Source organism: Salmo trutta, chromosome 14 (assembly GCF_901001165.1).
Source record: "Salmo trutta chromosome 14, fSalTru1.1, whole genome shotgun sequence".
NCBI classification, from domain to species: Eukaryota; Metazoa; Chordata; class Actinopteri; order Salmoniformes; family Salmonidae; genus Salmo; species Salmo trutta.
In genome coordinates, this window is record NC_042970.1 from 84,281,148 (window position 1) to 84,425,326 (window position 144,179).

General features: G+C 43.5%; 4 protein-coding genes, 5 long non-coding RNA genes and 1 pseudogene across 16 annotated transcripts in view; 2 read left to right on the top strand and 8 right to left on the bottom strand.

The window, feature by feature from the left end:
* Positions 1-15,212: 15,212 nt before the first annotated feature.
* LOC115147710 (myosin heavy chain, fast skeletal muscle-like) lies at positions 15,213-35,163 on the bottom strand (annotated as a pseudogene).
* A 15,797-nt stretch (positions 35,164-50,960) lies between these two features.
* Positions 50,961-59,341, bottom strand: LOC115147717 (zinc finger protein 180-like). The gene is made up of 2 exons (XM_029690014.1): positions 59,260-59,341; positions 50,961-52,955 (listed from the first exon to the last, which is right to left on the bottom strand). Exon 2 carries the CDS (start codon positions 52,849-52,851, stop codon positions 51,688-51,690), a length of 1,164 nt encoding a protein of 387 aa, XP_029545874.1. The 5' UTR covers positions 52,852-52,955; positions 59,260-59,341; the 3' UTR covers positions 50,961-51,687.
* Positions 59,342-59,449: 108 nt separating this feature from the next.
* LOC115147718 (uncharacterized) lies at positions 59,450-60,479 on the bottom strand. Its single transcript, XR_003866465.1, has 2 exons — positions 60,301-60,479; positions 59,450-59,623 (listed from the first exon to the last, which is right to left on the bottom strand). It is a non-coding gene; the product is annotated as an uncharacterized LOC115147718 (long non-coding RNA).
* An 11,287-nt stretch (positions 60,480-71,766) lies between these two features.
* LOC115147719 (zinc finger protein 239) lies at positions 71,767-91,536 on the bottom strand. The gene is made up of 2 exons (XM_029690015.1): positions 91,367-91,536; positions 71,767-73,819 (listed from the first exon to the last, which is right to left on the bottom strand). Exon 2 carries the CDS (start codon positions 73,713-73,715, stop codon positions 72,573-72,575), a length of 1,143 nt encoding a protein of 380 aa, XP_029545875.1. The 5' UTR covers positions 73,716-73,819; positions 91,367-91,536; the 3' UTR covers positions 71,767-72,572.
* LOC115147720 (uncharacterized) lies at positions 79,441-80,845 on the bottom strand. The gene is made up of 2 exons (XR_003866466.1): positions 80,320-80,845; positions 79,441-79,599 (listed from the first exon to the last, which is right to left on the bottom strand). It is a non-coding gene; the product is annotated as an uncharacterized LOC115147720 (long non-coding RNA).
* A 119-nt stretch (positions 91,537-91,655) lies between the features above and the next one.
* Positions 91,656-92,728, bottom strand: LOC115147721 (uncharacterized). Its single transcript, XR_003866467.1, has 2 exons — positions 92,572-92,728; positions 91,656-91,829 (listed from the first exon to the last, which is right to left on the bottom strand). It is a non-coding gene; the product is annotated as an uncharacterized LOC115147721 (long non-coding RNA).
* Positions 92,729-96,531: 3,803 nt separating this feature from the next.
* LOC115147724 (uncharacterized) lies at positions 96,532-98,179 on the bottom strand. The gene is made up of 2 exons (XR_003866468.1): positions 98,043-98,179; positions 96,532-97,893 (listed from the first exon to the last, which is right to left on the bottom strand). It is a non-coding gene; the product is annotated as an uncharacterized LOC115147724 (long non-coding RNA).
* Positions 98,180-98,363: 184 nt separating this feature from the next.
* On the bottom strand, positions 98,364-103,702 carry LOC115147725 (uncharacterized). Its single transcript, XR_003866469.1, has 3 exons — positions 103,625-103,702; positions 98,563-98,610; positions 98,364-98,443 (listed from the first exon to the last, which is right to left on the bottom strand). It is a non-coding gene; the product is annotated as an uncharacterized LOC115147725 (long non-coding RNA).
* LOC115147722 (zinc finger protein 501-like) lies at positions 103,634-118,706 on the top strand. 2 transcript variants are annotated; one of them, XM_029690017.1, is made up of 6 exons: positions 103,634-103,995; positions 109,123-109,201; positions 109,798-109,917; positions 116,210-116,326; positions 117,092-117,413; positions 117,506-118,706. In XM_029690017.1, exons 3-6 carry the CDS (start codon positions 109,812-109,814, stop codon positions 118,221-118,223), a joined length of 1,263 nt encoding a protein of 420 aa, XP_029545877.1. In that variant the 5' UTR covers positions 103,634-103,995; positions 109,123-109,201; positions 109,798-109,811; the 3' UTR covers positions 118,224-118,706. The 2 variants fall into 2 exon arrangements, with proteins under 2 accessions (XP_029545877.1, XP_029545876.1); XM_029690016.1 differs by lacking the exon at positions 109,123-109,201.
* A 19,767-nt stretch (positions 118,707-138,473) lies between these two features.
* The window catches only part of LOC115147726 (uncharacterized), a 31,117-nt gene continuing 25,411 nt past the window's right edge, over positions 138,474-144,179 (top strand). For all 7 annotated transcript variants that reach the window (XM_029690018.1, XM_029690024.1, XM_029690020.1 and 4 more), the window contains exons 1-2: positions 138,474-138,575; positions 139,068-139,156. In XM_029690018.1, the coding sequence (XP_029545878.1) occupies positions 138,561-138,575; positions 139,068-139,156 (104 nt within the window). In that variant the 5' untranslated portion in view covers positions 138,474-138,560. The remainder of the gene's footprint in view (positions 138,576-139,067; positions 139,157-144,179) is intronic.

The following is a 144,179-nucleotide window of genomic DNA, read 5'->3' on the forward strand; positions in this document are numbered from 1 at the left end:
GTATTTTGGCATTGCCTTGGGAGGATAACAACTCTTGATCCAATACATTTCAAGGGTGCTTTAAATGACTCAGTCTGTGCTCGCAAAGTAGTTTTATCACCACAGACAGGAGTTTGCCTGAGACACCCCAGCGCTTTGGCTCACGTCAGCATTTTCTTTACATGATTCAATCCATTCAAATGTCACAGCAAGTAAAAATCTAAATCTGGATATGAAATGTCACATGCTTTGGCATGGATCCACAAAACAACCCAGCTTTGCTAGGTTCATTCAGATCTTATTTTTCAGGTCACGTCTCTCTGTAAATCTATTATGGTGTCAGCAATGTGACTAATAAGGTCAAAATAATGTGCTGGCCTGTATCGGATCTCTCTGTATTCCATAGTATAGGTTACAGTGGCGTGTATTTATGGATGCCAAGGGAAACCAGGCTTCCCCCCAAAAAAATCATTCAATAAAAGAATGAATAAACATATAACATAATTTATCTTTCGTCTCTCTGTGTTTTCATAATTTTCCTTCAACTTGCAAGAGGCTGAATGTATCTCACCGGAGAAAGCATCCAAGCGAGTGAAACAGCACCCCTCTGTCTCTATGTGTAGGCCATCTATCTGATGCTGTCTGGTCAAAAAGAGTATGATAATGTTTCGGCCCCTGGTATTGAATGCAAGGGGAGCCAGCGAGCATTTGGCCTCCCTTGATATTTTTTTTTTCATACAATAATAGCCAATCAGCGTTGAGCTAAACTGAGTGAGTTCAAATGTGAATTGTTCTGGCGCACCAAAACAGTGTCAACCTTTTAGTTGTCACTGTATTAGACTAAGCATAGGTTATTTAATGATGTTGAAATGTTGAAGTTGAAATGGTGCTGGAATAGTGGAGGGAGGCAGGTCCTGTTTTCTTTGCAACTTGAGGTAACTCTCTATGGTTCTAAATCAATAGATGTTTAGTAGTCCAAAAATGGCGGAAAAATGAACTTGCTTGACCGTGCTGTAGGTCATGTAATTGTCTGTTACTGTACATGCAATATGCTTTGTCGACTCCACGGGACAGATGTTGCTCTCCGGTTTCATGATTAAAGAAAGGTGTGGTTGAATTTATTCTGCCACTGTGTCTTCTTATTGTCTCGGCCTTAGGCCTATATATCACGGTGGCAAGGCATATGAACTAACAGGTTATAGAGCAAACAACGCAATTATCAGAACACATTGGTTGTAATATGGCTTTTTGTTCCCGGCTTGGCTTCCCCAGTGATTTTACCCACGTGCCGCTGCTGATAGGTTATGAGGTCTTCACCTTTCAGCATGCAGTGTGAAGTCAATGGAGGGATAAATGTAATATTAATCTAATACATTTACAAGGAGAAACACTTGGATCAAATGGGGAGCTGTTGTGTTTTTCAGCAAGTTGTACAGATCTTTGGACAAACATACTAAATGACATAAATGGCAGTTACAAGACGTCGTCAACAGTTTTACCCTCTGTCAGTGACCTTCTCCAACCATGGCCATGATCCAAAACTGGGTGTCAGAAATACATGCAGCCTAAAGTAGTTTGGGATTTCTTCATGACCCTGCGTCATAGAGATGGTATCAAACCACATCTTCTGAACTGTTCTTGAAACTCCAATTTGATCCCATGCAGTCACGACTTCCGCCGAAGTCGGTCCCTCTCCTTCTTCGGGCGGCGTTCGGCGGTCGACGTCACCGGCCTTCTAGTCATCGCCGATCCACTTTCCATTTTCCATTTGTTTTGTCTTTGTTTCACACACCTGGTTTCAATTCCCCAATTACATGTTCATTATTTAACCCTCTGTTTTCCCCACGTTTTTTGTCCGTGATTGTTTTATGTATGTTCGGTCCGTTATTGTGGGCTCGGTATTACGACATGTTATTGGAATATTTGAGTAAAGTTACTTATGTTACTCATCTCTGCTGTCCTGCGCCTGACTCCTCTGCACCAGCTACACCCAGACCACTACAGAATCACGCACCTCAAAAATGGAGTCAGCAGGAGCAGACAACCCCCCTTTGGCGATCGAGGAGCGTGTCCAGCAGCAGGCGACCATGTTGCAACGTCTCGGCACCACCATGGATCGCGTGCTGCAGACGATGGACCGATGGGAGACAGGAGGAGTTCTTCCATCGCCTCCACCGGCACCACTACAACAGGCACCACTGTTCACCCCTCCTTCACCCAGTCCCAGTGGGATTTGGCTCGCGCTCCCGAGGGAGTATGATGGGACGGCTGCCGGATGCCAGGGGTTCCTACTCCAGCTGGAACTCTACCTGGCGACCGTCCACCCGGCTCCTTCGGGACGTGAGAGCGTGTCCGCCCTCGTCTCCTGTCTCTCAGGGAAGCCCTGGAGTGCGCCAACGCCGTATGGGGGGAAGGAGAAGTGGTGTTGGACCATTACGCGGAGTTCACCAGCCGCTTTCGGGCAGTTTTTGACCACCCGCCTGAGGGTAGAGCGGCGGGTGAACGTCTGTTCCACCTGAGGCAGGGGCCGCCAGCGCGGGATGGAACGACAGGGCCCTGATCGATCACTACCGGTGCAGGACGTCCGTTGGCAGTTGGCCTGCAGGGACACCACTCTTTTGTTTGACCAGCTGGTGGACCTATCCATCCGGCTGGATAACCTGCTGGCTACCCGCGGACGTCCGGATCGGGGCCTGTCAGTTCCATCCCCCAGCACCACCGCTCCGACGCCTATGGAGCTGGGAGGTGCTGCGATTAGGGCGACCGGAGGAGGGGCCGTTCCCTGTACCATCTGTGGCCGCAGAGGGCACACTGCTGGTTGGTGCTGGGGAGGTTCCTCTGGGAGTCGAGGCAGCAGGCAGGGCACTCTCGTGTCACCCTAGGTGAGTCGGCACCAGGCTCACTCAGAGCCCCCTGTTGCTCACATGTTTTGGTTTATACATTTTCCTGAGTTTTCCCCACATTCCCAGCATAATGCGCTCGTAGATTCAGGCGCAGCTGGGAATTTTATTGACAGAGCATTTGCCCATAGTTTAGGGATCCCCATTGTTCCTGTGGATATGCCCTTCCCTGTGCATGCCCTAGATAGCCGACCATTAGGGTCAGGGCTAATTAGGGAGGCCACTGCTCCACTGGGCATGGTTACGCAGGAGGGTCACAAGGAGAGAATTTGTTTTTTTCTTATTGATTCTCCTGCGTTTCCCGTGGTGCTGGGCCTATCCTGGTTGGCCTGTCATGACCCCACTATTTCGTGGCAACAGAGGGCTCTCAAGGGGTGGTCACAAAGTGCTCAGGGAGGTGTTTAGGGGTTTCCGTCGGTGCTACAATGGTGGAAAGTCCAGACCAGGTCTCCACCGTGCACATCCCCTCTGAATATGTCGATTTGGCTCTCGCCTTCTGTAAGAAGAGGGCAACTCAATTACCACCCAATCGACGGGGGGATTGTGCAATAAATCTCCTGGTAGACGCAGCACTTCCCAGGAGTCACATGTATCCCCTGTTACAGGAGGAGATGGCGGCTATGGAAACATATGTCTCCGAATCCCTGGGGCAGGGGTACATTCAGCCCTCCACATCACCTGCCTCCTCGAGTTTATTTTTTGTGAAGAAGGATGGAGGTCTGCGCCCGTACATTGACTATCGAGGTATCAACCAAATCACTGTGAGGTTCAGCTACCCGCTGCCTCTCATAGCCAGTGCGATAGAGTCAATGCACGGGGCGCGCTTTTTCACAAAATTGGATCTCAGGAGCGCTTACAACCTGGTGCGTATCCGGGAGGGGGACGAGTGGAAGACGGCATTTAGTACCACCTCAGGGCACTATGAGTACCTCATCATGCCGTATGGGTTGATGAATGCTCCATCAGTCTTCCAGGCCTTTGTAGACAAGATTTTCCGGGACCTGCACGGGCAGGGTGTAGTGGTGTATATCGATGACATTCTGATAAACTCCGCTACACGCGCCGAGCATGTGTCCCTGGTGCGCAGGGTGCTTGGTCGACTGTTGGAGCATGACCTGTATGTCAAGACTGAGAAATGTCTGTTCTTCCAACAGTCCGTCTCCTTCCTAGGGTACCGCATGTCCACTTCAGGAGTGGAGATGGAGAGTGACCGCATTTCAGCCGTGCGTAATTGGCCGACTCCCACCACGGTAAAAGAAGTGCAGCAGTTTCTAGGGTTTTCCAACTACTACCGGAGGTTTATCCAGGGCTTTGGTCAGGTAGCGGCTCCCATTACCTCACTGCTGAAGGGGGACCGGTGCGACTGCAGTGGTCGGCTGAGGCGGGCAGGGCTTTTGGTCACCTGAGGGCTCTGTTTACCTCGGCTCCCATGCTGGCTCATCAGGATCCCTCTTTGGCGTTCATAGTGGAGGTGGACGCATCTGAGGCTGGGATAGGAGCCTTGCTCTCTCAGCGCTCGATTATACCACCAAAGCTCCGCCCCGTGCTTTCTTTTCGAAGAAGCTCAGCCCGGTGTAGCGAAACTATGATGTGGGGGACCGGGAGCTGTTGGCTGTTGTCAAGGCTCTGAAGGCGTGGAGACATTGGCTTTAGGGGGCTAAACATCCTTTTCTCATCTGGACTGACCAGCGCAATCTGGAGTACATCCGGGCGGCGAGGAGACTGAACCCTCGCCAGGCAAGGTGGGCCATGTTCTTTACCCGTTTTGTTTTCACCCTGTCCTACAGACCAGGTTCCCAGAACGCTAAGGCAGACGCACTGTCCCGGATGTTTGACACAGAGGAGCGGTCCATAGATCACACTCCCATACTTCCGGCCTCTTGCCTGGTGGCACCGGTTGTGTGGGAGCTGGACTCGGACATCAAGCGGGCGTTACGTGCAGAGCCCACTCCCCTCCAGTGTCCAGCTGGGCGTCTGTACGTTCCGTCTGTACGAAACCTGCCCCTCCGCATGCCCTTCTGGAAGCTGGGCCCGCGGTTTGTGGGGCCATTCAAAGTCCTGAGGAGACTGAATGAGGTTTGCTACAGGTTACAGCTTCCCCCCGATTAGCGTATTAACCCCTCGTTCCATGTGTCTCTCCTCAGGCCAGTGGTGGCTGGTCCACTCCAGGAGTCTGAGGTGTGGGAGGTTCCTCCGCCCCCTCTGGACATCGAGGGGGCCCCGGCGTATGCTGTTCCAGCCATACTGGACTCTAGGCGTCGGGCGAGGGGCCTTCAGTACCTCGTGGAGTGGGAGGGGTACGGTCCGGAGGAGAGATGCTGGGTGCCGGTGGAGGACGTTTTGGACCCTTCGTTGCTGCGGGAGTTCCACCGTCTCCATCCGGATCGCCCTGCGCCTCGTCCTCCGGGTCGTCCCCGAGGTTGGTGTCGACGCGCTGCTGGAGCCGCGCGTCGGGGGGGGGGGGTACTGTCACGACTTCCACCGAAGTCGGTCCCTCTCCTTGTTCATGCACATATAGTACAGGAAGCAAGCTAAAGCAACAGATCATTTACAAGCCCAATATGGCCATGTTCATAAAAGGGTGTGTCAGAAATACAAAATTAAAGCGCCGTGGGGGGGAGAGAATTGAGAACCTCTGACTTAGTCAACTGTTCTCTATTGATACAAGGCCCTACGTGAGTCTTTCACAAGACACCATCAATGGCAATAATCGTATATAAAATGTAATGGCATGACAACAGATTAGATGAACTGGAATCACACTCATTCACAGCTGCACAAAAACAACTGCTAACAAACCCCACCCCAGAATTTTCAAATGAGCCACCTCCTCTCTTTTCCATAAAATATATGTTTGAATTTTCAAACTAATTTTCACTGGGAAGGCAGATAAAGACTTCAGATAAAGCAATCACTTTCGTATGTGAAAACACATAATCCTACTCATTACTCCACATGCTTAACCTATGTTAGTTTTGAGCCAACGTTGCCAACGTTGCCATCGGCCAAAACGGGGCACCTGGCTCATGCACGAGAAGCAGCCTGGATCCAAAACGAATGCAATCAACCCTAACCCGCATCACCCGGGGCATGCCCTGGACATTAATAGAACTCCCTCACTGGTCTTTTAATCAATCACATCAGACAATTTCACATCAGATCCTTTTCAGAGCTGTTCTGATTGGTCAAAAGACCTTTTTTTTTTTTTTAAAGATCTGAATTTGTCTGCCTGTCTATACGCAGCCTAACATACGGAACCTGATTTCTAGTAATTGAAGCTGCTGTGTTAGTGCTGGGGTGGAATAAAAGCCTGCACCCATATGGATGGGCTGTCCAGAACAGGAGTTCTAGCCCGCTGATATACTGTTATTAACTGTCAGATGTCATTAAGCAGTTGAGTAAACTGTCATTATAAAACTGTTTTCTACATATTTGTTGTATTTTAGCAGGGTCTTGGGAGGATCGGATAGTAACTCTTGATCCAATATATTTTAAGGGTGCTTTAAATGATCAGTCTGTGCTCGCAAAGTAGTTTTATCACCACAGACAGGAGTTTGGCTGAGACACCCCAGAGCCTTGGCTCACGTCAGCATTTTTTTACATCATTCAATCCATTAACATGTCACAGCCAGTAAAAATCTAAATCTGGATGTGAAATGTCACATGCTGTGGAGAGGCGGGGTCATGCTGTGGCATGAATCCACATGACAACCAAGCTTAGCTAATTCCGATTTTATTTTCCAGATCGCATATCTCGCTGTAAATCTATTACGGTGTCTGCAATGTGAGGACCTTCTGGTCGACTAATAAGGTCAATATAATGTGCTGGCCTGTATCAGATCTCTCTGTGGTCTACAGTATAGGTATGAGGTCTTCACCTTTCAGCATGCAGTGTGAAGTCTATGGAGCGCTAAATGTTATTTATCATTAATCTCATGCCATGTTGTCAACATGGCATGCCAATAAAATACATGTTCGAGCGTTCAAACTCATTTTCATTGGGAAGGAAGACAAAGCTTTTTTTACTCAAAAGCAATCACTTTTGCATTGTGAAACCGCAGAATTCTACTCATTACTCAACCTATGTCACTTTTACTTGGAGCCAACTTCGCCGTCAGCCATAATGGGGCATCTGGTTCACACACGGGAGTAGACACTAACATGCTTCCCCCATGCTTCCCCCATGCATGTTAGAACTCCCTCACTGGTCTTTAAACCAATCATATCTTTTCACATCAGATCTTTTTTCAGAGCTTGTCTGAATTGGTCAAAAGACCAATTATTGAAAAAAAAGATCAGTATTGGGCTGGCTATCTAAACGCAGCCTGAACCCACTGTGTTAGTGCTGGGGTGGAATAAAAGCCTGCACCCCATGTGGATGGGCTGTCCAGAACAGGAGTTCTAGCCCCCTGATATACTGTTATTAACTGACAGATGTCATTAAGCAGTTGAGTAAACTGTCATTATAAAACTGTTATTGTACATATTTGACGTATTTTAGCAGGGCCTTGGGAGGATCAGATAGTTACTCCTGATCCAATATATTTTAAGGGTGCTTCAAATAGTTTTATCACCACAGACAGGACTTTGACTGAGACACTTTTCAAGCATTAACATCTATAAGGGACTTTGTTGAGCTTCACAATACATTTTTGATACTTTCGAATGATTTGGACATGATGCCTGAAAAATGCTAAAATCAGTCGTATGACTTTAGTCATTTAGCAGATGCTCTTATCCAGAGCAACTTACAGTAGTGAATGCGTACATTTCATACAATTTTTTTTCTGTGCTGGCCCCCCATGGGAATCGAACCCACAACCCTGGCATTGCAAACACCATGCTCTACCAACTGAGCTACAGGGACTTGAATGGAAATTGTGACACAAATGCTAAAACTCTAGCATTTGGAAACAGTGCCAGGGAAACTAAACCCAAGCATGGATTGCTGTCATACCTTGTCCATATAATTCTTACAGGGTTAGAAAACCAATGCGCAATTTTGTAATTTGGGTGAACTATCCCTAAACATCAATCAAGGCGTTCTGAGATCTGGCATTCATCTGCAATGTAGTCAGCTTGGACGGTGGCCATTTGCTTAAGAACCACAGATTTCACAAAACCTGCAACTAAAGCAATCTGACAGAGTGGATAACTGCTCACTGCTCCATGACTGCCTTCTGACACCATGTATCTAGTCTGTGTTGACTGACTGTGTGGCCTTTATTCCAACCTAAAGGCCAAACAGTCTGTGGATTCTATTTATAGCCGTCTCATAAAAGTGTGAAGAATCTGCTATGTGTGAAGCCTCCGCTATGCTGACGGAGCTATCTAGGGGGTCACGGAGCTATCTAAGGGGTCACGGAGCTATCTAGGGGTCACGGTAGCGTGAGTTTGGAGGGTGAATGTAACAGGTGAGGATCTCTCAGCCTGATGTGTCTCGGCTGAATAGCTAGGTTTTGGGCGGCGCGACAGGGTAATATGTTTCAGGAGGGCAGTCGGTACTCGCCAAGCAGCCTGACATCCTTTAGACGTGGTTCAAAGTGAACGTTGACAGCACAATTAATAAAAAGCTTCTGTGTCTGAAACCTGTCTTGCCTACCGCTTAGAAGTGCAGTCACCTCCAAAATGATTGGCACCCTTGATAGAAATGAGCAAACATACTGTATAAAATAAATAATTCAAATACTGAGCTATGTTGTATGCAAAAAAACATTTTGGGAAATGTTCAAATTTTATACTAATTCACTTGCTCAGAGATGGATATTTTTGGAACAAGTCATATTTTCTTCGGAGTGGCTGCAGATCAGACTTTTCCCTGACCTTTTTATTTCTTCTGCTGACCAGCTAAAAGTCTTGGAAATGTTCATTCAAATAGCCACAGGGTTGTTCTTTCTGCTGTTCAGAAATATGAGGCAGAGACATTGGCTACATCATCGTGTCGATCATATCGGTTGAGGGTTGAGACATCAGCTACATCATGGTGTTGATCATATCGGTTGAGGGTTGAGACATCAGCTACATCATGGTGTTGATCATATCGGTTGAGGGTTGAGACATCGGCTACATCATCGTGTCGATCATATCGGTTCACAGTTCAGAAAAGGGGGATTAAAGAGAGAAATGTGCAGGGAGGGGGAGGATGAGCAGCAGATATGTAAGAAACATTTTAGGACAATTTGTGTTATAGTCTTGGTAAGTGTTGGGTGTTTTAAGAGGGAGTGTCCTCATCGGTCTTCCCTGACTATTTCATGAGACTGACTTGGCCCCAGTCTCAGTGCCCCAGTCTTAGTGCCCCAGTCTCAGTGCCCCAGTCTCATCTAAGGACATCAGCTCCTTCAAGAGTATCAAGTGTCTTTTTTTGATTCAGTAAGTTGTTCCTAGGGCAATTGAATTCAAGTTCCAATCCTCTACCTAGTAGCCTACTTAATAATTGTTGTTTGAGCTGTCTGATTGGTCAGTACTTGTGACTGTTGCTGTAGACATAGATTAGTTTTCAGGCCTGTTTATGTAATTGTCGTGCTAATTCATAGGCCTGTTGTCATCAAGGGGGTATTTTTCTTCACCTCTGCTAGGCAATCAGCAATTAGACTGAGTACTTAGTGTCTCTCTTGTTTTTTCAGCAGCAGCTGTAATCGGCGGTCTTGTCAAGCGGTGGTGTCGTCGCCAAAACTAAGACTGTCTCCAAAACAAAAGATGTTCTGAGTTATTCAGAGGAAGGAAAGAGAGGAAGGCTCTCACTTGAGTATCTTCGTTATTTTTAGGTTATATAATTTTGGCTATATTGTAACTTTGTCAACTATGTGTGTGTTTTCTATCTCTGTTCTTTCCTCTACTTGTAGGTTTTACAGACGTCCATGGCGCCCCACTGCCCATGGCTGCCAACACGTCTAATTTAGTGTACCCTGCGCGCACACAGCCCATGTGGAATTCCTGGCCTCAGGCAGTGCTTGGAACTGTCGATCTGCGACCATTTCAGCCTATGCTGCCCTTTTTGGTCCACGACAGAGACATGGATTACTTAAATTGAGATTTTATTTTCCCTCTCTCTCCTGTCCATCTCATTTGAATTCCATGCTGTCACTGTAACTCAGCCCCTACCCACTCAGACCCTACCCACTCAACCCCTAACCCCCCGGCCCCTACCCACTTAGCCCCAACCCAGATGGACATGCGCCATTGCAATCTTTGCGCTCTCTCTCCCACTACTTTCCTCTATCCTATCATCTCTCCCTTCTGCTAAATCATTCTCCCTCCTATCTCCTGATTCTGCCACTTCAATCCTACTCTCAATCAAATTAAATGTTTTATTTGTCACATGCATTGTAAACAACAGGTGTGGACTAGCTGTGAAATGCTTACTTATGGCCCTTCCCAACAATGCAGAGAGAAACAACAGGTGTGGACTAGCAGTGAAAAGCTTACTTACAGCCCTTCCCAACAATGCAGAGAGAAACAACAGGTGTGGACTAGCCATGACATGCTTACTTATGGGCCTTTCCCAGCAATGCAGAGAGAAACAACAGGTGTGGACTAGCCATGACATGCTTACTTATGGGCCTTTCCCAGCAATGCAGAGAGAAACAACAGGTGTGGACTAGCATTTTAGAGTGGCCTTTTATTGTCCCCAGCACAAAGTGTACCTGTGTAATGATCATGTTGTTTTATCAGCTTCTTGATATGCTACACCTGTCCGGTGGATGGATTATCTTGGCAAATGAGAAATTCTGTGAGAGAAATACGATTTTGTGCATATGGAACATTTCTGGGATCTTTTATTTCACCTCATGAAACATGGGACCAATACTTTACATGAAGCGTTTCTATATTTTTTTCAGTATAATAGTCAAGTCATAGTGTTAAACCAATTGAACTATTTCTAAACAGGTGAGCTGGTTAAAATTTCTGGTGTTTTGTGGTGGAAAACTGAGTGGGTTGATCATAATACGTCAACCCTGTTACCCATAGATATACAGGCTAGAAATGTTTTAACAATTTCAACAACAAAAAATGTGCAGCTTGCACTCAATTCCCACTCCCTGTGTAACGGCCGTCGAAGGGAGTAGACCAAGGCGCAGCGGGTTGAGTGCTCATAATTAACTTTATTAGAACACTAAACATAACAAGAAAAACCACGACAGCCAAACAGTACTATCAGGTACACGAAACACTGAACAGAAAATAACCACCCACAAACACAATGAGAAAAAAAAACCCTACTTAAATATAGGCTCTAATCAGAGGCAACGAGATACAGCTGCCTCCAATTAGAGACCAATCCCAAACACTCCCAACCTAGACATAGACAACCTAGAATAAACATAGAAATAGACTAACATAGAACATAACCCAAAAACCCCAAAACACACAAACCAAACACCCCCTGCCACGCCCTGACCAAACTACAATAACAAATAACCCCTTTTACTGGTCAGGACGTGACACCCTGTTGCACACAACAAGCTTCACAAGGGGATTTATGGCTGATTTAAGATGAAATCGTCAACCCTGTTAGTCAACTCTTTCACAGTCAACCCTGTAACAGTCAACTATTTTACAGTCAACCCTGTTACAGTCAACTATTTTACAGTCAACCCTGTTATAGTCAACCCTGTTACAGTCAACTATTTTACAGTCAACCCTGTTATAGTCAACCCTGTTACAGTCAACTATTTTACAGTCAACCCTGTAACAGTCAACTCTTTCACAGTCAACCCTGTAACAGTCAACTATTTTACAGTCAACCCTGTTATAGTCAACCCTGGAACAGTCAACTATTTTACAGTCAACCCTGTTACAGTCAACTCTTTCACAGTCAACCCTGTTACAGTCAACTCTTTCACAGTCAACCCTGTAACAGTCAACTATTTTACAGTCAACCCTGTTATAGTCAACCCTGGAACAGTCAACTATTTTACAGTCAACCCTGTTACAGTCAACTATTTTACAGTCAACCCTGTTATAGTCAACCCTGGAACAGTCAACTATTTTACAGTCAACCCTGTTACAGTCAACTATTTTACAGTCAACCCTGTTATAGTCAACCCTGGAACAGTCAACTTTGTTACAGTCAACCCTGTTACAGTCAACCCTGTAACAGTCAACTCTACAACAGTCAACCCTGTTACAGTCAACCCTGTTACTTTATTTGGCACATACTATAGTATTTATTTTTCAATTTAACCTCTTGAGATTGGAAAACTTATTTTGTATGAAGTTGAACATGTGCTTCTTATGACAGAATGTTAAAGCACAACAAGCAGTCTTTTTTATTTTCAAATAATCATTGTGTTAATTTAACGAAAATAACTCCAAATACATTTTATTTGACTATTTATTTCCCTGACCCTCCATTTGCCATTGAAATGCTCAGGGTCCAGTTTCCTGATAGCGATGGAATTTAGGCTTAGGGGTGTTTTAATGATGCATCTTTCCTACAACGGCCGAAGATGTAAAAATGCGTTTCACAAAACACCACGCAGAGAGAACGGTCACTAAGTGTGTCCTTGGAGCATGTGAGGATACTGATATAAGACCGGACGAAAGGGAGCACTGCTCTCGGATCAGTTTTCTCCATTCAAATCTTACCTTTACATTACAATTATTTCACAATACCGACGACGGATCGGCTACTAGAGAGATATTTCCACATATGGCTGCACATTTTGATGTGGCTTATTGTAATGCTTACCCAATAAAACGGAACTAAATCACCGATTTGGCACATCATTGCGCACGTTAGGCTACCCATCATGAAATAAATTAAGACAAATTACAGACAGTAGCCTACAAGTAGCAAAATAGAACTCAATTGATTGATCATGAAATGTATATCAATATGATTGAAATGGGCCTATTTCCGCACACTATTTATATTTGAATGCGGTCATCTCGATTTTCATTTGAAGCGTCGTTTTATATGTTGCTTGTTTGTATCAATTGAAAAGACATTGCCAAATTTGTATTTGTAGTCAACTTTGTTGTGTAGTTATCATCGGTCACAGAGAAACTGATAAACGAGGATTCTATGTTTACCCGAGATGTGTATAAAGTGATGCAGAAGGGTCAAACAAACCCATCTAACGATGTAAATTAGCTGTTGTTCCAGTGTTCGGAGGCAGTCGTTATATTACGAGCATTTCCAAGTGCAACGTTAATAACGATGATTTTGGGAAACAGTTAGTAGATTTAACGATGCTCCTACGAAGGTTATAACGATGAATTTAGCCTTAAGATGCTTTTGGAAACCCTGGCCCAGAACGATATGTGCCGTGATAGCAAGGATACAGTCATGTTCTCATGACCGTCATGGCTGCGTAACATACGATGCGATCATTGTGGAACTTCACTAAATCGTTCTGGGATAATATTCTATTTTAGCCAGTTGTTTGGAGGTTATGGTAATATTCAGATCGGATCGGATTTTCAGCTCAGATCGGATGTGAAACGGCTTGATGACCGTTTTAATAGTTCGTCACATCACCACTGTTGCAGCAGTCTAAAGCTGGGGGGAGGCATTGTAAATAAGAATTTGTTCTTACCTGACCTGCCTAGTTAAATAAAAAAATTATGCAAGTTCTTGCATAATTGCACAAGTTCTTGCACAGTTTTTTGGGGGGGGGGGTAACTCAGTCTGTGTCAGAATAGCCACTATTATCACCCATTTCATTCATCACAACTTCACTGATGTCTCTTCAAGTAGGTTAGGTGGTGATAATACAAACAACAGGTATCCTGAATGATGCCCAAACTTAAACTGTCAGTTATGAGGAGAATGTGTTTGAGTGTGTCTGTTGGTCATGGGAAGAACACTCCTCCGGTCCTGGGAGCTCCATGACTGGAGGTGGAGGGGGTCTGGGAGAGGGGGCTGGGTGGGGGTCTAGGGGTGGAAGGGGGTCTGGGGTGGAAGGGGGTCTGGGGCTGGAGAGAACACAGGGTCTGGGTGGGGCGCTGGGTGAGGCTGAATACACAGTACGCTATTTAAACCTATCGAAAACATATGCCTGACAAACCTGACTAACTTGAAAGGGACTAACTTACCAACAACAAATTAAGCCTTAAAATCATTTTCAATGGAGATTTGTCCATTGGTTACTACAGGAGGACCCCCAGGAGACTGGTCACACTGGGTACCAGGTCAGCCCACAGCTCCCCCACCTGGAGAGAGAGAGAATTACAACAACACTCAGTCAATAACACAGTCAATACAGTCAATTTCTATTCTATTCATGCGTGTGTATGTGTGCGTGTGTATATAGTAAAGGTCACATATTGAATTTAATGGCAGGTTGACGTTATAGGTGATATGTGTGTGTTTGTCCTGAACTTTGTTGCTGTTTTTAATATTGTTTTTAAGAAATGTGAGAACTCTGAGGGGTATACTACTTAGCAGGATTGATTTAATTTTTTTTAGAAAGATAAGCGTGAAATTGGGATGGTCTAAATTACTCAACAACCAAAAACACATATTGAAGTTTATCTTTCTTAATTAACTTGAAAATCAGTAGGTATTTTTGGTTATCAAAGTTAGCTGGCTAACTCATTGATTCTGCTGTGTAGTAGACCCCTCAGAGGTCTCACATTATATACAAATATAATAAAACAGCTCTATAAATATAGACCCCTCTGGTAAGTGAGTTTTCTAATGTAGTTACTTCTTTGTTCAGAGTCCTCCTCTTCTTCCTTGACAGGTCTATCTTCTTCCCCTTCTTTCACTCCTCTCTCCTCCACCACCTCTGTGACTCCTCTCTCCTCCACCTCCTCTATGACTGCTCTCTCCTCCACCTCCTGTCTGACTGGCCTCTCTTCCAACTTCTCTTTTAATCCTCTCTCCTCTCTCCTCCCCCTCCTCTTTGACTCCCCTCGTCCACCTCCTCTTTGACTCCCCTCGTCCACCTCCTCTTTGACTCCTCTCCTCCACTTCCTATTTCACTCCTCTTTCCCCCACCCCCTGTTTGACTGCTCTCTCCTTCACCTCCTCTTTGACTCCCCTCATTCACCTCCTCTTTGACTGCTCTTTCCTTCACCTGCTCTTTGACTGCTCTCTCCTCCACCTCCTCTTTGAATGCTCTCTCCTCCACCTGCTCTTTGACTGCTCTTGCCAATTCCTCCAAGTGTAAAGAGTTAAAACTATAATTTTGATGTTTAGCTGGTCAGTCCTGACATCCATAGCTCAGTCTATTAATTTGAGTGGTTACATTTCTCCATTCTAATCCCTCAGCTGATGTGAACGCTTTGTTGTTGTTGGAATCCCAGATTGCTCCTTTAATTAAAGTACAATATTTTATGGTATTAAAAAGCTGTTTGCTGAGTAATAAGTCCACAGTCACAAAGGAAGTGTATGTAGATCCACATGTTTTTAATCAATGCTCAACATTTCACCATGAAAATCATATTTTATGAAACGCAGGAAAATGGTAAGACTTTGATCTTCAATACTTTGGTCTTGTTTATTCAGCAGCTTCTTTTCCCTGTAAGAAGAAAGATAGAATATAATGGATCAGTAATAATAATAAACCTGATAAGTATATGGATAGACTTTGATAGAAGTGCTCAGGTTGGATTTTCAGTTGTTTATGTACCAACATAATTCATCTTTATTTTTCAGCCTTACCTGAAATGTGCTTCTTAGAGATCTTCAATACAGTTGAGTGTAAAAGGTCAGTATTGACCTCTGAGAAGACTGAATCATAGGTGGTGTTGATGTGGTCATATCTGAACATGAGTCAGGTACAGGTTTAGCAGCAGTTCTGTACCTTTCCAGAGTCACGGGTCTTGGCTCTGAGCTTGTTGACCTGAGTCTCAGCGATGTCAGCACGCTCCTCAGCCTCCTCCAGCTCATGCTGAACCTTCCTGAACTTAGACATGTGCTGGTTTGCTGCTTCCTCCTGGGTGAGGGAAAGAGAGGGAGAGCAGAACATCAGCATTTAAAGTTTGAAGCTTCAGGTAGCAAATTCAAATATTTTTAACAAAACAGATACTGACAGATTTAGGATAACAATGTATACAGGAAGATAGATGATACAGCAGAGGAAGTGAGTGGCAGAACAGGGGATCAAACTGCTGCCTCCAGCACTACCACTAGACCAGCCCCTAGTACAGCAATGTGAAGTAGCACTTCAACTAAACTGTATGGACATTAAGTTTTGTAGGGGGAAAATAAATGTTTTAGAATGTATGCTTTCAGAGTATTTGACTAAGTCAGTGACTCACCGCTTCCTCAGCCTGCCTCTTGTAGGCCTTCACTTTCATCTGCAGCTTATCTACCAGGTCCTGAAGTCTGTTAACGTTCTTCTTATCCTCCTCAGTCTGTGGGAGATGAGCAAAGAATCAATGTCACAAGAGTTTTATACACAAACCTGTCAATGTTACTGTCAAGTGTGTGAAGATGGCACTTTCTCTATCTCTTACCTGGTAAGTGAGCTCCTTGACTCTGCGCTCATACTTGCGAACTCCCTTTACCTCCCTTCCTCTACACCTCCCTTTACCTCCCTTCCTCTACACCTCTTCTCTGCTCGGCCTCCACCTCAGTCTCGAGCTCACGCACCTTTGTGGAACAAATACATTTTGGCATTTGAGGTGGTGAAAACAAATCTTTGAAAACAGAGGTATAGTCTTCTACCCAGTCAAGGAGGCACAATTGTTGTCTTTCACGATGTACTTCTCCAAGTGGTTCCCAAAGTGGGATTTACATTTAAATTTGTTCATGAATATTGCTAGCAACAACAGATGAAGCTACCAAGGATCTGTGGAACAAGATTAGAAGGTCCAATACAATACAATGTAATATTATTCATCCACTATTTATGTTCTTAACCCTTAGATGTACAACATGGGTGTGGGAGGCTCACAGGGATATCAGTAGGCACAGTACTCCATCAATGATACTTCTTTTCTAACTCAATTCTAAATGTATTTCTATATCCATTTCGGCATGCATTTTTCAGTGTATGGGGGAGTACCAGTATGGCCACTAGAGGACGCCTGAACTCATTCTTTACTTTTAGATTTATGTGTGTTGTGAATTGTTAGATATTAGTGCACTGTTGGAGCTAGGAACACAAGCATTTCGCTACACCCTCAATAACATCTGCTAAATAGGTGTATGTGACCAATACAATTTGATTTGATTTGAATAAAATGGCAGTTTAGGAGTCATCCAAGACAACCGTACAAGCCTGAATGAAGAACTAGATTTGTACAATTTTTATATCGAAGGTCTTGTCTCCAACTCTTCTCAACTCCACTACATAATATATAACATGTTCCCCAAATGTTTTGTTTGGAATATAAATTCACCGTAATTTAATCTTTAAAACGGCAAAATGTTCTCTCCTCCCCATTGCAAAATGTGTAGAATTGCAAGAAATAGCCCATGGGCAAACAATGGTTGAATCAATGTTGTTTCCACGTAATTTCAATGAAATTGCATTGAACCAATGTGGAATAGACATTGAAATGACGCCTGTGCCCAGTGGGTTTTCTCTCTGCCCAAAGGCAAAATGTGTAGAATTACAGGAAATTAGCTTTAAAACTGCGATATTTTGTTTCTGATTCCAAGAGGTGACTTTAAAATGTGCTTTCCCAGGGGTAACAGAAAACCTGCATCAAGACAGGTTATCACACTAAAGTAGGAGTTGTGTTGTGATATTATGAGGGGGTCCCTGATGAATTCACTATCACAAAAAGGGTCCTTATATGATTTAATACATTTCCAGCAATCAGTCTTTTAATCCCCCCTAATCCCCCCTGCTGATAACTCACCCTGGACTCCAGTTTCTGGAGCTGCTTCTTGCCTCCCTTCATGGCCAGATTCTCAGCCTCATCCAGGCGGTGCTGCAGGTCCTTGACTGTGACCTCCAGGTTCTTCTTCATCCTCTCCAGGTGAGAGCTGGTGTCCTGCTCCTTCTTCAGCTCCTCAGCCATCATGGCCGCCTGGAATAATAGTTTGTTTAATTTATGCACCAATCATAATGTCCCTCTGAGATCTTTGTTGTGCTTAACCAGCCCATCTATCATTGGCCTTAGGGACAAATCAAGTTGATGTAATTCAAGGACTCACGTCAGTGATGGCCTTCTTGGCCTTCTCCTCTGCATTCCTGGCCTCCTGGACGATGTCGTCCACCTCTCCCTGCACCTGCACCAGGTCAGTCTCCAGCTTCTTCTTGGTGTTCAGAAGGCTGGTGTTCTGAAGAAGGAAACAGGACGATCAAGAGATCACAAGGCTGAAATTATGAAAGTCTAAGGCAAGCACTGTCAAATTCCAGGTGTGTTTAAACTGTATGCTTGGTTGAGTTTCATTAGAAATGGCTTTTGACCCATACCTGGGAGTGCAGCAGTCCAACACGCTCGCTGGCGTCTACCAGCTCAGTCTCAGCCACTTTGCGGCCTCTCTCTGTCTGCTCCAGAGCAACTCTGAGCTCCTCGATTTCAGCCACCATCAGACCGTTTCTGCGCTCCACCATGGCTGCCTGCTCCTTCATGTCTTCTGCGACACGGACGGCATCATCAAGGTGCAATTGGGCATCCTGGGGTTCACAATGACATACGTTCATTAGGAATTGTGGAAGTAGGGGTGATAGGATCGATCAGTGATAGAAATGTTCATTGGTAAGAATTTCCCCAGTATTGCTACCTTTAGTACATAAACCACTCTATTCAAATCCTCTGTTCTATTCTTTTCCCCAATTCACAAACAAATCCCTCTCCATGTTCAGATTTTTGAGCCTGATGTCCCAATCCCTTTACTTTGAGCTGTCCCTGGACGTTCCTCAGTTGTTTCTGGGCCTCAGCGGCCTGCCTGTTGGAGTGGCTCAGCTGGATCTCCATCTCGTTCAGGTCTCCCTCCATCTTCTTCTTCACCCTCAGGGCATCATACCTGCTCCTGACCTCAGAGTCCAGGGTGCTCTGCATGGAGTCAACCACCCTCTGGCTGTTCCTCTTGATCTGCTCCATCTCCTCGTCCTTCTCAGCGATCTTCCTGTCCACCTCACCCTTGATCTGGTTCAGCTCCAGCTGCACACGCAGAATCTTGGATTCCTCGTGCTCCAGTGTTCCCTGGACAAACAGAAGCAGTCAGGCCAATTGTGTTCGATACATTTGGATGTAGGAATTATATATAAAGTGTGACTACAATACACTCCATTACAGGGATCATTAGACTGTAGCTGGCATTGGCTAGTGTAACATTGCTTTCCTCATCAAACAGCTGTAGTTTGTACCTCAGCCTCCTCCAGAGCGGTCTGGATCTCAGACTTCTCTGTCTCCACGGTCTTCTTGGCCTTTTCCAGCTCATGGATGCTCTTGCCAGTCTCTCCGATCTGCTCAGTCAGGTCAGAGATCTCCTCTGCACACACACACACAGGAGAAGATTAGACTCATGGGATTTACAGTGGAAATCACCAATGTACTGAAGTTGACATTGAATCATAGTAACCAATAATTAATTAACAGCACTTCATATGGTCTTGCAAATCTAATTGCCCTCCACATCCTTTGGTTGTTCAAAGGAATAGTGATCACAGGTTAAAAATATATATATATATTGATCTGTACATGAAAACTCTGAAATGGTGTGATAGTGGTTTTGATGATTGCAGTTCCCTCCATTTTCAAAACACTAGTCAAACATGAGCCAAATAGAACTGCTGTCAAATGCTCACGTTGCAGGTTCTTGTTCTCTCTCTTCAGAGTCTCCAGATGATCCAGAGCCTCCTCGTAGGAGTTCTTCATCTTGAAGAGTTCAGTGCTCATAGAGCGAGCCTCCTTCTGAGCTCCTTCCAGCTCAGCCTGGCCCTCCTCATACTTCTGCTTCCACTCTGCCAGAACCTAGGAGAATCCATGGGATTTTCATTAGAAGTCATTGATGAAGAGTTTTGAATCAGAAATATATGCTACAATTAATCATATAGCAGATATAAAATATCACCCTACTACAGTTGATCATACAGCAGAACATTAGGTTTTAATTTTCACCTTGTCAAAGTTTCTCTACTTCTTATCGAGGTTGGCGGCCAATGCGTTGGCTCTCTCAACATCAATCATGAGGTCCTCCACCTCTCCCTGCAGCCTCTGCTTGGTCTTCTCCAGGGAGGCGCACTTGGAGTTGGTCGCCTCAATGGTCTCCTCGGCATCCTGCAGACGCTGGGCCAGCTTCTTCCTGTTGGACGACAGAGGTCGGTTTTACAGTTTGAAAGAAATGTTACATCATATATTGACCCCATCATATACTCCCCTCACCATCAATACCCTGTATTTTAATATTTTCTGTTGCGTGCGACTCACTTGGCCTCCTCCAGCTCCTCTGTGCGCTGGATGGCATCAGTTTCATACTTAGTCCTCCACTGAGCCACCTCACTGTTGGCCTTGGACATGCCGCGTTGCAGCTCTGCCTTGGCCTCCTGCTCCTCCTCAAACTGCTCCCTCAGGAGGTCACAGTCATGGCGGGCAGACTGGACACCGTGGGCCAGTGCGTTTTTAGCCTGTGAAAGACAAAAACAAAGAGAGATTAGAGAGAGTCAAACAAATGAGTGTAGAAGACTCTGAGGTTGGTGTAGTCAACATCTATATGAAGATATAGCTCTAAACTCTGTGGAGTCCATTTTGGGTCCCTTACCTTGACCTCCTCCTCAATCGCCCTCTTCAGCTCCTCCACCTGCTGGGTGAAGGCCTGTTTGCCTCTGGTCAGCTGAGACACCAGGGCTTCCTTCTCCTCCAGCTGGCGACCAAACTCACCTGCAGGGACAGAGGGACATCTTGTTAATAAGGTCTCTGTTCTCTAAGATTGAAAATGGATTCTGAGGAATCGTAGGGCAATGTTAGGTGGTGAATAGTACAGTAGAAACTATGTGGATATAGCCCATAATACATGTTGTGTTCTACTGAAGGAAAGCATTGGCTTGCTGTTCATTGTTGATGGTACCATTTTCTGTCAGGAGTCTGGCCCTCTGTCCGCTGATGTCGTTGACCTGGCAAACATTCTCATCATTCTTAGTCTTGAGCTCACTCAGCTGGTCCTCAAGAGTACGGCACATCTTCTCCAGATTGCCGTTAGTGAAGCACGTTCCATCATTACTTTATATATGTGACTCCTGTCAACTTCAGTTCACTTGAATGTTAATATAGTTGACCCTCCTCAACACTGCTTGACCAAAACATTACTACTCACCTTAGCCTTGGCGACGGCCTCCATGTTGCTAGAGAGGTCATCAATCTCCATCTTGTACTCGCTCTTCTCCTTCTCCAGCTTCTGCTTGACGCGCTGCAGGTTGTCGATCTGCTCCCCGAGCTCAGCCACACTGTCGGCCTGCTTCTTGCGTAGAGCGGCGGCTGTGGCCTCATGCTGCAGGGTGGACTCTTCAAGATCACGACGCAGCTTCTGGAACTCAGCCTCACGCTTCTTGTTCATCTCAATCTGAGCAGCAGTGGCGCCTCCGGCCTCCTCCAGCCTCTCGCTGATCTCCTCAAGTTCCCTGGAGAGATCAGCCCTCTGCTTCTCAACCTTAGCCCTGGCAGCACGCTCAGCCTCAATTTCCTCCTCCAGCTCCTCAATACGGGCCTAGAACAGGGGGCAGGAGGAGGGGGGATGAACACTACAAAACAGTTGAAACAATTGAACCTCACAAAATAATAATAGTATGTATATTTTGCATAAATGTGTTTAATGCAAAGCCAGTTAAACTAATATATTCAGGAGCCAAACTTTCAATGGTAAGAAACTCCCATAGAGTTAGACAGAGGACTCTAATAACCCATTCTAACGTGTATATTGTCATTGATGCCTTCTACCATTATGAAGTAATCAACTGGGTGGGGATTCCTATGATTTGGGTGCAATCATCGAATGATCAGATTATTGACTTCTTCAAATTTGGTTTCCTATGGTTAGTAAATGTCTTTAAGCTATATCACCGCCATCTAATGGCCGCAATGAAGGAATGACACACAAGACTTGGTACAGGACTCCAGCACTTCAGGTAAATCACCAATATAAGTTTACACTTTTTTCAAACACAAAAAAATGAGAAAAATTACTACTTATAAAACTGAGATGTCTATTCTGTCACAAACGCCATAACGGCACAAATACAAAGATGAGACCTCTATCTAACTCTATGGAAGAACCCTCTTTACAACAGTAAGAAGCACCAGCAAGAAAAACCTACTGAGCCATCAGAAGTCACACGAACAAATGCGTCCGTTTATTTCAGGAAATTATTCAGTGTGTCTGGAGCTTAGATCCCTATATCCTGTACTGTACCTGGAGTTCCTTGATCTTCTTCTGCAGCTGAGCTCCCAGAGACTGCTCATCCTCAACCTTGCTGAGGAGCTGGGTGGTCTCAAACTCCTTCCTAAGAAACACAAATATGTTTGTTTTCGTTCGATAGTGAAAAAGGGAGAGTATCATAACATTCACTTTGCTTTTCGTAATTCATAGTTGCAAGAATTAGTCAAGAACAAACATTATAGCAGGTAATACTGTAGTCATTTGTTTGTGTTTACTTCTTGATATTCTCATCAGCTTGCTGCTTGTCATTCTCCAGGTCCATTATGGACTCCTGGGCCAGTTTCAGATCTCCCTCCAGCTTTCTCTTGGATCTCTCAAGGTCCATACGGAGCTTCTTCTCTTGCTCCAGAGAACCTTCAAGCTAGAAGATAAAAACACACATATTGTTCAAATCTAAATAACTGAAGATAATATCATGGCCAAAATGTCAAACTCCACTCACGTCGTCCACTTGCTGTTCCAGCTTGGTCTTGGCCTTGGTCAGAGTGTTGACTTTGTCCTCCTCTGCCTGCAGGTCATCCAGTGTCTGCTGGTGGGCCTCTTGGAGGGCTTTCTTCTCCTTGGTCAGCTTGGCAACACTCATCCATAGACGCCATCTCCTCTGTCAGGTTTTTAACCTGTAAATGGCCACAACAAAGTTCTACTTCACCATAACGGGGACATTTAGTTTGTTATATATTTCATTTAGATTAGAACTGCATAAACAATTACTGTACTATAGATTCAACACTAGATGGAAGTGTTCACCATGCCAGTGTACTGAATGGAAGTCATAAATGAGGGGGAGCAGAACATGCAATGAATGTTGGGAGTACCCCGCAACTGAAATTCTACTATTGTTTCTTACTTTTTCCTGCACCCCCAGTACAACTTGAATTCCATTTCTGTTAAGCTATGTTTTGAGTTGATTATTGTTTGGTTAAACTGTCTATGGTAAGACACAAGACCTTGTTTTCAGTGGCGTGCTTCTCCTTCTCCACTTTGGCCAGGGTGAGCTCCAGATCATCAATGTCCTTCTTCAGCTCAGAGCACTCATCCTCCAGCTTCCTCTTCTTGGCAGTCAACTCAGCATTGATCTCCTCCTCATCCTCCAGCCTCTCGGTCATCTCTTTGAGTTTTGCCTCCAGCTGGATCTTGCTCTTGATGAGCCCCTCGCACCTTTCCTCAGCATCATTCAGATTCTCTGAATCCTAGTTTCGGAACAGAAGAAAAAAATCATAGGCCTCACTTTGTGTATCAAAATATACACTTTAGTCAAAAAGGTCAGAGCAAATCAATAGAAATTCATGAAATATATACAATATATAACATGGGCAATAAAAATGTGTGAGTTAGCAACATACTTGACAGTGTGTGCATGTGTGTATTCATTTGTGTGTAAATGTACACATTTGAGGGTCGTTTTTCACTCACAGATGCTACTTGGAGTGCCAGGTCATTCTTCTCCTGCATCAGGGCCACCAACTTCTCCTCCATTTGCTTCTTTGTAGACAGAGCCTTGGCCAGGTCTGCTGTCATCTTCTCATAGTTCTCCTTCATGTTGGCCAGCTCCTTCTCAGTCTCAGCACTCTGCAGCAGGGGCTTGATCTTGAAGTACAACTTCATCCATGGCCAGGTTTTCACATTCATGAATGAGCGGATGTTGTACTGGATGGCGTAAATTGATTCTCTGGTTGACAGAAAGGATAGAGTGGCATGGTGAGTGACATGCTTAAAGCTTCATTCTGGGATTAGAAGAACAAGAAAACCGAACACCCCGAACATTTAAATGACAATTGAACAGGCAAATCCAAAACTGCAGGTATAAAAGGCAGAATCCTAAATTGCTACATCCATTTTGGACTTATAAATTAATTAAACCCAAAAATAAGCTTGTTTTACTATAATTTTGGTTAACAATGTAAATGTAAACAAACACTGTATAGACTCAAAACAAGCTTAAAACTATAACCAGTCGTTTCTACCAATTTGAGAGTAGTTGCATTTCTCCAGGCCCATCCCTCAGCTGTTTACCAAAACAGAGACGTGATTCCCTCTTTGTTAATGTTTCAATTAAGGATTCTAGCTTTAATAGATGATAAGATGTACTTTCTCATTCTGAACAGCTCACAGCATATACAGTATGTAATCATAATGCATTAGATACAGGTGGTTGACAGAAAGCTTTGCCAAGATGTCTACTATTCCTCACCTCCTCTCCATCATCTTGCTAAACTCTCTCCTCATGAGGAATCCACGGCTGAGAGCCTGGACCATGCCGACCAGAGTGGCCAGCTTCTCATCTCTCATCTCCTCCAGGACACCCAGCAGACCGGCTTTGAAGAACACCTGAGACACAAGTTAACATGGTCAATGGAACCACAGATGGTGACAGATAGAAAAGGTTGAATCAAAAGAATCAACACCACTTGATTGATTTAAACAACATTAACTTTGCGATGGTTACAAACAAACCATGGGATAGGTTGTTTCTAAGTTGTAGGGTTTAAATTATCATTGAAGTTGTGTTTTGTTGTCATATTTTGCTGGGGGTATTTGACTGACCTTGGTGTGTCCAAACTTGTAATCGTCAAGTTGTAATATGTTGGTTATATTTCATTAAAGGTCAGCCAATTCTGATGCTGGGAAAACCCTTGGAGCAGATATTTTCTGTGGTGTGTGCATGTGTGTGTGCGTTTGCGTGCTTGCGCGTGTGTACCTCTGTTTGAAGTCAGCATAGAGTATTCTGCTGGGGAAGCCCTTTCTGCAGATCCTGATACCCTCCAGTACACCATTACACCTGAGCTGGTGGATAACCAGGAAGTTCTCCATCAGACCTGGTAAAACAAAACAAGTCTATTTTAATACTCATAAACAGGTTAAAGATTGGGATTGTTAAGGTTACTGATACTGTAATGATAAGATGATATTTAACTCAATATTTCTTGTACCTGGAGTCTTTGACTCGTTGGGGATCAGGCAGCGCACAAAGTGAGGATGAGTGCTCCTCAAGTTGGTCATCAGCTTATGTAAGTTCTCCTGTAGGAGGGTTACAAACCATTTTCTCAGACATACTGTAGTTTATGATAATTGCACCTTTTGAAGGACTGAATCTACACATTTCTAAAGCTCACCCTGAACTGGGAGGACACAGTCTGCATGGAACCACCCTTCTTCTTGCCTCCTTTCTTGGCTTTATCTGTTAAAATGGGGAAAAGTAAAAGATAACTGGAAAAGTACATTTCCTAGAGTGGGTGGAATAAATAGAATAATAGTAATAAGAGTATGTAAGAAATCTATAGTGGTCTTGTCTTCAGCAAGCAGACTAATTATAAACCAGAGAATCTCTGGTTGACTTCACACTTATCTAGAGGCAAATGCTGCCAAGGAGATTGTGTAAAATAACACCTATTGTATGATTCAATTAAAGTTGCACTATGCAGAAATCTCTCCGCCATTTCCTGGATACAAAAACATACATGACAAAATAAACTAGTATAGTGCAGAGAATCATTGTACCAGCTAAACTGCTGTGAAATATATTTTCCATAACCAAAAATATTGTTGTTAATTAAAGCTGGTGTACATAACCGCAAGTGAAAGAAGCAAAAACAAAACGTATTAATGGGAAGCATAGAAATAGCGCAAATATAACAGATCTACTACCGCTTCTTAGTCTTGCGTTCAAGTACAATGATAGATCTATAACTCAAATTTCTTTGTGGATTTTTTCTGGCTACCCAAAAAGTTACCAAGTGTATAAGTAAATTAACCCAGTGATAAACCCTGAGAAAATATATGAAATATTTTGACTTAATACTAGTCTTACCCTCAGGTGGGGCAGCAGGATACAGGGCAGCCAAAATTTTGACTCCGGACTTCCCGTACAGCTGACAAACTGAGTCGTTCAGGGGATCCTTGTTCTTCTCCAGCCAGCCAGTGATGTTGTAGTCCACAGTACCGGCGTAGTGCACCAGGGAGAAGTGGGCCTCTGCCTTGCCTTTGGCAGGCTTGGGCTTCTCAAACGCCTGTGTTTTGCCAAGATGCTGGGAGTACAGCTTGTCCTTGAAGGTAGTGTCTGAAGACTTGGGGAACATGCACTCCTCTTCAAGGATGGAGAAGATGCCCAATGGCTTCACAAAAATAGATGTATATCAAATTAGTGATATTTCCATTTAGGATCACATTTATTCCTTTAGTAAACATGCTATAATAGGATTATATTCATTTAGAGGCACATAATAGGAAACATATTGAGTTCTCAACAGTCAGATGTGTTGTGCCACTGTGATAATGTCTCACACAGCGAACCCTATTAGCTTTGCTGTTGCAGTCTATTATATTCCTCACACAGACAGTTTACCTTCTCAATAAGCTCAATGCAGGCAGCCAAGTCCATGCCGAAGTCAATGAAGGCCCAGACGATTCCCTCCTTCTTGTACTCCTCTTGCTCCAGGACGAACATGGTGTGGTTGAAAAACTGTTGCAGTTTCTCATTGGTGAAGTTGATGCACAGCTGCTCCATGCTGTTGTACTGTTGATGGAGTTTTAAAAGGGATCATTTCATCATACAAGACTGTAATCAATCTCAATCACAACTAATTGTCTTGTTCTGGTGTCATACTCACATCAAAGATCTCAAACCCGGCAATGTCAAGCACACCGATATAGAACTGCCTTGGGTGCTTGGTGTCCAACATCTCATTGATACGGATGACCATCCACAAGAACATCCTCTCATAGATAGACTTGGCCAGAGCCGAGACTGAGTTATTAACCTGTAATGATAATACCTCAAATTAATACATGAGATATTGAACATGTCTAGTGATAAGGTGATACGAGCTTGGGAGAAAACATCACTATTCAATTAAAGCATCGCACTCGTCCCCAAAATAATTCCGGTGCTCAGAAAATGGTAGATGCTGTGTTTTGCAGTCTTACCTGAGCCACAGTCTGTCCCTTGGTCACATACTCGTTGCCGACCTTCACTCTTGGGTAGCACAGAGCCTTCGACATCTCAGCTGAGTTCAGGCCCAGCAGGTAGGCAATTTTATCAGCCACTGGAGAGAGAACCAACAACAACAGATTCAGTGATACTAGATCACTTGTTTCTGATTTTACACTGACAAAATAGTTTGGCCAAATCATATCTGAAGGTAATATTTTGTTCTCCAAAAATGCCTGACTTTCATGTGGCACTGTCTGTCTTATGTGTTCTATTTCTATGTTGGGGACTGGGAATGGGACTAATGCTCTGCATATTGTATATCTATGAGTGGGACTCACCCTCTGCGCCGTCTGGCTCGGCCTGCTCCTCACGCTGCTTCTGCTTGAATTTCATGTTGCCATGGTGCACTACAGCTCCTGTCAGCTTGTAGATGCCAATCTTCTCATCATTACTGAAGCCCAGGATTGTAATGGCATCCTGGCATTAAAGAGGAATTACAACAGTGATGAACTGAACGATAGTTTTCTCAGTTACAATACACTACAGTTCTGTGGTGCTGACTTCAAAACAAATGGGATGGATAGATTTGACTGGCTTCTCTGTTCCACATGATAACGCTTGGCCAATACATTAGTAGATGGCAGCACAAAAGGAGTTTTTCACAGTTCCACAGGGCACTTAGTGGCGCTCTCTTGTGGATGTCTTACATGTATGTGCCTCAAGGCGAAGTGTGAAGGCATGAAGAGTTCCTTGAGTCAAAAGCCTAACTAACACAAAAAATACATGAAAATTCCCAGCTGCGTCCAAGTTGAAATTCCACAGTGCATTCAGTGTGTATGGTGGTCCTACCCATTCCCTATCTAGAGTTTGGTTAACCCTTTGTTTGACTCACATCTGTGGCATCCAGCTCTTCCTTGTCGTCGATACTGGCCACAGTGATCTGACCCTGGCTGCACATGGGAAAGTCGTAGGGGTTGGTGGTGATGAGCGCCATTTCTGTGGACAACGGAGAATGGCTTGTCATTTAAATCTCTTAGAACTGTGCTGTCTGACCTTTACAGTATCTCTCCCTCCTTTACTGGATACATATAGTATAAAAAAGTGGTCAGATGAAGCAGATGCTAAACTACAGGACTGTTTTGCTAGCACAGACTGGAATATGTTCCCGGGATTCTTCCGATGGCATTGAGGAGTACACCACATTGGCTTCATCAATAAGTGCATTGATGACGTTGTTCCAACAGTGACCGTACGTACATACCCCAACCAGAAGCCATGGATTACAGGCAACATCCGCACTGAGCTAAAGGCTAGAGCTGCCGCTTTCAAGGAGCGGGACTCTAACCCGGAAGTTTATAAGAAATCCCGCTATGCCCTCTGATGAACCGTCAAACAGGCAAAGCGTCAATATAGGACAAAAATTGAATCGTACTACACCGGCTACGATGCTCGACGGATGTGTACAGACAACAAAGGGAAGCACAGCCGAGAGCTGCCCAGTGACACGAGCCGAGCTAAACTACTTCTATGCTCGCTTCGAGGCAAATAACACTGAAACATGCATGAGAGCACTAGCTGTTCCGGACAACTGTGTGATCACGCTCTCCGCAGCCGATGTGAGTAAGACCTTTAAACAGGTCAACTTTCACAAGGCTGCAAGGCCAAACGGATTACTAGGACGTGCAAGCATGCACTGACCAACTGGCAAGTGTCTTCACTGACATTTTCAACCTCTCCCTGTACAAGTCTCTAATACCAACATGTTTTAAGCAGACCACCATAGTCCTTGTGCCCAAGAACACTAAGGTAACCTGCCTAAATGACTACCGACCCATAGCACTCACGTCTGTAGCCATGAAGTGCTTTGAAAGGCTGGTCATGGCTCACATCCTTATCCCAGAAACCTTAGACCCACCCCAATTTGCATACCACCCTAACAGATCCACAGATGATGCAATCTCTATTGCACTCCACACTGCACTTTCCCACCTGGACAATGGGGAGAATGCTATTCATTGACTATAGCTCATAGTGCCCTCAAAGCTCATTAATAAGCTAAGGATCCTGAACTTCCTGATGGGCCGCCCCCCAGGTAGTAAGGGAAGGTAACAACACATCCGCCATGCCGATCCTCAACACAGGGGCCCCTCAGGGGTGCATGCTCAATCCCCTCCTGTACTCTCTGTTCACTCATAACTGCACAGCCAGGCACGACTCCAACACCATCATTAAGTTTGCCGATGACACAACAGTGTCATCTGTAGGCCTTAACACTGACAACGACGAGACAGCCTATAGGGAGGTCAAAGACCTGGCCGTGTGGTGCCAGGAAAACAACCTCTCCCTCAATGTGATCAAGACAAAAGAGATGATTGCGGACTACAGGAAAAGGACGACCCCGCACGCCCCCATTCTCATCGATGGGGCTGTAGTGGAGCAAGTTGAGAGTTCCTTGGTGTCCACAGCACCAACAAACTAACATGGTCCAAGCACACCAAGACAGTTGTGAAGATGGCATGACAAAACATATTTCCGCTCAGGAGACTGAAAAGATTTGTCATGGGTCCTCAGATCCTCAAAAGGTTCTACAGCTGCACCATCGAGAGCATCCTGACTGGTTGCATAACTGCCTGGTATGGTAACTGCTCGGCCTCCGGCCGCAAGGCACTACAGAGGGTAGTGTTTATGGCCCAGTACCTCACTGGGGCCAAGCTTCCTGCCATCCAGGACCTCTATACTAGGCGGTGTCAGAGTAAGGCCCTAAAAATTGTCAAAGACTCCAGCCACCCTAGTCAAAAACTGTTCTCTCTGCTACCACACGGCAAGCGGTACAGGAGCGCCAAGTCTAGGTCCAAGAGGCTTCTAAACAGCTTCTACCCCCAAGACATAAGACTCCTAAACATCTAATCAAATGGCTACCCAGACTATTTGCATTGCCCCCCCCCCTCCTTTTACGCCGCTGCTACTCTCTGTTATTATCTCTGCATAGTCACTTTAATAACTCTACCTACATGTACATATTACGTCAATTATCCCTGCACACTGACTCTGTACCCCCTGTATATAGTCTCACTATTATTATTTTACTGCTGCTCTTTAATACTTGTTACTTTTATTTCTTATTCTTATTCATATTTTTTAAACTGCATTGTTGGTTAGGGGCTTGTAAGTAAGCTGTAAGGTCTACACCTGTTGTATTCGGCGCATGTGACTAATACAATTTTAGTTGATTTAATTTGAGTATATAATAAATAGCATCAAAAGAGGAGACTGAGATTTGTGGACTCGTGCATCACAGTGCATTACTTGATAGATATTTCCCAAAGACCTGACCCGTGTCTAGATGCCTTGTTACCTTGGATGTAATCATTGTAATAGTGTTAATAGTGTGCAATATGAATATTAATAAGTAAGTTCATAGATGGGGGTGGGAATATTTTCCCATGAACCTCTACTTTGTCGTACCAACTATCTCAGGTTTGTGGCCTGTCATCATCTGGAAGAAGATGTGGTAGCCTCTCTCATCGGGCAGCTGGAAGGACACTCTGGACTTCTCCAGCAGGTCTGAGAGAGAACGAGGGAGAGAGTGAGAGGGGGGGTTGAAATATTATATTAAATTTGATGATATGATCCCCAAAAAAATTATCTGTGTGAATTTAGGAAAGCATTGAGAAACAATCAATACCAACTCACAGGTTTCAATATCAGCTTTAGCCAGTTTACCACCTTGGAAGTGAATCCTGATGAATTTACCCTATAGTAGAGCATGGGGGTTAGAAATAGGAAAACAAATACATCTAAACTTTTACTTTTATAGACCCCTTTAAATGTTACAGTTTGTTGGACATCTATTGATATAACAAAAGGAAACCACTGGAATACATTTTTCCACTATAAGGTAACTTCCACAGTATGCCCATAATACTTACAAAGCGAGACGAGTTGTCGTTCCTCACTGTCTTGACATTACCGTAAGCCTCCAGCAGAGGGTTAGCTGCAATGATCTGATCCTCAAGAGACCCCTGATTGAGACAAACACAAGTTACTCAGTAATTTTGTCTTGATTGCTTGAAATATGTTAAAAAGGCAAACATGAGAACAACCAACCTGCATTTTGTTGGGGTCTACTTCCTTCTTCTTCTCTCCACCAGACACTGCAATGGTGGCGAAGTACTGGATGACACGCTTGGTGTTGACAGTCTTTCCTGCACCGGATTCTCCACTGGTTTATATGACAGAGAAAGAGGGGGTTTAGTTACATGTTTGTGTGGCAGATTGGCTTTAACTAAGAAATACCATTGAAAAATACACTGTTGACCTGTTTTCTAACATAAGTAAATCCTGTGTGGCTTGCAATGCCAGGGTTGTGGGTTCAATTCCCACAGGGGACCAGTATGAAAATGTATGCACCCACTACTGTAAGTCACTCTGGATAAGAGTGTCTACTAAATGACAAAAACTTAAATGAACAAATTTTATAGCTTATAGGCTCATTATTGAGCGTACCCCAAACATCATTTATTTTCATCCCATTGGGAACGGACATCAATTCACCGTCTGTTCCACGTTGGTTCCACGTCATTTCCTTGAAATGACTTGGAAGCAACACTGATTTAACCAGTGTGTGCCCAGTGGGAAGTGACCCAATATATTTTAAAAGTGACATTTTTTGTAAACAACTTACGTAATCAGGACGGACTGGTTCTCCTTATCTGGAACCAGAAAACATATTGATTATCATACTCAAGCAACATTATGGGGACATTATTTAATTCATAGTATCATCGTGAATTTCATTTTGGAACATTTTCCACTCAAATGTAGTAAATCAGATATTCCCAGCAAACTGTTATTACCTAGACTAGAAAATAGTAGATACCTCTCTGAAGTATATTTTAATTTACATTGATGCATCCATCCATCCATCCATAAACATGGACTTTGAGATACATTTGCACATCCATCCATCCAACCATCCATTCCTCCATCCAACCATCCATTCCTCCATCCATGAGAGCTCGTACCAATCAGCATGAACTGAAAGGCGTTGTCAGAGACGGAGAAGATATGGGGTGGAGCCTCCACCCTCTTCTTCCCTCTGTAGGCGTTGACAACCTCTGCGTCGTACACTGGGAGCCACTTGTAGGGGTTCACCGTGGCACAGAAGAGCCCAGAGTAGGTCTGGATGAAAGAATAATTACATTTGTGGATTAGTAAAGTCAGATGTACTTTTACCTGGATTTATGTGAGGATGTGGGTGTACTTTGGTATACTGATGTGGGTCTACTGTATTGATATGTTTTGGTTTCTACCATTCATTTATGTGTAGTACTGTATGTGTGTATTTCTTATGTTCATATACAGTGCATTCGGAAAGCATTCAGACCCTTTCCCTTTTTGTTACGTTACAGCCTTATTCTAAAATGAATTAAATACATGTTTTCCTCATCAATCAATTTCCTCATCAATCTACACACAATGCCTCATAATGACAAAGCAAAAAACAGGTTTTTAGACATTTTTGCTAATCTATTAAAAATAAAAAACAAATACCTTATACCTTATACCTAAGTAAAAATATCACATTTACATAAGTATTCAGACCCTTCGCTATGACACTCGAAATTGAGCTCAGGTGCGTCCTGTTTCCATTGATCATCCTTGAGATGTTTCTACAACTTGATTGGAGTCCACCTGTGGTAAATTCAATTGATTGGACATGATTTGGAAAGGCACACAACTGTCTATATAAGGTCCCAAAGTTGACAATGCATGTCAGAGCAAAAACCAAGCCACGAGGTCGAAGGAATTGTCCGTAGAACTCCGAGGCTGGATTGTGTCGTGGCACAGATCCTGGAAAGGGTACCAAAACATTTCTACAGCATTGAAGGTCACCAAGAACATAGTGGCCTCCATCATTCTTAAATGGAAGAAGTTTGGAACCACCAAGACTCTTCTTGGAGATGGCCACCTGGCCAAACTGAGTAATCGAGGGAGAAGGATCTTGGTCAGGGAGATGACCAAAAACGTGATGGTTACTCTACCTACATGTACATATTACCTCAATTACCTCAACTAACCGGTGCCCCCACACATTGACTCTGTACCGGTACCCTGTATATAGTCTCGATATTGTTATTTTACTGCTGCACTTTAATTACTTGTTACTTTTATTTCTTATTCTTATTTATATATTTTTTAAACTGCATTGTTGGTTAGGAGATCGTAAGTAAGCATTTCACTGTAAGGCCTGTTGTATTCGGCGCATGTGACTAATACAATTTGATTTGATTTGATTTGACAATGGTCACACTGATAGAGCTCCAGAGTTCCTCTGTGGAGATGGAAGAACCTTCCAGAAGGACAACCATCTCTGCAGCACTCCACCAATCAGGCCTTTATGATAGAGTGGCCAGACGTAAGCCACTCCTCAGTAAAAGGCACAGGACAGTTTGCCAAAAGGCCACTAAATGACTCTCAGATCATGAGAAAGAAGATTCTCTGGTCTGATGAAACCAAGATTGAACTCTTTGGCCTGAATGCCAAGTGTCACGTCTGGAGGAAACCTGGCACCATCCCTATGGTGAAGCATGGTGGTGGCAGCATCATGCTGTGGGGATATTTTTCAGCGGCAGGGACTGGAAGACTAGTCAGGATTGAGGGAAAGATGAACAAAGCAAAGTACAGAGAGATCCTTGATGAAAACCTGCTCAAGAGCACTAAGGACCTCAGACTGGGGTGAAGGTTCACCTTCCAACAGAACAACGACCCTAAGCACACAGCTAAGACAATGCCGGAGTGGCTTCGGGACAAGTCTCTGAATGTCCTTGAGTGGTCCAGCCAGAGCCCAGACTTGAACCCGATCGAACATCTCTGGAGAGACCTGAAAATAGCTGTGCAGCAACGCTCCCCATCCTACCTGACAGAGTTTAAGATGATCTGCAGAGAAGAATGGGAGAAACTCCCCAAATACAGGTGTGCCAAGCTTGTAGCATCATAACCAAAAAGACTTGAGGCTGTAATCGCTGGCAAAGGTGTTTCAACAAAGGACTGAGTAAAGGGTCTGAATACTTATGTAACTGTGATATTTCAGTTTTTCATTTGTAATACATTTCTAAAAACCTGTTTTTGCTTTGTCATTATGGGGTATTGTGTGTAGATTGACAAGGGGAAAAACAATTGAATACATTTTAGAATAAGGCTGTAACATAAAGACATGTGGAAAAAGTCAAGGGGTCTGAAAATTTTCCAAATGCACTGTATATCTCATGTTAATGTATGTGTGTGTTTGTATGTGCAGGTTTCTTACATAGATCATCCATGCTGCATAACGCTCTTTGAGGTTATACAACACAGAGGCTTCATTCAGGTAGGTCATCATGGCCATGTCCTCAATCTTGTCGTACTTAGGGGGGTTCATCTCATAGATGTCTGCATCTTTGAACTCTTTTCCTTCCTGAAACAGTCAGACATATAGATTACACGCAGATCAAACTGGACACGACTGAATGCTTTTTGCTCATTAAATACAAGTTTAATCATTTAAAAAATGCATATCCACATTTAATCCAACTACTTAGTTATCACCCACTGACACATAACTGGAGATTCTTGACTAGTCAACATGAGAAATTTCATGTCATTTTTAAATAGCAGCAATAGAAATAAAAAAAAACACTTCTCAATCTATCTTTTCTTAGGATCGGATCCTTTTTTTCTTCAATTTTCCCCAAATCTAATTATGTCTCATTGCCATTTTTTTATATATAACTTAGATGATTTTACAATGAGTAGAGTAATTCCACAGACTTGAATTTAAATACTTTTCAGATCAGTCTTACCTCCTTAGTGCCGTCAGGTTTCGTGACTGTTACAGTACACTTCCCGTCGGCCCTGGCAGTGACCAGACCCTTAAGGTACAGCTCTGCCTTGTCTGTCACATAGCAGGAGTTCTTTGAATCAAATGGTGCGGCTTGTGCCTCCATCCTCTCCCTCTCAGGCTTGCGGAGGTATATGGCAGCCTTGCCGTAGATTTGCATTTCCGCGTCCGTACTCATGGTGACGGATAACTAGGAAAGAGATGAAACAAGAAACATGATTGACTTTGTGGTGCTTCCTCTCCAGTCAACAGGGTTAAGTGAACAGTATCTCACAGAATATTCTCATACATTTTTATGTGAAGACTTAAACCATGTCTCACCTTCTTTTTCCCCTCCTACAGATGAATGTGTACTTCTTAGAGGACCCTGTGAAACATTTAACTCAATCATTACAGCCATGTCCAATTCAATTACAGGTGCAACTGATAACTTTAATTTCCCTAGTGGCAACTCACTTTACTACACATTCTGTAAATAACAAAAAAAAATACCCCTGAAAACCCAGTTACATTCCAGAACACCACCTCAATTTACAAACAAGTGCAGGAGCACAACTTTTGACAGTAAATTAAAGTTACTGATTTAAAGTAAAACATTTAAAGTAAAACATTTAAAAAAGACATTGTAAATGCCACTTGATTACATATTGTCAAATCTTACAAGAGACATGCAGAATTAAATTCAAAAAGTGCAGTTAGCTACTGCCTCAGTTGCTGAGTACAAAGATGAGACAAATGTAAAAATCTAAAGAGGTGTAGAGGTCTTACCACAGAGGAAGAAGGTATCTGACTTATGGATGCTGGGGCCTCAGCCTCCTTATATCTGGTTGGAAGTGCCAACCAAGCAACAGTTAATTATGGACCACTCTGGGTAAGGACATGGATTGGATGAGAGACCTGTTCATTTCTGTGTATCACTAGCACCTCCCACTTCCAGGAACACCACACTCCCATTACATTACTTTTTTTGATTTGTCTCTGAATTGAATTTCACTGAATTTACATAAATTAGAGATGTCATTACTAATAATTATGACAACATCAAAAGTTTGATTCATTTAACTGATTATAATGTTACTACCACACAACTACTGTAATGGAATCCATGTTGCCCTACTACCCTAAAATAATTCATGAAAATCTAATCTGGCCTTATTTAGTTCCATTTTAGTGGCATTAATCCTCATCAACAACTTTATATATATGTTCACCTATTATTTATATTATTTAGCTTGTAAACACATCTGAACTGTCTCCTCACCTCATGCTTGTGATGGAGTTGGCCGTTACCTCGTGATTTGCTTAGTTTGATTTATCACCCTGGTGGAACCATATTAAACTAATATTTAAAAGATATAGACCCGAAACATTTAGGCTTTCAATAGCAGCTTATAAATCGGTTAAATCTAATGTGTATTAATATACAGTATCTACAGTATGATCTAATGAAGCTGCTGGAGACACATTTCAGTTGGCTAAAACGATCCAGTAGGATTCTTATGACTTACATAACAACATACCAGTATTTCAATAATCTTATCCACTCATATTGCTGACAGCGATATATCTGCCTCAAACTGTAATTACACTCTGAAGTTCACCGCTTAGCAGCTGAGCTGACTTCAGTAAAACTGTTATAAAATGAATAGGGAATAGTTACAATAAAGTAACAGATTCCTTTACATTTACATTACGTTTCAATGAATCTCACCGCCGACCCACTCATTAGGCAGGACTAGGCGTCTGCTTATGTTGGCAGATTGACGAGGGCGGCATTTTCTAAACTGACCAAGACGTACCTCCAACAAAAACCATGACAATTTCTCTCAACCAGTGACATATGGGCATTTTAGGTGAGCTCTGATGTCGCCCTTTGATAACCAGTGCCAACTTTGTCAAAGGCAGGGGCACAACATATTTTGCTTGTCCATTCCCGGCGCGCCTCTCCAGGGTTCTTTTAGAGAGAAGCCAACTTTCCATTAAAAAAAATGATCTAACATAAATCATGTAGCAGATATAGGACATGGTAGAAAAAGTATGTGGCCTTTTCTGTAGGCTACTGGCTGGAAACAAATTGTATGACAAGAGGGACACTTTTTACATCATGCAGGTCTCAAATAGGCTAACTTAAATGGCGCTCAATCAAATAAAAAAATGTGCTGTCATGTTAACAAACATATCCTAAAAACAGGACAGTTCAAAGTAAAATGGACAATATGGAATTGACAATAACAACTGTTGTCCAGGAGTTTCACCTCATTGTCATGATCAATGGTTTCAAGTTTGTATCCATACATTTTTGACAAGCTGATCATAGCGAAAAATATACTACTTTTGGATTTCCCGCTGTGTAAACAAATTGCAAATAGGCTCATGATGACGCCTGATAAAGTTGGGTAGCTGATATTCAGAACTTAAATAGCCAAATTGATTAGTCACAGTAATCAGGATTAATAAAGCCAATGTAACGGCCTGTTTTACAAACGCTGGGCCTACCACATGGATGGGCATTCATAAAATCCCATTGCAGGCCGATATGGTAGGCTACAGCCCAGTACGAATGAGCCAACGTCTTTTGGACGTCTTTTTTTGGTCCTGTCTGGACGTAGTTTTTTGGTGTTTTACAAACGGTAGGCTTGGACATTCATAAAATTCAATTTTGGGCAACACTGTAGGCTACATCTCAGTAAGCACAGATCGACCTCAATGCATTTTGGGAATCTTTTTTTTGGTGAAGTTCCAGACCAGCCTTGATTTCCACATCCACAGACATTGGTTTTTGGTCTGGTCCGGACCAAATCTGAACCAATCACAGACTTCTACATTTGGTTCAGATTTTGTTCTTTCTGGACCAGCCTTGATTTGGCCCAAACATAGATGTCTATATCTTACTTATTTTGAACTTTCATTCATAACCAAAAATGAGCCTGATTTCAACATCCAAAAAATACATATTTAAACTTTAATTCAGAACCAAAAATAAACCTGATTTCAAGGTCCGGAAAATACGTATTTTTCAACTTCTGGAAAATGTGCCTTTTCAAGTTCTGTAAAATATGTATTTTAAACATATGGAAAATACCTTTTCATCTTTCATTCAGAACCTAAATTGAGCCTAACTTCAACGTCTGGAAAATACATGTTTTAGACATCTTTTCAGCGTAATTTTGTTTACTGGGACGATTCTATTTTTGCAAGGGCAGCATTTTTTGGTCTCATCTATGGAAGAAGAATAGCAAGGACCTGGCCTGATTAATCCTTTACATTACAGTTTGTATATCTTTCTAAAAGACAGCTCACGGAACATGTAAAGGAGTCACCATCAGCAGAGACTTTGGTTCGAATTATTTTTAATACATGTAACTGAGCAAGTTCTTCTATCAAGTCAGGCATTTCACATTCTTCAATGTTGATCACCTCTTCTGTTTTCAAACCTCTAAGTTCAAATAGTCGTTTAAATGTGTGTTGTGTCTAATATGGTGCAGCTAAACTACTGCTCAATAGAGTGAAACGTCTAGATAGAAATGTATTGTGAAAAATGGATATGACTGTCTGTCAGGTAGAATATGGAATCATGTCAGCTCTATTCAATACATTTCTATCAGCAATGTTCAGAACATTTCACCTTACTGAACACACCCTGTTTGTTTGGGGTGCAGAGTCCACTCAGCACATCAGTGCAAGAACCTCCATAGGGATGCACTAGTTGTGCAGGGCTCTGACCATCTGGAAGAACCCCATCAAGGCCTTTTCATTTCTTGGACTGTGCTCTCATCTTCACTGCAGCCAAGGTTTATTGTTTGGTATATCTGCCAACGCAGCCTAATTCTGGCACCGATGCCACTGTTATTAGACAATATATTTACTTGACGTGTTTGTGGGTGGAGAGAACATTCACACCATGCAGACTAAATGTTTATGACATTAAGTTATTTTAATGTGCAAAGATCTTACATGAAACAGTGCCTGAACAAAGTATCCATATCACTTGACTTATTCAACATTTTGTTGTGTTACAGACAAAATTCAAAATGGATTAAATTGGAAAAATATTATCTCAACCATCTACACACAATACACAGTAATGACAAAGTGTAAACATATTTTAGAAATTTTAGCAAATTTATTGAAAATGAAATACAAAAATATCTAATTCATATAAGTATTCACACCCCTGAGTCAATACGTGTTACAATTAGTCTTTATGGGTATGTCTCTAAGAGCTTTACACACTTGGATTGCTCAATATTTGCACATTATTGTTTAAAACATTCTTCAAGCTCTGTCAAGTTGGTTGTTGATTATTGCTACACAGCCATTGTCGAGTCTTGCCATAGACTATAAAGCTGATTTAAGTCAAAACTGTAACTCGGCTACTCAGGAATATTCACTCTCTTCTTGGTAAGCAACTCCAGTGTAGGAGTTACCCTCCAGGATAAACCTGACCATAGAATAGTGTCAGAGAAATATGTACACCTGTCACGTCTACTCCGGCGGGCAACGTCGCCAGAATACTAACCACCGATCCTGGGATTCATCATTACGCACACCTGGCACTCATCATTACGCACACCTGGCACTCATCATCATGATTCACACCTGGACTTCATTACCTTCCTCATTACCTCCCCTTTATAGGTCCCTCCCTCCATTCATTCCTCAGTTGGTATTATTCCTGTGTTCATGTATTCCTCCTCTGTTGTCTAATTACTTGGTTGTTGTTTTATTAAACGTTTCACCTGCACCTGTTTCTCGACTCACAGCGACTTCATTACAGAATACCAACTCAAACAATGGAAGCAGCAGGAAAATCGGATATCTCTCACACGGTCGACGAACAAGATTACCTTCTGCGTCAACACCATGACCAGCTGGCACAACTGGGACGGCCATGGAAGAGGCTCTTTGCAGTTTGCAGCGTCTTGAACATGCCCGGGAGGCGCTGCATCCTACAAGCGGAGGATACTCTAGAACCAGCCTACCCAGCAACCCGCTCAGGTCAGCGATACCCGTTTATCCCTGCCAGGGAAATATGATGGTACCCCATTCAAACATTGTGGCTTCCTACTTCAGTGCTCCCTCTATTTTACACACCAGATGTGAGCTCCCACCACCGAAACTCTAAGGTTGCCACGGTTATTTCTCTGCTGACGGGGAGGGCATTGGAATGGGCTACGGCCGTCTGGGAGGGAGGCGAGGAGGAACTAGATTCCTATGAGGGGTTCATGGGTCTGTTAAATGTATCTTCGATCATCCCCCGTAGGGCAGAGAGGGAGGTGAACGTCTACTTCTAGTTCAAGTATGGCAGGGGGATAAGATGGCTGCTGAGTACGCACTCACCTTCCGGACAGTAGCAGCATCCAGTGGATGGAATGAACCGGCGCTTCATACGCTATTTGGAAGAGGGCTGCGTGAGGAGGTCCAGACGGATTTGGCCTGTCGAGACGACAACCTGACCATGGATGCACTCATTGCGATGGTCATCTGTCTAGATAACCTTCTCCGGGAGCGCCGGCATTCTCATCACTTCTCTCCCTCATTCGGCAAACACTCAGGATCAGAGCCTGAACCCATGGAGGTAGGGGTCACATGCCTCCCCGCGGTGGAGCGCTGCAGATGGATACAACTGAGGCTCTGTCTGTACTGTGTACAAGGAGGGCACAAGCTCCAGTGGTGTCCGGCACTTTCGAATCCAGGATTCCCTAGAACAGAGGGACGGTCACGTGATCTTTCATTCCCTGGGGCAGGAGGGAGTATTCCATCTTCATCACTTCCTGCTAGGCTCTTTTGGTGCGCATCACATTGGTTGACTGTTTCCGGTGCCACAGGGAACTTTATGGATCAGACCCTTGCCTCCTCTCTCAATATTACCTCATACCCACTCTCCTCTCCTTTTCCGGTTCAAAGCCTCGATAGCCAGCCATTAGGATCCGGAACCATTACACACATCAGTCAACCACTCAACCTCACCGTGGAGTCCAATCATCAGGAAAACATCCCCTTCTTCATCACCAGTGCACCAGTTCACAAGATCATCCTCGGCCTCCCTTGACTTCAACGCAATAACCCCACCATTTCATGGTTGAGGATGAGAATCATAGACTGGTCACCTGAATGCCAGAGGACCTGCTTCCCTGTTCCCTGCGGTTCCACGTCGGTTGTGAGTGCTGTGGTTGCCCTTCAGCCCAACATCTCGGAGGTATACCAGGACCTGCAGGAGGTATTCTCCAAAACCTGCGCCACCTGTCTCCCTCTTCATCGCCCCTGGGACTGTGCCACAGACCTGCTTGCCGGTGCAACACCTCGCAGACGCATCTACACTCTGTCTGTGGCTGAGAATCAGGCCATGGAGGATTACATTCAAGAGGCGCTCCAACAGGGTTTCATCCACACGTCCAGTTCTCCCACGTTGGCTAGTTTCTTCTTCGTGGCCAAGAAGGATGGAGGATTACGTCCTTGCATTGATTACAGAGGACTCAATGAAATTACCACGAAGTATCGGTAGCCCAGGAAAGGTGTGCTGGACCATGGTAGATTGTTTCTTCATTTACCAATCTTTTTAGACCGTTAGTGTTTATCTGGTCAATATGTTAGTGTATTATGTCTGTTTGTAACAGTGTGTTACAGTGAGGGAAAAAAGTATTTGATCCCCTGCTGATTTTGTACGTTTGCCCACTGACAAAGAAATGATCAGTCTATAATTTTAATGGTAGGTTTATTTGAACAGTGAGAGACAGAATAACAACAAAAAAATCCAGAAAAACGCATGTCAAAAATGTTATAAATTGATTTGCATTTTAATGAGGGAAATAAGTATTTGACCCCTCTGCAAAACATGACTTAGTACTTGGTGGCAAAACCCTTGTTGGCAATCACAGAGGTCAGACATTTCTTGTAGTTGGCCACCAGGTTTGCACACATCTCAGGAGGGATTTTGTCCCACTCCTCTTTTCAGATCTTCTCCAAGTCATTAAGGTTTCGAGGCTGATGTTTGGCAACTCGAAGCTTCAGCTCCCTCCACAGATTTTCTATGGGATTAAGGTCTGGAGACTGGCTAGGCCACTCCAGGACCTTAATGCGCTTCTTCTTGAGCCACTCCTTTGTTGCCTTGGCCGTGTGTTTTGGGCCATTGTCATGCTGGAATACCCATCCACGACCCATTTTCAAAGCCCTGGCTGAGGGAAGGAGGTTCTCACCCAAGATTTGACAGTACATGGCCCCGTCCATCGTCCCTTTGATGCGGTGAAGATGTCCTGTCCCCTTAGCAGAAAAACACCCCCAAAGCATAATGTTTCCACCTCCATGTTTGACGGTGGGGATGGTGTTCTTGGGGTCATAGGCAGCATTCCTCCTCCTCCAAACATGGCAAGTTGAGTTGATGCCAAAGAGCTCCATTTTGGTCTCATCTGACCACAACACTTTCACCCAGTTGTCCTCTGAATCATTCAGATGTTCATGGAAAACTTCAGACGGGCATGTATATGTGCTTTCTTGAGCAGGGGGACCTTGCGGGCGCTGCAGGATCTCAGTCCTTCACGGCGTAGTGTGTTACCAATTGTTTTCTTGGTGACTATGGTCCCAGCTGCCTTGAGATCATTGACAAGATCCTCCCGTGTAGTTCTGGGCTGATTCCTCACCGTTCTCATGATCATTGCAACTCCACGAGGTGAGATCTTGCATGGAGCCCCAGGCCGAGGGAGATTGACAGTTCTTTTGTGTTTCTTCCATTTGCGAATAATCGCACCAACTGTTGTCATCTTCTCACCAAGCTGCTTGGCGATGATCTTGTAGCCCATTCCAGCCTTGTGTAGGTCTTAAAACTTCCTTGCGTAGTTTTTCCCCTCACTGTATATGTGAAAATGTGTTCGTATTATAAATTGTATTTTAATGTTTAAGGACTCTTGGAAGATTAGTCCAAATGAGGACTAAAAGAGATCCTAATAAAATCAAATCAAATCTCCTGTTGGTGCCATCGGCCATTGAACAGCTCCGCGGGGCTTGGTTTTTCACCAAACTGGACCTGTGGAGTGCCTACAATCTCATCCTCATCCGGCAGGGGGATGAGTGGAAGACGGCGTTCAGCACGATGTCTGGTCACTACGAATACTTGGTGATGCCCTTTGGCTTAGCCAATGCTCCGTCAGTGTTCCAGGCATTCGTTAACGAGGTGTTCAGGGACATACTCGGATGCCAGGTGATCGTATACATCAATGACATCTTGATCTACTCGGTCAACCTTGAAGATCACATCATCCATGTTCGAGCAGTCCTGGAACACCTCCTGGCTAATCACCTGTTCGTCAAGGCTGAGAAGTGTCAATTCCATCAGAAGGCTGTTTCCTTCTTGGGTTACCAAATCAGGCCGCAGGGACTGAAGAAGGATGACAAGAAGGTAGATGCAGTCAGGTCATGGCCAGTCCCAACCACCATTAAGGGTTACACCGGTTTTTTGCCAACTTCTACCGTTGTTTCATCAGGAATTCCAGCTCTGTTGCCGCTCCGCTCACCTATCTCCTTAAGGGAGGTCCCCGTAGGTTGGTGTGGGGTCTAGAAGCCGATGAGGCCTTCTGTCTTCTCAAGGGTCGTTTTACCTCCCTTAATGGGAGAAGAAGGCGCAGGGGTGTAACTTGAGGTCCAGGGCAGAACGCTGGGACGGGGCTGGGAGGTTACGGGCGTGGTAGGCTGCCAGACAGACAACCCACGAAATTGCTCCAGCAACATGTTCAACGCGAGGTCATGGCATTCGGCCAAGATCTGGAACCCATACATAAGACCCCGAAGTAACTCCTTGTGCCTTCCAATGGTGACTCATTGGGAGGAGACGGCTTTGCAGAGCTGGTCCGAGTCTGCTGGGTCCATCAGGGCCAGTTCGTATTATCAGGACTCAGGAGAAGACCCAGATGCAGACAGTTTGAAGTAACAAAAGTTTATTACAAAAACAGGTGGCAGGCAAACGACAGGTCAAGGGCAGGCAGAGGTCAGTAATCCAGAGCAGAGTCCGAAAGGTACAGAACGGCAGGCAGGCTCACGGTCAGGGCAGGCAGAGGTCAGTAATCCAGGGCAGTGTCACAAGGTACAGAACGGCAGAGAGACTCAGGTTCAGGGCAGGCAGAATGGTCAAAACCGGGAAAACTAGAAAACAGGTACTGCAAAAAAAACAGGAGTATGTTAAAAATGCTGGTAGGCTTGACGAGACAAGACAAACTGGCAACAGACAAACCGAGAACACAGGTATAAATACACTGGGGATAATGGGGAAGATGGGCGGCACCTGGAGGGAGGTGGCGACAAGCACAAAGACAGGTGAAACAGATCAGGGTGTGACAGTAAAGACTAGTTACATTGTTACAACAGCATAGCTAACTGTTAGCTAGCTACCTCCAATCACTGGTAAAGAGTAGCTACATTGTTACAACAGCATAGTTAACAGTTAGCTAGTTAACAGTTAACTACCTAACTCAGTAGATGATTTACATAATCTGCATTCACTATAAAAACAAAGAAATGCATTGTGAACAACAGCTATGACTGTGTCAGGTAGAATAGGGAATAATGTCAGCTCTAGTCAGTACATTTCTATCGGCAATGTTCAGAACATTTCACCTCACTGACTACACCCTGTTTGTTTGGGGTGCAGTGTCCACCCAGCACATCAGCACAAGAAGCCCAATATGGGTGAGCTACTGGATGATGGCTGGCCATCTGGAAGGATCCCATCAAGGCCTTTTCATTTCTTGGACTGTGCTCTCATCTTCATTGCAGCCAAGGTTTATTGTTTGGTATATCTGCCTAATTCTGGCACCTATGCCACTGTTATTCGACAAGATATTTACTTAACGTGTTTGTGTGTGGAGAGAACATTCACACCATGCAGATTAAACATGTATGATATTGATTTTAATGTGCAAAGATCTTGCATGATCTATGACCTGCGTTTTTGTATTTGAGGGACATGTTTAGCTCCAAACTTGCTCTGGGCAGAAGTTACCCTCCTGGGATAAAACTGACCTTAGATCAGTGTCAGAGGAACATGTACAGCTGTCATACCCAACTAGACAACTGTGCATTTGGCCACAAAGATCTCAACTGACTTTACAGCCATGGTCTCCTCACAATGCAGTGATCACTGTATCGAGATCAGGGCTGGGGTCATTTCAGGTCAATTCAGGAAGAGAACTAAAAGTACTTGTCATTTCAAAGTATTGTGAAAGATTTTAATTTCAGTTTACTTCCTGAATTAACTGAATTGTATTTCTAGCATACTGAACCTGATTTCAAGAAATGAAGCGTTACATTAAAGACGATTTTTAGGATTATGAGTTTAAAAACAAAATGTAGTAGGACATTTTTTGTATAACTGACTGGTTTAGGATTTCTGCTGCCAACATGGCGAATCAGCAAGAATAATGCATTGAGGAGATGGAGAGGAGGAATACAGGTTTATGGTATTTATAAAACACATTTGAACACCAACCCAGAGCACATGGGGGAGGGTTTGGAATGGAATTTGATTTGATTAAGGTTTGGGGTTTAAGAGTTGGAGCTTGAAAGGCCGGTAGGAAGGTTAGGTTGTGGAAGGATGTGGTGGTCTGGAAGAGAAACAAGAGGGAAACATATTAGGAACACATCAACATAAAAGGTGAATGAATTACAAGGTAGCGCAATGTGACTAGACAAAGGGAATGGGCTAACAACTGCAGCAACATACAGCTACAAACTTAGGAGACCACCAGGATAAACATAAGAAAGGAGCAATAGCATTTAGCGTAAACTGAGTGCATGAATATAAGGGTTAACATACATACATACATACATACATCTATTTGTGTCATTAAAGCATCTGTGACAGCATGCACAAATTCGACACTCTCATTGACCTCCATACAAAAATTCCTTACTTCGTGGGCTTATCTTCGTGGACAGATTTGAGAGGAGGAAAACCTCTCACTTTGCCTCTTCCTCTCTGATTTAGCTGAACCTGCTGTGGTGCTGGGATGGAACAAGAGCCTGTAAACCATGTGGATGGGCTGTCCAGAACAGGAGTTCTAGCCCCGATATACTGTTATTAACTGCCAGATGTCATTAAGCAGTTGAGTAAACTGTCATTATAAAACTGTTATTGTACATATTTGATACATTTTAGTAGGGCCTTGGGAGGATCGCATAGTAAGTCTTGATCCAATACATTTTAAGGGTGCTTTAAACTACTCAGTCTGTGCTCGCAAAGTAGTTTTATCACCACAAACAGGAGTTTGGCTGAGACACCCCAGCGCCTTGGCTCACATCAACATTTTTTATACATGATTCAATCCATTAAAATGTCACAGCCAGTAAAAATCTAAATCTGGAAATGAAATGTCACATGAGGTGGCAAGGATCCACAAAACAACCAATCTTGGCTCGGTTTATTCAGATCTGATTTCCCAGATCACATATCTCACTGTAAATCTATTACGGTGTCAGCAATGTGAGGACCTTCTGGTCGACTAATAAGGTCAACATAATGCGCTGGCCTGTATCAGATCTCTCTGTGGTCTACAGTATAGGTATGAGGTCTTCACCTTTCAGCATGCAGTGTGAAGTTAATGGAGGACTAAATGTAATATTAATCTAATACATTTACAAGGAGAAACACTTGGATCAAATGGGGAGCTGTTGGGTTTTTCAGCAAGCTGTACAGATCTTTGGACAAACAAGTAGTCCAAATTATTACCCCCTGTTAGTAACCTTCTCCAAACATGGCCATGATCCAAACTGGGTGTCAGGAATACATGCAGCCTAAAGTCGTTTAGGATTGCTTCATGACCCTGCGTCATAGAGATGGTATCAAACCTGCTGAGCTGTTCTTGAAACTCCAATTTGATCCCATACAGTCCATAGCAGAGTCACAAGTGTACCAAAGCAACTGATCATTTCCAATCCCAATATGTCCATGTTCAGAAACGAGTGTGTCAGAAATACATCCAGCTTCCACAGCAATATATCTCAAGTCATTTGTCAATGGTTTATTGGTAGATTTGATGCCATTTGAGCTGTGCACCAGAGGATAGGACCATATATGAAACAGACTTATAACTGATATGGCCATTAAACGGACCAGTCAAATACCTGCTTCTTTTTGGACAGCTTTATTTTTAGACTTTTAAATGTAAAAACAGAGATTGCAAGAAGACACAGTCAAGGACAATATAAGTAAAGTCCCTAACAGAGAACATAAATATCACCATGCGGCACTGGTCCCGTGTGGTTCAGTTGGTAGAGCATGGTGTTTGCAACGCCAGGGTTGTGGGTTCGATTCCCACGGGGGACCAGTACGGAAAAAAATTAAAATAAGAATTAAAAAAAATGTATGAAATGTATGCATTCACTACTGTAAGTTGCTCTGGATAAGAGCATCTGCTAAATGAGTAAAATGTGATGTAAATAAAACTGGAAATCCCACAACCTCCTTCCAGCTGCAGCTGTTGGAACACAAGCGTCTCTGGGGGAGCAGGGGACTCATTCTAGGCAAGCCTTTTGAAAGGTCAGGACAAATGACAGCCCAATCCACTAGATGACCCCACCAAAGATCACTGTTTAGAATTGAAAGACTGATTTAAATCAAGGGGGAAATTAGAAATGATCATGTCTGCCTGTGAATGAGTTGAATAGAAGGTTGTCCAGTTTAACTGCTGGTTTGGTAATAGCTTTCACGTCTATGGCAGCTGTTATATCTGGGATGACTGAAGACCTGATGATAGGAGCCTCTGTTTTATAGTTCTGCAATTTATCCCACGAACAGGGCCATGTACCAAAAAGTAAAATATTTCAAACAGTCATAATAACAGTCAACTTTAATATTGCAATCATCTCAATAATGTTGTATGTATAATTTGTTGGATTACAATCAGGGTTGTGTTTATTATGGTTGTGTTCATTAGGTACACTGTAACAAAACATCAAGAAGCTGGAGGCCACCGGCTTCTTAAGAAGACGATTATTGTAGACTACAGGAAATGGAGGACCGAGCACGCCCCCATTCTCATCGACGGGGCTGTAGTGGAGCAGGTTGAGAGCTTCAAGTTCCTTGGTGTCCACATCAACAGCAAACTAGAATGGTCCAAACACACCAAGACAGTCGTGAAGAGGGCACGACAAAGCCTATTCCCCCTCAGGAAACTAAAAAGATTTGGCATGGGTCCTGAGACCCTCAAAAGGTTCTACAGCTGCAACATCGAGAGCATCCTGACTAGTTGCATCACTGCCTGGTACGGCAACTGCTCGGCCTCTGACCGCAAGGCACTACAGAGGGTAGTGCGTACGGCCCAGTACATCACTGGGGCTAAGCTGCCTGCCATCCAGGACCTCTACACCAGGCGGTGTCAGAGGAAGGCCCTAAAAATTGTCAAAGACCCCAGCCACCCCAGTCATAGACTGTTCTCTCTACTTCCGCATGGCAAGCGGTACCGGAGTGCCAAGTCTAGGACAAAAAGGCTTCTCAACAGTTTTTACCCCCAAACCATAAGACTCCTGAACAGGTAATCAAATGGCTACCCGGACTATCTGCATTGTGTGCCCCCCCCCAACCCCTCTTTTTACGCTGCTGCTACTCTCTGTTTATCTTATATGCATAGTCACTTTAACTATACAGTCATGTACGTACTACCTCAATTGGGCCGACCAACCAGTGCTCCCGCACAGTGGCTATCCGGGCTATCTACATTGTGTCCCACCCACCACCCGCCAACCCCTCTTTTACGCTACTGCTACTCTCTGTTCATCATATATGCATAGTCACTTTAACCATATCTACATGTACATACTACCTCAATCAGCCTGACTAACCGGTGTCTGTATGTAGCCTCGCTACTTTTATAGCCTCGCTACTGTATATAGCCTGTCTTTTTACTGTTGTTTTATTTCATTACCTACCTATTGTTCACCTAATACCTTTTTTACACTATTGGTTAGAACCTGTAAGTAAGCATTTCACTGTAAAGTCTACACCTGTTGTATTCGGCGCACGTGACAAATATACTTTGATTTGATCAATGCTAAATTCAAGTCTTTCTACCATCACATCTAAGCCAATATGACAACAATGTCGATGTAACTTCGCCAATCAACTTGAATGGAAGTGCACAACACACTCCCCGCCTCTCGTCATGTTCCGTTCAGCTGTTACTGAATGTTCCAACTTCAATTAGTTATTCTCAAATATGCTTTAAGATACAAATGTCAAATATATGTCAACAATCCTTCCTCCAAAGGACCCATCTGTGGATTAAATCAATTTTTGTTCAAGTTTCGTGATGAATAACTTTCTAATAGCTACAATAATGTGGCACACAGACTGACTTTCTAGATAACCTTCCTTCCTCAAGTAGTTAATGTTTCCTCTTTCAGAACCTATTCATAATTCACTTCCCTGCCGGTGACAAGCATACCCATAACATGATGCTGCCACCACAATACTTAAAAAATCCAAAAGGGATCAACATCATTGCATTCACTACACTCGCATTAACATCTGTTAACCATGTGACCAATACAATTTGATTTGATTCACTCCATGTTACTGGCCTGTACGACAAAGTGAAAAGGAAGAAGCGTGTGTTAAAGAATCCACTCCCATTCTGTTAGCAACAAGGCTGTTAAGTAATACTGCAAGACAAAACCTTTTGGCATAAATTAAAAAACTACAGGGTTGTGTCAAATCCTATCCAACACAGACTGAAACAGTCTATTTTCAAGTATTGTGGTGGCAGCATCATGTTATGGGTATGCTTGCCGTTGGCTGGGAGTGGGGAGTTTGTCAGGATCCAATGAAATATGAAAGGTAAAAAGTTAGAGGAAAACCAGTCTCAGTCTTCTGAAAACCCTGGGATAGGATACAACTTTTCAGCCAGACAATTACACAAATGTTTTTGCCAAAGACACACCAAAATGGATTTCCAAGCGGTGTTAAGTGTTCTGGAATTGTCTAGTCTCAGTCCTGATTTAAATTTGCTTAATAAAAATCAGAGACTAGGTTTGAATACTGCAATCCATCAATGATTCCCAACCAAATGTAATGAGCTTGAGCAATTTTGACAAAAACAATGGATATATGTAGCCCTAACAGTTGTGCAAATTTGGTCAAATCTTATTCCAAATGATTCACAGCTGTAATGGCTGACAAAGGTGCTTCCACCAAGTATTAACTTAGGGGCGTGGAGACTTATCCAATTACTGTATTTTTTTCTTAATTTGTAAAATTGTATAACCTTCTTTCACTTTGAAAATATGGAGTAAATCTGTAGGAAAAATGGTCTAATTTAATAATTTTTCAGATTTAATTTTAAAGGCACCAAAATGTGAAAAAGGTTAAATGGGGAATTCAGGGCACAGCAAGCATTGCAGAGCATCTAGCTAGCTAAAAGCTAGGCTAGGTTGAAGATACCATTGTAGCTAGCAACAAAACAAATAAAAAGTTGGAATGCTACATCAGATGACCTGGCCTCCACAATCACCCGACCTCAACCCAATTGAGATGGTTTGGGATGAGTTGGACCGCAGAGTGAAGGAAAAGCAGCCAACAAGTGCTCAGCATATGTGGGAACTCCTTCAAGACTGTTGGAAAAGCATTCATCCTGAAGCTGGTTGAGTGACTGCCAAGAGTAGGTGTGTTCAAACTTTTGACTGGGACTGTATGTTTTAAACTTTAATTCATAGGCCAGGTTGTAGCAACCTCATGTTGGGTACAGGGAAAATGAGTATCATGTAGCCTAAACCTATCGATGTTACATTAAACTGGGTGAATGGAATATGAATGACAATATCATCTAAAAGGCATAAACAAATCATCCTGTAATAGAAATAAGGCTCATAAAAAACTACAAATTATAATCATCCTCATCTTAAACAGCACCGACCGCCACTGCCTTACTTACAGTATAGCCTACCTGTAAAGCACCAGAAATAATGAACCTTCAACCTTCCATAATAAACTAAGACAGGAGACTGAGCTTAGTAATTGAAATACAATATGTTTATTCATTTTTGGTTATATTCCGCTAATTAGAAGTTTTTGTTGCATACATTTTTTCTGACTAAATTATATAATCTTTTCAACTTAAAAAAAAAAATGATTATAGAAATCCAACTAGAATATATGATGTCTGATTACTGAGGATTCTCTATGGACAGATATTAGCTATGGATTCCACAATGGCAAATACAACTTCACCGAACTGTCCATTGTGGCTGCTGAAGGTCTGCTGGTATAGAAAGTACTGCATTCCCAAAAAGACAGCTGTATAGTGGAAATACTGACATTGACAAGCCATGTCTGTTAAGCACCAACAAAATAAATACAGTTTCTGTAAAACTGCCTTTTCTCTGCAGTGCTGACTTTTTGGTGATTCCTGAAAAAGTGATATGATGATAATGGCTTATTGTGAACATACCAGCTTAATTTCAATAAACAATATTCAAACAACTCCAGAACACAGTAAGGCTTCTCTACTGTGCGAGTTAAATGGTGTGTCTTCAAATTTGATGCCTGACTGACACTTTTCACACAGACATCATGTTCCACACTCCTTTGCAAGTTTTTTCCCCCTTTAAGTAACCAGTTAAGTTATTGTTAGTCATAATTAGTTGGTGTTATATTTTATTAATATAAACTGGTGAAACTATACCCATATTGACAGCAGAGTTTAGGCTTCTTCCCTATGTGAATAAGCTAGTGTCTTCAGCTCTGATGACACAGCTTTCCTCCTGAGTGAGTTCTCTGATGTTTCTTCAAAGTTGATGACTGGCTGAAACTCTTCCCACACTGAGAGCAGCGGTGAGGCTTCTCTCCTGTGTGAGTTATCTGATGTGTCTTGAGAGTTGATGAATGACCAAAACTCTTCCCACACTGAGAGCAGCGGTGAGGCTTCTCTCCTGTGTGAGTTATCTGATGTGTCTTCAAAGTTGATGAATGACTGAAATTCTTCCCACACTGGGAGCAGTGGAATGGCTTTTCTCCCGTGTGAATTAGCTGGTGTTTCTTTAGGAAATATGAACTGGTGAAACTATCACCACATTGAGAGCAGTGGTAAGGTTTCTCTTCTGTGTGTGTTATCTGGTGTGCCTTCAGTTGATATAACCTGGTGAAACGCTTCCCACATTGAGAGCAGGGGTAAGGCTTCTCTCCTGTGTGAGTTAGCTGGTGTTTTTTCAGAGTTGATAACTGACTGAAACTCTTTCCACATTGGGAGCAGTGGAATGGCTTCTCTCCTGTGTGAGTTCTCTGGTGTGACTTTAAGTCTTTTGGATGACTGAAACTCTTCCCACATTGAGAGCAGTGATATGGCTTCTCTCCTGTGTGAATTAACTGGTGTGTCTTTAGATGGTGTAACTGACTGAAACTCTTCCCACAATGAGAGCAAAGGTAAGGCTTCTCCACTGTGTGGGTTAGCTGGTGTCTCTTTAGGTTTCCTACAAGACTGAAATGCTTTCCACACTGCGAGCAATGGTAAGGCTTCTCCCCTGTGTGAGTTATCTGGTGTGTCTTCAGGCTGTGTAACCAACTGAAACTCTTTCCACACTGAGAGCAGTGGTAAGGCTTCTGTCCTGTGTGAGTTCTCTGGTGTGTCTTTAGTTGGTTCGACTGACTGAAACCCTTCCCACAAACAGAGCAGTGGTATGGCTTCTCTCCTGTGTGAGTTCTCTGGTGTGTCTTTAGTTTGCTTGATGTTTGAAATCTCTTCCCACATTGACCACATGGGTACACCTTCCTCCTTTTTTGAGTCTGTTTTGATTTGAGGTGAGTTGGGCAAATAAAGCTGCCACTGCAATCTGAGCAGGGGTGGGGCCTACAAGTGTGCCTTCTTAACTCCTTTGGCTCATAGAAACTAGTGAAGCAGTCCATGCAGTGATGATGTTTCTGTCTTGAGTTCCTCTGTCTGTGTTGTTTATGGTTTCCTGATGCTGTGGAACTGGGCTCACTGTCTGAACCTGGGTTGGAGATCTCTCCTGTGAGAATATGAACAGATATGGGGTTAGAATCAGGAACAGCATTGAAATGGTCTTGAAATGACTTGTTTAAAGGCCTAATGCAGATGTTTTTATATCAATATCAAATCATTTATTAGGTAACAATGAAGTACTTTACTTGAATACATTGAACAAACATATAAAAATGCAACATGCAACAATTTCAAAAATTATACTTAGTTTTAGTTCATAAGGAAATCAGTCAACTGAAAAAAAAACATTAGGCCATAATCTATGGATTTCACATGACTGAGAATACAGATATGCATCTGTTGGTCACAGAAACCTTTAAGAAAAGGTAGGGGCGTGGATCAGAAAACCAGGCAGTATCTGGCATGACCACCATTTGCCTCATGCAGAGCAACATCTCCTTTGCATAGAGTTGATTAGGCTGTTCAAATCAAATTGTATTGGTCACATACACCTATTTAGCAGATGTTATTTCGGGTGTAGCGAAATGCTTGTGTTCCTAGCTCCAACAGTGCAGTAGTATCTAACAATTCACACAAATGTAAAAGTAACAATGTTATTAAGAAATATATAAATATTAGGAAAAACAATGTCGGAGTGGCGTTGACAAAAATACATGAAATGAGTAAAGCAGTATGTAAACATTATTAAAATGACTAGTGTTCCATTATTAAAGTGACCAGTGATTCCATCTAGGTAAATGGGGCAGCAGCCTCTAAGGTGCAGGGTTGCGTAACCGGGTGGTTGCCGGGTAGTGATGGCTGTTGAACAGTCTGATGGCCTTCAGATAGAAGCTGTTTTTCGTCTCTCAGTCCCAACTTTGATGCACCTGTACTGACCTCACCTTCTGGATGGTAGCGGGGTGAACAGGCCGTGGCTTTGGACTTCCTGTGACATTGGGTGCTATAGGTGTTCTGGAGGGCAGGCAGTGTGCCCCGGTGATGCGTTGGGCAGACAGCACCACCCTCTGGAGAGCCCTGCGGTTGCGGGCGGTGCAGTTGCAGTACCAAGCGGTGATACAGCCCGACAGGATAATCTCAATAGTTCATCTGTAAAACTTTGTTAAAGACTTAGAGGCCAAGCCACATTTTTTCAGCCTCCTGAGGTTGAAGACGCGTTGTGGGTGGACCATTTCAGATTGTCAGTGATGTGTACGCCGAGGAACTTGAAGCTTTCCACATTCTCCACTGTGGTCCATCGATGTGGATAGAGGCGTTCTCCTTCTGCTGTTTCCTGAAGTCCACGATCAGCTCCTTTGTTTTGTTGACGTTGAGGGAGAGTTTCTTGATTGTGGCCTGTGGAACATTGTCCCACTCCTCTTCAAAGGCTATGCAAAGTTTCTGGATATTGGCGGGAACAGAACACGCTGTCATACACATCGATCCAGAGCATCTCAAACATGTACAGTGGGTGACATGTCTGGTGAGTATGTAGGCCATGGAAGAAATGGGACATTTTTAGCTTCCAGGAACTGTGTACAGGTCCTTGCGACATGGGGTCGTGCATTATCATGCTGAAACATGAGGTGATGGCGGTGGATGAATGGCACGACAATGGGCCTCAGGATCTTGTCACGGTATCTCTCTGCATTCAAATTGCCATCAATAATATGCAATAGTGTTAATTGTCCGTAGCTTATGCCTGCCCATATCGTAACCCCACCGCCATCATGGGGCACTGCATTCACAACAGAAAACCGCTCGCCTACACGACCCCATACACACTGTCTGTCATCTGCCCAGTACAGTTGAAACCGGGATTAATCTGTGAAGAGCACACTTCTCCAGCGTGCCAGTGGCCATCGAAGGTGAGCATTTTCCCACTGAAGTCAGTTATGACGCCAAAATGCAGTCAGGTCAAGACCCTGATGAGGACAACGAGCATGCATTTCTGACAGTTTGTGCAGAATTCTTCGGTTGTGCAAACCCACATTTTCATCAGCTGTCTGGGTGGCTGGTCTCAGCCGATCCCGCAGGTGAAGAAGCCGGATGTGGAGGTCCTGGGCTGGCGTGGTTACATGTGGTCTGCAGTTGTGAGGCCGGTTGAACATAATGCCAAATTCTCTAAAATGACGGTGGAGGTGGCTTACGGTAGAGAAATGAACATTACATTCTCTGGCAACAGCTCTGGTGGACATTACTGCAGTCAGCATGCCAACTGCACGCTCCCTCAAAATTGCAGACATCTGCAGCATTGTGTTGCGTGACAAAAGTGCACATTATAGAGGGCCCTTTTGTCCCCAGCACAAGGTGCACCTGTGTAATGATGCTGTTTAATCAGCTTCTTGATATGCCACATCTGTCAGGTGGATGGAATATCTTGGCTAAGGAGAAATGCTCACTAACAGGGCTGTAAACAAATTTGTGCCCTAAATTTCAGAGAAATAAGCTTTTTGTGCATATGAAAAATTCCTGGTATCTCAGCTCATGAAACATGGGACCAAAACATTACATGTTGTGTTTATATTTTTGTTCAGTGTAGATTTCCATTATAAAATGGGGAAAATAATTGCTGTTTAGGAGAGAAAAAAACTATTTCTCCAGCAAGAAGTTTGCCACAATTTACCACATGGTGATATCACCATAGAAAGCCTAAACTCCCATCCACACAGGTCTGCTGATTAGAAGGTCCAGTGTAACAGATTTTTTTTAAATCACACTTTTACAGCTTTAGTTTCATCCCGTTGTACAATATGATATAAAACACAGGAAAAACTGAATGTTTTGCACTTGGTCTTTATAGCTAGAATCCTTAAATTAAACCAATAACAAACCCCTTCTCTGTTTTGGTAAAAAGCTGAGGGATGGGCTTTGAGATATGTAACCACTCAAATGAATAGACATGTAATAGACGGCTCAGCCACAAAGTGGTAGGCCACACAAGCTCACAGAACAGGACCACAGAGTGCTGAAGTGCGTAAAATTAATCTGTCCTCGGTTGCAACACTCACTACCGGGTTACAAACTGTGTCTGGAAGCAACATCAGCAGAAGAACCGTTCGTCAGGAGCTTCATGAAATGGGTTGAGGGCCGATCAGCCACACACAAGCCTAAGATCCCCATGTGCAATGCCAAGCGTCGGCTGGAGTGGTGTACGCTTGACGCCATTGGACTCTGGTGCAGTGGAAACACGTTCTCTGAAGTGATGAATCACGCTTCACCATCTGGCAGTCCGATGGACGAATCTGGGTTTGGCAGACGCCAAGAAAACGCTACCTGCCCAAATGCATAGTGCCAACTGTAAAGTTTAGTGGAGGAGTAATAATGGTCTGGGGCTGGTTTTCACGGTTTGGGCTTGGCCCCTTAGTTCCAGTGAAGAGAAATCTTAATGCTACAGCATACAATGACATTCTATACGATTCTGTGCTTACAACGTTGTGGCAATAGTATGGAGAAGGCCCTTCCCTGTTTCAGCATGACAATGCCCTGTGCACAAACGAGGTCCATACAGAAATGGTTTGTCAAGATCGGTGTGGTAGAACTTGACTGGCCTGCACAGAGCCCTGACCTCAACCCCATCAAACACCTTTGGAAAGAATTGGAAAGCCGACTGCGAGCCAGGCCTAATCGCCAAACATCAGTGTCTGACCTCACTAATGCTCGTGGCTGAATGGAAGCAAGTCCTCGCAGCAATGTTCCAACATCTAGTGGAAAGCCTTCCCAGAAGAGTGGAGGCTGTTTTAGCAGCAAAGGTGGGAGCAATTCCATGATTTTGGAATGAGATGCTCAGACACGCAGGTGTCCACATACTTTTTGTCATGTCGTGTATTTCAAGGCATTCTCAGTAGACCATTTGAAACCACTTCATTCATAGGCTACTGGGCTAATGACCAGGATAAAAAAGAAGCACCTACAGTAGCAGTGAAAAGTTTGGACACACCTATTTATTGCAGGGGTTTTCTTCATTTCTTACTATTTTCTACATTGTAGAATAATAGTGAAGACATCAAAACTATGAAATAACACATATGGAATCATGTAGTAACCAAAACAAAGTGTTAAATAAATCAAAATATGTTTTATTTGAGAGTCTTCAAAGTAGCCACCATTTGCCTTGATGACAGCTTTGCACACTCTTGGCATTCTCCCAACCAGCTTCATGAGGTAGTCACCTGGAATGCATTTCAATTAAAAGGTGTGCCTTGTTAAAAGTTCATTTGTGGAATGTCTTTCCTTCTTAATGCGTTTGAGCCAATCAGTTGTGTTGTGACAAGAGGTAGGGGTGGTATACAGAAGTTATCCTTATTTGGTAAAAGACCAGGTCCATATTATGGCAAGAACAGCTCAAATAGGCAAAGAGAAACGACAGTCCATCATTACTTTAAGACATGAAGGTCAGTCAATATGCAACATTTCAAGAACTTGCAGTTGCAAAAACCATCAAGTGCTATGATGAAATGGTCTCTCATGAGGACCTCCACAGGAAAGGAAAACCCAGAGTTACCTCTGCTGCACATGATAAGTTAATTCGAGTTACCAGCCCATGAAATTACAGTCCAAAAAAATGCTTCACAGAGTTCAAGTAACAGACACATCTCAACATCAACTGTTCAGAGGAGACTGTGTGACTCAGGCCTTCATGGTCGAATTGCTGCAAAGAAACCACTATTAAAAGGGCACCAATAAGGAGAGACTTGCTTGGACTAAGAAACACAATCAACGGACATTAGACTTGTGGAAATCTGTCCTTTGGTCTGATGAGTGCAAATTTGAGAGTTTTGGTTCCAACCGTCATGTCTTTGTGAGACGCAGAGTAGATGAACGGATGATCTCCGCATGTGTGGTTCCCACCATGAAGAATGGAGGAGGTGGTGTGATGGTGCTTTGCTGGTGACGCTGTCTGTGATTTATTTAGAATTCAAGGCACACTTAACCAGCATGGCTACCACAGCATTCTACAACGATACGCTATCACATCTGGTTTGCGCTTAGTGGGACTATCATATGTTATTCAACAGGACAATGACCCAACACACATCCAGGCTGTGTAAGGGCTATTTGACCAAGAAGGAGAGTGATAGAGTGCTGCATCAGATGACCTGGCCTCCACAATCACCCAACCTCAACCCTATTGAGATGGTTTGGGATGAGCTGGACCGCAGAGTGAAGGAAAAGCAGCCAACAAGTGCTCAGCATATGTGGGAACTCCTTCAAGACTGTTGGAAAAGCATTCCAGGTGAAGCTGTTTGAGAGAATGCCAAGAGTGTGGAAGCTGTCATCGAGACAAAGAACTTTGAATAATCTCATATATAAAATATATTAATATTTTTTTGGGGGTTACTACATGATTTCATGCGTCATTTCATAGTTTTGATGTCTTCACTACTTTTCTACAATGTAGAAAATAGTACAAATAAAAAATAAATAAAGAATGAGTGGGGGGGGGTTGGCTATGCTTGGTTTTTAGTCAAATTAAACAAAATGGGGGTGAAACCAAAAATGTTTTGATGTTATCTAAATATGAGATTCACCAGCAAAAAAATGAACATCTCTCTACCATTGGTGTCATGGATGGATAGGCTGCGCTTCCACTCTCAAAATCAATTGTGAAGACCGGCTGTTTGTGGGTGTGAAACGTTCCTTTTAGCGCTGTATGAAACTGTCAATTTTGCTTTTTTTAAGGACACGCCTCAAATATTGCCACCCCTCCCACCTCAGCACAAGTGAGCTGATATTAGACACGTACATTGCTGAACCTGGCGTTAGGGCTGGAAAATGCCAGCGTTCACGTTCTTACATGAGGAAATTCAAAACTAACATGTGTTTGACACTTGAGCCTCCTAATCGCCAGCTGAAAACAGGCCCAGAATGTTAAAGCCCCGAAGCAGTATTTTAAAATCATCACTGTGTCTAATAAATCACTGTTTTTAATTCATTAAAATAACTTCAAATATATTTGTTATCATTGATTTCCCTGAGCCTCCTTTTGAAATTGAAATGCTCAGTCTGATCTTGTGGGCATGTTGATAGAAATTAAAATATATTTACATACACAGCCCTGATTGGTGGACAGCGACTACCACACTAACCCCTTCAAAGTAGGAGGATACAAGTGCAAATAAAAGATGACTGGTCATTCAGATCAGATTGTGATGTCATGATCTGGCCAAAAAACTCCATCCCACCTGAACAGGCTGAAATTCCAGGAATTATATTCAAAACAGGAACGTCACATTTTTAACTGCACTGCCCCTTTAAAATGAGTTGAAAACAAGTTACTCTTCAGAAAGAGGCACCAGATTGATGGAAAGAGTTCTGGAATCCCCTGTGGCTGTCAATGCACCAACCTCTCCATCCTACACAACTGAACTTACCTGGGTCAGTGTTACCATCTACTTCTTCCTCCTCTTCTGTGACTGCTCTCTCCTCCGCCTCCTCCTCTTTGAATGCTCTCTCCTCCGCCTCCTCCTCTTTGAATGCTCTCTCCTCCTCCTCCTCTTTAATCCCTATCTCCTCTTCTTTGACTTCTCTCTCCTCCTCCTCCTCTTTAATCCCTATCTCCTCTTCTTTGACTTCTCTCTCCTCCTCTTCCTCTTTGACTATCACATTGAGTTCCAGTGGTTGACTACAGTCCTCCAGCTTCACTGAGACCATCTCTGGACCCCACTGTGAGCTTATCTCTATCTGTCCTGGAAAGCCACAGTAAGAACCCGGGGACTTGGGTTCAGACATGGAAGGCTATAGTAGGATTCAAAAGAGGCACAAACAAAATGTAAGGTGAGTTTCACAACTGGAACAGCTTAGTTGATAAAGGAATATAACTAAATATTCCATCCACTTGGAATCTACTAATACATTTAACTAGGCAGCATTGCTGTGGTAATCGTACAGCTAGCCTTAGCAATGTTGAGCTAGTTGGGTTAGCTTTGGCTCACTGACACCTTTCTCACCAGGATGAAACAATCTAGCTAGATAACCAAATTACCAGCAAGAAGTTATTTTGAAGCAACGGCGAACCAAAATAACATTTGATTTGTAATCTATAAATGACCAGTTAGCTAATGATTAGATACTGAAAGTAAATTAACTAGTTAGCTAGCCAGCCTTAGATAACGGCCACGCTAACTTGTCATTCTCACTTATTAGCTAAGGGTGCCAATATATTTATGACATCTTGAAGATGGACAATTCACATTGCTGTCTCAATAACGAATAACGTTATCATTCACAACAGTGTCTTGAAGATAAACACATTTGCTTGGCAGGATAGATAGTTAGCTTGGGTAGCCATTTTACTGGCTAGCTAACGTTAGCAGAAATGGCTATTGTTTACACATGATCTGGTGGACAAATAATCAACTCCTAATGTTTACATATGGAAACGTTTCAGAATATGTTAGAAATCTAGATATTACCTTGACACCTGACTTTAAACTGGCAGCTGTTGTTGTTCTAGATAGCGTAACTCCTTCTTCTTTGGTGGGGTTTAACGGCGGTTGGCGTCCAATATAATGTTGCATTACCGCCACCAACTGGACTGGAGAATATAGCCATTATACTTTGTGATAGAAAAATACAAATTACCCTGCCAACTATTGTTGATGTTAATGTGTTGATGTTGTTAATGTGTTGATATTCTCCGTATCCATAGCCAGAATGATTTCGCAGTGCATGGTGATCGAAAAGATGGCCTGTTATATTCAGAGGTTTAGGGAGGGTGAAGTCTGGGAATTCAAAAAAAATGTAATTATACAGATGATTAACAAAACATGCACACGACAGTATTCATACCTTGCTTTTTGTGGTGAATGTGAATGAAAACGGTTTTGATAATGGTTTTCATACACATGCCTTGTCCATTATGTAGAGGCCTATGGGATATTCAGTGAAGAGGTAAGGGAAGAGGATGGTACATGTGATCTTCATAACATACCAATACCAATTGATATAACTTTGTATGCCTCCTTGTCTGTATACCTGCAGACAGACACAAAACTGAGCAGTTCAGTCATCTGCACCCAATACAGCTAGCCTTCAACATATCATTTTAACCTACATATTCTTACCGCTTTGTTGATTGATATCCATTGAATTGTCTCCATTTTCGGCTTTAGAAAGATTTGCACAAGTATAAAAAGATATTGAGCTAATTTCCTCAAATTATTTCAGATTTTGAAATTGTTTTAATTATGTGTATTTAGGATACATTGTATGCTAGCTGTCCAACTGGAGTTAGCATGCTAGAATCCCTGCTATTTATGACCAAATACTGCAAAAATGTAATTCTCACCACAGGTCATTGCCACCACATAATGAACTGTGATGGTAAGGACAGAACGTGGTGATAATGACAAAATGCATTAGTTCATACATTTTGACTTACATAACAAGAACATTTCCTAGGACATACAGTAGACATATCTGATATTGGCAGAAAGCTTAAATTCTTGTTAATCTAACTGCACTGTCCAATTTACAGTAGCTATTACAGCGAAATAATACCATGCTATTGTTTGGAGAGTGCACAGTTATGAACTTGAAAAGTTATTAATAAACCAATTAGGCACATTTGGGCAGTCTTGATACAACATTTTGAACAGAAATGCAATGGAACAGTCTAAAGCTTTGCACATACACTGCTGCCATCTAGTGGCCAACATTTTAATTGCGCCTGGGATGGAATAATACATTATGGACTTTCTCTTGCATTTCAAAGATGATGGTACAAAGAAAATACAAAAAAAACACGTTTTTTCTTTCTATTGTCTTTTACCAGATCTAATGTGTTATATTCTCCTACATTCATTTCACATTTCCACAAACTTCAAAGTGTTTCCTTTCAAATGGTATCAAGAATATGCATATCCTTGCTACAGGCAGTTAGATTTGGGAATGTCATTTTAGGCAAAAATTGAAAAAAAGGGGCGGATCCTTAAGAGGACCTGAAAAGACAAACAAATTGCATATGATCTACAACTCTGACCCTGGCAACCTCAACCTGCTTCTCTTCCACTGGACCTTTCTGATTCCAGTCTGAGGTCCTGAGCGCTCTGAAGCAGGTTTTCGTCAAGGATCTCTCGGTACTTTGCTCCGTTCATCTTTGCCTCGATCCTGACTAGTCTCCCAGTCCCTGCAGCTGAAAAACATCCCCACAGCATGATGCGGCCACGAACATGCTTCACCTTAGGGATGGTGCCAGGTTTCCTCCAGATGTGACGCTTGGCATTCAGGCAAAGATTTCAATCTTGGTTTCATCAGACCAGAGAATCTTGTTTCTCATGGTCTGAGTCTTTAGGTGCCTTTTGGAAAACTACAAGTGGGCTTTCATGTGCCTTTTACTGAGAAGTGGCTTCAGTCTGGCCCCTCTACCATAAAGGCCTGATTGGTGGAGTGCTGCAGAGATGGTTGTCCTTCTGGAACCTTCTCCCATCTCCACAGAGGAACTCTAGAGCTCTATCAGTGTGACCATCGGGTTCTTTGTCACCTCCCTGACCAAGGGCCTTCTCCCAGATTGCTCAGTTTGGCCGGGCAGCCAGCTCTAGGAAGAGTCTTGGTGGTTCCATACTTCTTACATTTAAGAATGATAGAGGCCACAGTGTTCTTGGGGACCTTCAGTGCTGGAAGTACCCTACCCCAGATCTGTGCCTCGACACAACACTGTCTCAGAGCTCTACGGACAATTCCTTCGACTTCATGGATTGGTTTTTGCTCTGACATGCACTGTCAACTGTGGGACTTTATACAGACAGATGTGTGCCTTTCCAAATCATGTCCAATCAATTGAATTTACCACAGGTGGACTCCAATCAAGTTGTAGAAACATCAAGGATGATCAGTGTAAAAAGGATGCACCTGCGCTCAATTTTGAGTAAGGTATTTGTTTTTTATTTTTAATAAATGTGCAAAAAATTCTAAACCTGTTTATGGGGTATTGTGTGTAGATTGCTGAGGAACATTTTTTATTTTATCCATTTAAGAATAAGGGTGTAACGTAACAAAATGTGTAAAAAGTCATGGGGTCTGAATACTTTCCAAAGGCACTGTATATACAACCTGCCATGAAATTCTTAACATGACCTTTAGTACACACACACACACACACACACACACACACACACACACACACACACACACACACACACACACACACAAATAGAATGGCTGTATTGACTGTGCTATTCACTGAGTGTTGTTGTAATTTCCTCTCTCTCCAGATGGGGGAGCTGTGGGCTGACCTGGTACCCAGTGTGACCAGTCTCCTGGAGGGGTTCCTCCTGTAGTACCCTCTCCCCTCCCTCCAGACCCCCACCCAGCCCCAGGGTTCTCTCCAGCCCCTGACCCACCTCCACCCCCAGCCATGGAGCTCCAAGGACCACAGGAGTGTTCTTCCCATGACCAACAGACACACTCAAACACATTCTCCTCATAACTGACAGTTGGAACACAACTATGGTCCGGTCCAGAAACTAACTTCAACTAAACCCCATTGAGATGTTGGTGTTTGTAGATCTGAAGGAGCTGGGAAGGTTAAACACTTGTAATTGTCTTATTCAACAAACCCCTTCATTTCAGCAAAGCTTTATTGTAGTCCAGGACTAAAAAGCTAAATGAATGGGACGTCTCCATTGAAAATGCTGTTCAGTTCAGGATTAGGTTTCATCTGTGTTTGGTAAACCACCTTTCAAATTAGTCAAGTTTGTCAGGCATGTGTCTTTGATAGGTTTAAATGCCGTATGCAGCTTTGTGTGTTCTGTACATTTTAGTCTTGCATTATATACTAATGTAATCTTGTCCACCAGCCAGAATATACAGAGGATCAACAACATTGCATTCACTCCACATTACTGGCCTGTATGACAAAGTGAAAAGAAGGAAGCCTGTGTAAAAAAAAAAATCCACTCAAAATCATAAATTCCATTTGCAACAAGTAATACTGCAGGTCAAAAAGGTAATTTGTTTGCCATGTCTTGCAGACTTGGGTTAAATCCAATACAACACAACACAGAGTGAAAGTATTGTGATGGCAGCATCATGTTATGGGTATGCTTGTCACTGGCAGGGGCTGGGGAGTTTGTCAGGATACAAATAAATATGAAAGGAGCAAAGTTCTGAAAAAAGTTTGAATATTGTTGTTAATCAATGATTCAAGGTCAAATAGGTGGTGCGTTTATTTGTCCTGTTTCACATATGTACAGCGTGTGGTGTGAAATAGATCATTTTTTTGCACATCCCACGCCGCCTGAGACACCCTGAGTGGGGTCACGGCCAGGGATAAGCCATTATTGATGGCGTCCCTGGAGCAATTACAGTTACATGTCTTGCTCTAGGACAGATTTTACACCTAGACAGTTCGGAATTTGAACTAGCAACCTTTCAGTAACTGGCCCAATGCCAGGCTACCTGTCGCCCAATATATCCCAACCAAATATATTAAGCTTGAGCCATTTTTACAAAAACGATGGATATATGTTGCCCTTAGAGTTGTGCAAAGTCATTAGAATCGTATGCAAAATGATTCACAGCTGTAATGGCTGCCAAATATGCTTCCACCCAGTATTAGCTCTGCGTTTGAAGACAAGACGCAATCAAGACATCTTTCTTTTCATTCATTTGGAAAATATTCTATAATTTCGTTATTTTATGTAAAATGCAATTAAAAGGTGTATTACATTATTGTTATGTTTTTAATGCTTCTTAGTTCTGGGTTTATGTATCATTCAGGATACACAACTGTTAATTATCACCACTTTACCTCCATTAAAATCCATTAAAGTAGTAACTGTTGTTATTATTACTGAAATACAAAGTGTAACTTGTCATGGTACCTCATTATGGACTAAATTAATAATCTTCCTGTGACACCCTGATATAAAAAATATATAACTATTTAAAAAATATATTTGAAAGTGAGATATCATTTGAAAGCTACAGGCCTTGTCATTTTAGAAATCGAACTCAAATTTTACTGCTGCAATGTCATAAGAATCCACCCCCATAAAGGCCATACATCATGTGCTATTGACATGTGCTATGGTTCACCTGGTGTTTTACTATTTTATTTAGTCATTGTATTCACAGGAATGTCCCTGTATTGACACTTAATATTGGTATTATTGTTTCAATAAACAGTTAATAAAAAAACCACCAAGACCAAGATATGTCATGTGATCTCCTACTGCCATCTAGTGGACAAACTGGGAATCAGACAGAGGATACGTTTACATCAATGGATAAGTAGAGACTTCAGCTTTTTCCTCGTCTGTATATCATTCCTGTTAGACGTTGCACAAGCCCTGCACTTTTCAAATGGCTGTGTTTCAAGGGGAATTTGCACATGCTTAGAGTGCCACCATTAGGTAAAATATTATTTTTTAAATTCCTTTTGGAACACTAATTGATGACATATTTGAGCTATCTCAAACATCTTAATATCTGCTGTATTTCGGGCTCTTTATCTGAATTTGTAACGTTCGGCGTCTGGTGACGAGGAAGCGGACCAAAACGCAGCTGGGAGCGAACACATGCTTATTCTTTTACACCGAAATAAACACGTACACAAAAATCAAGAAAATACCGAAACGTTAGCTGCTCAAAATCAAAGAGACAACAACCCACAAACATCGTGGGGGGGAAAGGAACTTAAATGTGATTCCCAATCAGACATAACTAGCGACAGCTGTCTGATTGGAAATCACCTCCGAGCCCAACATAGAAATAAACCACAAAGAAAGGCTATAACAAAACATAGAAAATAAACCATAGAAATACCACACCCTGACCAAAAATAGCAGAGTTCCCCTGGTCAGGGTGTGACAGTACCCCCCCTCCAACGGTGCGTACTCCCGGCGCACCAACCTAAAGTCTATTAGGGGGGGGACCCGGGTGGGCGCCTCACCCTCGGTGGAGGCTCTGGCCCCGGGCGTGTTTCTCCCCCTGCCTCCACCCTAGCCCTACCCCTCTGGCCCGGACTGGACCACGGTGGAGCGGCATGCTCAGGCTCCGAAGCGGAGCCGCCGACCGGAACAGGACTGGTCACCGGTGGACCGGACACAGGCCGTGCCGGACTGTGGACACGCGCCGTGGGCCTGGTGCGGGGAACATGGACGGGCCGGACAGGACCGGGGACACGCACCACCAACCTGGTGCGGGGAGCAGGGACGGGCCGGACTGGCCTGGGGACACGCACCACCGGCTTGGTGCTGGGAGTAGGAATGGGCCGGACAGGACTGGGGACACGCACCACTAACCTGGTGCGGGGAGCAGGGACGGGCCGGACTGGACTGGGGACACGCACCACCAACCTGGTGCGGGGAGCAGGGACGGGCCGGACTGGCCTGGGGACACGCACCACCGGCTTGGTGCTGGGAGTAGGAATGGGCCGGACAGGACTGGGGACACGCACCACTAACCTGGTGCGGGGAGCAGGGACGGGCCGGACTGGACTGGGGACACGCACCACTGGCTTGGTGCGGGGAGCAGGGACGGGCCGGACTGGACTGGGGACACGCACCACTAACCTGGTGCGGGGAGCAGGGACGGGCCGGACTGGACTGGGGACACGCACCACTAACCTGGTGCGGGGAGCAGGGACGGGCCGGACTGGACTGGGGACACGCACCACTGGCTTGGTGCTGGGAGTAGGAATGGGCCGGACAGGACTGGGGACACGCACCACTAACCTGGTGCGGGGAGCAGGGACGGGCCGGACTGGACTGGGGACACGCACCACTGGCTTGGTGCGGGGAGCAGGGACGGGCCGGACTGGACTGGGGACACGCACCACTGGCTTGGTGCGGGGAGCAGGGACGGGCCGGACAGGACCGTGGACACGCACCACTAACCTGGTGCGGGGAGCAGGGACGGGCCGGACAGGACCGGGGACACGCACCACCAACCTGGTGCGGGGAGCAGGGACGGGCCGGACCGGGGACACGCACCACCAACCTGGTGCGGGGAGCAGGGACGGGCCGGACAGGACCGGGGACACGCACCACCAACCTGGTGCGGGGAGCAGGGACGGGCCGGACAGGACCGGGGACACGCACCACCAACCTGGTGCGGGGAGCAGGGACGGGCCGGACAGGACTGGGGACGTCTGGCAGCTCCTAACAGTCTGGGCAGTCTGGCCACTCCGGCAGTTCAGCGCAGTCTGGCCACTCCGGCAGTTCAGCGCAGTCTGGCCACTCCGGCAGTTCAGCGCAGTCTGGCCACTCCGGCAGTTCAGCGCAGTCTGGCCACTCCGGCAGTTCAGCGCAGTCTGGCCACTCCGGCAGTTCAGCGCAGTCTGGCCACTCCGGCAGTTCAGCGCAGTCTGACCACTCCGGCGACTGTTGACTGACGGGCAGCTCCGACGACTGTTGACTGGCGGGCAGCTCCGACGACTGTTGACTGGCGGGCAGCTCCGACGACTGTTGACTGGCGGGCAGCTCCGCCGACTGTTGACTGGCGGGCTGACGCACTATAATCCTGGTGCGTGGTGTTGGTACCGGATATGCCAGCTTGGGAACACGCACCTCTAGGCTAGTGCGTGGATTGGGAACAGGATATATAGGACCATGGAGGCTACTGGCGGTCTCGAGCTTAAACCTGGCATCGCCCTTTCTGGCTGAATGCCTACTACCCCCTGGTAACTGCGGGGCGCTGGTATAGCGCGTACTGGCCTAAAAACACTTGGCCTTGCCATAACACCCATTACCCCGAAGCATAAGACCTGTCCATTAACTGGCCTCCGAGAAACAGTCCGGGGATTTGGCCTGGGGCTCCAAACTTGCCCCGCCAAACTACCCATATGCCCCCCCAAAATTTTTTCTTGGGGTTGCCTCTCGGGTTTAATCGCCAGTCGTGTTCCTCGGTAGCATTCCCGGTCTTTGCTCCATTTCCTCCATGTATCCAATCCAAATTCCATCTGCTCCTTCCTCTGCTGCTTGGTCCTTTGGTGGTGGGTTGTTCTGTAACGTTCGGCGTCTGGTGACGAGGAAGCGGACCAAAACGCAGCTGGGAGCGAACACATGTTTATTCTTTTACACCGAAATAAACACGTACACAAAAATCAAGAAAATACCGAAACGTTAGCTGCTCAAAATCAAAGAGACAACAACCCACAAACATCGTGGGGGGGAAAAGGAACTTAAATGTGATTCCCAATCAGACATAACTAGCGACAGCTGTCTGATTGGAAATCACCTCCGAGCCCAACATAGAAATAAACCACAAAGAAAGGCTATAACAAAACATAGAAAATAAACCATAGAAATACCACACCCTGACCAAAAATAGCAGAGTTCCCCTGGTCAGGGCATGACAGAATTCCACAGATCTTACTTTTCTAATGTGTTTGTAGGACAGAAATGTACTTTATGAGGGTAGTGTACAATATTAAGCGTCGGTTAGAAAGTGCCTTCAGAAGTGGTTAGAGGTTAACAGGTTAAGAAGGAAGTTTATACCCCAGAGAGCAGTGGAGGCTCCTCAGAGGAGGAAGGGGAAGAGCCACCTCAGTGAATTTTATAAAAATCTAAATAATGAATCATTATAGGTAAATCTATACCAAATATATTCATGTCACCAAATAATTGATTAAAACACTGTTTTGCAGTGAAGGTCGACAGTAGCCTCAACAGCACTCTGTAGGGTAGCACCATGTGTAGCCAGAGGACAGCTAGCTTCCGTCCTCCTCTGGGTACATTGACTTCAATACAAAACCTAGGAGGGTCATGGTTCTCACCCCCTTCCGTAGACTTACACAGTAATTATGACACCGTCTGGAGGATGTTCTCCAACATATCGGAGCTCTTGCAGCATGTATTGACATGTTGTTCATCCAATCAAAGGATCAGAGAATTAATCCAGTACTGAAAGCATAAGCTACATCTAGGTAGCACTGCAGTGCATAAAATGTGGTGAGTAGTTGACTCAAAGAGAGAGAAAGACAATATTTAAACAGTTTTGAACAAATGAATTTATTTAAAAATTAAGGAGAAGTGAGCGAGAGGGAGAGCTAGCTATATCTGGTTGTATTTTTATTTTACTTTCACTTCGACCTGTGCACCGATGTTTTAAACTTTCATTCATAGGCCAGGTTGTAGCAACCTCATGATGGGTAGAGGGAAAATTTGAGTATCGTGTAGTAGCTTAAAGCAATCAATGTTACATTGATCTGGGAGAATGGAATATGAATGACTGTCATCCAACATGCTGTAATAGAAATAAGGCCATGATCGATTTGGAGGTGGAGGGTCCGTCATGGTCTGGGGCGGTGTGTCACAGCATCATCGGACTGAGCTTGTTGTCATTGCAGGCAATCTCAACGCTGTGCATTACAGGGAAGAAATCCTCATGTGGTACCCTTTCTGCAGGCTCATCTTGACATGACCCTCCAGCATGACAATGCCACCAGCCATACTGCTCGTTCTGTGCATGATTTCCTGCAAGACAGGAATGTCAGTGTTCTGCCATGGCCAGCAAAGAGCTCAGATCTCAATCCCATTGAGTACGTCTGGGACCTGTTGGATCAGAGGGTGAGGGCTAGGGCCATTCCCCCCAGAAATGTCCTGGAACTTGCAGGTGCCTTGGTGGAAGAGTGGGGTAACATCTCACAGCAAGAACTGGCAAATCTGGTGAGGTCCATGAGGAGGAGATGCACTGCGGTACTTAATGCAGCTGGTGGCCACACCAGATACTGACTGTTACTTTTGATTTTGACCCTCCTTTGTTCAGGGAAACAGTATTCAATTTCTGTTACTCACATTTCTGTGGAACTTGTTCAGTTTATGTCTCAGTTGTTGTATCTTATGTTCATACAAATATTTACACATGTTAAGTTTGCTGAAAATAAACGCAGTTGACAGTGAGAGGACGTTTCTTTTTTTTGCAGAGTTTACTTACAGTACAGCCTACCTGTAAAGCACCAGAAATATTTAGGATCTCCCTTTTTACCCCATGTGCATCTTCAATAATTATCTTGTCGTTACTTGCTTTGTACCATATGCATCTTCAATGGGTCTCTTGCCGCTACGTCGTATACATTTAAATAACACCCCATATTCAAAAACACTTTGTGTTATTTGTAGTGGCTGCAGACCACATAGACACTTCTTATGAATGCCTACAGACAGCTGTCAACTGGGCTTTCCATAGTAGTTACGCCCTCACTCTAGTCTTCTCATGACTAGTGAATAGCCTTCTCTCTACAAGACTATGGGTACCTTTTTATGCGTTACTCGCCTTAATTTTATTTGTTATCGTTTATTTTTATACAGATTTGTTTAAATTCACTTACTGAAATTCAGAAGACATGTCCCTCAGAGGTTCGAGGATCAGGTATCTTCCCCCGGGCAGCTCTCAGTAAAAGTCTGGTCTGGTCCACGTAATCTTTGGTCAGACGGGAAATTCCCTTACACTTCCCACTAGGGAACGCGACACCGGTGTCTCCCTCGCAGACCTTCACTAGGATGCTCCACAGGTGGGATCACTGATCCAGTTTGTGATGCCAAATTGTGTTGGAAATTCAAGACTGGGAAACTCAGTCAATATTAAATGAATCACCCTTCATTGTCAGCAAGCTGGAGAGGTCACAGTCAAACTTAGATGCATAAGTACTGGTCTGAAGTGAGCTCTAAAAGAGCCTTCCTTACATAAAGCCGTACAGTAGTGGCCAAAAGTTTTGAGAATGACACAAATATTAATTTGCTGATTGAGTTTGAAGAACAGACTGGAAGCTTCAAAAGGAGGGTGGTGCTTGGAATCATTGTTCTTCCTCTGTCAGCCATGGTTACCAGCAAGGAAACACGTGCCGTCATCATTGCTTTTCACAAAAAGGGCTTCACAGGCAAGGATATTGCTGCCAGTAAGATTGCACCTAAATCAACCATTTATCGAATCATCAAGAACTTCAAAGAGAGCGGTTCAATTGTTGTGAAGAAGGTTTCAGGGCGCCCAAGAAAGTCCAGCAGCGCCAGGACCGTCTCCTAAAGTTGATTTAGCTGCGGGATTGGGGCACCACCAGTACAGAGCTTGCTCAGGAATGGCAGCAGGCAGGTGTGAGTGCATCTGCACGCACAGTGAGACGAAGACTTTTGGAGGATGGCCTGGCATCAAGAAGGGCAGCAAAGAAGCCACTTCTCTCAAAAAAAAAACATCAGGGACAGACTGATATTCTGCAAAAGGTACAGGGATTGGACTGCTGGGGACTGGGGTAAAGTCATTTTCTCTGATGAATCCCCTTTCCGATTGTTTGGGGCATCCGGAAAAAAGCTTGTCCGGAGAAGACAAGGTGAGCGCTACCAGTCCTGTGTCATGCCAACAGTAGAGCATCCTGAGACCATTCATGTGTGGGGCTGCTTCTCAGCCAAGGGAGTGGGCTCACTCACAATTTTGGTTTGGTGATGAACAATGCCTTTTCCAGCATGATGGAGCACCTTGCCATAAGGCAAAAGTGATAACTAAGTGGCTCGGGGAACAAAACATTGATATTTTGGGTCCATGGCCAGGAAACTCCCCAGACCTTAATCCCATTGAGAACTTGTGGTCAATCCTCAAGAGGTGGGTGGACAAACAAAAACCCACAAGTTCTGACAAACTCCAAGCATTGATTATGCAAGAATGGGCTGCCATCAGTCAGGATGTGGGGGGGGGGGGTCATGGTGGTCATGACCCCCCCCCCCATATCTTTACCATGCACAGGCAGGAACCAAGGATTGTTAATGACACCAAAGACAAGATTAACATTTTCAAGGCTCTCTCTTCACACAATACAATTTCCTTCACACCTTCAACCCTCCATAATAAAGTGAGACAGGAGACTGAGCCTACAATATGTTTATTAATTTTTGTTTATTTTCTGCCATTTATGTTGCATATATTTTTGGTGACTAAATAAACATTTATTTTTTAAACTTGAAAATAAATAAAAAAAGAGCGATTATAGAAATCCAACTAGAAGATATTAGCTCTGGATTCCACCACGAAATACAACTTCACTGAATAGTCCATTGTGGCAGCGTCCTCTAGAAAATGATCTGGATGTTCTCTGCTGAAGGTCTGCAGGTATACAAGTATTGCATTCCCAAACAGACAGCTGTTTAGTGGAAATACTGACAATGACAAACCATGTCCCCTAATCACCAATAAAATAAATACATTTTCTTTAAAACTGCCTTTTCTCTGCAGTCCTTTTTGGTGATGCCTGAAATAGTGATATGTTCAAAATAACCCCTAATCATGATACCAGCTTTATTTCAAAAAACTATATTCAAACTCAAGAACTTGGTAAGGATTCTCTTCAGTGCGAGTTAGCTGGTGTTTCTTTAGGTCTCCTAGGCAACCGAACCTTTTCCTCACACAGAGCAGAGGTATGGCTTCTCTACTGTGCCAGTGAAAAGGTAGGTCTTCACATTTGATGACTGACTGAAGTGTTGTGGAAATTCTTACACTGGGACACTCAAAGTCAATATTAAATGAATCACCCTTTATTGTCAGCAAGCTGGAGAGGTCACAGTCAAACTTAGATGCATAAGTACCAGTTCATGACATCAAAGATAAGATGCACAAAGAACATTTCATTCATTACAGAACCTTTCCACAGCTGGTGTTTTTTGGGGGAAATATAAACTGGTGAAACTACCCCCACATTGATGGTAGAGTTAAGGCTTACGTGAGCAAACTGGTGTCTTCAGATTTTATGACCCAGCTTTTATCCTGTGTGAGTTCTCTGATGTTTCTTTAAAGCTGATGATTGACCGAAACTCTTCCCACAATGAGAGCAGTGGTAAGGCTTCTCTACTGTGTGGGATAGTTGGTGTCGCTTAAGGTTTCCTACCAGACTGAAACTCTTCCCACACTGAGAGCAGACATGGGGCTTATCTCCTGTGTGAGTTATCTGATGAGTCTTCAGAGTTGATAAATGACTGAAACTCTTCCCACACTGACGGCAGTGGAACGGCTTCTCTCCTGTGTGAGTTATCTGGTGTGTCTTCAGAGTTGATGACTGACTGAAACTGTTCCCACACTGGGAGCAGTGGAATGACTTTTTCCCTGTGTGAATCAGCTGGTGTTTCTTTTGGAAATATAAACTGGTGAAACTATCACCACATTGAGAGCAGTGGTAAGGCTTCTCTCCTGTGTGAGTTAGCTGGTGTGCCTTCATTTCACATAACCTGCTGAAACTCTTCCCACATTGAGAGCAGAGGTAAGGCTTCTCTCCTGTGTGAATCAGCTGGTGTTTTTTCAGAGTTGATAACTGACTGAAACTCTTCCCACATTGGGAGCAGTGGTAAGGCTTCTCTCCCGTGTGAGTTCTCTGGTGTGACTTTAAGTCTCTTGGATGTCTGAAATCCTTCCCACACTGAGAGCAGTGGTATGGCTTCTCTCCTGTGTGAATTAACTGGTGTGCATTTAGGTTGGCTAACTGACGGAAACTCTTCCCACAATGAGAGCAGAGGTAAGGCTTCTCTCCTGTGTGAGTTAGGTGGTGTTTTCTCAGAGTTGATAACTGACTGAAACTCTTTCCACATTGGGAGCAATGGTAAGGCTTCTCTCCTGTGTGAGTTCTCTGGTGTGTCTTTAGTTGATCCGAATGACTGCATCCCTTTCCACAAACAGAGCAGTGGTATGGCTTCTCTCCTGTGTGAGTTATCTGGTGCGTCTTGAGTTTGCTTGGTGTTTCACATATCTTCTCACATTGACCACACGGGTATGTCATAATCCTTTTTTGAGTCTGTTTTGATTTGAGGTGAGTTGAACAAATAAAGCTGCCTCTGCAATCTGAGCAGGGGTGGGGTCTACAAGTGTGCCTTCTTAACTCCTCTGGCTCATAGAAACTAGTGAAGCAGTCCATGCAGTGGTGATGTTTCTGTCTTGAGTTCCTCCGTCTGTGTTGTTTATTGTTTCCTGATGCTGTGGAACTGGGCTCGCTGTCTGAACCTGGGTTGGAGATCTCTCCTGTGGGAATATGAACAGATATGGGGTTAGAATTAGGAATAGCATTGACACGGTCTTTGAAATACTTGTTTAAAGGCCTAATGCAGATGTTTTTATATCAATTTCAAACTGGGTAACAATTAAGTACCTTACTTTAATACACAGAACAAAAACAAAACAGAAGAAGCAATAATTTTCTAAATTATACTCAAAAGGAAATCAGTAGATTTAGGCCCTAATCTTTGGATTTCACAACTGGAAATACAGATATGCATCTGTTGGTCACAGAAACCTTTTAAAAAAGGTAGGGGTGTGTATCAGAAAACCGGTCAGTGTCTGGCATGACCACCATTTGCCTCATGCAGAGCAACATCTCCTTCGCATAGAGTTGATTAGGATGTTGATTGTGGCCTGTGGAATGTTGCCCCACTCCTCAATGGCTGTGCAAAGTTGCTGGATATTGGTGGGAACTTGAACAAGCTGTCATACACATCGATCCAGAGCATCCCAAACATGTTCAATGAGTGACATGTCTGGTGAGTATGCAGGCCATGGAAGAACTGGGACATTTTCAGCTTACAGGAATTGTGTACAGATCCTTGCGTCATGCATTATCATGCTGAAACGAGGTGACGGCGGTGGATGAATGGCAAGACAAGGGCCTCAGGATCTCGTCATGGCATCTCTGTTCATTGAAATTGCCATCGATAAAATGCAATCGTGTTAATTGTCCGTAGCTTACGCCTGCCCACATCATAACCCCACCGCCATCATCACCACTCTGTTCACATGACGTCTAAAAAAAACAGTGTATAATTCTAATCAAAAATAGGCTGCCCAAATACAGTTACAGGCACCAAAAATTGTTCCCCGCGCCTTTAATACAGACAAGGCAACTTAGACTATGGAGGGTTTTACATATAAACTTTTCACAGGAGCTGGATAAAGATCCAATATAAAGAGACAGGGGGAATGTCCACTCACCGTTATACTGCTGTAATGATATGTTTTATAAACATCCTTCAACCATCTAACAGATCAAATTTGCACTTTTCCATAAATAGATGGGGAAATTGCATTGTATTAGAGCCATCCATGTACGTTCTCACCATGAACCCATGGATGCTGAATCTTTGTAATAAGTTTGGGGTTTTAATCAAATTAAACAAACATTAAAATCTACTTGTTAAACCAACAACAATATTTGTAAATAGGATTGGGTCAGAAACATCAACTCATAAATGGCTTCTCTGTGCACACGCCTAAATGTCTTTACACATAACATTTACACGTCTTTACAAAAATACTGGGCTGCTACCAATAGTTCATGGCATTATAGGAGGATGGAATAGTTTGGAGGAGCGCCCATGTCTTTGGTAATCGAAAAAAGGGCGCCATTTGGAAATGGGGCTGGATAACGTACTCAAAACGAGCAAAATTAAGTATGCTGGTATGTGAATTGTGAATACTGAAAAAACATTAAGGCAAATATTTCAAGGCTCTCTCAGTAGACCATTTAAAAGCCCTTTATTATTAGGCTACTGGGCTAATGGCCAGGATAAAAAGACACCTACGTGATGCTGCTAAACCAGACAGGACTAAGGAGGAATGTAGGCTGTGTTTCTATATACGAGATTCACCGACACAAAATGAACATCTCTCTACCATGGGCACTGTGTGTCATGGCTGGATAGGCTGTGGTTCCACTCTCAGAATCAACTGCATTACCTAGAAGACCTGCTGTTTGTGGGTCTGAAATGTTCCTTTTAGTGCTGCATGAAACTGACATTTTTTGCGTGTGTATTTAATGACACGTCTCAAATATTGCCATCCACCTCAGCACAAGTGAGCTGATGTTAGACACGTACATTGCTGAACCTGGCGTTCGGGCTGGAAAATGTTCTTACATGAGGAAATTCAAAACTAAATTGTGTTTGACACTTGGGCCTCCTAATCGCCAGCTAAAAACAGGCCCAGAACGTTAAAACCCCCATGCAGTAATTTCATTTTTTTAATGTTTTTATTTAACTAGTGTCATGAAGTTGGCCTGTGGGTAAGGTTTATGACCCCACATAAATACCTTTCTCCCCTCTCTCTCTCTCTTGACTCTACTGAAGGACTCTTGAATAGCCTTTGTTAAACATAGAGAGTCTGGGAACATCAAACGGTGGGGGGAAAGGAACCATATTTCGGTAATCCAACCAGTGGAAAATATGCATTGGTACTTAATGAATATGATGTCAGATCGGTTGTCATCTGAGACATTATGGCTGATGACAGGACGACATAAACTGTATCTGGGAAAGTCTACCCATTCTAGTTATTAGAATCACATGGAATTGTTGTGCAATTTAAATGTGAAAATATCAAACTATTTGTTAAAAGATTAAATGTAATTTCAAATGAGAGAATTGGGTTTTCATAAGGTTAGAGCTCTGCTCAATCAGTGGCCCGCCCCTGTGAAGAGACATGGGTTATAAACTATGAAACACACCCTTCTCTCACTCCACTATATAAGCCCTTGACGAAAATGAAACCTCCTGTTCCGGGTACATTAGGGCGACGGTCCGATGTCAGAATGATTCAGATAAGCTGCTCCGGGTACATTAGGGCAACAGTCCGATGTCAGAATGATTCAGATTATAAGCTATTCCGGGTACATTAGGGTGACAGTCCGATGTCAGAAGGATTCTGATAATAACTACAGAACTAAGCCAACCTCAGCGTGAGCTTTGGTTGCGAATGGTATGAACTTAAAACTCTTATTCACTACAGAAGTGATACCTCCTAGCCGTTGAGTTAGCAGCGACCACTGTAAACGTGGGCTAGGAAAGGACGGACGATGTATCCAGTCTAACACACAACGACGATACTAAAACGTATCCAATTTACCACCAGTGACATTCTTCCGAGGACAGGAAGATCTCTGTTGGCCAACACGGCCAGCATCTACGACCAACCTACTGAAGCGCAGCTCAGAGTAAATATTTATTGCATTTTCCTTTTCCAAATGGGCGGTAATTCAGAATGCATAAGATACTATTTACAATAGCACAGCTTTTCCCCTTTGTTCCTCAGTCTTCTCGCTCTGTCACTCAAACCCAACCCCCTTTCCTTTGTGTAACCAGCCGTCATGTCGGCTCCGTCCACCAGGGACGTTTTCTGTATGACATCATTTGCATTCTGTGTATATGTAATTCTGTGTGATTAGTTTAGGTATTTAGTAAATAAATAATTAAACCCAATTTTGTATTGCTGATTCAACTTGTTAGCCATGATTCATGAAGATAACCAAGAATTTACAACTTTCAGATGAGACTGAAATAAGGTGACGATTAATATTGACTACTATTGATGTAAAATATTACTAGGTCTTTAAGAGTTTATTCAGACGATAACAGCTCTATAAACACTTTTGTGGTGCCCCGACTTTCTAGTTAATTACATTTACATGACTAGCTCAATCAGGTAATATTAATTACAGAGAAAGGATTTTATAGAATAGCATGTCATATCACTTAATCCGGCATAGCCAAAGACACGACACTAGGCAAGTCAGTTAAGAACAAGTTCTTATTTACAATGACGGCCTACCAGAAGGCAAAAGGCCTCCTGCGGGGATAGGGGCTGGGATATAAAAAAAATATAGGACAAAATACACATCAAGACACTACATAAAGAGAGACCTAAGGCAACAACATAGCATGGCAGCAACACATGAAAACACAGCATGGTAGCAATACAACATGACAACATGGTAGCAACACAACAAGGCAGCAGCACAAAACATGGTACAAACATTATTGGGCACAGACAACAGCACAAAGGGCAAGAAGGTAGAGACAACAACACATCACACGAAGCAGCCACAACTGTCAGTAAGAGTGCCCATGACCGAGTGTTTGAATGAAGAAATGGAGATAAAACAGTCCAGTTTGAGTGTTTGTTGCTGCTCGTTCCAGTCGCTAGCTGCAGCAAACTGACAAGAGGAGTGTGCTTTGGGGACCTTTAATAGAATGTAACTAGCAGAACGGGTGTTGTATGTGGAGGATGAGGGCTGCAGTAGGTATCTCAGATAAGGGGGAGTGAGGCCAAAGAGGGTTTTCTAAAGAAGAATCAACCAGTGCATCATGCGACAGGTATACAGAGATGACCCGTTTGCAGAGTAGTATAGAGTGCAGTGATGTGTTTTATAAGGAGCATTGGTGGCCAGTCTGATGGCAGAATGGTTAAATCACTGTATGTCTAATACATCACTGTTTATTTCATGAAAATAAGTTCCAATATATTTGTTATCATTGATTTCCCTGAGCCTCTTTTTGCCATTGAAACCCTCAGTCTGATCTTGTGGGCATGTTGATACAAATGTAAATATATTTACATACACTTCCCTAATTGGCAGATAGAGCCTACCCCGCTTACCCATTCAAAGTAGGAGGATACATATGCAAATAAAACAACTGGTCATTAATATCAGATTGTGATGTCATGATCTGGGCCAAAAACTCCATCCCACCTGAACAGGCTGAAATTCCAGGAATTATATTCAAAACGATAACACGTTTTTAACTGCACTGCCCCTTTAAAACAAGGTGAAACCAAGTTACTCTTCAGAAAGAGCCACCCGATTGGTGTAAAGACTCAATAATAGTTGTGGAATCCCCTGTGGCTGTCAATGCACCAACCTCTCTCCATCCTACACAACTGAACTTACCTGGGTCAGTGTTACCATCTACTTCGTCCTCCTCTTCCCTGTTCTCCACTTCTGTGACTGCTCTCTCCTCCGCCTCCTCGGTGACTGCTCTCTGCTCCGCCTCCTCTTTGAATGCTCTCTCCTCCACCTCCTCTTTGAATGCTCTCTCCTCCGCCTCCTTTTTGAATGCTCTCTCCTCCGCCTCATTTTTGAATGCTCTCTCCTCCGCCGCCGCCGCCTCCTCCTCCTCCTCTTTTAGGGCCATCTCCGCCTCCTCCTCCTCTTCTTTGAGGGCCATCTCCGCCTCCTCCTCCTCTTCTTTGAGGGCCATCTCCGCCTCCTCCTCCTCTTCTTTGAGGGCCATCTCCGCCTCCTCCTCCTCTTCTTTGAGAGCCATCTCCGCCTCCTCCTCCTCTTTGAGGGCCATCTCCGCCTCCTCCTCCTCTTTGAGGGCCATCTCCGCCTCCTCCTCCTCCTCTTTGAGGGCCATCTCCGCCTCCTCCTCCTCCTCTTTGAGGGCCATCTCCGCCTCCTCCTCCTCCTCTTTGAGGGCCATCTCCGCCTCCTCCTCCTCCTCTTTGAGGGCCATCTCCGCCTCCTCCTCCTCCTCTTTGAGGGCCATCTCCGCCTCCTCCTCCTCCTCTTTGAGGGCCATCTCCGCCTCCTCCTCCTCCTCTTTGAGGGCCATCTCCGCCTCCTCCTCCTCCTCTTTGAGGGCCATCTCCGCCTCCTCCTCCTCCTCTTTGAGGGCCATCTCCGCCTCCTCCTCCTCCTCTTTGAGGGCCATCTCCGCCTCCGCCTCCTCCTCCTCTTTGAGGGCCATCTCCGCCTCCGTCTCCTCTTTGAGGGCCATCTCCGCCTCCGCCTCCTCTTTGAGGGCCATCTCCGCCTCCGCCTCCTCCTCCTCTTTCAGGGCCATCTCTGCCTCCTCCTCTTTGATCTCTACCTCTTTTTTGACTTCTCTCTCCTCTTTGACTATCACATTGAGTTCCAATGGTTGACTACAGTCCTCCAGCTTCACTAAGACCATCTCTGGACCCCACTGTGAGCTTATCTGTGCTGGAACACCACAGTAAGAACCCAGGGACTTGGGTTCAGACATGGAAGGCTATAGTAGGATTCCATAGAGGCACAAACAAAAATGTAAGGTGAGTTTCACAAAATACTGGAACAGCCTAGCTAACAAAGACATATTCCATCCACTTGGAATATACTAATACATGTTGCTAGCTGGCATTGCTGTGGCGATGGTACAGCTAGCGTTGACAGTGTCGAGTTAGTTGGTTTAGCTTTAACTTAGAGACGAATTCAAATGTCACCTTTCTCACTAGGATGAAACGATCTAGCTAGATAGACATTTTACCAGCAAGAAGTTAGCTTGACGCAATCGCGAACCAAAATGTAATTTCATTTGTAATCTCTAAATGAACAGTTAGCTAATGATTAACGTTAACTTAATTTCAGTAGATATCTAAAGCTGGCTAACTAGCTAACTAGCCATGCTAACTTACTAGATAAGGGTTGCCAATAGATTTATGCCATTTTAAAGATGAACTATGCACATATCACATAGTTGACATTGCTGTTTTAATAACAAATAACGTTATCATTCACAACAAAGTCTTGAAGATAAACTCACTTGCTCGGTATGACAGATAGCTAGTTAGCTTGGCTAGCCGTTTTAATGGGTAACTTAGTAAGCAAGCTTACTAACGTTAGCTCAAATGGATATTGTTTACACACGATCTGGTGGACGTGGACTAATAATCCCACTACTCATGTTAACCTAAGGAACAATTACAGAATATGTTAGAAATCTTGATCTTACATTCACACTGGAATTGGCAGCTCTCGTTGTTCTAGCTATCGAGCGTAACTTCTTCCGTGAGGGTTAACTTCTTCTTTGGTATAATGGCGTTCGCAACAATTATATGTGCGTTCCGCCACCTACTGTACAGGTGGATAATAAGGATCCAAAAGGGAAAACAATGCGTGGTAAAAAATAAAACGTATACAAAAAACTATGAGTAATGAAATGTTAATTAAACTAAATTAGCCTGCTTTTCTGTTTAATCAGGTTCCTACACAGGCTCATAAGGATCCTGTGATGGCAGGACATTTCCTGGCAACAGTAGTCCATGTAGTGCTTCTGCCGTTAAGTATTGGAGGCCCAAAAACCTCTCGGTTGCAGATATGATGTCCAGCTTCTTGGACACTTGTGCAGTACAATTAATAGCCGTTGCTATTGTTAGGGTTAAACTGGCTATTTTGTTTGCATAACCTATATAATATACCGGGGAAGCTATGCTACAATATTAAGTATATAAACTACGGATAAGTCAACTGCTGAAGACAAGAACTACAACCGGCGACAGGAAGTGCGTCATGAGGCGGGGACCAGCCTGCACGCCGACGATAGGAGGAGCAAGTTTAAACCACGCTCCTCCTCCCTCTGACAGGCCAGCATTGAGCGGGAACTCTCTGTCAGAGTATATAAGAGAGAACAATAGGATGTGACGCTCTCTTCTCTGTCTGCCCTGCGTGGTGTCACAGCGAGACCGTATATATATATATACGAACAACTTATTTACCATACACGTGTTTGCAATAATTAAAGAACAAAGAAAACTTGAGTTACATTTTGCCAAATAATTTGTTCTAATACCAGATTTGAATTGACGCGACTTTACACTATGAAAGCTACAAAATCCACCTTCTTCACAATAACCGTATCCAGATCACTGGATTGACGAATAACATTGGCAACTGGTTGTGGTGCATCCTTCGCCATATCTTCTTCAGAACTGTGGCTTCTTGCCCCTTCAATGCTCTTGCACCCTAACAGGGCACTCAGGGAATTCAGAAATATGATCCCCACCACAGTCGCAACATGTTACATTCACACTCTTCAATAACATATTCCTTCCATCTGCAAACACTTGACACATGGCCAAACTTTTTACACTTCTTGCATTGCATCGGGTTTTGCACAAACGATCTTACCGCGTATCTTATATATCCCAACTTTACATAGGGTGGTAAATGCTCATCAAACATCAATAATACAGATAAACTTAGCTCCTTTTCCCCATTCTCCAAAAGAGTCAAGCAACGTGCATGAACTAATCCTGGAATATTTTTGTCTGAAATATTGACGATCAATGTCCAACGGGATGCCATTGGCGCCGGAGGAGATGGCTGCCGTTTTACGGTCTCCTAACCAATTGTGCTATTGTGTGTGTTTTTTCACGTTATTTGTAACTATTTTGTACATAATGTTTCTGCCACCTTCTCTTATGACCGAAAATAGCTTCTAGATATCAGGACAGCAATTACTCACCTCCTACTGGACAAAGATTTTTTCTTCAACGAGTCGGACGAGAAGGATTTACTTCAGACACCCGACAAGGCCCAAATCCCTGTGATTCGCATGAGAATGATAGATATTGGAGATATCAGGGACATAGGTTGGGGTGCCTTGTAAGGATCCAACAGCGAGTGGGTAATCTGCCTCTTCCATCAGTCCTATTTGTCAACGTTCAATCATTGGATAACAAAAGAGATGATCTACAATCACGTATATCCTACCAACGGGACATTAAAAACTGTTATATCTTATGTTTCACAGAGTTGTGACTGAAAAGCGACATGAATAACATACAGCTAGGGGGGGTTTAAGCTGCATCGGCAAGATAGAACAGCCTCCTCCGGTAAGACAAGGGGTGGAAGTCTGTGTATATTTGTAAACAACAGCTGGTGCATGAATCTAATAGTAAGGAAGTCTTGAGGTTTTGCTCGCCTGAGGTAGAGTATCTCATGATAAGCTGTAGACCACACTATTCACCAAGAGAGTTCATCTATATTTTTCGTAGCTGTCCATTTACCAACAAAACCGATGCTGGCACTAAGACCGCACTCAACGAGCTGTATAAGGCCATAAGCAAACAGGAAAACGCTCATCCAGAGGCGGCACAACTAGTGGCCAGGGACTTTAATGCAGGGAAACTTAAATCCATTTTACCTCCTTTCTACCAGCATGTTAAATGTGCAACCAGAGGGAGAAAAAAAAACTCTAGACCACCTTTACTCCACACACAGAGATGCATACAAAGCTCTCCCTCACCCTCCATTTGGCAAATCTGACCATAATTCTATCTTCCTGATTCCTGCTTACAAGCAACAATTAAAGCAGGAAGCGCCAGTGACTCTGTCAATAAAGAAGTGGTCAGATGATCCAGATGCTAAGCTACAGGACTGTTTTGCTAGCACAGACTGGAATATGTTTCCGGGATTCTTCCCATGGCATTGGGGGGTACACCACATCAGTCATTGGCTTCATCAATAAGTTCATCGACGACGTCGTCGTCCCCAGTGTCGGTGGTGCAGTCAACCTGTTGCGAATGAGTCCGTAATACCAACATGTTTCAAACAGACCACCGTAGTCCCTGTGCCCAAGAACACAAAGGTAATTTGCCTAAATGACTACCGACCCGTAGCACTCACATCTGTAGCCATAAAGTGTTTGAAAGGCTGATCATGGCTCACATCAACACCATTATCCCAGAAACCCTAGACCCACTCCAATTTCCATACCGCCCCAATGGATCCACAGATGACGCAATCTCTATTGCACTCCACACTGCCCTTTCCCACCTGGACGAAAGGAACACCGACGTGAGAATGCTATTCATTGACTACAGCACAGCGTTCAACACCATAGTGCCCTCAAAGCTCATCACTAAGCTAAGGACCTTAACCACACATCTGCCACGCTGATCCTCAACACGGGGATCGCTCAGGGGTGCATGCTCAGTCCCCTCCTGTACTCCCTGTTCACTCATGACTACATGGCCAGGCACGACTCCGACACCATTATTAAGTTTGCCGACGACACAACCGACAATGATGAGACAGCCTATAGGGAGGAGGTCACAGACCTGGCCGTGTGGTGCCAGGATAACAGCCTTTAAATCAATGTGATCAAGACAAAGGAGATTATTGTGGACTACAGGAAAGGAGGACCGAGCACGCCCCCATTCTCATCGAAGGCTGTAGTGGAGCAGCTTCAAGTTCCTTGGTGTCCACATCACCAACAAACTATCATGGTCCAAACACACCAAGACAGTCGTGAAGAGGGCACGACAAAGCCTATTCCCCCTCAGTAGAGGGGCATGGGTCCTCAGATCCTCAAAAAGTTCTACAGCTGCACCATTGAGAGCATCCTGACTGGTTGCATCACTGCCTGGTATGGCAACTGCTCGGCCTCCGATCGCAAGGCACTACAGAGAGTAGTGTGTATGGCCCAGTACATCACTGGGGCCAAGCTTCCTGCCATCCAGGACCTCTATACAAGGCGGTGTCAGAGGAAGGCCCTAAACATTGTCAAAGACTCAAGCCACCCTAGTCATAGACTGTTCTCTCTGCTACCTCACGGCAAGCAATACCGGAGTGCCAAGTCTAGGTCCAAAAGGCTTTTTAACAGCTTCTACACCCAAGCCATAAGACCCCTGAACATGTAATCAAACGGCTACCCAGACTATTTGCATTGCCCCCCCTCAACCCTCTTTTACGCTGCTGCTACTCTCTGTTTATTATCTATGCATGGTCACTCCACCTACATGTACATATTACCTCAATTACCTCGACTAACCGGTACCCCCTGTATACAGCCTCGCTACTGTTATTTTACTGCTGCTCTTTAATTATGTTATTTATAACGTAGCATTTTTTACTTCAAATGTATTTTTCTTAAAACTGCATTGTTGGTTAGGGGCTTGTAAGTAAGCATTTCACTGTAATATCTACACCTGTTATATTCGGCACATCTGACAAATAACATTTGATTTGAAAGCCTTTTGCCGGTGCCCTGCTTCGAAAATCAAAGCTGTTCACTTCATGCATCGAGAATTCCCAGAGCCACAATGCACACTCCTTTTGCTCTTTAGATACACACGATGTCAACACCATACCACTCCTGGTTACTATGACAACACGATATCAACACCATACAACTCCTGGTTACTATGAATACACGATATCAACGATATCAACACCATACCACCATAACAGCTGTGCCTTCTTTGGGATAGGAAGCGGTATTTTGACGTCTGGATGAAAAGCGTACCCAAAGTAAACTGCCTGCTACTCAGGCCCAGAAGCTAGGAAATGCATATTATTAGTAGATTTGGATAGAAAACACTCTGAAGATTCTAAAACTGTTTGAATAATGTCTGTGAGTATAACAGAACTGATTTGGCAGGCAAAACCCTGAGCACAATACATCCAGGGCAATGTTGTTTTGAGCTCTGTTTTCCATTAGTTTTCTATGGCAATCCCTTTTAAATAGAAATATGCGTGCAGTTCCTATGGCTTCCACTAGATGTCAAGTCTTTGGAAATTGATTGATGTTTTTCCTTTGAGAAATGAAGAAGTAGCCCTTTCCTTTCTTAGTGTCAAGCCAAGTGTACTTTTTTGTTTGGTACGCGTGACCTGGAACTCACTCCACTTTCATTTTATCCACTATTGAACACAGTATATTCAGTCTTAAATTTTATCGATTATTTACGTTTTAAAATACCTAAAGTTGGATTAGGAAAGTTGTTTGAAATGTTTGGACCAAGTTTACAGGTAACTTATAAGATACTTTGTAGTCATGTTGGGCGAGTTGGAACCGGTGTATTTTCTGAATTAAACACGCCAAATAAATTGACATTTTGGGGATATAATAACGGAATTTATCGAACAAGAGGACCATTTGTGATGTTTCTGGGACATATTGGAGTGCCAACAGAAGATCTTCAAAGGTAAGGCATGAATTATATCGTTATTTCTGACTTTCGTGTCGCACCTCCCTGGTTGAAAAATTTTTGTCATGTTTGTCAGCACCACACATTAAGAAGAAAATAAATTCCATAAATGAATTAACTTGACTGACCTTCATGTCATTTGAGCTGTTCTTGTCATAATATGGACTTGGGTCTTTTACCAAATAGGGTTATCTTCTGTATACCACCGCCCACTTTGTCACAACACAACTGATTGGCTCAAACGCATTAAGAAGGAAAGAAATTCCATAAATTAATTAAACTTCTTAGGGATCAAATCCCTTTAGCGGGATTGATTTGACAACATCCAGTGAAATGGCAGCACACCAAATTCAAATTAAATTACTATAAATATTTAACTTTCACGAAATCACAAGTGTAATACATAAAAAAAGCTTAACTTCTTGTTAATCCAGCCACCATGTCAGATTTCAAAAAGGCTTTACGGCGAAAGCAAACCATGCGATTATCTGAGGACAGCACCCCGCATGGTTTGCTTTCGCCGTAAAGCCTTTTTGAAATCTGACATGGTGGCTGGATTAACAAGAAGATATTAAGCTTTATTTTTATGTATTACACTTGTGATTTCGTGAAAGTTAAATATTTATAGTAATTTAATTTGAATTTGGCGTGCTGCATGCTGAAACGAGGTGACGGCGGTGGATGAATGGCACGACAACGGGCCTCAGGATCTCGTCACAGTATCTCTCTGCACTCAAATTGCCATCGATAAAATGAAATCTTATTAATTATCCGTAGCTTACGCCTGCCCATAACATAACCCCACCGCCATCATTGCCACTCTGTTCACAGCGTTATCAGCAAATCGCTCGCCCACACGACACCCTACACGCTTTCTGCCATCTGACCGGTCCAGTTGAAACCGGGATTCATCTGTGAAGAGCACACTTCTCCAGCGTGCTTATGGTAGAGAATTGAACATTAAATTATCTAGCAACAGCTCCGGTGGACATTCCTGCAGTCAGCATGCCAACTGCTCCCTAAACTTGAGACATCTGTGGCATTGTGTTGCGTGACAAAACTGCACATTTTAGAGTGGCCTTTTATTGTCCCCAGTTCCGTGGGCACTAGTGTAATGATCATGCTGTTTAATCAGCTTCTTGATATGCCACACCTGTCAGGTGGATGGATTCTCTTTGCAAAGGAGAAATGCTCACTAACAGGTATATAAACAAATTTGTGCCCCAAATTTAAATAAACTTTTTGTGCATATGGAACATTTCTGGGATCTTTTATTTCAGCTCATGAAATATTGGACCAATAATTTACACGTTGCGTTTACATTTTTGTTCAGTGTAGATTTCCAATGAAACTGGGGAAAAAATAGCTTTTTGGCTAAAAAAAACAATTTTTCCGGCAAGACCTTTGCCACAATTTACCACATGGTGATATCACCATAGAAAGCCTAAACTCCCGCCCACGCAAGTCTGCTGATTAGAAGGTCCTGTGTAAAACAGCAACTAACCAGAAATAACTATTTTTTTTAAATCACACTTTTACAGTGTTAGTTTCATCAGCTGTCGTACAAAATTATATAAAACACAGGAAAAACTGAATTTTGACTGCACTTGGACTTTAAAAGCTAGATTCCTTAAATAAACCAATAACAAATAAACACCCCATCTCTGTTTTGGTAAAACTCTGAGGGATAGGCTTTGAGAAATGTAACCACTCTCAAATTATATAGACAGATCTGAAGATGCAAGGATTGACCATGCATGATATCAAAATTATAGTTTTAACCATGTTTAGAGGCTATAGAGTGTTTGGTTACATTTAACATTGTTTACAAATATTGGAGTAAAACAAGCTTGTATGTTGGGTTCTGATAGGGAGCGACTGTTGAACTACGCTCATGAGCCATTTCTAAGTTACATTCTTCAAGAATCAATGGGTATATATCATTAATTTCAAAGTCTAAAAATGGATGTAGCAACTAAGGATTCTAGATTTAAGAATTTGCCCAATGAAAATGTTAACTTCTGCTTTATCCCTGAAAGACACACAGGTTGGACAGGTTGGAGCAGGGGGACTTCCATACTATGGCGCCCGTGGAGCAGTTGTTGTGGAGGGTTAAGTGCCTTACTCAAGGGCACACCAGTGGGTGATGACATCTAGGATTTGATATCAGATACCAGCAACCTTCCAGTTGCACAGCTCACTTCACGACAGAGTTTTGGAATCCCCTGGGGCTGCCAATGCACCAACTTCTCTGCAGGACCCGGAATTCAAACTGCCAATCCTTGGTCGCTGGCTCACCTCTCTAACCGTTAGGCTACCGGCCACCCCTTTAAACAAACACAACCACAATAGGGTTGCTCCAGGAAAAATGTGTCATTTGCGTCGCATTATATTTTAAGTAGAAATTGTGCACCAATAATGACTTTTTAAAGCTTGTTATATTAAATGATCACAGATAAGTGCAGATATGTAGCATTTTGCCATGTCCCTCCTGTGCACCTCAGTGGCATCGTGGAAGATGTTAACCCATCTAACACCAAAATGTATCAACATTTTCACCATCATTGTAAAGCCCTAGTGATGTTGATGCTTATAGAAAGTCATTTCTGAACACTATTATTTATTTCATGTGATTAGTGACTCATTTACGACCGTCCCTCATTTTAAGGTCAACCCTGTTACGTAAACTGAACTCTCGTTTTAAGATGGTGAAACTATTCCTTTTTGGAAAGAAGAGGAGGTGCAACCTAAAAAAAACGTCATCATTGCAAAAGAAAAGGCATAACACTGGCACTTCCCATTGTGGGATTATTCTGATGAAGGCCAATGTAGGCTGAAACATTGATCTTTAACCTTGCTTAAATAAAAGACACTATTCCTTCTAAATATTTTTTTTCAACAGAAACATTGACCATCTAATAGTCGAATCTACTGTTTATGTAGAAGCAGGTGAGCTGGTTCTACTCTTATGTTAAAGCAGGTGAGCTGGTTCTACTCTTTATGTTAAAGCAGGTGAGCTGGTTCTACTCTTTATGTTAAAGCAGGTGAGCTGGTTCTACTCTTTATGTAAAAGCAGGTGAGCTGGTTCTACTCTTTATGTAGAAGCAGGTGAGCTGGTTCTACTCTTTATGTTAAAGCAGGTGAGCTGGTTCTACTCTTTATGTAAAAGCAGGTGAGCTGGTTCTACTCTTTATGTAAAAGCAGGTGAGCTGGTTCTACTCTTTATGTAGAAGCAGGTGAGCTGGTTCTACTCTTTATGTAGAAGCAGGTGAGCTGGTTCTACTCTTTATGTAAAAGCAGATGAGCTGGTTCTACTCTTTATGTAAAAGCAGATGAGCTGGTTCTACTCTTTATGTAGAAGCAGGTGAGCTGGTTCTACTCTTTATGTAAAAGCAGGTGAGCTGGTTCTACTCTTTATGTAAAAGCAGATGAGCTGGTTCTACTCTTTATGTAGAAGCAGGTGAGCTGGTTCTACTCTTTATGTTAAAGCAGGTGAGCTGGTTCTACTCTTTATGTAGAAGCAGGTGAGCTGGTTCTACTCTTTATGTAAAAGCAGGTGAGCTGGTTCTACTCTTTATGTTAAAGCAGATGAGCTGGTTCTACTCTTTATGTTAAAGCAGGTGAGCTGGTTCTACTCTTTATGTAAAAGCAGGTGAGCTGGTTCTACTCTTTATGTTAAAGCAGATGAGCTGGTTCTACTCTTTATGTAAAAGCAGATGAGCTGGTTCTACTCTTTATGTAAAAGCAGGTGAGCTGGTTCTACTCTTTATGTAAAAGCAGGTGAGCTGGTTCTACTCTTTATGTTAAAGCAGATGAGCTGGTTCTACTCTTTATGTTAAAGCAGGTGAGCTGGTTCTACTCTTTATGTTAAAGCAGGTGAGCTGGTTCTACTCTTTATGTAAAAGCAGGTGAGCTGGTTCTACTCTTTATGTAAAAGCAGGTGAGCTGGTCCTACTGTTTATGGCCATTTTTGTGGTGTTTTGTGGTGGAAAACTGAGTGGTTTAGAATAACACGTCAACCCTGTTACCCATACAGTGCCGTGAAAAAGTATTTGCCCCCTTTCTGATTTTCTCTATTAAATTGGGAGTAGGTCTGGACTTTGAATAGGCCACTCCAGAACTACAAATTTGACAGAGGGCTCTATTTTAACAAACCTAATGCAATGGTAAATATTGTGCTATTTTCAGAACCAAAATGATGGCCGCAGTAGCTTGTGGTGGCGTGAAAGAGCTGGGTTTTGATGAATAAACAAGTTGTGGGGGTTGGCGACTTGGCCCCTCACTGGCCAATCAGTAAGTGCTCCATGGCTAAATATGTGGTTCCTTCATGTTGTGTATTTACAGTTTTATTTATTGCGTTGTCATCAACTCCAATTCGTATATTAGTCCGTTTATAACCTAGTTCATTAAATAGCTCGCCCCATATTTGCTAAATACGTTGAACATGTTTGCAGTCAACATTGTTCTTATTGCATTGCCTCAACATGGAAATACATGATTAAACATAGGCTATAGCATTAACACTGATATAGGGACTAGGCCCACTGTAAATTCAGTCTGATGATGCCAAACAGTCAATAAGCAAGATTAAATTCACCAGGCTATTGATAAGGCCTAAAAAAACAGTGTATAATTCTAATCAAAAATAGGCTGCCTAAATACAGTTACAGGCACCATAAATAGTTCCCTGTGCCTTTAATACAGACAAGGCAACTTAGACTATGGAGGGTTTTACATAGAAACTTTTCACAGGAGCTGGATAAAGATCCAATATAAAGAGACAGGGGGAATGTCCACTCACCGTTATACTGCTGTAATGATATGTTTTATAAACATCCTTCAACCATCTAACAGATAAAATTTGCACTTTTCCATAAATAGGAATTGGAACCATGTACAATCTCACCATGAACCCATGGATGCTGAATCTTTCTAATAAGTTTGTTTTTCGTTTAATTTGATTAAAACCCCATCTATTTGTTAAACCAACAACAATATTTGTAAATAGGATTGGGTCAGAAACATCAACTCATAAATGGCTTCTCTGTGCACACGCCTAAATGTCTTTACACTTAACATTTACACGTCTTTACAAAATACTGGGCTGCTACCAATAGTTCATGGCATTATAGGAGGATGGAATAGTTTGGAGGAGCGCCCATGTCTTTGGTAATCAGAAAATAGGGCTGGATAGCTTTCTCAAAAACAAGGAAAATGAAGTATGCTGGTATGTGAATTGTGAATAATGAAAAAACATTAAGGCAAATATTTCAAGGCTCTCTCAGTAGACCATTTAAAAGCCCTTTATTATTAGGCTACTGGGCTAATGGCCAGGATAAAAAGACACCTACGTGATGCTGCTAAACCAGACAGGACTAAGGAGGAATGTAGGCTGTGTTTCTCTATATACGAGATTCACCGACACAAAATGAACATCTCTCTACCATGGGCACTGTGTGTCATGGCTGGATAGGCTGTGGTTCCACTCTCAGAATCAACTGCATTACCTAGAAGACCTGCTGTTTGTGGGTCTGAAATGTTCCTTTTAGTGCTGCATGAAACTGACATTTTTTGCGTGTGTATTTAATGACACGTCTCAAATATTGCCACCCCTCCCACCTCAGCACAAGTGAGCTGATGTTAGACACGTACATTGCTGAACCTGGCGTTAGGGCTGGAAAATGCCAGCGCTCATGTTCTTACATGAGGAAATTCAAAACTAACGCGTGTTTGACACTTGGGCCTCTAATCTCCCGCTGAAAACAGAGCCCTCATGCAGTCTTTTTAAATCATCACTGTGTCTAATAAATCACTGCGTGTTTTTATTTCATGAAAATAACTTCAAATATATTTATTATCATTGATTTCCCTGAGCCTCCATTTGCCATTGAAATGCTCAGTCTGATCTTCTGTGCCTGTTGATACATTTACATACACAGCCCTAATTGGCGGATAGAGCCTACTTCAATCCCTATATTAGGGATTGGTGTAAAGACTCAATAATAGTTGTGGAATCCCCTGTGGCTGTCAATGCACCAACCTCTCTCCATCCTACACAACTGAACTTACCTGGGTCAGTGTTACCATCTACTTCTTCCTCCTCTTCCCTGTTCTCCACTTCTGTGACTGCTCTCTCCTCCGCCTCCTCGGTGACTGCTCTCTGCTCCGCTGTGAATGCTCTCTCCTCCGCCTCCTCCACCTCCTCTTTAAATGCACGCTCCTCCACCTCCTCCTCTTTGAATGCACGCTCTTCCTCCTCTTCTTTGAATGCTCTCTCCTCCTCCTCCTCTTTGAATGCTCTCTCCTCCTCCTCTTTGAATGCTCTCTCCTCCTCCTCCTCTTTAATCCCTATCTCCTCTTCTTTGACTTCTCTCTCCTCCTCTTCCTCTTTGACAATCACATTGAGTTCCAGTGGTTGACTGCAGCCCTCCAGCTTCACTAAGACCATCTCTGGACCCCACTGTGAGCTTATCTCTATCTGTCCTGGAAAGCCACAGTAAGAACCCAGGGACTTGGGTTTAGACATGGAAGGCTATAGTAGGATTCCATAGAGGCACAATCGAAAACGTAAGGTGAGTTTCACAAAATACTGGAACAGCTTAGTTAATAAAGGAAAATAACTAAATATTCCATCCACTTGGAATCTACTAATACATGTAGCTAGCTAGCATTGCTTTGGCGATTGTACAGCTTGCGTTAGCAATGTTAAACTAGTTGGTTTAGCTTTAGCTTACTGACGAATTTTACTGTCACCTTTCTCACTAGGATGAAACGATCTAGCTAGATAGACAAATTATCAGCAAGAAGTTCGTTTGAAACAATGCCAAACCAAAATGACATTTGATTTGTAATCTCTAAAATGACCAGTTAGCTAATGATTAGATACTGAAATTAAATTAACTAGCTTGCTAGCTAGCCAGCCTTAGAAACAGCCTAGCTAACTAGCCATGCTAACTTACTAGCTAAGGGTGCCAATATATTTATGCCATCTTGAAGATGGACAATTCACACATCACACAGTTGACATTGCTGTCTTAATAACAAATAACGGTATCATTCACAAGAGCATATTTAAGAGTTGCTTGGTATGATCGATCGATCGATAGAAACGTTAGTTAGCTTGAGTAGGCATTTTAATGGCCAGTGAGTACGCTAGCTAACGTTTGCTAAAATGGCTATTGTTTACACATCATTTGGTGGACGTGGACAAATAATCAACTCCTAATGTTTACATATGGAAACGTTTCAGAATATGTTAGAAATCTAGATATTACCTTGGCAGCTGTTGTTGTTCTAGATAGCGTAACTCCTTCTTCTTTGGTGGGGTTTAACGGCGGTTGGCGTCCAATATAATGTTGCATTACCGCCACCAACTGGACTGGAGAATATAGCCATTATACTTTGTGATAGAAAAATACAAATTACCCTGCCAACTATTGTTGATGTTAATGTTTTGATGTTGTTAATGTGTTGATATTCTCCGTATCCATAGCCAGAATGATTTTGCAGTGCATGGTGATGGAAGAGGTTCCCTGTTATATTCATCATACCTTGGTTTTTGTGGTGAATGTGAATGAAAAAATATTTTTTTGATAATGGTTTTCATACACATACATTGTCCATAATGTAGAGGCCTATGGGATATTCATTGGCAAGGGAAGGAAGGAGGATGGTACATTTGATATGCCTAAAATACCAATACCAATTAACATACCTTTTGAATTTTTTGGATTCACAGACTTCAAACTCTCTACACCTCTGAATATAACAGGAAACCTGTTCAATCACCATGCACTGCAAAATCATTCTGGCTATATACAGAGAACATCAACACATTAACATCAACACGCCAGAGGATATACCCACTGGACTTGGGGCTCTGCTGGGAGTATACCTCATATTTCGATTATTTTTATTCTGCTTTGCCACTAAAATCATAATTAACACTGAGAACTAAAATATTGTGTTATTGTTATGCATATTAATAATAATATCGGGGAGGGGGGTACATTACCCCAAAAGGTTATTTAAAAGGTTATTTGAAGAACTTATAGGGGTTTCCCCACAGTTTCAATTTGAAGAACGCCTAAAAGGATACACAAGGAACCTTTTCTTTTTAGAGCGTACAGTTGATAACCATGGCAATGAACACTAAAAATACAAACTTAGCCAACCGTACTGAAGCACGTCACTCTGTACTGGCAAAATTCTACTACTCACAGGGGCCTCGTTCATAACTGTTGCGTAAATGTAACAGTAAATATCTGCATGCACCATTTCTGACAAATCTGCACACATATAAAAAATTATGAGATTTATAAACTTGGCACACGCCATACAATCTAAAAAGAAGAGGTTCCTGGAGTATCCTTTAGGGGCTCTTCAAATTTAAACTATGGGGGAACCCCTATACGTTCTTCGAAGAACCCCTTTCGCGAGGGAAGCGACTTCGCTTCCTTCCATTACACAATGGTAATCACTATTGTTAATGGTATTCCCCCCCAGAAGTAAAACAGGAAATGACAAAAAGTGTGAGAGAAATGTAGTTCAGCGTAAACGACATCACTCCCCCACTGGAGACCGGAGTTCAACCCTGAGAGAAATGTAGTTCAGCGTAAACGACATCACTCCCCCACTGGAGACCGGAGTTCAACCCTGAGAGAAATGTAGTTCAGCGTAAACGACATTACTCCCCCACTGGAGACCGGAGTTCAACCCTGAGAGAAATGTAGTTCAGCGTAAACGACATCACTCCCCCACTGGAGACCGGAGTTCAACCCTGAGAGAAATGTAGTTCAGCGTAAACGACATTACTCCCCCACTGGAGACCGGAGTTCAACCCTGAGAGAAATGTAGTTCAGCGTAAACGACATTACTCCCCCACTGGAGACCGGAGTTCAACCCTGAGAGAAATGTAGTTCAGCGTAAACGACATCACTCCCCCACTGGAGACCGGAGTTCAACCCTGAGAGAAATGTAGTTCAGCGTAAACGACATTACTCCCCCACTGGAGACCGGAGTTCAACCCTGAGAGAAATGTAGTTCAGCGTAAACGACATTACTCCCCCACTGGAGACCGGAGTTCAACCCTGAGAGAAATGTAGTTCAGCGTAAACGACATCACTCCCCCACTGGAGACCGGAGTTCAACCCTGAGAGAAATGTAGTTCAGCGTAAACGACATTACTCCCCCACTGGAGACCGGAGTTCAACCCTGAGAGAAATGTAGTTCAGCGTAAACGACATCACTCCCCCACTGGAGACCGGAGTTCAACCCTGTGTCCTTCCTATTGATCTCCTTTCTGTTTCCAGCAGTCTGAATAAAATTGTCACGTCTACCTCTCCCCTCCAGCGTCCGACGTCGCCGGAATACTAACCATCTTCCTCTGTCGGTATTGTTCCTGTGTTCATGCTATATCGCCACTGTTACGCTGTCTTGTTTTCATGTTTGTTGTTTTATTAAACGTTTCACCTGCACCTACTTCTCGACTCACAGCGTCATTGTAAAAAAAAAGCTAAACGTAAAACACACACATAAAAGGTTTAACTTAGTGATCCATTGGCGCGCCAAACCCATTAACGGGATTGATTTGACAACACCCAGTGAAATAGCAGCGCGCCAAATTCCCAAAACAGAAATATTCATAATAATAATTTATAAATCATACAAGTGTTATACACCGGTTTAAAGATTAACTTCTTGTTAATCCAGCCACAGTGTCAGATTTCAAAAAGGCTTTACGGCGAAAGCAAATGTGTTGTTTTATTAAACGTTTCACCTGCACCTACTTCTCGACTCACGCTTCATTGTAAAGAAAAAGCTAAACGTAAAACACATAAAAGGTTTAACAGAATCATGACAAAAACAGTCAGTCAGTATTAGGTAGATATGTACAGTGCCTTCAGAAAGTATTCATACCCCTTGACTTATTCCATATTTTGTTGTGTTACAGCCTAAATTGATTAAATCGTTGTATTTCCAACCTATCTACACAATACCCCATAATAACCTACACAATACCCCATAATGACAAAGTGAAAACATGTTTTCAGAAATGTTTGCATATTAATTGGAAATAAAATACAGAAATATCTCATTTCCATAAGTATTCACACCCCTGAGTCAATACATGTTAGAATGACCTTTGATAACAATTACAGCAGTGCACAACTGGATTGTACAATATTTGCCCATTATGCTTTTCAGATTGTTTCAAGTTTTGTCAAATTGGTTGTTGATCATTGCTAGACAGCCATTTTCAAGTCTTTCCATAGATTTTCAAGCAGATTTGAGTCAAAATTGCATCTAGGCCACTCACGAACATTCACTGTCTTCTTGGTAAACAACTCCAGTGTATATATGGCCTTGTGCTTTAGGTTATTGTCCTGCTGAAAGGTGATTTCCTCTCCCAGTGTCTGGTGGAAAGCAGACTGAACCAGGTTTTCCTCTACGATTTTGCCTGTGCTTAGCTCCAACCCATTTCTTTATCCTAAAAAAGTCCTCAGTCCTTAACGATTACAATCACACCCATAACATGATGCAGCCACCAATATGCTTGAAAATTTGGAGTGGTCTTCAGTAACGTGTTGTAGTGGATTTGCCCCAAACGTAACACTTTGTATTCGGGACAAAAAGTGAATTGCTTTTGCCACATTTTTTGTGCCTTGTTTTGGAATATTTTTTGATTCTGTACAGGCTTCCTTCTTTTCACTCTGTCACTTAGGTTAGTATTGTGGAGTAACTACAATGTTGTTGATCCATCCTCAGTTTTCTCCTATCATAGCCATTAAACTCAGTCACTGTTTTAAAGTCACCATTGATCTCATGTTGAAATCCCTGAGCGGTTTCCTTCCTCTACAGAAACGTTAGGAAGGACGCCTGTTTCTTAGTAGTGACTGGATGTATCGTTACACCTTCCAAAGTGTAGTTTATAACTTCACCGTGTCAAATGGATATTCAATGTATGCTTTTTGTTTTGTTTTACCCATCTACCAATAGGTGACCTTCTTTGAGAAAACCTGGAAAACCTCCCTGATCTATGTTTGAAATTCACTGCTCGACTAAGGGACCTTACAGATAATTACTATATATTCTGAAAGTAAAGCATTGCTAACTACAGTGGCTATAGTTTTTATTACTTAAATACAAAAAGTAATTTGTTATGGTACCTCCTTAAGGACTACTGTAATATTTATAGTATTGATTTATGCAGATAGAAACTGAACTGATTGTCTGGAAGAAAATACACTTTAATTCAAATGTGACACTCTTGGCATAATTAATACTCTTTAGTACATTTTCATATTAGAATACTGAAAAAGACCATCAGGTTTCACAGAATAATATGCAGAGCCCGTGGTCTAGCGTTAACGCTCACATTGAGTCACGTGTACTCTACTCCCCACCTGAGATCGGGGATCAATCCCTGTGTCCTTCCTATTGATCTCCCACTTGCCTGTCTCCCCCTCTGTTTCCAGCTGTCTGAATAAAATGTTAAACTTAAAACATTTATAAAAAACATTTTTTTAAACAGAATAATGAAAAAAACTGGCAGTCAATATTAGTTAGATATAAGGTTGACCAGTTTGGTAACGCCATTGTAAGATCAGTATTGGGCACTGCTGTCCTTTGCCTTTGATGTACTTTCAGGCCTCTGTCCCATTTAAAACAATTCCCACACTAATCACAGCAGTATGCCTTGTCTCCTGTGTGTATTCTCAGATGACTCAAGAGTTCTCATTCCCACAATGAGAGCAGTGGTAAGGCTTCTCTCATCGGTGTATTCTATCATGTTTCTTTAGGTCTCCTACCCGACTGAAACGTTTCCGACACTGGGAGCAGTGGTAAGGCTTCACTCCACTGTGTATTTTCTGATGTTGCTTTAGACTTCCTTCAACACTGAAGCTCTTCCCACATTGGGAGCAGTGGTAAAGCTTCTCTCCTGTGTGCATTTTCTGGTGTTTCTTCAGAAAATATAAACTAGTCAAACTATCCCCACATTGAGAGCAGTGGTAAGTCCTCTTAACTGTGTGAGTTAGCTGGTGTGTCTTCAGATTTGATGACTGACTGACTCTTCCCACACTGAGAGCAGTGGAAAGGCTTCTCTCCTGTGTGAGTTCTATGGTGTTTCTTCAGATCTGATGATTGAATGAAAGCCTTGCCACACTGGGAGCAGTGGTAAGGCTTCACTCCACTGTGTATTCGCTGATGTTTCTTTAGATCTCCTTCCTGACTGAAACTCTTCCCACACTGAGAGCAGTAGTAATGTTTTTCTCCTGTGTGCGTTAGCTGGTGTGTCTTTAGTTTGCTTGGTGCCTGAAAACTCTTTCCACATTGACCACACGGGTAAGTTTTCTTTCTATTGAGAGTCTGTTGGTGTAATTTCAGGTGAGTTGGACAAATAAAACTGCCTCTGCAATCTGAGCAGGAGCGGGGCCTACAAGTGTGCCTTCTTAACTCCTCTGGCTCATAGAAACTAGTGAAGCAGTCCATGCAGTGGTGATGTTTCTGTCTTGAGTTCCTCTGTCTGTGTTGTTTATGGTTTCCTGATGCTGTGGAACTGGGCTCACTGTCTGAACCTGGGTTGGAGATCTCTCCTGTGGGAATATGAACATATATGGGGTTAGAATCAGGAACAGAGCACTGAAAACTTGACTGGATGCAAGCAGAAGCACTACAATAGTTTTGGAATCCCCTGTGGCCACCAAGGCACCAACCTCTCTCCGTACTCCACACCTGAACTTACCTGTGTCACTGATACTATCTACTTCTTCTTCCTCTTCCTCTAGATCTGGAGCAGACACTTCCCTGTTCTCCTCTTCTTCTTTGACTAGTCTCTCCTCCTTCTCCTCTTTAATGCTTATATCCCCCTCTTCTTTGATCTCTTCCTCCTGCTCTTCTCTCATTCCCCTCACCTCCACCTCCTCTTTGACTGCTCTCTCCTCCACCTCCTCTTTGACTGCTCTCTCCTCCACCTCCTCTTTGACTGCTCTCTCCTCCACCTCCTCTTTGACTGCTCTCTCCTCCACCTCCTCTTTGACTGCTCTCTCCTCCACCTCCTCTTTGACTGCTCTCTCCTCCACCTCCTCTTTAACTTCCATCTTCTCCTCCTCTTCAGACGTGTTAGGCCATGAGGTGGATCCGTAGCTAGTATGATCAAGAGGCCCAAACAGCAGAAGGTGAATTCCACATAGCTACATAGTACAAGCTACATTACAGAGTGGTTTTCTAAAGTCGCTTGCTAGTAGATAATGGGTAGAACATACCGCACAACCAGGGCACATTTGTGAAGGTGCTGGAGGCAAAAGGCAAAACTGGAGAAACAGAAAAAAGTCTCAGCACAATTTAAAGTTGTTTGCTACCTCGCTATGTCGCGCAGTGGTTTAAGGTACTGCATTTCAGTGCTAAAGGTGTCATTACAGACCCTGGTTCAATTCCAGGCTGTATCACAACTGGCTGTGATTGGGAGATCCATGGGGCGGCGCACCATTGGCCCAGCATCGTCCGTGTTAGGGTTTGGCCGGGGTAGACCTTCATTGTAAATAAGAATTTGTTCTTAAAACTGACTTGCCTAGTTAAATAAAGGTAACATTTAAAATGTGGTAGCTACCAGTACAAGCCACATTCCATGGAGTGGTTTGCTATGTGGTGGCTAGCTGATATAAATATACACTCAGCGGCCAGTTTATTAGGTACACCACCCAGTTCACAAAAATGGTTAGCTCCTACAGACAGTGAGTCACGTGGCCGTGGCTTGCTATATAAAGCAAGCTGACAGGTATGGCAGCATTCAGTTACTGCTCAATTGAACGTTGCTATTGTCAAAATGAGTGACCTAAGCAACTTTGAGCGTGGTATGATCGCCGGTGCCAGGCGCGCCAGTTCCAGTATCTCAGAAACGGCCGGCCTCCTGGGCTTTTCACGTACGACAGTATCATAATGGAGCAGTACAACGGTGTTGTCGCGATTCTAGTAAGTAAGTGTAACCGATGTGCAAGTTAGTTAGCGGTGGTGCGCGCTAATAGCGTTTCAATCAGTGACGTCACTCGCTCTGAGATTTGAAGTAGGGTTTCCCCTTACGTTGCAAAAGCCGCGGCCCTTGTGGAGCGATGGGTAACGATGCTTCGTGGGTGTCAGTTGTTGATGTGTGCAAGGGTCCCTGGTTCGAGCCCAGGTTGGGGCGAAGAGAGGGACGGAACCTACACTGTTACATAAGGAAGCCAAGGAAACAATACTAGATGACCCGGTACTAGATGGGTGTACCTAATAAACTGTACATTGCATTAGTTCTTTTTTTCAACTTGTTTTCTACCTCGCTATGTGGTAGCTAGCTAGTACACGCTGCATTCCATAGAGTGTTTGCAAGCTATGTGGTTGCTAGCTAGTGCACGCTGCATTCCATAGAGTGTTTGCTAGCTATGTGGTAGCTAGCTAGTACACGCTGCATTCCATAGAGTGTTTGCTAGCTATGTGGTAGCTAGCTAGTACAGTCGTAGCCAAAGGTTTTGAGAATGACACTAATATTCATTTTCACAAAGTCTGCTGCCTCAGTTTGTATGATGGCAATTTGCATATACTCCAGAATGTTATGAAGAGTGATCAGATGAATTGCAATTAATTGCAAAGTCCCTATTTGCCATGCAAATGAACTGAATCCCCAAAAAACATTTCCACTGTATTTCAGCCCTGCCACAAAAGGACCAGCTGACATCATGTCAGTGATTCTCTCGTTAACACAGGTGTGAGTGTTGACGAGGACAAGGCTGGAGATCACTCTGTCATGCTGACTGAGTTCGAATAACAGACTGGAAGCTTCAAAAGGAGGGTGGTGCTTGGAATCATTGTTCTTCCTCTGTCAGCCATGGTTACCTGCAAGGAAACATGTGCCGTCATCATTGCTTTGCACAGAAAGGGCTTCACAGGCAAGGATATTGCTGCCAGTAAGATTGCACCTAAATCAACCATTTATCGGATCATCAAGAACTTCAAGGTGAGCGGTTCAATTGTTGTGAAGAAGGCTTCAGGGTGCCCAAAAAGTCCAGCAAGTGCCAGGACCGTCTCCTAAAGTTGATTCAGATGCAGGATTGGGTCACCACCAGTACAGAGCTTGCTCAGGAATGGCAGCAGGCAGGTGTTAGTGCATTTGCACGCACAGTGAGGCGAAGACTTTTAGAGGATGGCCTGTCGTCAAGAAGGGCAGCAAAGAAGCCACTTCTCTCCAGGAAAAACATCAGGGACAGACTGATATTCTGCAAAAGGTACAGGGATTGGACTGCTGAGGACTGGGGTAAAGTCATTGTCTCTGATGAATCCCCTTTCCGATTGTTTGGGGCATCTGGAAAAAAGCTTGTCCGGAGAAGACAAGGTGAGCGCTACCATCAGTCCTGTGTCATGCCAACAGTAAAGCATCCTGAGACCATTCATGTGTGGGGTTGGTTCTCAGCCAAGGGAGTGGGCTCACTCACAATTTTGCCTTAGAACACAGCCATGAATAAAGAATCGTACCAACACATCCTTTGAGAACAACTTCTCCCAACCATCCAGGAACAGTTTGGTGACGAATATTGCCTTTTCCAGCATGATGGAGCACCTCGCCATAAGGCAAAAGTGATAACTAAGTGGCTCGGGGAACAAAACATTGATATTTTGGGTCCATGGCCAGGAAACTCCCCAAACCTCAATCCCATTGAGAACTTGTGGTCTAGCCTCAAGAGGCAGGTGGACAAAACAAAAACCCACAAATTCTGACAAACTCCAAGTATTGATTATGCAAGAATTGGCTGCCATCTGTCAGGATGTGGCCCAGAAGTTAATTGACAGCATGCCAGGGAGGATTGCAGAGGTCTTGAAAAAGAAGGGTCCACACTGCAAATATTGACTCTTTGCATCAACTTCATGTAATTGTCAATAAAAGCCTTTGACACTTATGAAATGCTTGTAATTATACTTCAGTATTCCATAGTAACATCTGACAAAAATATCTAAAGACACTGAAGCAGCAAACTTTGTGGAAATTCATATTTGTGTCATTCTCAAAACTTTTGGCCACGGCTGTACACACTGCATTCCATAGTGTTTGCTAGCTATGTGATAGGCAGGGGTGAATGTATATTTCATTTATTTCCCGTATGGGACCTCCTATATGTACACACGCTTGTGCATGCACCAAAATAATTAATGGGCCTAGTCATATAATTACATATAGAATCCCTTTTTATTCAATAGCATCTCTGAGTCATAAAGATTTGTCATTTGACTTTATAAATGTATTACCTTTTATTGTGGCATAAACACAAACATGATGTTTTCATCTGATTGTCAAACAATCACTTCAAAGGGTCTGCTTTATTAGGCTACAGTCATGAATGGAAAGAGACATCTGTTAAACAAGACACCAGAAAGTGTAATGACATTTGGCGATTGTCATTATGCCAGAATTTATGCGTCCACTGCTGGCCGCATGAGTCTCGTGTCGGCCACTCATCTCTGCCTTGGCTAAATGTGATGAGGTCAGACGAGAACACTGACATTATGGAGCGTAGGCTACACCACCCGTTTAAGGCCATTGGCTCGTTGTTCATGCCTCTTTCAAGCAGTAGTGATAAATAGTGGTCTACTAGCCTACAGTTTGACATTTTGTTTTAGTTATTGTGAAAGACTCATGTTTTACCTGTACGGCATTACCCCACTATTTATTTTGCCGGGGACGTCGTACTGCCTTACTTCCCCCCCCTCGTGGTAGCTCAAGCTACCACGTTGTTTTCTACATTTTTCTTTAGACCTTTGACAGCAAGGTGGCGATGCTCGACAGGGGACCTTGACAGCTGCATGGAATACTGGCTGGAGCAGTTCCGTCCTCTCAGGTCCCCAGATCTGTGTAGGGCTCTGAGTGAATTTGAATGACTGAGGATTACTTTTTTGTTTTGTATGTTGTTTTTCAGATGTTTGAGGGGGTTAAGTTTGAGTTTTTTTCCCTTTTCTATTTTGGATTTCCACCCTTTGTTTTCTGAGTCCAGTAGAGGGCAGGAATACAACTTTTCAGGTTGTAGTCCGCCTTAAAACCCCACCGAAGAAGAAGACAAAGAATTGAGCAAGTATGGGTAGCTGCAGCCCAATATGGGCAGATTTGTTGCCACTCAAGACCGTTTTGTGTGGCTGATTGGGCTGCACAACGAGTCAATAAGCCGTAGACTAGTGCACCGGTGTTCTAGGGGAGTCCCAATCGCGGCCAGATGTGATACAGCCTGGATTCGAACCAGGGACTGTAGTGACACCTCTTGCACTGAGATCCAGTGCCTTAGACCGCTGCGCCACTCGGGAGCCCAAATGGTCTGGGGGTAGAAGCTATTTGCCAGTCTGTTAGTTTTTGCCTTGACACTCCTGTAGCGCCAGTCTAGATAGTTAATATTGATAACCATCTTGTTGTCACCTTGATACATGTACATACATTCGACTCACCGGGGAGGCCATGAATGGCAACAACACCGGGACACAGTGGCCTTCTCTCCTGCTTGACAAACACTACTGTCCGGCAATGGAGTGGGAAGTAGCTACCTAGTTTCAGGGTCATAGTCTGCACATGCATACAACTCGTGAAGCAGAGGGGTTGGATTAAATGCATTAGACACATTTCAGTTGTACAACTGACTAGGTATCCCCCTTTCACCCATCATCAGTACATTTTATTTTTTATAATTGCACATTTGCAATTGTTTGTATAAAAATAAGTGACATGCGACTCGGACTCATCCTCTGGCTTCAAAACAGAAGTCCAAACTCTCGCTGTATATTAGGTCAATGTACAGTATTGCGTGGTAAGAAACGGAAGGGGGAAAAAACCGCTCAATCAAAACCGGAGCGCTTTCGACACACCCACTCGCCATATTGAGCGGCAACTACCCCTTCTCGAATGTCGACCTTTTTTTGGAAGCACTGGTGCTTTCAGGACAACTGGGGGGGAAACGAGGTTAAATAATGACGTTAGTGAACTTCAGGTCGGAGCTCTAGATAGATGCCCTAGTGTCCGACTTGGAATTCCGAATTGGATGACTGTTCAAAACGATTTTCCAAATCGGAGCGAATGTATTTTGACATTATAACGGTTGCAGAGTTGTCTTTTGGGGCAATAGATTGTAAATTACCCGACAAGAGAGGAGATTCGTCAAATTCAACGTCTCCTCTAACAAGATACTGGTGCAGCTCGCTAAAGTTAGCTAGTTACAAAAAAAGCTACCTTTGGCTAGCAGCTAGTTAACTGCAGTAGGCCTAATGTTTACTGTGCGCCATGCAAGCTTTAGTCGCACATTATTCATCAACTCCTGAACTCACATTTAACGTTGAAAAGTCCTTGCTATTAATCGTTTGGGGGAGAAAAGGTTGAGCTCCAGTAGGACAGTAAACTTCCGTTCCGTACTAAAACCGGAAGTGACGTAATATTTGTGCTGCCATCAGGTAGGTGGCTAGCAACTCCGCATTTTCCAAGTTATAATAAATATATTTATATATGAGACGTGACTTGATACGTTGCTGATTTAAGGATTACTGCCACTACTAGAATGCGAGAATTTAAATAGCTAGAACTCTATGAAAAGGACAGTCACAGAGAGCGCAAGCTAAAAGCAGTACTAGCATCGTTAGCATAGGTGGGTGGCTGTTTTGTTTGCTGCAGTGCTGTTAACGTCAGAAGCTGGCCTTTATTGGTGAGTGCTGAAATAGTGGCAACATGTTCACAGAAATAAACCGTGATATTTCCACCGTTGTCATCATGTCATTGCTAATTGTAGCCCTCTGTCTTGTATGTCTGTAAACATCAGATCTGTAATAACGTTAAATATTATGCCTCTGCCTACCAGCTATATTCTGTGGGTAACTGTTATCTCCTTTCTGTCACTAGTTATGTTTCCATGAACTTGTCCAGTGATTTGTCGACATTTTACAAAGTTCGCATAGAAAATAGATGCGACAGTTGCCTGGAAACCCGACATTGAATTCCCTAGAATTCTACGTCCATCCGAAATGAGCGTTTGAATCAGGAAAGTTTCCTCTCACGAATGTTGAATCCAATTATACACTGCTCAAAAAAATAAAGGGAACACTTAAACAACACAATGTAACTCCAAGTCAATCCAGGGGCGAAAATCTGATATCAACTTTGGAGGGGACAATTACATAAATTTCTCAAGAGCAATTCCTGAGGGGGACACCAACAGTAGTGCTGTAACACATAGCCTACATTGTAATATGGTAAATGTATATTGAGGAACCAAAGAAATAAGGTGTTTGCCGTACTCCTAACTACCGGTACCCAAAACTACACAACTACCCACAACAGCAATACCATTGCCTTTACCAAATCTTAGTTCAGTCACCAGTTTAAGTTGAGAGTGGGGGTATCCATGGCATTTTCCAATTATGTTCCTATTTTACAAGTCAAAAAAATTGAGAACCTTTCATAATGTTGCCAAACAAAGACTCAACAAACTTACCTGAGACTCCCTGTCTCTGCCAGTCTGTCCCTGCATATCTGTCCCCAACTCTGCTGTCTGTGTGCCATCTGTTGCCTGCTCTGCCTAATGACATCATTGTGAAACATTTCCATTAGAATTTCATTTCTTTCTTATGAACATTTTATCAACTAGTCTTTCAGATATTAGGCTACTAGGGTTCTTACTTTGCGTTTTGGTGTACTGAAAAATACTCTGATGTCCGTCTTTTATTTTTCTGCCATTTTTCTACCTGGCTGGCTGGCTGGCTACACACACACACAGTGTGTAGGTTATTTACAGTAAGAGATGGGCTTCTATCATCTTATCTTTTATCATTCTATTTGGGCTTCGATCTAAAAGGTAGCTAGCAAATGTGAAACGGATTAAAATGACAAGAGTTGACAGCTGTATGAGTTCACCATTTACACAACATATGCTGCAACCTTTTGTAATTTTAACAGTTTGTTTCATATTGGCTGGCTTCCAACAATAGCTGAATTTGCAAAGCTAGTGAGCACCAATTCCGTTTCAGTGGTGTTTGCTATAATCTTTGCTACCCGGGTTAAATAAAGGTAAAATAAAATAAATAAATAAGTTCCCTTGTGACAATTTAGCTTTTGTAAGGAGACCATTAAATATATTTAAGACAATGGTAGAAGTGTAGTTCTGTTCAGTTTGGACTTCAGTTTATCGCTAACCTTATCACAGGAACTTTGACGCACTAATTTACATCATCTGCATGCTGATCTTGGAATAAATTGACGATAGCAAAGATTCCATCTTTGACGAGGCCACAAATGGAATAGGTACTAGCTAGCTTAATAGTTAATATTTGCGCGCTAGCTCTGCATATTCAGCTAGTGTGTGGGCGCGATTGACTGGATTAACCTCACGTCAGTTACGTTCATTGAGTGCCTTTCAGACAGTAGATACGACCCCTCTGTTACCTTGCTAACTAAGGAACTGGCAGTGGATCAAACCATTGTGAGGCAAAGGGTGGGGGGGGGGTCGCAATCTTTTGAAACTTAAAAACACGCTATTAAGTGTCTATAATCAGCACAATTGCTTTCATTGCGTATTATTATTTAAATTACATAGTTATGTTTCAGTGATATATTGGGGGGGACAAATCATATTTTCCCCAGGATGGGGGGGTCATGTCCCCCCCATCCCCCCCGGGATTTCCGCCCCTGAGTCAATCACACTTCTGTGAAATCAAACTGTCCACTTAGGAAGCAACACTGATTGACAATACATTTCACATGCTGTTGTGCAAATGGAATAGACAACAGGTGGAAATTATAGGCAATTAGCAAGACACCCCCAATAAAGGACTGGTTCTGCAGGTGGGGACCACAGACCACTTCTCAGTTCCTATGCTTCCTGGCTGATGTTTTGGTCACTTTTGAATGCTGGCGGTGCTTTCACTCTAGTGGTAGCATGAGACGGAGTCTACAACCCACACAAGTGGCTCAGGTAGTGCAGCTCATCCAGGATGGCACATCAATGCGAGCTGTGGCAAGAAGGTTTGCTGTGTCTGTCAGCGTAGTGTCCAGAGCATGGAGGCGCTACCAGGAGACAGGCCAGTACATCAGGAGACGTGGAGGAGGCCGTAGGAGGAAAATAACCCAGCAGCAGGACCGCTACCTCCGCCTTTGTGCAAGGAAGAGCAGTAGAAGCACTGCCAGAGCCCTGCAAAATGACCTCCAGCAGGCCACAAATGTGCATGTGTCTGCTCAAACGGTCAGAAACAGACTCCATGAGGGTGGTATGAGGGCCCGACGTCCACAGGTGGGGGTTGTGCTTACAGCCCAACACCGTGCAGGACGTTTGGCATTTGCCAGAGAACACCAAGATTGGCAAATTCGCCACTGGTGCCCTGTGCTCTTCACAGATGAAAGCAGGTTCACACTGAGCACATGTGACAGACGTGACAGAGTCTGGAGACGCCGTGGAGAATGTTCTGCTGCCTGCAACATCCTCCAGCATGACCGGTTTGGCGGTGGGTCAGTCATGGTGTGGGGTGGCATTTCTTTGGGGGGCCGCACAGCCCTCCATGTGCTCGCCAGAGGTAGCCTGACTGCCATTAGGTACCGAGATGAGATCCTCAGACCCCTTGTGAGACCATATGCTGGTGCGGTTGGCCCTGGGTTCCTCCTAATGCAAGACAATGCTAGACCTCATGTGGCTGGTGTCAGCAGTTCCTGCAAGAGGAAGGCATTGATGCTATGGACTGGCCCGCCCGTTCCCCAGACCTGAATCCAATTCCGCACATCTGGGACATAATGTCTCGCTCCATCCACCAACGCCACATTGCACCACAGACTGTCCAGGAGTTGGCGGATGCTTTAGTCCAGGTCTGGGAGGAGATCCCTCAGGAGACCATCCGCCACCTCATCAGGAGCATGCCCAGGCGTTGTAGGGAGGTCATACAGGCATGTGGAGGCCACACACACTACTGAGCCTCATTTTGACTTGTTTTAAGGACATTACATTAAAGTTGGATCAGCCTGTAGTGTGGTTTTCCACTTTAATTTTGAGTGTGACTCCAAATCCAGACTTCCATGGGTTGATAAATTGGATTTCCATTGATTATTTTTGTGTGATTTTGTTGTCAGCACATTCAACTATGTAAAGAAAAAAGTATTTAATAAGATTATTTATTTCATTCAGATGTAGGATGTGTTGTTTAAGTGTTCCCTTTATTTTTTTGAGCAGTATATTTTAAAGGTAGGTCTACCGGTTGTCCATGCAGTTGGTCCTATTGGCGGTAGGAATGTGAGACATATCGATAGGAAAGTATAATTACATAAAATATAATTGTATTCAACATTCTGGCCTATAGCGGGGCGGCAGGTAGCATAGCGTTTGACTAGTAACCGGAAGGTTGCAAGATCGAATCCCCGAGCTGACAAAGTAAAAATCTGTCGTTCGGCTCCTGAACAAGGCAGTTAATCCTTTGTTCCTAGGCCGTCATTGAAAATAATAATTTGTTTTTAACTGACTTGCCTAGTAAAATAAAATGGAGGTCGTGAGAGGAAACATTCCTGATTCAAAGGCTAATTTCTTGCTGACGTAGAATTCTAACCAATTCAATGTTGGGTTTCCAGGCAAATGCGACAATTGCCTGTTGTGGTGCGTTTCCATTCAACTATCTTGTCGAGAAAAACAGCTGGACATAATGACTAAACACTAACACTTTAGCTAAAACCTACAGTGTCGAATAAAAATGAAGTGGTTTATTAAGTGTTTCCATTTAAGCAAGTTGCGCATTAATAAGTTCTCGACAGCCCGTATACCCACCTATCTGTTTCATGTCTCAGGTAGCCCGTGAAAGCCTGCATGGATAGAATGCAAGAATTGACTAATATTTGCCATATTCTAATAATTAATGTGCCAACATATCGCAATGGTCCATGCAGCTCTCTCTAACTCTAGGTGGCATTCTGCCTTCTCCCTACATGTTCCAGTGATTAGCTTCTCTAACAACTGGTTCGTGTGAACTTCAGTCTCGACACTGTGTTTTAACGTTTAGAAACAACAACCACTGCTACTCTGTCATCTATGCATTGTCACTTTAGTAACTCTACATGTACTTACTACCTCAAATAACCACGCCCCTGCACATTGACTCGGTATCGGTACCGCCCTGTTTAGTCTCCCTGTTATTTCATGCTGCTCTTTAATTGTTACTTTTCTCTTATTCTTATCTGTATTTTTTTTAAATTGCATTGTTGGTTACGGGCTTGTCAGAAGTCATTTCACCTGTTGTATTCGGTGCATGTGATTAATACGATTCGATAATCATCGCTCTCGAAACATATGGCCCTTTCATTAGCGAGAAAAAAATACTTTAAATAAAAATTATTTGCACAGATTCATACATATGGGTGCCTCCATCTGACGGAACTACACTTTCGCTACACTTTCCGAGTTACGCTTACAAGTGTTTGAAGTACGCTAGATACGCTTCGAACACACCGACCGTGTCATTGCGCAAAATAGTATGCAGCATCATCTGGATATGTATGCAACCAAAGTTCAACATTCACCTTCTGCTACCATTTCTGTCAAGCCGTCTACACTTAGTTTGACGCATACGTTCAACGTATGCACCACACCGAACGCACTGCAACTGCCTCCCGCAACACGATGCTGCAAGGCAAACGCAACGTGTCATTGTGTCGGTGTGTTCGAAGCATAGCAATGTAGCACAGGTGGCCACCTCTGTTTTCTGTAAACAAACGCTGTAACATGGATATAATATGGCCATGTGGGACCACTAACCCTATGAAGTTTTTTTTTAATAAGTTATTTATGTTTCCAAAATGGTACCTTAAGCTAGGCTCTTAACAAAACTCCCTCGGTCAGAAGACACTATCATAAATAGGAGCAAAAGCAGTTGGCGTCTATGAATGGGGTAAGTGCAATGATGTGTATGTAAACTCTGGATTGCTGATGCTATGTATGGGCCTCTATTGTCATCTAGTGTGTGTCTAAAAATATATACTGCAGATCATTGGGTAACTTGCTCTCCTGTAGATCCTAAATAATTGGATGGCGAAACTTGCCAGCCAACCAGAAAAGCAAGGCAAAGCAATTCAGGCATTCTTGAACTGTTAGGAAAATCAGTCCTAAAAATAAATGTAATTTTTAGTTGAAAAAATGTTTTTTGCAGGCAGTAGGGATTTACAATTAAATGTGGAGTTTTATATATAGTTACGTGATGACATCATGTACCCCGCGTACCTTCAACATTATCCTGCTATAATTTCTTTGAAAAAAACACTTTCCATCATCATGTCTCGTAGTAAAGAAAGTTTGTCAAAAGACAAATCTACCCATGTCGAACAGATACAAATGTTGTTGAGAAAAGTTCTCCTAGATCTGCCGTTTCCATTACACGTCGCAATGATATTTTTTGCGACATTGCTTGGTCAATGGAAACCTGCCAACTTTTGCCAAAACTAAACATTTCACTTCATTTTGTGTGTGTACGTGCCATCCCACCTACAGATAAAGCACCATATATGGATCCTCACATCAGTGTTAAAGACGAACCCACTAGTGATGATGACGTTACACACAGCTGGTGTAACCCTGTCCAGCCCTCACAAATGGACTACAGTCATGAAGGTAAACTAGGATATATAACTTTTTTTTTCCTACTTTAAAAGTGTTTAAGAAGTGGGGCAGTGCTACTCCTCTCATATGTTCTGTTGCCATTGGGTAGAAGAGAAAGAGTTCTGAAATAGAAGTGGACCGCAGCCGTACACATGCTACTGGAGTACACGGGGGTGGGACGTTACTGCCTGAAAACATGCCAACATGTCAGATCTCACAACGGCTGGATGGGTGTTTAACATACCAGCTGACCACATCATGTGATATAGAAATTTGATGCCAGACTGAGCAATCGATGATGTGGCACGAAACCATTGGTTGTCGCAACGCCTGCGCAGCTAGTCGGGCTGGAACACCACCGACGGTACATGAAAGCTGAGTCTATATTTTTGAGAAATGAAGGCATATACAGTTGAACTCAGAAGTTTACATACTTAGGTTTGAGTCATTAAAACTCATTTTTCAACCATTCCACATATCTTGTTAACAAAATGTAGTTTTTGCAAGTTGGTTAGGACATCTACTTTGTGCATGACACAAGTAATTTTTCCAACAATTGTTTACAGACAGATTATTTCACTTATAATTCAGAAAATGATGTCATAGATTTAGAAGCTTCTGATAGGCCAATTTACATAATTGGAGGTGTACCTGTGGATGTATTTCAAGGCCTACCTTCAAACTCAATGCCTCTTTGCTTGACATCATGGGGAAATCAAAAGAAATCATCCAAGACCTCAGTTTAAAAAATTGTAGACCTCCACAAGTCTGGTCATCCTTGGGAGCAATTTCCAAATGCCTGAAGATACCATGTTCATCTGTACAAACAATAGTGTGCAAGTATAAACACCATGGCACCACGCAGCCATCATACCACTCAGGAAGGAGACGCGTTCGGTCTCCTAGAGATGAATACTTTGGTGCGAAAAGTGCAAATCAGTCCCAGAACAACAGCAAATGACCTTGTGAAGATGTTGGAGGAAACAGGTACAGAGGTATCTATATCCACAGTGAAATGAGTCCTATATCGACATAACCTGAAAGGTCGCTCAGCAAGGAAGAAGCCACTGCTCCAAAACCACCATAAAAAAGCCCAACTACGGTTTGCAACTGCACATGGGGACAAAGATCGTACGGGGGTGGCAGCATCATATTGTGGGGGTGCTTTGCTGCAGGAGGGTCTGGTGCACTTCACAAAATAGATGGCATCATGAGGGAGGAAAATTGTGGATATATTGTAGCAACATCTCAAGACATCAGTCAGGAAGTTAAAGCTTGGTCACAAATGGGTCTTCCAAATGGACAATGACCCCAATCATACTTCCAAAGTTGTGGCAAAATGGCTTAAGGACAACAAAGTCAAGGTATTGGAGTGGCCATCAAAGTCCTGACCTCAATCCTATAGAACATTTGTGGGCAGAACTGAAAAGGCGTGTGCGAGCAAGGAAGCCTACAAACCTGACTCCGTTACACCAGCTCTGTCAAGAGGAATGGGCCAAAATTCACCCAACTTATTGTGGGAAGCTTGTTGAAGGCTACCTGAAAGTTTGACCCAAGTTAAACAATTTAAAGGCAATGCTACCAAATACTAATTGAGTGTATGTAAACTTCTGACCCGCTGGGAATGTGATGAAAGAAATAAAAGCTGAAATAAATCACTCTACTATTATTTAGACATTTCATTCTTAAAATAAAATGTGACCCTAACTGACCTAAGACAGGGAATTCTTACTAGGATTAAATGTTAGGAATTGTGAAAAACTGAGTTTTAAATGTATTTAGCTAAGGTGTATATAAACTTCTGACTTCAACTGTATACTTTCCCCAACCATTTTATATCCTTAATATTAGGAATAAGCAAAGTTTTGATTTCTGCTCAAACCACAGATGGAGGACTCTAGATGTATTTCACCCGTTTTAGCATGGACGTTGCCATTGAGGGCTTCAACCATTTTTTTAATAGTCAACTGGGTTGGGATTCCTATGGGTTGGGAGCATAGAGAGAGATGGAGGACGCACCCTTGCATGGGCAATGTCCTTTTTGTGACGTTAATTTTCTTCTTCACGATTGGCTGATCCCTCCTGATGACATGACTTCAACAGGAGGGATTAGCCAATTAAGTTGGAAGTCCCACCCAGTTGACTATATTCAAATAGTGGAGGCCCTCAATGGTGCTGCCCATGCTAATAAAGCCTTTTGGCCACTAGAGGCCTCTATCATTCTCTATGATTGCGAGCTTTCAGCCAATGCACAGAGCATTGTCGTCTTCTTCAAATTGCGTTGCCTATAGTTAGTAAATGGGTTTAAGCTCTATCGCCGCCATCTAGTGGCTACAGTAAATAAATGACAAGACTGCAGCGCTGCAGGTGGCTGGAAATCACCAATATAGCTTTACACTTTACATTTTTTTTAAATATACATCTCCCATTTGGTATGTCTCTTGTGATGCGGTTCACAGCAGCACTGACGAATGTGTTGACATGACAACTGTGTCAGAGGTTGGAACGACCCCCCCCCCCCCCCCTTTGTTCCATGCTGGCTGAATACCTAGTTATCGAGCTGACACAGATGAAAGGGGAAACGTAGAAGTATCTTTGCCATAGATGAACAGGGTCCACTTTTCATTATATTTGCTGACACCCTACAGTCACATTTTGGCACCAGTAGAGTAGCTATCTAGCTCACGGGAGGTTGGTGGTACCTTAATTAGGGAGAACGGGCTCGTGGTAATGACTGGAGCGGAATCAGTGAAATGGTATCAAATCTCCAGGTGTTCGATGCCATTCCATTTGCTCTGTTCCTGCCATTATTATGAGCCGTTCTCCCCTCAGCAGCCTACTGTGATCTAGCTATATAAACCACGCCCCTCTGAAAACGTGCCTTCTCCGATGTTGGTTACAAGGCGGTACTTATTTAAATTGGGTAAGAGAATATCATGTTACCATTGGTGTATTAACCTCTCTAGGGTAGGTGGCACCAAATCGTCCCACCTACGTAACAGCCAGTGGAATCCTGTGGCGCGTTATTCAAATACCTTAGAAATGCTATTACTTCAATTTCTCAAACATATGACTATTTTACAGCTATTTAAAGACAAGACTCTCGTTAATCTAACCACACTGTCCGATTTCAAAAAGGCTTTACAATGAAAGCAAAACATTAGATTATGTCAGCAGAGTATCCAGCCAGAAATAATCAGACACCCATTTTTCAAGCTAGCATATAATGTCACAAAAACCCAGAAGACAGCTAAATGCAGCACTAACCTTTGATGATCTTCATCAGATGACACACCTAGGACATTGTTATACAATACATGCATGTTTTGTTCAATCAAGTTCATATTTATATAAAAAAATCAGCTTTTTACATTAGCATGTGACGTTCAGAACTAGCATACCCCCCGCAAACTTCCGGCGAATTTACTAACAATTTACTAAATTACTCACGATAAACGTTCACAAAAAGCATAAATTATTTTAAGAATTATAGATACAGAACTCCTCTGCACTCTGTCCGATTTTTAAAATCGCTTTTTGGTGAAAGCACATTTTGCAATATTCTAAGTAGATAGCCCGGCATCACAGGGCTAGCTATTTAGACACCCAGCAAGTTTAGCCTTCACCAAACTCCGATTTACTATTAGAAAAGTTTGATTACCTTTGGTGTTCTTCGTCAGAATGCACTCCCAGGACTTCTACTTCAATAACAAATGTTGGTTTGGTCCCAAATAATCCATTGTTATATCCAAACAGCGGCGTTTTGTTCGTGCATTCAAGACACTATCCGAAAGGGTAAATAAGGGTTACGAGCACGGCGCATTTCGTGACAAAAAAATTCTAAATATTCCATTACCGTACTTCGAAGCATGTCAACCGTTGTTTAAAATACATTTTTATGCAATTTTTCTCGTAAAAAAGCGATAATATTCCGACCGGGAATCTGCGTTTAGGTAAAAAGACGAAATAAAATAAAGCATGGAGTCGACTCGTGCACGCGCCAAAGCCCATTATCCTCTTATCGGCCACTTGCCAAAAGCGCAAATGTGTTTCAGCCTGGGGCTGGAATGACATCATTCAGCTTTTTCCCGGGCTCTGAGAGCCTATGGGAGCCGTAGGAAGTGTCACGTTACAGCAAAGATCCTCAGTCTTCAATAAACAGAGACAAGAAGAACAAGATCTTGTCAGAGGGCACTTCCTGTAAGGAATCTTCTCAGGTTTTTGCCTGCCATATGAGTTCTGTTATACTCACAGACACCATTCAAACAGTTTTAGAAACTTTAGGGTGTTTTCTATCCAAAGCCAATAATTATATGCATATTCTAGTTACTGGGTAGGAGTAGTAACCAGATTAAATCGGGTACGTTTTTTATCCGGCCGTGTAAATACTGCCCCCTAGCCCTAACAGGTTAAAATGAGAGTTATGGTGATGGCCCCTTAATAATCCTCTTGACGCACGTTAAGGCCAGGGGGCGCTATTGCGAATTTTGAAAAAAATACGTGCCCATTTTAAACGGCCTCCTACTCAAATTCAGAAGCTAGGATATGCATATAATTAGTAGATTTGGATAGAAAACACTCTAAAGTTTCTAAAACTGTTTGAATGGTGTCTGAGTATAACAGAACTCATATGGCAGTCAAAACCCTGAGACAAATCCTAACAGGAAGTGGAAATCTGATTTGTGGAATCACTTTCAAGCCTTTGCCTATGAAACACACCGTGAGTTAGGATTCATTTAGCACTTCCTAAGGCTTCCACTAGATGTCAACAGTCTTTACAAAGTGGTTTGAGTCTTCTCCTGTAAAAACTGACCGAACGAGAGGCCTGGAAAGTTTGTCATAAGGGGAGGGCCATTACTACTATGACGCGCGTGCCCGTGGGTACTCTCTCGTTCCGAAACGTTTAGTAAGACAATGCAATCGTCCGCCTTGAATATTATTGAAGTTCTGATTGAAAATGGCCCTAAAGATTTATGTTAAACAACGTTTGATATGTTAAAACGAACGTAAATACATTTTTTTGCACATTCGTGACGACAACCCCGCGCGCTTCGTACATTTTGAGTAGCCTTCGAAACGCGCTAACAAGAAGGAGCTATTGGGACATAAATGATAAACTTTTTCGAACAAAACTACATTTGTTGTGGACCTGGGATTCCTGGAAGTGCCTTCTGATGAAGATAATCAAAGGTAAGGGAATATTTACAATAGTATATTTGATTTTAGATGAGTCCAAGATGGCGCTAACCTGTATCGCCTAGCCTATTTTTGAGCATAGCACCTCGTTTATTGCAAAGTGTGATTTCCCAATAAAGTTATTTTTAAATCTGGCAATGCGGTTGCATTCACGAGATTTTAATCTAGAATTCTTTGAATGACAATATTATATTTTAACCAATGTTTTTGAATAGTAATTTTGTAAATTGTAGCGCTGATTCACCGGCAGCATTTGAGGGAAAATATTTTCTGAACATCACGTGCCGATGTTCAGAAAATAATGCATGTATTGTGTAACATGATGTCCTAGGAGTGTCATCTGATGAAGATTGTCAAAGGTTAGTGCTTCATTTAGCTGTGTTTTGGTTATTTGTGATGCATGTGGTTGGTCGGAAAATGGCGGTGTGGCTATTGTGTCTGTACACTCCTAACATAATGTAATGTTTTGCTTTCGCTGTAAAGCCTTTTTGAAATCGGACAACGTGGTTCGATTCAGGAGAAGTGTATCTATAAAATGGTGTAAAATAGTCCTATGTTTGAGAAACAGAATTTATTAGATTTGGTTATGAATATGGCGCTCTGATTTTTCGCTGGATGTTAGCGCGTCAAGATTATTAATAATGAATCCAAGTAGGGAAGTGGAACAGTAACTTTATGATCAAACTTTATCTTGGTTACATAAAAAAAACTGAGGGAGATTTTACCGAAATTCTGTTACCCAACTTTGGATCTGAACAGTTCTTCTAGTAAATGTGTTTTATAGTAAAATGTTCAGTGTTAATTGTTAAAATAGAGTGGTATGGTTTTGTTAAACTTTGAAATCAATGGTGTTTGTTAGGCATACATTTTTCAAGTGAAAAATCAGAGTCTATGTCATTCCATTACCATGGAAATGCCCTATTGTAACAAACCTAGCTAGTGTTGACAATAAGGCCGGTTAGGCACAATTCCCATAACTCCAAAAATTCCCAGAAATCTTAGTTGGAGGATTCACAGATTTCCTGCTTCTCACCTGATTCTGAGATTCTTCCAACTGGGATTTTGTTAAGGGGATTTAGAAATTAACCTAATTCTATTCCATCCCCAGGTGCTGTTGATAAGTCTGAGTTGGAACCAGAGGGCCTTCCAGGGCTCAGTGAAGCAAGAAAACCAACATTCAATGTGATTGTCAAAGAGGAGGAGGATGAGGACATGGTTGACCGAGGTTGGGTTTGGGGAGAACATTAGCAGTTTCATAGTAATGTCGGTAGCATTGTGTTAAAGGCCCAGTTGCGGTCAAAATTCAGTTTCTTTGTTTTGTGTCATAGTTATACAACAGCTGATGAAACTAACACTGTAAAAGTGTAAAAAATATATATATGATCAGTGTTATTTCTTGATAGTTGCTGGTTAAAAATGCCATCTACACCAGGGGTGGGCAATTCCAGTCCTCAATGGCCTGATTGGTGTCACAGGACTGGAGTTGTCCACCTCTGATATCCACCTAATCAGCAGGTTTTGTATGGGTGGAGTTAATAGACCAATAAGAGTCCCAAACCTCTCTGCCAATAACAGATCGTTTTCAGGTGACATTTCCCTCCCATTCGGCCCCTCCAATTAGAACCCTCACTCGAACCACTCCCAGACAGAACTAGCAAAATTCTTGCATTACATTTTTTTTTTTTGCTAAAAAGCTATTTTTTCTATTTGACAACTTTAAAGGGAAACTATTACAGTAAGGTACTTAATTGTTACCTGGAAATTATTTGATATACAGTCAAATGGCTGCATTTGGCCTTTTAATAGTATATGTCACTTACATTGTGTAATATGCCCAACATTGAGTGACCGCCCTCCCGTCCAATGACTACCTGTGTCTTGTCTCACACTCACACTTTTTGTTTACTCTAAACTGAATAATTCTAGCCTGGTTAATCCAGACACTAACCAATGTTCTAACCAGGCTAAATCTATTCCTTTGTCTGTCTAGGTTCAGACTCCGACTACACACCTAGTCCCACTGTGGTAGTGAAGGTAGGAGAACCCAAACCACCAACAAAGAATAAGAACACAGGAAAGAAACTTCACCAGTGCCCCGACTGTGGTAAAACCTTTGAGAGGCTGTCGCGTCTGAAGAGGCATGAGCCATCACACTTGAGGAAGAGCAAGCACCCGTGCCCTGACTGCAACCAGTCTTTTGGCAACCTCTCAGTCCTGAAGAAACACAGTGCAACACACAAGAGCACCGAGAAGCTGACTCACCAGTGTCAACAATGTGGCAAGACGTTTGAGAAGCTATCGCGCCTCAGAAGGTAAGCCAGAACACCAAAGACCCATTTCTGTTCTGTAAAAAGTTAATGGACAATTAACTGTGTAGACAATAACAATCGTGTTCTAATCTAAGGCACCAGCCCGTACACCAGAGGAGAAAGAGGATGGACCACCCGTGTCCTAAATGTGGCAAGACCTTCAAGAAGTTATCCGGCCTGGTTCGGCACGAGCGAGGACACACCGGAGAGAAACCGTTCCCTTGCTCCCAGTGCGGGAAGAGCTTTGCCGACGACCGTCACCGGAAAGTGCACGAGCAGGCTCACCAAGGGAAGATGGAGAGACCCCACCGCTGCGCTGACTGCGGGATCTGCTTCCCCAAACCATCCGAGCTTCGACGGCACCAACGCGCGCATACGGGAGAGAAACCGCACCGCTGCCCTGACTGTGGGAAGGCCTATTCCCGGTCAGAGACTCTGAAGAGGCACCTTCTCATCCACACTGGGGAGAGACCTCACCTCTGCACCGATTGTGGGAAAAGCTTCATCGACTTGCAGCAGTTGAAATCCCACCAGCGGATTCACACGGGAGAGAAACCATTCCACTGTCCCGTGTGTGGGAAGGGTTTCTCACAGAGGGGTAACATGAGGGCACACCATCGGACTCACACAGGGGAGAAACTTCACCACTGTGCCGACTGCGGGGCCAGTCTCTCCACATCTTCTAGTTTAAAAGAGCATCAGCTCATTCACACAGGAGAGAGGCCCTTCCAGTGTCTGGTCTGTGGCAAATGCTTTCTGCACATCTGGAGACTCAGAAAACACCAGAAGACACACACACAGACACCGGACTAACAGACACCGGACTAACAGACACCGGACTAACAGACACCGGACTAACAGACACCGGACTAACAGACACCGGACTAGCACACACGCCGGACTAACACATGCCGGACACGCTGGACGTCTCTGTATGCTTTGAAAGAGCAGCAACTGTAGTGTTCTACTACTGCTACTGCTACTAATACTAGAATTCTGTGTTCAATTCCTGGGACCACCCATACGTGAATGTGTGCATGCATGACTGACTAAGTTGCTTTGGATAAAAGCATCTGCTAAATGGCTATTATTATTAATCTCAGCAACCGAGAACCAACAAAAATAATTAAGTTCACTTTAATAGCTTGTAGTAGGGATCTGCTTGTGAGTATTCTAATTACATATGTGTACAGAGGGGGTATACTACAAAGCAGGATCAATTAGTTATCCAGCTAACTTTGATAAGCAACCAGAAATATCTATTGATTTTCTGACTAATTAATAAATTCAAAATTAGATATGCGTTTTTGGTTGAGTCACTTAAACAATTTTTGTATTTTTATTTAACCAGGTAGGCTAGTTGAGAACAAGTTCTCATTTACAACTGCGACCTGGCCAAGATAAAGCAAAGTAGTTTGACACATACAACAACACAGAGTTACACATGGAATAAACAAGCATACAGTTAATAACACCATTTTTTTTTACATCAAAAAATCTATATACAGTGTGTGCAAATGTCATGAGGAGGTAAGGGAATAAATAGGCCATAGTAATTACAATTTGGCAAATTAACTCTGGAGTGATAGATGAGCAGCTGGTGATGTGCAAGTAGAAATAATGGTGTGCAAAAGAGCAGCAAAGTAAATAAAAACAATATGGGGATGAGGTAGGTAGATTGGGTGGGCTATTTACAGATGGACTATGTACAGCTGCAGCAATCGGTTAGCTGCTCAGATAGCTGATGTTTAAAGTTAGTGGAGGAAATAAGTCTCCAGCTTCAGCGATTTTTGCAATTTGTTCCAGTCATTGGCAGCAGAGAACTGGAAGGAAAGATGGCCAAAGGGGGTGTTGGCTTTGGGGATGAGCGCGTGCTACGGGTGGGTGTTGTTATCGTAACCAGTGAGCTGAGGTAAGGCGGAGCTTTACCTAGCATAGACTTATAGATGACCTGGAGCCAGTGGGTCTGGCGACGAATATGTAGCGAGTGCCAGCCGACTAGAGCATACAGGTCGCAGTGGTGGGTAGTATAAGGGGCTCTGGTGACAAAACGGATGGCACTGTGATAGCCTGCATCCAGTTGGCTGAGTAGAGTGTTGCCAATGCCAATTCCAAGCTTATCTTTCTAAATGAAGAAAAGGTCATATCAGAATATTTAGACAAGCTGGCTAGCTAACTCATTGAATCTGCTTTGTAGTAAAACCCCTCTGGTCTACGCCTTGTCCCATTTTAATGAACACTGAACAATGCTCTTTATACGTATGACATAACAATTGTAATGGTACATTTAATAGTCGTATGTTTTGTATGTGTGTGTACACATTTTACTATACTTGTGAGTACCAGAAGTTCTCATGAATAGTAAACCAACTCAAATTCAGAGAAGTAAGGACTTTTTGGCAGTCTTCACTTGTAAAAAGGTTATTTTAGGCTCAGGGGTTAGTTTACAGTTGTTGTTTAGGGGTTATTGTTTAGGAGTTAGTTTACAGTTAGGGTTAGGGGTTAGGAAAAATAGGATTTTGAATGGGAATCAATTGTTGGTCCCCAAAAAGTCCTGCAATGAAGCCCATTATATGTAGTCTGGGTACCAGTCTCTTCAGCTAACATGCCACTCCTCGTCATTGCCAAAGAGACTGGCTTTTCAGCCATAGAAATAAGAATGAATAGAAAGGTGTCTCCATTCAAGTCAATGATGGCATAATGGGTGGACTGGCAGCCATTTTGAGTGTATCCATGCCAGGAAGTAAAAGCAGGAAGTGTACCCTTTAATCTGTGCTGTGATTTGTTGAGTGAACTAAACTGACGTAAAAAGAAATAATACATTCCATTGCATGAGCCACATCAGTTAGTATCATTTGAATTAACATTTTACATTACCATTGCAACCCAGCATCAGTTGATAGAACATTCCAAAATACCATGAACATTATTGCATTACAATAGAAGGCAGCCATTATTTGCGAGTGTACCCATGAGTTTGCCAGGGTTAGAGCTTCCAAGCCCATCCTATTCATTCTTATTTCTATGCTTTCAGCATTCTCAGTTGTTCAATATGCACTGGATTTACGGTGCAGTTGCTCCTTGGTTGTTGGAAATAATTAATATTTTCCATGACAACATGTGGAGCCTCAATTAGAATAGAAAGTAAAAACAACATTTAGCTGTTTGCTAGGCATGTTATTTTTAGGCTTCAAAATCGAGGTTTTAAAGATGGACTAGACCATCACTGTTGCCAATCGACCCTATATTATAGGCCACCCTTGCCTTGCCCCAGTCATTCTAGAAGTATACAATGATATACTTTGTATGGCAGGGTATACTTTATTCTGTAGACACTAGGATATACTCTGATAGTTTATATTATTATTCTACTAGATTCTAGGATATACTCTGATAGGTTACATTATGATTATACTGGTTTCTAGGATATACTCTGATAGGTTACATTATGACTCTACTAGATTCTAGGATATACTCGTGATAGGTTACATTATGACTCTACTAGATTCTAGGATATACTCTGACAGGTAACAACATTATGATTCTAGAATGTATTCTGATAGGTTACATAATGATTCTAGGATATATTCTGATGGGTAACATGATTCTACTGGATTCTAGGATATACTCTGATAGTTTACTGCCTAGAAGGCCAGCACCCCAGAATCGCCTCTTCACTGTTGACGTTGAGACTGGTGTTTTGCGGGTACCAGTTAATGAAGCTGTCAGTTGGGGACTTGTGAGGCGTCTGTTTATCAAACTAGACACTCTAATGTACTTGTCCTCTTGCTCAGTAGTGCACCGGGGCCTCCCACTCCTCTTTCTATTCTGGTTAGAGACAGTTTGCGCTGTTCTGTGAAGGGAGTAGTACACAGCGTTGTACGAGATCTTCAATTTCTCGAATGGAATAGCCTTAATTTCTCAGAACAAGAATATACTGATGAGTTTCAGAAGAAAGTTCTCTGTTTCTGGCCATTTTGAGCCTGCAATCGAACCCACAAATGCTGATGCTCCAGATACTCAACTAGTCTAAAGAAGGCTAGTTTTATTGCAGCTTTAATCAGAACAACAGTTTTCAGCGGTGCTAACATAATTGCAAAAGGGTATTCTAATGATCAATTAGCCTTTTTTTTATTATGCTGTTACTTGGTGGGTAAATTATAGGGCCCGTTGTGTTTTGGTTGACCTGTATTTTAACCTTTCATTTTGAGCTTTTTCCAGAAACTTGAATTAGACCATATTGTCTGAGGATGGGTCTGGACCATCTGACATAAAAAGAAAAGGGGACAGTTTGATAAAGCTTTAAATAAAAGTAAAAATCTAGGTCATGTGACATGATTAACTAAAACACAGGTCCCTCTTATGTTTCATATTTCAACAAAGGGAAGTGGGAGAAGTAACAGGATGTCTTTATCATAACATGCATGATGAAATAATGCAACAACGTGTGACGTTAGTGTTTATAAGCCTCCATAACATGTCTAGGTTATAATCTTGCTATGAATTCATAATGTTGTAATAGCTATAGCTGCTAGCACTTAACTCATAACTCATTCATAACATTTTATTACAGGCTTAGACACCGATATGTAAGCAGTGCCAAATGTGTGTGGGCTGCTTCTGACAGGAAACAGAAGCGAATTCGTATGCGAGTGGAAATTGAGTATAAAAAAAACAATGTAGTCACTGGTGAGTTTGGATATATGTCTAATGGTATGGTGCTGGATAGATAATGATACATTTTAAAAGTAGTGAATTGCCCCTTTAAAGGACAAGTTAACATTTTCATCACCCAAATATGTCCTTTTTAGAAATGGCAATGCTCTCGGTATAGTGATGCGGGTCTTCAGGTGCTGTAGGCCTACACATGAAATTGTGTCATTCTTAACTTTATCTACAAGGTTGTACTTGACTTGAGCGATACTTCCCCGTGTATCCCGCGCAGAGTTGCCGTTTCAAAAACGACATATTTGGGTGTTTTTGGAGCATTTGTTTGTGTTTTATCTGTGCCCCCTGCAACTGCAGAATGAGCATGAGGAAGTCTATCACTGATGGGGGTTATGAGAAACGTACAAGTGAAATAAAAAATTAAAAAGTAATCAGTTTACATGTAATTTACATCCAAGTACAGATTTGGTTAAAAAAAAAAAGTGAACTTGTCCTTTTAACATTTTATTCTATAGCATAATTTTCATGACCTGTGAAATTAATGTAGAACAGTGTAGTGACCACAGCATGTGGTGGTGGTGTAGGGGAACAGAACAGTGTAGTGACCACAGCATGTGGTGGTGGTGTAGGGGAACAGAACAGTGTAGTGACCACAGCATGTGGTGGTGGTGTAGGGGAACAGAACAGTGTAGTGACCACAGCATGTGGTGGTGGTGTAGGGGAACAGAACAGTGTAGTGACCACAGCATGTGGTGGTGGTGTAGGAGAACAGAACAATGTAGTGACCACAGCATGTGGTGGTGGTGTAGGGGAACAGAACAGTGTAGTGATCACAGCATGTGGTGGTGGTGGTGTAGGGGAACAGAACAGTGTAGTGATCACAGCATGTGGTGGTGGTGGTGTAGGGGAACAGAACAGTGTAGTGACCACAGCATGTGGTGGTGCTGTAGGGGAACAGAACAGTGTAGTGACCACAGCATGTGGGTGGTGGTGTAGGGGAACAGAACAGTGTAGTGACCACAGCATGTGGGTGGTGGTGTAGGGGAACAGAACAGTGTAGTGACCACAGCATGTGGTGGTGGTGTAGGGGAACAGAACAGTGTAGTGACCACAGCATGTGGTGGTGGTGTAGGGGAACAGAACACAGCATGTGGTGGTGGTGTAGGGGAACAGAACAGTGTAGTGACCACAGCATGTGGTGGTGGTGTAGGGGAACAGAACAGTGTAGTGACCACAGCATGTGGTGGTGGTGTAGGGGAACAGAACAGTGTAGTGACCACAGCATGTGGTGGTGGTGTAGGAGAACAGAACAATGTAGTGACCACAGCATGTGGTGGTGGTGTAGGGGAACAGAACAGTGTAGTGATCACAGCATGTGGTGGTGGTGGTGTAGGGGAACAGAACAGTGTAGTGATCACAGCATGTGGTGGTGGTGGTGTAGGGGAACAGAACAGTGTAGTGACCACAGCATGTGGTGGTGCTGTAGGGGAACAGAACAGTGTAGTGACCACAGCATGTGGGTGGTGGTGTAGGGGAACAGAACAGTGTAGTGACCACAGCATGTGGGTGGTGGTGTAGGGGAACAGAACAGTGTAGTGACCACAGCATGTGGTGGGGGTGTAGGGGAACAGTGTAGTGACCACAGCATGTGGTGGTGGTGTAGGGGAATAGAACAGTGTGGTGGTGGTGTAGGGGAACAGAACAGTGTAGTGACCACAGCATGTGGTGGTGGTGTCGGGGAACAGAACAGTGTAGTGACCACAGCATGTGGTGGTGGTGTAGGGGAACAGAACAGTGTAGTAACCACAGCATGTGGTGGGGGTGTAGGGGAACAGTGAAGTGACCACAGCATGTGGTGGTGGTGTAGGGGAACAGAACAGTGTAGTGACCACAGCATGTGGTGGGGGTGTAGGGGAACAGAACAGTGTAGTGACCACAGCATGTGGGTGGTGGTGTAGGGGAACAGAACAGTGTAGTAACCACAGCATGTGGTGGGGGTGTAGGGGAACAGTGAAGTGACCACAGCATGTGGTGGTGGTGTAGGGGAATAGAACAGTGTGGTGGTGGTGTAGGAGAACAGTGTAGTGACCACAGCATGTGGTGGTGGTGTAGGGGAACAGAACAGTGTAGTGACCACAGCATGTGGTGGTGGTGTAGGGGAACAGAACAGTGTAGTGACCACAGCATGTGGTGGTGGTGTAGGGGAACAGTATAGTGACCACAGCATGTGGTGGTGGTGTAGGGGAACAGAACAGTGTAGTGACCACAGCATGTGGTGGTGGTGTAGGGGAACAGAACAGTGTAGTGACCACAGCATGTGGTGGTGGTGTAGGGGAACAGAACACTATAGTGACCACAGCATGTGGTGGTGGTGTAGGGGAACAGAACAATGTAGTGACCACAGCATGTGGTGGTGGTGTAGGGGAACAGAACAGTGTAGTGACCACAGCATGTGGTGGTGGTGTAGGGGAACAGAACAATGTAGTGACCACAGCATGTGGTGGGGGTGTAGGGGAACAGTGAAGTGACCACAGCATGTGGTGGTGGTGTAGGGGAACAGAACAGTGTAGTGACCACAGCATGTGGTGGTGGTGTAGGGGAACAGAACAGTGTAGTGATCACAGCATGTGGTGGTGGTGGTGTAGGGGAACAGAACAGTGTAGTGACCACAGCATGGGGTGGTGGTGTAGGAGAACAGAACAGTGTAGTTACCGCAGCATGTGGTGGTGGTGTAGGGGAACAGAACAGTGTAGTGACCACAGCATGTGGTGGTGGTGGTGTAGGGGAACAGAACAGTGTAGTGACCACAGCATGTGGTGGTGGTGTAGGGGAACAGAACAGTGTAGTGACCACAGCATGTGGTGGGGGTGTAGGGGAACAGAACAGTGTAGTGACCACAGCATGTGGTGGTGGTGTAGGGAAACAGAACAGTGTAGTGACCACAGCATGTGGTGGTGGTGTAGGGGAACAGAACAGTGTAGTGACCACAGCATGTGGTGGTGGTGTAGGGGAACAGAACAGTGTAGTGACCACAGCATGTGGTGGGGGTGTAGGGGAACAGAACAGTGTAGTGACCACAGCATGTGGTGGTGGTGTAGGGGAACAGAACAGTGTAGTGACCACAGCATGTGGTGGTGGTGTAGGGGAACAGAACAGTGTAGTGACCACAGCATGTGGGTGGTGGTGTAGGGGAACAGAACAGTGTAGTGACCACAGCATGTGGGTGGTGGTGTAGGGGAACAGAACAGTGTAGTGACCACAGCATGTGGTGGGGGTGTAGGGGAACAGTGTAGTGACCACAGCATGTGGTGGTGGTGTAGGGGAATAGAACAGTGTGGTGGTGGTGTAGGGGAACAGAACAGTGTAGTGACCACAGCATGTGGTGGTGGTGTCGGGGAACAGAACAGTGTAGTGACCACAGCATGTGGTGGTGGTGTAGGGGAACAGAACAGTGTAGTAACCACAGCATGTGGTGGGGGTGTAGGGGAACAGTGAAGTGACCACAGCATGTGGTGGTGGTGTAGGGGAACAGAACAGTGTAGTGACCACAGCATGTGGTGGGGGTGTAGGGGAACAGAACAGTGTAGTGACCACAGCATGTGGGTGGTGGTGTAGGGGAACAGAACAGTGTAGTAACCACAGCATGTGGTGGGGGTGTAGGGGAACAGTGAAGTGACCACAGCATGTGGTGGTGGTGTAGGGGAATAGAACAGTGTGGTGGTGGTGTAGGAGAACAGTGTAGTGACCACAGCATGTGGTGGTGGTGTAGGGGAACAGAACAGTGTAGTGACCACAGCATGTGGTGGTGGTGTAGGGGAACAGAACAGTGTAGTGACCACAGCATGTGGTGGTGGTGTAGGGGAACAGTATAGTGACCACAGCATGTGGTGGTGGTGTAGGGGAACAGAACAGTGTAGTGACCACAGCATGTGGTGGTGGTGTAGGGGAACAGAACAGTGTAGTGACCACAGCATGTGGTGGTGGTGTAGGGGAACAGAACACTATAGTGACCACAGCATGTGGTGGTGGTGTAGGGGAACAGAACAATGTAGTGACCACAGCATGTGGTGGTGGTGTAGGGGAACAGAACAGTGTAGTGACCACAGCATGTGGTGGTGGTGTAGGGGAACAGAACAATGTAGTGACCACAGCATGTGGTGGGGGTGTAGGGGAACAGTGAAGTGACCACAGCATGTGGTGGTGGTGTAGGGGAACAGAACAGTGTAGTGACCACAGCATGTGGTGGTGGTGTAGGGGAACAGAACAGTGTAGTGATCACAGCATGTGGTGGTGGTGGTGTAGGGGAACAGAACAGTGTAGTGACCACAGCATGGGGTGGTGGTGTAGGAGAACAGAACAGTGTAGTTACCGCAGCATGTGGTGGTGGTGTAGGGGAACAGAACAGTGTAGTGACCACAGCATGTGGTGGTGGTGGTGTAGGGGAACAGAACAGTGTAGTGACCACAGCATGTGGTGGTGGTGTAGGGGAACAGAACAGTGTAGTGACCACAGCATGTGGTGGGGGTGTAGGGGAACAGAACAGTGTAGTGACCACAGCATGTGGTGGTGGTGTAGGGAAACAGAACAGTGTAGTGACCACAGCATGTGGTGGTGGTGTAGGGGAACAGAACAGTGTAGTGACCACAGCATGTGGTGGTGGTGTAGGGGAACAGAACAGTGTAGTGACCACAGCATGTGGTGGGGGTGTAGGGGAACAGAACAGTGTAGTGACCACAGCATGTGGTGGTGGTGTAGGGGAACAGAACAGTGTAGTGACCACAGCATGTGGTGGTGGTGTAGGGGAACAGAACAGTGTAGTGACCACAGCATGTGGTGGTGGTGTAGGGGAACAGAACAGTGTAGTGACCACAGCATGTGGTGGTGGTGTAGGGGAACAGAACTGTGTAGTGACCACAGCATGTGGTGGTGGTGTAGGGGAACAGAACAGTGTAGTGACCACAGCATGTGGTGGTGGTGTAGGGGAACAGAACAGTGAAGTGACCACAGCATGTGGTGGTGGTGTAGGGGAACAGAACAGTGTAGTGACCACAGCATGTGGTGGTGGTGTAGGGGAACAGAACAGTGTAGTGACCACAGCATGTGGTGGTGATGTAGGGGAACAGAACAGTGTAGTGACCACAGCATGTGGTGGTGGTGTAGGGGAACAGAACAGTGTAGTGATCACAGCATGTGGTGGTGGTGGTGTAGGGGAACAGAACAGTGTAGTGATCACAGCATGTGGTGGTGGTGGTGTAGGGGAACAGAACAGTGTAGTGACCACAGCATGTGGTGGTGCTGTAGGGGAACAGAACAGTGTAGTGACCACAGCATGTGGTGGGGGTGTAAGGGAACAGAACAGTGTAGTGACCACAGCATGTGGTGGTGCTGTAGGGGAACAGAACAGTGTAGTGACCACAGCATGTGGTGGTGGTGTAGGGGAACAGAACAGTGTAGTGACCAAAGCATGTGGTGGTGGTGTAGGGGAACAGAACAGTGTAGTGACCACAGCATGTGGTGGTGTAGGGGAACAGAACAGTGTAGTGACCACAGCATGTGGTGGTGGTGTAGGGGAACAGAACAGTGTAGTGACCACAGCATGTGGTGGTGCTGTAGGGGAACAGAACAGTGTAGTGACCACAGCATGTGGTGGTGGTGTAGGGGAACAGAACAGTGTAGTGACCACAGCATGTGGTGGTGGTGGTGTAGGGGAACAGAACAGTGTAGTGACCACAGCATGTGGTGGTGGTGTAGGGGAACAGAACAGTGTAGTGACCACAGCATGTGGTGGTGCTGTAGGGGAACAGAACAGTGTAGTGACCACAGCATGTGGTGGTGCTGTAGGGGAACAGAACAGTGTAGTGACCACAGCATGTGGTGGTGGTGTAGGGGAACAGAACAGTGTAGTGACCACAGCATGTGGTGGTGGTGGTGTAGGGGAACAGAACAGTGTAGTGACCACAGCATGTGGTGGTGGTGTAGGGGAACAGAACAGTGTGTGACTGTTTCCTGTGTCCAGGTCGACCGAGTCTGAGGAGAATGGTGATGAGATGCTGAGAAAGATCAGACCAATGAAGAGCAGTAAGTGTGTGTGTGCAAGATATGAGAATGAGATATTGAGAGGCCAGTGGGAAGATTCTAGTATTTCCTACCAATATGAATATATTCATGTTCTTTGTTTTATATCAGTAGTCAGTATTTCTTTTCTCTTATATCTTATAATCTTTGTTATTTTAGGGACCCACATATTTGGCTGGTTCAACTCTGCTGCTGACCACTCTGGAGGAGCTCACTGAAGAACAGCTGAAGACATTAAAGTTTTACCTGACTACGTTCCAGCTGCCTGACTGTCCTTCCATCCCAGAGAGTCAGCTGGAGAACTCTGACAGACAGGACACAGTGGATCATATGGTGAAGAGATACGGCCCTGAGGGAGCTGTGGGGATCACAGTGGAGATCCTGAGGGAAATTAATCGGCATATTCTGGCAGTGAAGTTAGAGGTCCACCTCTGTAGGTGGTAACACAGCAAGACGATCGGTTCCATGATGGTATAGTTAAGCAATAAGGCCAGAGGAGGTGTGGTGTATGGCCAATATACCACAGCTAAGGACTGTTAATATGCACGATGCAACTCTGAGTGCCTGGATACAGCCCTTGGCAATATACCACAAACCCCCGACGTGGCTTATTGCTATTATAAACTGGTTACCAACGTAATTAGAGCAGTAAAAATACATGTTTTGTCATACCCATGGTATACGGTCTCATATACCACAGCTGTCAGCCAATCGGCATTCAGGGCTCGAACCACCCAGTTTATAATGAGAGAGATTATATTCACACAAAGATCACCCATCTTGATGATTGTTTCTGAGCTGAAGATGTCAAGTAGAATTTGACAGATGACACATGATCCTGTATAAATCATACTTCCATACGTCTGTAATAATACTTCTGATCATGTCCACCGGTTCCAGAGCTGTCTAAATGTGAATCAGTCAACAGCAAAGTCAGTTAAGTTAGTAAGGGGTAAGCATATTGGCAATACATTAACTCTGCTGCTGGCCTCTCTGGAGGGGCTCACGCTCACTGAAGAACAGCTGAAGGCGTTTCAGACATACCTGACTAGTGTCCAGCTGCCTGACTGAAAGCCAGTTGGAGAACGCTGACAGACAGGTCACAGTAGATCATATGGTGGAGAACTACAGCCCTGAGAGAGCTATGGCGATCACACTGATGATCCATAGAAGGATGGACCAACATGATGTAGCAGAGAAGTTAGAGAGAGTTTACAGACACAGAAGAAGTAAAACTGTTGAGAAAATGTGTCAAATGTTCCTTCAAACAAAGACATGATTTAAAAAGATGATTGTAGAGGAACGGGACAAAGTAATATGAAACATATACCGTTATCTCTCTTCACTTCTATAGCAGTATCTATCACAGCAAAAAGATGGTGGAGAGACTCATCAGACACTGGTAATGATGAAGAGAGAGAGAAGAAACTGGAAGTTCTAGAGTCTGGGACTGACCGGCATCGGGCAGGAAAGACACTGGAATCACAAAGGAGGAAGATTTACTGGTCCCGATGAAGAGGAGAGAGGATGATTGTGTTCACACTATCCACATACTGCTCTGGTGATATATGCAGTAGCCTGCACAATCATCGCCATCCCCAAAGTCCTCTGAAAAGTCAGAATATTGTATAAACTCTCCAAAAACATTCCTTGCCTCAGGATACTTTAACTGGTGACTATCCAGGAGATTAAAGAAAAGGGAGCTTTCTGTTGCTGGGTAGATCTGAGAGATTTATTGATGGGACATACAAACAGGATGCATGTTTCACACTCCCTCTCCTGCTACTCTCTCCTCTTCCATCCTATCATCTCTTCCCTCTGCTCAATCCTTCTCCAACCAATCTCCTGATTCTGCCTCCTCAACCCTCCTCTCCTCCCTTTCTGCATCCTTTGACTCTCTATGACCCCTATCCTCCCGACCGGCTCGGTCCTCCCCTCCTGCTCCGTGGCTTGACGACTCATTGTGAGCTCACAGAACAGTGCTCCGGGCAGCCGAGCGGAAATGGAGGAAAACTAGCCTCCCTGCGGACCTGGCATCTTTTCACTCCCTCCTCTCTACATTTTCTTCCTCTGTTTCTGCTGCTAAAGCCACTTTCTACCACTCTAAATTCCAAGCATCTGCCTCTAACCCTAGGAAGCTCTTTGCCACTTTCTCCTCCCTCCTGAATCCTCCTCCCCCCTCCTCCCTCTCTGCGGATGGCTTCGTCAACCATTTTGAAAATAAGGTCGACGACATCCGATCCTCGTTTGTTAAGTCAAACGACACTGCTGGTCCTGCTCACATTTCCCTACCCTATGCTTTGACCTCTTTCTCCCCTCTCTCTCCAGATTAAATCTTGCGTCTTGTGACGGCCGGCCGCCCAACAACCTGCCCGCTTGACCCTATCCTCTCTTCTCCAGACCATTTCCGGAGACCTTCTCCCTTACCTCACCTCGCTCATCAACTCATCCTTGACTGCTGGCTACGTCCCTTCCGTCTTCAAGAGAGCGAGAGTTGCTCCCCTTCTCAAAAAACCTACACTCGATCCCTCCGATGTCAACAACTACAGACCAGTATCCCTTCTTTCTTTTCTCTCCAAAACTCTTGAACGTGCCGTCCTTGGCCAGCTCTCCTGCTATCTCTCTCAGAATGACCTTCTTGATCCAAATCAGTCATGTTTCAAGGCTGGTCATTCAACTGAGACTGCTCTTCTCTGTGTCACGGAGGCTCTCCGCACTGCTAAAGCTAACTCTCTCTCCTCTGCTCTCATCCTTCTAGACCTATCTGCTGCCTTTGATACTGTGAACCATCAGATCCTCCTCTCCACCCTCTCCGAGCTGGGTATCTCCGGCGCGGCTCACTCTTGGATTGCATCCTACCTGACAGGTCGCTCCCATCAGGTGGCGTGGTGAGAATCCGTCTCCGCACCACGTGCTCTCACCACTGGTGTCCCCCAGGGCTCAGTTCTAGGCCCTCTCCTATTCTCGCTATACACCAAGTCACTTGGCTCTGTCATATCCTCACATGGTCTCTCCTATCATTGCTATGCAGACGACACACAATTAATCCTCTCCTTTCCCCCTTCTGATAACCAGGTGGCGAATCGCATCTATGCATGTCTGGCAGACATATCAGTGTGGATGACGGATCACCACCTCAAGCTGAACCTCGGCAAGACGGAGCTGCTTTTCCTCCCGGGGAAGGACTGCCCTTTCCATGATCTCGCCATCACGGTGGACAACTCCATTGTGTCCTCCCAGAGTGCAAAGAGCCTCGGCGTGACCCTGGACAACACCCTGTCGTTCTCCGCTAACATCAAGGCGGTGACCCGATCCTGTAGGTTCATGCTATACAACATTCGCAGAGTACGACCCTGCCTTACACAGGAAGCGGCGCTGGTCCTAATCCAGGCACTTGTCATCTCCCGTCTGGATTACTGCAACTCCCTGTTGGCGGGGCTCCCTGCCTGTGCCATTAAACCCCTACAACTCATCCAGAACGCCGCAGCCCGTCTGGTGTTCAACCTTCCCAAGTTCTCTCACGTCACCCCGCTCCTCCGCACACTCCACTGGCTTCCAGTTGAAGCTCGCATCTGCTACAAGACCATGGTGCTTGCCTACGGAGCTGTGAGGGGAACGGCACCTCCGTACCTTCAGGCTCTGATCAGGCCCTACACCCAAACAAGGGCACTGCGTTCATCCACCTCTGGCCTGCTGGCCCCCCTACCTCTGCGGAAGCACAGTTCCCGCTCAGCCCAGTCAAAACTGTTCGCTGCTCTGGCACCCCAATGGTGGAACAAGCTCCCTCACGACGCCAGGACAGCGGAGTCAATCACCACCTTCCGTAGACACCTGAAACCCAACCTCTTTAAGGAATACCTGGGATAGGATAAAGTAATCCTTCTAACCCCCCCCCCCAAAAAAAGATATAGATGTACTATTGTAAAGTGGTTGTTCCACTGGATATCATAAGGTGAATGCACCAATTTGTAAGTCGCTCTGGATAAGAGCGTCTGCTAAATGACGTAAATGTAATGTTTTTGGGATTTCAAGTTCTTCGGTCGAGCACCTGTTTCCCTTTTTAGTTTAAGCTGGGCTGAAACGCATTTTGGTATACTATTTTCCTTTGTATAAACTCTCATCTCTGCTAGTTGTCCAGACAAAATATCCACAGGAAATGTATCGTTATACAGACTTCATCATTTCACCTAACGTCAGAGTAGAAGTCCTGCATATGTGTGTATAAGCAAGTGATGCAGAATAGGCATATGTGAGATACTTTTGACATGAGGTAAAGCAATGAAGAAAGATACCTGCAGACTCATTGTGTGTGTCTGTCTGTCTTCTGTAGTCTACTCACCCTGTGTGTGTTTGTAGTCAAAAAGAGTTTTTTCCGGAGTGAAAGGTCAAGCTCTCTCCTGCTGCCTTCATCGTCCTCATCATTCCAGCCTGTTGACGACTCCATGGATCATCTCACCATCAGGACACCTCTCTGTCTCTCACCTTCACGTCTCTCCTCTCCACGTCTCACATTCACGTGAGTCTCCTCTCCACGTCTCTCCTCGTCTCGCATTCACGTGAGTCTCCTCTCCATGTCTCTCCTCGTCTCACATTCACGTGAGTCTCCTCTTCACGTCTCTCCTCTCCAGTCAGTTAAGAACACATTTTCATTTGCCAACATGTATGAATTGATGTCTTATTATAATATGACATCTATTAATTGCATAGTGAGTTTACTCTACTGTATTAATTTCCATCTAACATGCATTACATATTTTAGGCTGACTCTCTCTCGCTCTTTCTCTCTCTCATTCCTCCCTCACAGCATAACATGCCCATGGCTCCACATCCTCCCCATCATCACACATTACATTGTAATTTCCTGCTGAACAACCAGGGTGCCCTAGAGACAAGGATAGGGTTGCAAAACTCCTGGAACTTTCAATAAATTCCCTGGTTTTCACGAAATCCTATTGGAGTATTCCCGGAATCAGGAGGGAAAAAGCAGGAAATCCAGAATCGTCTGGAAAACCAGGGAACTTATTGAAAGTTTCTGGAATTTTGCAACACTACTCCTACATCCCGTACCAGACAGGCAGGCATACAATTATTAACATACAGTATATTTTCATGTTTTCTTAATATCTTAAATAAATCCCACAAAGGCAATGATGGAGTCCGAATGTTATTTAATTACAAATATAACCTGCGATTCAACTGGAATCATTAAGAACAAGATAATATCAGAGAAGTATCGACTTTATTGCTGGATGAAAACAAGAACGGCTTCTCTCTCACCTATTTTGGTTTTGTGTCAGTTTGTCCACAAGAGGGCGACGCACTACCTGCTCGTGTACACTAGCCGTCAGTTAAGAATGGCTTACATGCTGTCAACCGAATCGTTTCTAATCTTCTCTCCTCCTTCCAGACTTTTTCTTCTTTAGACTTTATATTGCGATTGGCATCTAACCAATGAGGAGATGGGAGAGGCAGAACTTGCAGTGCTATAAACGTCACAAATAGAACGGACTTCTATTTTATCACTTGGCAACGCAGACGGTCGTTGGCATGCGTGAGCAGTGTGGGTGCAATAATTGAATAACATGTCTAAATATATTTTGCGACGCTCACGGTGTTGACCGTTTTATGTGTGGATTAATTGTCAGAGTAGAGGACCTTGTGCATTTCAGGTAAAATAACAACTCAACACAAATGACAAATTAGCTAGCTAGCTAAATAGGACAAATTAGCTAGCAACTGCAAGCTATCTAGCTAAATTGCCATATATGTTTAATGCTTTTCGACCTGTCCCCAAATTAATATCATTGGTTCTGAGTTTGTTTTTATATTTTAACCTGCGTGTTGTGGTTTGGTGTGGGGGGCCAAAATCAATTTGTGCACGATGTTAGGCCGCCCAGAATGGCTCGCTTGTGGGCGTGCTGGCAGCATATAACAGCACGTTCGGTTGTGCATCAAGAATTCAGCATAGCATTTTGTATGAAGGTCTGGTTATTAAATAGTTGAATCCATTCTCCATTTCATGAATGTATACACATGTAAATAGTAATATGCTCTAAAACGCGCTGGTGACAAACACTTTGCTGCCCTTTTTCCAATCGTCCACATGACTGGGAGAAGCTATTGAAGTGAATACATTATAAAAATGTAAAGGAAACGATGTAGTATTAGCTAGGCTAATAAAATGAGCTGCTAATGTGGCTAGCTATCTAGCCAACTTATACTGTATAGATAGCTAACTGAATTAAATATCACCAGCTACCTAACTTCATATTAGCTAGCTATCTTGATGTATTTATCACTGTAAAAAACAAACTCCAAATGCATTTGTAGGTAGGTAGCTAACAATCATGGAGGAGAGTGAAAGAATGGCAGCCCCAACTGTCAAAGGTAAGAGAGTAGGCTATTCTGGATAGGGCAGCTATTTTTGTGTAGTTCCTGTCCCTAGAAGTGAGGACGGAGATAATAGTAACATAATATTCAGTGCGGTCTAATTTGAGTATAATGAAGTCTGTTTCTTATGTTTTCAGTCCTCAGATACAGAGAGCTGTGAAAGCCTGTCTGCAGATGAAAAGGTCCCAATAAAGAGTAGTGGTTCTCAGTCCTGGGGACTGAAAGGGGTGCACATTTTAGTTTTTGCCTTAGCACTACACAGCTGATTCAAATTATCAACTCATCATCAAGCTTCAAGTGGTATGTATATATTAATTTGTGATGCTATCCTTGACATGATCCTGCTGTTGTCACATGCTACACATGAACATGTGTGTGTGCACATGCATCTATCTATCCAATGCTATCATGATTTGTTATCAGGGATATTATACTTTAGTAATCCACAATGACCTGGTGATGTAAAAGTCTAATAATGACATGATCTTCCATATTCCTACAGATACCTTGTAACTGGAGATTCCATCAAAGCAATTGCCTAGTTACCGTGTCGGGCACTGCAAGGTTGGGTGACCAGGGTCATCTGGGACTGCCTCCTGGAGGAATTCAGGTGTGTGAAGGCTACCTGTGTCCTGCATAACTTCATGAGGGTGGAGACGAGGACCAGGAGGGGATCTGCAGCTCGCTGCCGTGTGCCAGAGGAGAAGTCTGCTGCTCTGCAGGATGTTTCAAGGATGGGGTCCAACAACGCAGCAAGAGGCAATCCGTGTGCGGGAGATCTTCACCTACCTCTTCGAAGAGGGTGCTGTTCCCTGGCAACACCATAGACTACACTATGCACAACCTAAGGCTCTTTTAAGAGCCATTCACATTGCAATAAGAGTATTCTTCCATTTACTTAGTTATGTCTACTGCAGTTTCAATTCCCAGTTTTTCTCCCTTTGATTTCTACTTCTCAGGTGAGGGTGCTATTTAGGTAAGGGTGTGATGTCTGTAAAAAACAGGCTATTTTAAGTCACCCATATTGGAAAAATGTAAACAATTAGACACCCTATAATCCACACCTACACACTCATGTATCAATCTGATTGATGGATTGTGTTGTGCAGTAAGGAGGCTCAGTTGTATAACTGTGGCTCCTTCAACCTTCAAAGAATAGGCAAGAGGGCCAACCATGGAGAATTCTAATACCCTGACTACACCGCTCGCGTTGCAAAATAAATGTAGGAATCTATGTTATTAAATTATTGCACCCACACTGCTCGCGCGTGCTAACAAGCGTCTGCGTTGCCAAGGGCTAAAATAGAAGTCATTCCTATTTCTGACGCAAATTGCGCTGCAAGTCCTGCCTCTCCCATCTCCTCATTGGTTTATAGAAGCAGGTACCCACGTGCCATCTCCTCATTGGTTATACCACATGGGTGATTGAAAGATGAAATGTTTTGCCGGTTGTCGTGGTAATACTATGAAAGTGTAGATGCCAATCACCATACAAGTTCAAAGATGGAAAAAGCCTGGAAGGAGGAGAGATGACTAGAAACAATTCGGTTGACCGTTTTATGTGTGGATTAATTGTCGGAGTAGAGGACCTTGTGCATTTCAGGTAAAATAACAACTCAATGTTTATATCCCAAGACAAATTAGCTAGCAACAGCAAGCTAGCTAAATAGGACAAATTAGCTAGCAAGTGCAGGCTAACTAGCTAAATTTCCATACATGTTTAATGCTTTTCGACCTGTCCACAAATTAATGTCATTGGTTACGAGTTTGTTTTGATATTTTAACCTGCGTGTCGTGATCGCGTTTGGTGTAGGGGGACAAAATAAATTAATGCACGATAGAGCACGTGCGCAGCCGGTTTGGGTTCCGTGTAAGACTTCATTACTTCTATAACTACGCTGTATTGTTTGTCCTTGTCTGTCTGTGCATGTTTTTCAGGAGAGTACTCTGCAGCCACTTAGTGTAGACACCAGGTGACCAGGTGAGGCCACACACACAGATTCCTGTTGAACACGGTCTCTTTAACTACCTTATTCTTCTCAAAAACAGTCTCTCTCCTTCACTTTATCCCTCTCTCCTCTTCTCCCTAAATCCTCTAGGTTATATCAGCTGTGTCGGTGAACCCCTCCCGCATCTGAACTGGCTACATAAAGGGCACAGCATGATCAGAGGTGAGAGGTCACTTGGTCGGGTCAACAGGAAGTATTATTAAAGAGATGCTTTACATTGAAATACAGATAGAGATGCAGTAGTCCCAGAGTTAATGATCCAGGTCAGTTTTGCATTTCACCTCCTGATTATTATGATGACTAATAATGTTAGAATAAAAAATAAAAACAAGGCTTAAACATGCTCTCTCTCTCATCTGTCTCTTGTCTGCAGATATGTTTTCATGTGAGAGGATGCCAACCCCCAGTCCCATCAGCCACCTCACCCGCGTTTAAGATAACCTTCAGGCCGACTAGAGACACTTATGTAATTGTGATGAACTGAGTGAATATTTGGGTAGCACTCTCTCCCCACCTCCTTTCTTCCTCTTTTTTTTATAATGCACACCATATGTGCATTGAAGTACAGATTGAACTTGTATTTATAATATTTATAATGTATGTATTTATAACACTTGGATAATGAACTTCTTTGAATAAATCATTTCACATTCTCTACTTGTTGAAATTAAGTCTCTCATTTGATGAAATACTACATCTATCCTGTGTTTATCAGATCAATGCAGATGAAGGGCATTTAGATATTGAGATGAACCAGTTTTAGATTATTTACATGATGCATAGGAAGTGTAGTGTACTGTTTTTAAAAACATATTTCTGTAAATATGAATTACAGATCAGCCTTTTACTAGTTAAATCCTGTTTCTAGTCTATTAGTTACAATGAGTAACCATTGATGTCCCAGGACCAAGATTGGTAAACACTGTTGAAGTGTTTAATTGTAAAACATACATGCAGACACAGCATCATTCAAAGACTGGAATTTGATACTCCTGGTATTGGATATGACTGAAAAATTATTTCAAAGACATTCATACCTGAACTGCACCTGTATTTGCCAAGGTAGAGTACATGATCAGTGAATATATTAAATGTACAGGCTACAATGTGTGGATCTCATGCATTGTAATAACTACATGTATATATGACTTGCATCCTTGACACAACATGATATTATATTCTACTCAATCCATAGGCTTCATTAATGTCATTCAGGCTGTTTTGAAGTTGATACAACTGGCTATGATAGCTGAGGTTCATAGGTAGGTTCTGAATTAATATGTATACCAGCCGTTTGGGTTCATACACAGATCGGCTAGATAGCTAGCTACACATCCATAGGCATACAGGTATTGTTATCCTCCACTGGACAATAGGCAAGAACATAGCTCTAGCTACGTTATTTCATCTATCTGCATTGCATGGCAAATATCAGCAAGGCAAGCTTACAAAATTGTACATTCAATTTGCTCAGCTCACAAGACAACAGCCTGGTTTGCTGGTTGTTTCAGGAGTCCCTAAAACATTAAACAACTAGAATTAACGTTACAATTTCATACTCATGTCAAAACCCATAAAGCTAGCCAGCTAGCTGGCTAATGTTAGCTAGTCAGCTAGCTCGCTAAATCGCAATTTTCGTAAATGAACTTTATGATAAAAAAAATATGCATAATCGTTTGTCTCTACATTAAGTAACATATTCCTCCCAACTGTACATGTTTTTGTTGCATGATTCGTTACGACGTTATAATCACTAACATTTGCTTCCATCCTAATATTTTTGTCAGCCATCTTTGCTGAAGAAAGTCTCCAGCCTTGGGTCGCATAGCGTCAAATTCCTCATGGGAACCACTCGATATGATTGCGCGTCATCCTGTGCTTGCCGGAGACAATAGGGAGGTTGCACCACAGGATGGGCTGGGCTGCTGAAAACTAAAGGAAACTGTAGCGCTCTGCTGTCAGGCTTCATTATTTACCAGTCAGCTGGCTGCGCCTGTAGTGTGTGAAAATGGACGGATTCAGGGTAAGAAAAGAGTTTGACGGAAAACTAAGTATGCAGTTCTTTCATGGATATTACATTTATCTGTAAATATCCCGGGAAAAGTTTGTTTTTAATAAACAGTACAGTTGGCTACATTGTATCCATTTCATATTTCAATTACAGTAACATGAAAGTGCGAGATTGACTCGATCAAAGTAATGGGGAAAAGTGACTTGCATGACGAAATGCAACGACATGTGATGTAATAGTTCATAGGCCTACATTAAAATGTATAGGTTATAATCTAGCTATGAATTCACAGTCATATCCTATGAATTCATAGCTAGTACTTTGCACGTCATTCGAAGGACTGAATAAGGCTGAAATATGTTATAATATGCATTGTACTTGGTAAACTTTTTCGATTTCAATCGCATACCATCTCATTCAAGAGATGTTGGCAAGAGACATGACAACAGACAGTGTTCTCAACAATGACTGTTTCATCCATAAAGTTGTGTGTGGTGTGTGCAGGAGGTAGCTGCCTCTGAAAAGGAAAGAAAGCCAGCAGGGGAGGAGAGTGAAGAGCCTTCCAGCGAACTCCCCAGCACCTCTTCTGGAATGTGAGTGAATATAAAGTATATTATCTACCTGGTACAGCCAGGGACACCCCTCAGAGTGGATATGAGTGGACATAGAGTATATTATCTATTATCTACCTGGTACAGCCAGGGACACCCCTCAGAGTGGATATGAGTGGACATAGAGTATATTATCTATTATCTACCTGGTACAGCCAGGACCACCCCTCAGAGTGGATATGAGTGGACATAGAGTATAATATCTATTATCTACCTGGTACAGCCAGGGACACCCCTCAGAGTGGATATGAGTAGACATAGAGTCTATTATCTATTATCTACCTGGTACAGCCAGGGACACCCCTCAGAGTGGATATGAGTGGACATAGAGTATATTATCAGCCAGGGACACCCCTCAGAGTGGATATGAGTGGACATAGAGTCTATTATCTATTATCTACCTGGTACAGCCAGGGACACCCCTCAGAGTGGATATGAGTGGACATAGAGTATATTATCTATTATCTACCTGGTACAGCCAGGGACACCCCTCAGAGTGGATATGAGTGGACATAGAGTATATTATCTATTATCTACCTGGTACAGCCAGGACCACCCCTCAGAGTGGATATGAGTGGACATAGAGTATAATATCTATTATCTACCTGGTACAGCCAGGGACACCCCTCAGAGTGGATATGAGTGGACATAGAGTCTATTATCTATTATCTACCTGGTACAGCCAGGGACACCCCTCAGAGTGGATATGAGTGGACATAGAGTATATTATCTATTATCTACCTGGTACAGCCAGGGACACCCCTCAGAGTGGATATGAGTGGACATAGAGTCTATTATCTATTATCTACCTGGTACAGCCAGGGACACCCCTCAGAGTGGATATGAGTGGACATAGAGTATATTATCTATTATCTACCTGGTACAGCCAGGGACACCCCTCAGAGTGGATATGAGTGGACATAGAGTATATTATCTATTATCTACCTGGTACAGCCAGGACCACCCCTCAGAGTGGATATGAGTGGACATAGAGTATAATATCTATTATCTACCTGGTACAGCCAGGGACACCCCTCAGAGTGGATATGAGTGGACATAGAGTATATTATCTATTATCTACCTGGTACAGCCAGGGACACCCCTCAGAGTGGATATGAGTGGACATAGAGTATATTATCTATTATCTACCTGGTACAGCCAGGACCACCCCTCAGAGTGGATATGAGTGGACATAGAGTATATTCTCTACCTGGTACAGCCAGGACCACCCCTCAGAGTGGATATGAGTGGACGTAGAGTATATTAATCCAGGATGTGAATTACGGAGGGCTCAGCTCCCCTGAATAAGATGTTGATAAGACCTTAACTCTCAAAAATGCAACAAAAGTCTAACTTTTGTACTCTATGTAGAAAAGGCAACAAGAGAAAATTCAAATAAAAAAAGGACTCAAACTTTGACCATCATTAAACAAATAAATAAGGCTATGAGTGGACGTCTCCCTGTCCATGAATGGTACACTGTAGAATTCTATAGAATTTGGTGCTGTCCACTGTAGAATTCTATAGAATTTGGTGCTGTCCACTGTAGAATTCTATAGAATTTGGTGCTGTCCACTGTAGAATTCTATAGAATTTGGTGCTGTCCACTGTAGAATTCTATAGAATTTGGTGCTGTCCACTGTAGAATTCTATAGAATTCAGTTCTGTCCACTCAGTCGTGCTACATTTCTGAATCAGCTGAGCACCTTTATATATTACACAGTCATAGTTCAATTTACAATGCATTTTCCGAGATCTCCCAAGATCCAGGATTCATACAGGGTTTAAGTTCAGTATTCTAATTCAATTGTTAAATGCTTGATAATGACAAATAAAACTGTCATAAATGTAATTCATGTAAGGAAAGAAAGGTAGTGTGAAGACTCCAAGCATTCAACTCGTGAATTATTGACAACTCATGAACTAGGGTGTAAACATGTTTTGATTCAACTCATGTATTATATTGAATGTAGACTACCTGTTCTGTGTGTGTTCATGTGTGTAAAATTGCCTTGTCTGAGAGTGTAGGCTACCAGCAGTGGTGTAGGTCTACTGGAGGGTAAACGCAGTTGACCCACTTTTTTTACCACTACATCACTGGTTACTGGAAGGCCTATTAGAAGTTCATGGTAATACACATTGTAGTCTAGTCTAGTAAATTGACAGTGTGTGTTAGGGTGACCATCCAGTTGTTCCTGGGACAGTTTCAGTCCCTTTTCAGATTTCCCCCAAAAGGTACATTTGTCATCAAGAAGCATCAATTAATGTAGTTCTAATCAATGTCAACCACTGAATGTCATTATTCACTCTTTATGGTGTTTTATAAACAGATGTCTGTTTCTATTCATCACATGGTGTCAGTATACATGCAGTCCACTGTTTTGATGCTGGAATTATTTAGGAGTGGATGAACATGTACAGCTACAGTTGAAGTCAGAAGTTTACATACACTTTGGTTGGAGTCATTAAAACTCATTTTTCAACCACTCCACAAATGTCTTGTTAACAAACTATAGTTTTGGCAAGTCGGTTAGGACATCTACTTTGTGCATGACACAAGTCATTTTTCCAACAATTGTTTACAGACAGATTATTTCGCTTATAATTCACTGTATCACAATTCCAGTGGGTCAGATGTTTACATACACTAAGTTGACTGTGCCTTTAAACAGCTTGGAAAATTCCAGAAAATGATGTCATGGCTTTAGAAGCTTCTGATAGGCTAATTGACATCATTTGAGTGAATTGGAGGTGTACCTGTGGATGTATTTCAAGGCTTACCTTCAAACTCAGTGCCTCTTTGCTTGACATCATGGGAAAAATCAAAAGAAATCACCCAAGACCTCAGTTTCCTAGAGATGAACGTACTTTGGTGCGAAAAGTGCAAATCAATCCCAGAACAACACCAAAAGACCTTGTGAAGATGTTGGAGGAAACAGGTACAAAAGTATCTATATCCACAGTAAAACGAGTCCTATATCGACATAACCTGAAAGGCCGCTCAGCAAGGAAGAAGCCACTGCTCCAAAACCGCCATAAAAAAGACAGACTACGGTTTGCAACTGCACATGGGGACAAAGATCGTACGGGGTGGCAGCATCATATTGTGGGGGTGCTTTGCTGCAGGAGGGACTGATGCACTTCACAAAATAGATGGCATCATGAGGGAGGAAAATGATGAGGATATATTGAAGCAACATCTCAAGACATCAGTCAGGAAGTTAAAGCTTGGTCGCAAATGGGTCTTCCAAATGGACAATGACCCCAATCATACTTCCAACGTTGTGGAAAAATGGCTTAAGGACAACAAAGTCAAGGTATTGGAGTGGCCAACACAAAGCCCTGACCTCAACCCTATAGAAAATTTGTGGGCAGAACTGAAAACGCGTGTCCGAGTACGGAGGCCTACAAACCTGACTCCGTTACACCAGCTCTGTCAAGAGGAATGGGCCAAAATTTACCCAACTTATTGTGGGAAGCTTGTGGAAGGCTCCCTGAAACGTTTGACCCAAGTTAAACAATTTAAAGGCAATGCTACCAAATACTAATTGAGTGTATGTAAACTTCTGACCCACTGGGAATGTGATGAAAGAAATAAAAGCTGAAATAAATCATTCTCTCTACTATTATTTTGACATTTCACATTCTTAAAATAAAATGTGATCCTAACTGACCTAAGACAGGGAATCTTTACTAGGATTAAATGTCAGGAATTGTGAAAAACTGAGTTTTAAATGTATTTAGCTAAGGTGTATGTAAACTTCTGACTTCAACTGTAGCCTACTTTTTGAAGGGATTTGTTTGACAATCAGATGAAAGCATCATGACTGGTTGTGTTCATACCACGTTAAAAAGGTCATGTTTACGTTAAATTACATATATTTAGAATAATAGAGACCCCCTGAATGTCACATTGTAACTCACACTCTGTCTATACACTCGTTATTATTAATACTAATAGAGACCCCCCTGAATTTCACGGTGTAACTCACATTCTATATTAGTCTATTCTCCACTGGTTCCTCTCAACGTTTCTTCCAGTGGAGGCTGCTGAGAGGAGGACGGCTCATAGTAAAGGCTGGAATGGAGTCAATGGAATGGAATCAAACATGTGGTTTCCATGTAGATGATACCATTCCATTAACTCCATTCCAGCCATGACTATGAACTGTCGTCACTTCAGGAGCCTCCACTGGTTTCTTCCTAGGTTCCTTCCTTTCTAGGGAGTTTCTTCCACTGTGCTTCTGCCTCTGCATTGATCTCTGGGGTTTCAGGCTGGGTTTCTGTAAAGCACTTTGAGACAACTGCTGATATAAAAAGGGCTTTATAAATACATTTCATTGATTTGCTATAGACACTGCTAACATTGAATATATGAGTCTACTTGTCTGGTGCTGGAGAGATAATCAGTGACCACAGCATGTGGTGGTGGTGGTGTAGGGGAACAGAACAGTGTAGTGACCACAGCATGTGGTGGTGGTGTAGGGGAACAGAACAGTGTAGTGACCACAGCATGTGGTGGTGGTGGTGTAGGGGAACAGAACAGTGTAGTGACCACAGCATGTGGTGGTGGTGTAGGGGAACAGAACAGTGAAGTGACCACAGCATGTGGTGGTGCTGTAGGGGAACAGAACAGTGTAGTGACCACAGCATGTGGTGGTGGTGTAGGGGAACAGAACAGTGTAGTGACCACAGCATGTGGTGGTGGTGTAGGGGAACAGAACAGTGTAGTGACCACAGCATGTGGTGGTGCTGTAGGGGAACAGAACAGTGTAGTGACCACAGCATGTGGTGGTGGTGGTGTAGGGGAACAGAACAGTGTAGTGACCACAGCATGTGGTGGTGGTGGTGTAGGGGAACAGAACAGTGTAGTGACCACAGCATGTGGTGGTGGTGTAGGGGAACAGAACAGTGTAGTGACCACAGCATGTGGTGGTGGTGTAGGGGAACAGAACAGTATAGTGACCACAGCATGTGGTGGTGGTGTAGGGGAACAGAACAGTGT

What these genes read in the sequence shown, in the direction of transcription:
- LOC115147717 (XM_029690014.1), bottom strand. Translation starts at nt 52,851, where the DNA reads ATGGACTGCTTCACTAGTTTCTATGAGCCAAAGGAGTTAAGAAGGCAC.
- LOC115147719 (XM_029690015.1), bottom strand. Translation starts at nt 73,715, where the DNA reads ATGGACTGCTTCACTAGTTTCTATGAGCCAGAGGAGTTAAGAAGGCAC.
- LOC115147722 (XM_029690017.1), top strand. Translation starts at nt 109,812, where the DNA reads ATGGATCCTCACATCAGTGTTAAAGACGAACCCACTAGTGATGATGAC. An exon ending in AATGGACTACAGTCATGAAG is followed by an intron (nt 109,918 to 116,209) that starts GTAAACTAGGAT and finishes TTCCATCCCCAG; the next exon opens with GTGCTGTTGATAAGTCTGAG. An exon ending in AAGCTATCGCGCCTCAGAAG is followed by an intron (nt 117,414 to 117,505) that starts GTAAGCCAGAAC and finishes TTCTAATCTAAG; the next exon opens with GCACCAGCCCGTACACCAGA.